At 44.4% G+C, this 137,000-nt stretch overlaps 3 protein-coding genes, 1 non-coding gene and 1 pseudogene across 21 annotated transcripts in view; 1 reads left to right on the forward strand and 4 right to left on the reverse strand.

The window, feature by feature from the left end:
• The window catches only part of CNOT1 (CCR4-NOT transcription complex subunit 1), a 106,332-nt gene extending 93,117 nt beyond the window's left edge, over positions 1-13,215 (reverse strand). For 6 of the 14 annotated variants that reach the window (XM_048223588.2, XM_048223585.2, XM_048223586.2 and 3 more), the window contains exons 1-2: positions 13,059-13,191; positions 11,194-11,253 (exon numbers count right to left, since the gene is read on the reverse strand). The gene's annotated coding sequence lies outside the window, so the exon portion shown is untranslated. Of the gene's footprint in view, positions 1-11,193; positions 11,254-13,058 lie in introns of all 14 variants that reach the window. The other 8 variants (XM_048223587.2, XM_048223583.2, XM_026494889.4 and 5 more) reach the window with 2 other exon arrangements.
• Positions 13,216-20,253: 7,038 nt separating this feature from the next.
• Positions 20,254-54,615, reverse strand: SLC38A7 (solute carrier family 38 member 7). Of its 4 annotated transcripts, XR_008960135.1 has the most exons (18): positions 54,545-54,615; positions 53,805-53,941; positions 52,271-52,690; positions 51,329-51,527; positions 50,957-51,101; positions 49,868-49,966; positions 49,178-49,235; positions 48,847-48,961; positions 47,356-47,503; positions 46,740-46,939; positions 45,880-45,934; positions 32,847-32,936; positions 29,394-29,476; positions 28,773-28,989; positions 25,899-25,949; positions 25,081-25,257; positions 24,161-24,308; positions 20,254-21,061 (listed from the first exon to the last, which is right to left on the reverse strand). XR_008960135.1 is itself a non-coding variant. In XM_044382424.3 (12 exons), the coding sequence occupies exons 3-12, from the start codon at positions 52,538-52,540 to the stop codon at positions 32,912-32,914; spliced, it is 1,314 nt and encodes a 437-aa protein (XP_044238359.1). In that variant the 5' UTR covers positions 52,541-52,690; positions 53,805-53,941; positions 54,545-54,615; the 3' UTR covers positions 31,910-32,911. The 4 variants fall into 4 exon arrangements, 3 of the variants coding, with proteins under 3 accessions (XP_044238359.1, XP_044238358.1, XP_026350683.1); XM_044382424.3 differs by lacking the exons at positions 20,254-21,061; positions 24,161-24,308; positions 25,081-25,257; ... (1 more) ...; positions 28,773-28,989; positions 29,394-29,476 and having other exon boundaries at positions 31,910-32,936; XM_044382423.3 differs by lacking the exons at positions 20,254-21,061; positions 24,161-24,308; positions 25,081-25,257; ... (2 more) ...; positions 29,394-29,476; positions 32,847-32,936 and adding an exon at positions 42,620-44,576 and having other exon boundaries at positions 51,329-51,473.
• A 5,077-nt stretch (positions 54,616-59,692) lies between these two features.
• On the reverse strand, positions 59,693-84,871 carry GOT2 (glutamic-oxaloacetic transaminase 2). Of its 2 annotated transcripts, XM_026494899.3 has the most exons (10): positions 84,625-84,871; positions 73,255-73,411; positions 71,186-71,314; positions 69,065-69,124; positions 68,383-68,544; positions 68,049-68,153; positions 66,594-66,744; positions 66,258-66,423; positions 62,181-62,331; positions 60,381-61,618 (listed from the first exon to the last, which is right to left on the reverse strand). In XM_026494899.3, exons 1-10 carry the CDS (start codon positions 84,711-84,713, stop codon positions 61,496-61,498), a joined length of 1,293 nt encoding a protein of 430 aa, XP_026350684.1. In that variant the 5' UTR covers positions 84,714-84,871; the 3' UTR covers positions 60,381-61,495. The 2 variants fall into 2 exon arrangements, with proteins under 2 accessions (XP_057170111.1, XP_026350684.1); XM_057314128.1 differs by lacking the exons at positions 60,381-61,618; positions 62,181-62,331 and adding an exon at positions 59,693-59,881 and having other exon boundaries at positions 84,625-84,821.
• LOC113252315 (ORM1-like protein 2) lies at positions 73,426-74,930 on the reverse strand (annotated as a pseudogene).
• Positions 79,151-79,287, forward strand: LOC113252588 (small nucleolar RNA SNORA38). Its single transcript, XR_003314939.1, has one exon. It is a non-coding gene; the product is annotated as a small nucleolar RNA SNORA38 (small nucleolar RNA).
• Positions 84,872-137,000: the final 52,129 nt, after the last annotated feature.

The following is a 137,000-nucleotide window of genomic DNA, read 5'->3' on the forward strand; positions in this document are numbered from 1 at the left end:
CTTCTCCCTTTTATTTTGCTCTGTATCCTTCTGCTGTAATAAATCATAGCCCCAAGTACAACCCCCACACACTAACGCTGCCAGTGGGCAAAATGAAATGTCTTCTGGAGGTTAACTGAGACCAAATTTGTGGCTTTCTTCTCTCCTATGTATAGAACCCATTTCAGACTTCTGGATTCTATCATAAAGACATCCTGGGGCCGCCTGGGAGGCTCAGTCAGTTGAGTGTCTGCCTTTGGCTCATGTCATGATCCTGGGGTCCTGGGATGAGTCCCACATCAGCTGCCTCCTCAGCAGGGAATCTACTTCTCCCTCTACCCCTCCCCCCGGCTCGTGATCTCTCCCCCAAATAAATAAATTCTTAAAAAAAAAAAAAAAAAAGACAATCCTGGAAGCTACATGGATTGGTTTAAACATATTTTAGGGAATAAGAGAGTAGGAGAGACTAGCTACATGCTCGCCAAATCTGTTTCCTCTTCTGGCTAAACAGCTAGATTATGTTTCTCAGCCTCTCTTGCATAGGTGTGGCCAAGAAACTAAGTTCTAGCTAAAGAAATGTAAGCCAAAAGTTATACCAGCCACTTCTTGGTCCGTAAAACCTCCTACTCATGACCCTCTGGTTTTTTCACCATCTGCCTGCTAAATGAAGAGGACTCCCTCTAGAGAAAACCAGTGCTGTAAGATGGAAGGAGGCTGTGTTCCTGAATTACTGCAAGGAAAGCAACCTAATGAACACTCTCAATGAAAGTTACCAAATATAAATGTCTACTCTGTCAAGCCACTGATATCTCAGGATTATTTGTTACAACACTAACTTGCTTTGCCTACTAATAAAAGACCGGATCAGGCAAAAATTTTTAGAAGCTGGACGCCTGGATGGCTCATTCAGTTAGGCATCCAGCTCTTGATTTCAGCTCAGGTCATGATCTCAGAGGCCTGAGATCAACCCCCATGATGGGCTTCCCCGCTGAGCACAGAACTTGCTTAAGATTCTCTCTCTCCCTCTCCCTTTGCCCCTACCCCTGCTCTTGCTATCTCTCAAATAAAAAAAAATGTTTAAAAAATATGTATTAGAGGGAAAGAGAAGAGAACACATTCAGGAGGGAACTGCAACGACTCTGAACTTGTGTGAATAAACAAGAGAAGTAAACCAAAAGAAGAGTCAAATACATTTCCACTAAGCACCTGGGCTCCACTTACTTCTGACATAAAACAACTGAGAACAGAAAATTTACATGGCAAGAAAGAAAATGAGGAATTCTATTTGGGACATATCTGGAGTGACACATACAGATGAAATCCACTGGGCAGTTGAGAATTACAGCCTGCAGCACAGCAAGGGTGATTCGCGAATAATAGATCTGGGAGTCATCAACATTTAAAAGAGACAGCAGAGAACTAGAGAATGAAAATAAGGGTTTTAGAATCCTAAAGAAGCTTAGCATTTTAAAGATGGATAGAAAAAGAGGAACTTGGGGCACCTGAGAGGCTCAGTCAGTTAAGCGCCTGCCTTTGGCTCTGGTCATGATCCCAGGATCCTGGGATCAAGTCCCACATCAGGCTCCTTGGAGCCGGCCTCTTCCTCTGCCCCGCCCCATCACTCATGAATAAACAAAATCAGAAAGAAAGAGAAAGAGAGAAAGGGAAAAGGGAAAGGAAAAGGAAAAGGAAAAGAAAAAAAAAAAAGAAAGATGCGGCGCCTGGGTGGCTAGTCATTAAGCATCTGCCTTCGGCTCAGGAACGTGATCCCACGAGCCCTGCATCAGGCTCCTCCACTGGCAGCCTGCTTCTTCCTCTTCCACTCTCCCTGCTTGTGTTCCCTCTCTCTCTCTCTGTCAAATAAATAAATAAAATCTTTTTGAAAAAGAAAAGAAAAAAGAAACTCAAGAAGGGAAATGAAGAGTAGCCAGAGAGGCAGAAGAAACTCAGAATGCATATTATCAGAAGCCAAGCTCTAATTAGTGGTAATTAAGTAAAACCTATGAATGGACAGCATCTCTAAAGAGAGCTCCAAGGACCTATCTTTGGCAAATATCCATTGTGACAGGCAGCCTCTAAAATAACCCCAACAATCCCTGCCTAATATGTCTATCCTTATGTAATCCCCTCCCCTTATGAGTGAGATGGACTCTTCAAAAGAAGAAAATAGTCATTTACAAGATTAAGTTACAAAAAGACCGACTTCTGCCTTGTTCACCTCTCTTTGAGCCTGTGCTCCAAGAAAAGCAAGATGCCATGCTGTGTGTACCCTATGGAGAAGTCACACATGGCAAGCAACAGATGTCTCCCAACCAACAGCCAGCAAGGATTTGAAGCCTGCCGAACGGTGAGCGAGCTTGTAAGAACTCTCCACCCTTCAGCCTTGAGATGACTACAGCCTGTGGATACCTGCATTGCAACTTTGTGAAAAACACAGAGTCAAAAGCAATTAGCCAAACTGTGTCTGTGAAATAAAGAACAAGAAAGTTTTAAATGGCTGAATTTGGGGGAACTTTGCTATGCCACAGCTGATAATTAATACATCCATATTCTATGAAAACCATGGGGGAGAGATTTTAAAAGGTATAGATAGTTGTCAGGGGTGCCTGGGTGGCTCAGTCAGTTAAGCATCTGACTCTTGATTTTGGCCTCAGGTCATGATCTCTGGGGTTGTGGGATCAACCCCTGTGATGAGCTCCTCATCGAGTGGGGAGTCTTCTTGAGATTCTTTCTCCCCCTCTCCTGCCGCCCCTCCCCATGCACCCCACACACTTGCTCTCTCTCAAAAATAAGTATTTTTAAAAAATAAAGGTATAGCTGGAAGTGTACAAAAAGTATATAGGAATTATAAATTATCAGAATTAGCAACTAAGTAATCATTGATAACCTTCAAGAGAGGAAAGTTAGTGGTTACCAGGAGGCAGGCCAAGACTCCTCCATAAGTGAACAATGCATCAGATAATAAGACCAGGGTCTAGCTCCAGTCCCAGCCTCTCCAAAATCTCCCAAACCACTTCAGATCATCTACAGGCTAATCTGCCTCTCTTCCCCTTCAGTATGTATGATGCACTATAAAATTTAATCACACTGCTAACTATTGTTTTATGTGTATTATCCTTTATATCAGCTCCCAGAAACATGCCTTGGGTTTATTCCACAGCTCTTCCTCACCATCACTGCCAACCAGCTTTGAGGGCACTGAAAACATTCCAGAACCTGATAAATCCAACACTGTATCAATTTCTAATTCCCTAAAATACAATTTGACTAGACATAACAGCAAACAAAATGTAGCCAAAGTTTGGGAAAGTTCTTCTACCTTCATCACCCATGAAATGGAGATAATTTTCCATAATCTCATTTCAGGTGAGTCTTTTTTTTTTTTTTTTTTTTTTTAAAGTAGGCTCCATGCCCATGGCCAGCATAGAGCCCAATGCAGAGCTTGAACTCAGGACCTGGAGAGATCAACACCCGAGCTGAGATCAAGAGTTGGACGCTTAACCAACTGAGCCACCCAGGCACCCATAGACTGGTTAGTCTTTAACTACAGAAGAATCTCTACTTACATGTCACTAAGAAAGTTAATTGACAGTACTTTTGTTAGAACATGATACATCCAATTTCAAAGACCATAAATGATGACAATGTTTAAGATCAGTGAAAACACTATTTCTTTTCTTTATGTAGTCTTCTCACTTGTGACATGGTAAAATTAAATTTTAAGTAATTTGTGATTTACACCAATAGTAATTCGCTCTAAAGTAAACAAAATAATCCCGAAAACAAATCTTCCTCTAGAGATTATTTACTGTAATAAACTAGAGGGCAATGTAATCTCCAAAAGCATTCTGAAATGTGTAGGAGTGGAAGAGTCACTGGCACTCAATGAGAATTAAAGATTATATAAACACCAAAGGACAGCACCACTAAAAAAACAACTATCCCGCCCAAACACCAATAGTGCCCTTGCTGAGAAAATGGCTTTTGCATCTATTCTCTGCAGGATGAGCCCTAGATGTGTGAAAACCTCAAGTCTGGCTTTCCACAAAGTTAACACAAAGCCAAGCACAACTTAAATTCATCAGATAGTAAGAAATAGTATATGACTATGTGAAGTGGCTACCACAACTTATCACAGAAACAGTTTATGCATTTTTATTATACGTATTAACCCAAATATTTATTGAGTACTTACCATGTGTCAGGTATTTGAATACATCAGTAAACAGACATATATATATTCCTGCATGCCCACTAGAGGTGAGAAATAATAATCATAAGAAATAATGAAAAGGGGCACTTGGCTGGCTCAGTCAGTAGAGCATGTGACTTTTGATCTCAGGATTATGAGTTCGAGCCCCACACTGGGAGGAAAAATTACTTTAAAAAATGAAATACAGGGGTGCCCGGGTGGCTCAGTCGTTAAGCGTCTGCCTTCGGCTCAGGTCATGATCCCAGGGTCCCAGGATCCAGCCCTACATCAAGCAGGGAGCCCGCTTCTCCCTCTCCCACTCCCCCTGCTTGTGTTCCCTCTCTCGCTGCCTCTCTCTCTCAAATAAATAAATAAAATCTTTAAAAATTTTTCAAAAAATTTTAAAAATGAAGTATTAAAAAAATATATATGAAACATGTTAGGAGATGCTAAGTATTATACAAAAAGAAAACAGCAAGGTAAAGTGAACCAAAAAGGGAGACTGGAGGGTTGCAATTAGTGTGGTGGTCAGAATGAGCTTTATTGAGAAGTCTTTTTTTTTTTTTTTTTAATTTATTTGACAGAGAGAGAGCCGGAAAGCACAAGCAGGGGGAGCAGCAGAGGGAGAGGAAGAAGGAGGCTTCCTGATGAGCAGGGAGCCCAATGTGGGACTCAATCCCAGGACCCAGGCACCATGACCCAAACCGAAGGCAGCCGCTTAACTAAATGAGCCACCCAGGAGCCCCGAGAAGTAAGTCTTGAGCAGACTTAATGGAGTTGAAGGGTTTAGCCATGCACACATCTGAGAGAAGAAATGTTCCAGGCAAAAGGACTGGTCAGCTGGTGCAAAGGCTTCCTAAGAGAGTGCATGGCATGTGTGTAAGGCAAAGCAAGGACACCAAGGGTACTTGAAGGAAACCTACTGGGGGGAGAGGGGTAAAGAGTTAAGTTGGAGAGAAGGAGGAATACATGAGGAGGTACAGGGCAGAGTTAAATCCTGTAAGTAATGAAAGGACTCTGACTTTTACGAAAGACAAATGGAGAATCAACAGGTGGTTTTGAACAAGATGACATGACAGGACTTTCAAAACATTACGAATCACATTAGATGGTCAACTGAGAAACTACAAAGGACCAAGGGTAGAAGCAAGGTAGATAATAATACCACATTATGAGAGAATTAGTCACTGAAACCCAAACACAGAAGACCTCTACAAAGCTTTATACAAATATCCCAAAACTAAGTTAGTATACTAAGGTATCGTACCAATGTTTTGCAGTTGCCAGAAAACTTGAGGGCTTAATGATTGGGCATGACTAAATATGAAAGTATTTTTACATTTTGTATTTGGACAAACTCAAAGTCTGCGATCTTTGGCACATTTGTCTGTTTGAAAAGAGAAGAGGAATAATTTTTTTAAGATTTTATTTTTATTATTATTTATTTAGAGAGAGAGGCAGACAGGTGGGGGGGGAGAGAGGGAGAGAATCTTAAACACGGCCCATCCAATGCAGAGCCTGGATGCGGGGCTCGATCTCACAACCCTCAGAGTCATGACCTGAGCTGAAATCAAGAGTCAGTCACTTAACTGACTGAGCCACCCAGGCTCCCGAGATTTTATTTTTAAGCAATCTCTACACCCAATGTGGGGCTCAAACCTACAACCCCAAGATAAGAGTTGCAAGCTTGGGGCACCTGGGTGGCTCAGTCGGTTAAGCATCTACCTTTGGCTCAGGTCATGATCCCAGGGTGCTGGGATGGAACCCCACATCGGGCTCTCTGCTCAGAGGGAGCCTGCTTCTCCCTCTCCCTGGCGCTCCCTCTGCTTGTACACTCTGTCAAACAAACAAAATCTTTAAAAAAAAAAAAAAAAAAGTCACAAGCTCTACCAACTAAGCCAGCCAGGTGCCTCCCTCTTTTCTAACGTTTCTTTTTTTTTTTTAAATATATATATATATAATCTCTACACCCAATGTGGGGCTTGAATTCATGACCCCAAGATCAAGAGCCACAGACTCCACCAACTGAGCCAGCCAGTCATCCTAAGGAAGAGGAATAGTCTCAAGATATTCATGCCGTAAAAGTGGGTATACACATGGTAGACTTAACTCTCTATTACCCAAACTAAACAGTGCAAACAAGTGGGAATAATCCAATCATGAACATCCCAAATTTATGTATTACTGAGCTTAGAAAAGCCTAGTATAAAACTTTTTTCTTTTTTTAGAACCCACCTGACAAGGGTTAAGGAAATATTTAAAGGCATAATGGTCAACAAGTAGCAAATAGGTTTGAAATGAGATGATATTAACAAATGGAGCAAGAGCTGAACTGCTTCCTAACCATGTCACTTTAAACAAGCAATTTTACTGGATTCGAAAGAATCTTAATACTAACTGTTAAAGAACATTTAACAGCCTTTCGCAGATACTTCCAGAATTTTACAAGACTTAATCCAATCCATACATCAGCACAGTATCACATAGTTAGTGTTAGCAAATAAATCCCTATTTTTAAATTTTTTTTAGGTAAGCTTGATGCCCAACACGCGGCTTGAACTCCTGACCCTGAGACCAAGAGACCCATGCTCTACAGATTGAGCCTACCAAGAACCCAATAAACCCCTATTTTTTAAAAACTGAGAAAGTGAACCAGGAAAGTACATCTACTCCAAAATCAGAAAAGAATTAAGTTCTCTTGATCTGGAATCAACCGAATATTCAGAAGCAACTTCCCAGTAGTAACTACAAAATTACAAAGCTACATAGTATACCATATACTTGACCACTAAAAATTAATCCTTCTTGGAGCTACTTTAAAAATATAACTACACCAGGAGCGCCTGGGTGACTGAGTTGGTTGGGCATCCAAGTGTTGGTTTCCGCTCAGGTTGTGGTCTCATGGGTGGTGGGATTGGGCTGGAGCTGGGCTCTCTGCTCCGGAAGTCTGCTTGGGATTGTTGCTCTCCCTCTCCCTCTGTCCCCCGCCTTACACACTTATACAAACTCCCTCTAATAAATCTTAAAAAGAAACACATATTATATACATATAAAATACATATACATATATAATGTGTGTGTATATATATATACATACATATATATTATATAACTACACCAAAAGGAAACTTATTCATCTGTCAGAATTCAATTTATAGTGCTCAAGAACATTTTAAAACCTAGGTCCCTCCCCATCCTTTGGAGGTCTTAAAAGAAGTGCAAGTTAATTTACACTGAGGCTAAATAATGATCACTCACAATAACCATAATAGGAAAGACCACCTTTTTGTCAGTTTAGAGTTTTATATTTTCACACTGAAGAGAAGAAACACTCAAATCTTGTGTTTTGTCCTACAAAAAAATTGCTGAGGAAAAAAATCTGTATTTGCTTTGGTCACAACTAAGAAAATCTTATCCAAATAAACACTGAAGGTATCTCACAATATACGCAGGTCAAGTTGTCATACTATACATATGAAACTTATACAGTGCTGTGTGTCAATTATGTCAATAAAACAGGGGAAAACACGCATTAGGAGCAAAGAAAAAAAATCTCCCTAGGTAATTACCTTAGAAACAGTTTAATTCTGCTGAATTATTAATAGAGATATTTGTGATGTACTAAAATCCAATCCACCAAATGAAAGTGAAATCCTGAACTACCAAACCAGCCTCCAAAGACTTTAATTATACAATGACATTCTTTCAAAAAATAAATGGTTAACCATATAGATTATGCTTTTTCTTTTTTTTTTTTTTAAATCAGAGCTTGAATTCACGACCCTGAGATCAAGACCTGAGCTGAGATCAACAGTCCGCCACTTGGAACACCTGGGTGCCACAGTTGGTTGAATGTCCAACTCTTTTTTTTTTTTTTAAAGATTTTATTTATTTATTTGACAGAGACAGCCAGCAAGAGAGGGAACACAAGCAGGGGGAGTGAGAGAGGAAGAAGCAGGCTCCTAGCAGAAGAGCCTGATGTGGGGCTCGATTCCAGAACGCTGGGATCACGCCCTGAGCCAAAAGCAGACGCTTAACGACTGCACCACCTAGGCGCCCCGAACGTTCCAACTCTTGATTTTGGCTCAGGTCATGATCTCAGGGTCATGAGATCAGGCCCCTCATCGAGTTCTGCACTCAGCGAGAAGTCTACTTCCCCTCCCCTTGCTCGTGTGCGTTCTCTCTAATAAATACATGAATTTTTAAAAAAGAATCTGATGCTTAACTGACCTAGCCACCCAGGCACACCTATGCTCTTTTTTGATGAATTCATATATCTTTTTTTTCCTTGTATTGAACTCAAGCGGAATGTGGAAAGACAGAATGAACATTAGGATGTAAGAGCCTGACCTTTAACTAAGAAAAAGTCTAACCTTACTTTCCTCAGCTTCAATTTCCTAAAGGATGACACCATAATTCTGTATGACTAGCTTTCAAAGGTTAACCATCTATAAAATATCAACAGAATTACAAGTACATAGTTCCAAGAAACACACTCTATAAATCTACCCAAGTATAACAAATGAAGCATTACTCAATTACAGTTCAGGGCAATATGTTTTGGGGGGGAAGAGAAGATTACCCACTATAAAATGAGGCAGAAAACTTGCAAGGCAAAACAGTATGTGCTGTAGGTAAGTGAAACTGGCCAAGACGTATATAAGAAATCAATTTTGCTTAAGAAAATCAGGGCAGAGATTTATATAGACACATTTGAGTTTGAATGATAGATTTTTTGGTAGACACAAACAATGACATTCCAGGTAAAAGAGGCAAAGATGTATTCAGGAACCACTGTGTAATGGTCTTGTGACTACAGTATAAGATAGGAATATGATGCCACAGGTAGGGAGGGATCAACACTTACACAGCTCCAGGTCAAGGGATTTGAAGGACTTTTGAGCAGAGGATAGCCATTTTCAAGCCAGTGATTTAGGAGGCAATTTGGCAATAAAGAATCAACTACATTCCTGGAATTATTTACACTTGGAATGCATTTACATATTTCGGACGTAATAAAAAATATATATCATGGGGAAAAGATACTGACGATTAGAGAGCTACTGCAAAGGGGTGCCTGGGTGGCTCAGTCGGTTGAGTACCAACTTGATTTCAGTTCAGGTCATGACCTCGGGGTCCTGGGACTGAGCCCTGCGTTGGGCTCCATGCTCAGCGCAGAATTCTGCTTAGGTTTCTCTCTCTCCCTCTGCTCCCCTACCCCGCTCACTCATGCACTCTCTCTCTCTCTCTAAAATAAATAAATAAACCCTTTAAAAAGCAAGAAAGCAAGGGGCGCCTGCGTGGCTCAGTCGTTAAGCGTCTGCCTTCAGCTCAGGGCGTGATCCCAGAGTCCTGGGATTGAGCCCCACATCAGGCTCCCTGCTCCACTGGGAGGCCTGCTTCTTCCTCTCCCACTCCCCCTGCTTGTGTTCCCTCTCTCGCTGGCTGTCTCTCTGTCAAATAAATAAATAAAATCTTAAAAAAAAAAAAAAAAAGCAAGAACGCTAGCTAGCTACGGCAAAAAAGGCAAGGGGTGGAGCACCTGGCTGGCTCAGTAAGTAGAGCATGGGACTCTCGATCTTGACATCATGAGTTCAAGCCCCCACGTTGGGGATAGAGACAGGGAAGGGAAGAAGGAAAGGGTCTGAAACAAAGGCTTAACTATTCTTATGATTAGTCTACATAAAAATTTAAAAGTAACATTGCATTTCAAAACTATGAGTTATAAATCCAAGGTGACAAACTTTCAAGCTAATCATCTGAAATGGAAAATGCTGAGCTCTTAATGAGGATTAAGAACAGTAAGATGATGTCTTTCGAAATATGCCTTCATTCGCTTTTATATTTTATATAATTAGTTCAACACACACACACAAACACTTCTCCTGCAGACAGTTTAACATCTCAGTCAACATTTTAGGTATTTCTTCCTAACAACTGTTAACAAAATTAAACAAAACATTTTATCCTGGAGGTTTAGGCTCAGCTTTCCAACATTAAAGACAGAACTGCGTTTCTTTAATCTACACTCTACACTTCCAAAGGCTGTGTTTCCTTCAAATCTCAACACAGGATTTCATATTAAGTCCACATCTCTAATTACTGGCTTCTTAAAGGTGGTGGGTTTTTTTAAGATTTTATTTATTTATTTGGGGGGGGGGGAGCGAGCACAAGCAGGGAGAGAGGCAGGCACAGGGAGAAGCAGGCTCCCCACTGAGCAAGAAGCACAATGTGGGGATTCGATGACCTGAAGGCAGACGCTTAACCAACTGAGCCACCCAGGCGCCCCTTAAAGGTGCTTTTCAACGAACAATTTGTTTTATTTGCTTTGCTACATTCTTACAAATCTAAGAGTGAAAAGTACATTAAAATAAACTTGCGTAAAGGTTTTGAGCCGATTTTAGCTTTGAAACAAGCTTCTTAAAAATTGTGAGCAAACAGAAAAGGAACTGTTGGATTTTTCTGTATGTAAGTTCTTAAAATAAGACTCAGTGGGATGCCATTTTGAAACGTCCCAGCAGGAAGTTCAGTTTGGTCAGAGGGCCATTTAAAAAGTGGTCAGTTAATATTTTTAAGTGACTTGAAAGTAGTTTTGTACTTTAATAAAGGATACCAAGTTCATAAAATACATTTCAAAATGGCATGGTATTATTTTTGGTCATTCCAGAAGCATAAACATCTTACCAAAAATTAGCGTCTTAAAGAACATGTGAGCATTTGATCAGAATTATTACGGACAAATTCCCTTCCATGGCACTGAATGCCAAAGATTTGTTACCTTGCAGAATGAAATAAAAATTCAACTTCATCAACTCAGACTGGTTAAAAAGAAAGCTCTTCATAACTACATATCAGAATCTAACCAAAAACATGCTTACAAAAAGAAACATGCAATAATAACATGAGATTAGTCTTTAAGCAATGTCTTGAAGAGATAGCGAGCATTTCCTCTCCTGCCTTCACACAGTAGTTTGTTTTTAAATGACATAACCCAAAGTTAGAAAAATGTCACAGTACTTAACCTGCCAAGATTCCATGTTGAAGAGACCAGGATTTAAACAAGCCCAGTAGAAATTGAGAGACTAGAGGGGGGAAAAAAAAAAAACTAAGCCAGAAACTAATCCATCTGAGTTAGAAACCAAGTGCATTTCAGTTCAGTTCCATCACGATGCCACAAAACCCTGTCTTATAATTTCTAAGGTTACAATCTTGGGAAAGAAAGGGAAATGCTTTCTGTTATTAATGGTCAAGCTTTGTGCCTTGATTCTAGAGTTAAGTTTCCAATGAAGGACTTGGGACCCACACTTGTTGAAAAGGGTCCAACCCTCTCAACTCTCAACAGGTTTTATCCACATGCTACCATTTCAGTGGAAGTACAACTAGATACCTAAAACTTTATGTATCACCAGCTCATTTTCCCCTTAGACAAGGTAACAATTTGCAGGGTCCTAAAACAAGACTATTTAAACTGTTACCATATATCTTATTAATAGCTAAAATACTATGCTCCCCACCTTTAGAAGGGTAAGAATGTCAACCTGAGCCACAGATTACTAACATAGTATACAGAAATACCTCAACAAAAAGAGGTTTGTTCTTAATCTGTTTGACCTGCTTTCTAATTTTATACTTGTCCCCCCAATTTTTTTGTCTATGTATCCCTATTCCTATCAGATTGTCAAGACGGCAATGGTCAGAATTCCCCCCCCCAAAATACTCAATTATATTTACTCAAATTATTGGCTGTTAAATCTCCCAAAGCAAAAGAATTATAGAGAAATAAGGAGAGAAATTAAGTATCGTTACTCAGCGTACAAAAAGAAACAGACTTATTAGAGTCCTAAGAAATGTGACATTCGATTGGGTGGCTTCAGGGGGAAAGTTTACTTCGCAAAGTTTATTTTAAACACAGCATTTCCAAACTCACAGATATCAGGCATTTTCTTTCGTTTTTTCTTTCTTTCTTTTTTTTTTTAACTACAAATCGTACTCCTAGCGGGGGTAATTATCTGTATGAGGCTAGTCTGGTGAATTCTGCAGAGGAACTGGTTTCGAATAAGAGCATCTGGTTTGGCCTTAAGCAACCTCCCTACACGACCTGTAGAAAGGAAATCGCTCCCCAGCATCGAGGCCTACAAACGTCCGGCTCACTAGGGGGATACTTCCCATGGGAGAGCAGAACCGCCACTACAGCTCAGACACCGGCCCAAGTGGGTGAGGGCCAACTTCGGAGAAAGTCTGAGCGCCCCGGCGCGCAAGTGGAACAAAACCTGTGGCAAGAAGTAATGAGGAAGTGCTGGCTCCCGCCCGCCCCTCCCACCCGCGGACACCCGAAACACCGGGGGTTTGACAACGTGCTGGGGCAGAGGAAGGGGGGCTGCGAGCTCCAGATTGACCAGAACCAGGAGCCTGCAACTACTCCAAACACGGACCCTCGCCTCTGAACTAGGCCTCGGGGGCCGAAGCCCACTGCACCCATCCGGAAGCCCGGAGAGAAAAGGGCAGTTGAGGAACTCGTGGGGTCTGAGGAGGGTGCAGCCAGCGCGAAGCGAGGCCCAGCCGCCCGAACTGCCGCCACCGCCGCCCTCAGAGCCTCCAGGCCCGGGCCGGGGACCACCGCGGGTCTCACCCCGCGCTCTGCCCTCCGCTCCATGAAGCCTTTGCCCCGGCCTCTTCTCTTCAGAGCCCAAAGACTCTGCGAGCCGTCGAAAGAGTCCGCCCTCTCCCGTCTCGCCACTTCCCTGTCCCGACTGCCCCTCACTCCGCGGAGCTCCGGGAAACGCTCCCAATGGCCCCTGGACCACCCCCGTTCCTTCGTCCACCGGCACTCGCGTTCCGTAGCTGACACCGCCGGCCGGCCCCAGCCACCGACCCCGGCCCACCTCACCTCAGACGGCTCCGGCAGCGCTGGACACAGGAAACTCCTGAGTCCCCGACTCCGGCTCTCCTCGACCCCCTCTTCGGTTAACTCCGCTTGTTTCTCTACAAAATGGCGCCGGAGGTCGCGCGCTCACGTCGCGGCCTTTCCCCTCCCCGTTCCCATTTCATCATTCGCTGCCCGCCCGAGGAGGGATGGCCCCAGCACCAGCCAATGATCGTACCCAGCCCGTGGCTCCCGCCCAATCACCGCCAGGTGCCCGCGGATTTAAACCAATCACACACTATCACTCGCAGAAGTCAAGGAAGAAACCAGGCTCCTGCTAGCAACTACCAATCCGGACTCCTACTTCGCGGGCTTTGGCCAATTGCCGCTCACCCGTCCCTGGGGACGGAGTAGGAGCCCTCGCGCCTGCGCTCGAGAGGAAGACCAATGGGGAGACGCAGATAACTTCGATTTGGGGCTTCACAGACTTCCCACCTGCCCTCGAGGTCTTCGACCAATAGGGGCCTGGCATTGCCTCTGAGAAACAATAAATAAGGGAGGAGGCCCATAAACCCTCGCCGCCCTGCGCGGGAACTACTTAGAGAGAGAGTAAGGCACTTTCCCCGGCTCTTCTTCCTCTTTGGAATTGTCAAGTCCGGTACACAGCGGGGCTGCGTTCCCCTCCCCTCGCGCCCCTTTGCCTGAGAACGCCAGTTACCAAAAAGCAAGCCGGACTATAACTAGAGTAGGGGCGCTTTGCGTTCTGGGTTGTGTAGTCGTCCCTCAACCCCGCGCCCCATTCCTGGCGCTAAAGTATCGCGTCTTCCTCCGTCGTTAACTGCGTCCTAAGAGAGCAGTGCATGCTGGGGAATGTAGTCTCCTACTTGGTCCTAGTTTGCCTCACTTTATCAGAACTTTCTCCTTATCTAGTTCTGCCTGTTGAAGGAGGGACCCCTTACAGAAAGATAGGAAGCTAAGGTTCTCTTTTTGCCTTATGCCCACTAAGCGGTATCAGAACGGATATCTATCAGAGAGGTATCAGAAAGGCTCTCAGAAGAAAAAGCATAGAAACATACCTTTGCTACTATTTATCTATAGCAGAATGTAAGATTTTATGGTCACCTGTTCCCAAAAGTGGGAGGACCGGGAAGGAAGTGTGGACTGGTTGGTTTTTTTCTACCTTTTGGAAAAAACCTACCCTTCTCATCACCCCATCCTAGGCTTGACTCAGTAGCTTGTCTCCCAGCCATCTGTCTCACTACCTTTTGTGTCTAGAAATACTTTTTTTAAAAATTGTGGTCAAACACTTAACATAAAATTTATCTTAACCATATTTAAATGTACTGTACAGTAAGGTTAACTATATGCATATTGTACAACTAATCTCTAAAACTTTTTCATTTTGCAAAACAGAAACTCTATACCCATTGAACAACTCCCAGTTTCCTCCCTCCACTGCCTGACAACTGCCATTCTACTTTCTATTTTCTAAGAGTTTGACTACTTTAGATACCTTATATAGGTGGAATCATGCTGTATTTGTCTTTTTGTAACAGGCTTATTTCACTTAGCATAATGTCCTAAAAATACTTTTTGACGTCTGCCTTTCCTTGGTTGGAGGCCAACTCTTTCAGCAAACATTTACTCAGTGTCTTCTGTTTTCAAGCAACTACGAGACCCAGGGAGCCCACATACAACAACGGCAAGGATTGCTTTGGTCTTGTTTATAGCTGTATTCTCAGCACCTAAGACAGTGCCTAGCATGTGGTAGACACACAAACGAATGTTGAAAAATCAGGAAACAGATAAATAGACTTACATTATAATGTTAGTGGTGAAAGGCCCCTTAAACAGACCAAAGATAAGGAATACACCTTTGTATACCATGTTGCCATATAAAATTGCTAAAACCTCTGTGGGTAGCAGCATTTGGGCCATGTTTATCAAAACTGAAAGTGCATAGACCCGATGATCCAGTAATTCCATGTCTAGGATTTATTCCACAGGTGGAAATTGCAGATTTGTACTGATATGAATGTATAAAAATTCACTGACACATTGTTTATGGGGCCTGCCAAAATTGGAAACAATAGGGAACAGGTTAAATAATGTATGCTACATTCATACAACAGAATACATGAAGTTTTTTAAAAGAATGAGGCAAATCTATATGTACTGATATGGAATGATTCCAAGATTTATTGTTAAGTGAAAAAAGGTGTAGAATAGAAAAAAATAGCATAATCAGTACGTTACCATTTGTGTAGGAAAAAATAACTTTGTCCCTATTTACATATAACTGAATGCATAAAAAAATTTTAGGAAGGAGCACCTGGCTATCTCAGTCAGTAGAGCCTGGGACTATTGATCTTGGGGTCATGAGTTCGAGTCTCACATTGGATGTAGAGATTACTTACAAATAAAATTAAAAAAAAAAAAAAAAGGCTTGGCAAGATACATCTCCCTACCAAACTGACACCAAAGGTTATCTGGTTATCCCTGGGGAGGGAAGTGGAATGGGGAAGGGCAAAGGGAACTTTTGCTTTTCATTCTATATATTACCCCACTGTTTGAACTCTTTACAGAAAGGGTGTACTCATGTTTTATTTGTATAATTTAAATTTTTTCTTTTTTAAAAAAGATCTTTATTTATTTATATGACAGAGAGAGAGGGAGAGAGCACAAGCAGGGAGAGTGGGAGAGGGAAGCAGACTCCCCGCTGAGCAGGGAGCCCGATGCGGGGCTTCATCCCAGGATCTCGGGATCATGACCAGAGCCAAAGACGGTCACCCAACCAACTGAGACACGCAGGCGCCCCTAAAATTTTTCTTTTTTAAATTTTTAAAAAAGAGACAAAATGAGACCCATAAAGGTCAACTACCTAAGGTTAACTCGGTAATTCTACAACTAGTTCAGGCCTCAAACATAGATCTCCTAAAATAAGTTGAAATAAAACTGAGTTGCCTTTCCCCACTTTGGTCTATCTTTGCCAGAAAAATGGTTTGTTACTTTATACTGAGGCTGTTCCGGGACACTCTTAAGCCCACTACCAGTCCCTCCCCCTAAAACTTACATCAATACCACTCCTAGAATTTGACCTGTCATGGGGACTTAGCCAGGTACCTGAAGGATTCACAAAACAGCCTGGAGATCAAAGTCCTTCAACTGTGTGTTGTCAAGAATTCTGGGGGCTTCTGTCCCTAGTAGAAAGTAAAGAGACTTATAGAATGTTCGCAAACTGTAAGAGGTAATGGAGATCACCTGGTGTACCTTTTTCATTTTATTGAAAGACATAGTAGGAAATCATGCCCAAACTATTTTACTAGAGACCTTCACAAAGGATTCACTGAATCACCTTATATAACTCAGCAATTATGTGTCCTGGGGTTCAAACGTATTTAAAAACAGGATACTTCAGCCAGCTGTTAATTACTCACCTGGCCTCTTCCCTCAGCCTTCTTCCACTTCTTCACCCTCCAATTAATTGCGCATCCGAGCTCTGGAAGAACTTTACAAACTCTTTTAATTGTTTCCCAAAATAGCCTGGAGGAGGAAACCTACCTGTTAGGAAACAAAACCCTTATTGGTTGGTTGGTGGAGGCAAATTTACCCAGAAGACAAAGGACTTTGAGACTTTAAGATCTGTGTGAACTGTATTGATTTTGAGGTGCTTGGAAGAAGGGTAAGTAGAAATACAAGCCCTATTACTTCATGCTCCTGTTTTCAGTCCCATTTATCAGGTGATTCAGTAAATACAATTCACAGTTTTGACTACCTTACAATTCTCTGTCCTACCCAAAGCAACTCTCTGACAGCCTAACCCTAAATTCTGATCTTCCAGGCCATCACCACTGCCTAGCAATAAAGCTCCTGACTCTCCAGGCACACATGCTTTGGTATTACTTGGGTGGCTCTATCCTGAAGGGAGGATGTCCGGGGAGGCACGCTGCAAAAAGCTCACAGAGAAATTCTGAAACCCAAGTTGTAAACCAGGCCGCACCCCTAACTTTCTGCATAATTGTGGGAAGGTCACTTCCCCTCCCTGGACCTTTTTTCCCGTTCTTCTCTACTCTGAGGATATTAGACAAGCATTACATGGCTCCCAAATTGTGGGCTGTTGGCTCCTAGGAAGCCAAGGACTTGCAGTGGGGTGCTGGATTCTTATGCGCGCGTAGATTTCTTTAATCAACCCCTATATTCTAACAGTACAGTTTTACACGCTTTATCTCATCCACACATCAGGACCCAGTGAGGGAGGAACTGAGTTATTTACCCCATTTTACAGATCATAAAATGGAGGCTTAGAGAGGTTGAGTCACTCACTCGAGGTCAAATACCAAGTCAATGGCAGAACAAATGTTGGAACCCAAACTGTCAGAGTTCAGGGCTCACATTCTCAGGCACCACACTCTCAGCTGTAGTTTGGAAAAACCCCTGCCCAGGTAACCTCCTAGCTGTAACGTTCAATGGCCCATTAGCAACCAGGTATTTTCCAAACCAAAAATGCGATGTGTCATCTGCCAGAGTGTTATGAACTAGTGATACGGGTTCTGAAAATACTGCTGCATGTTTGGCATTTTCCAGTTGAGTTTACGTTTAAATTATTAGATCCTCTCCTTAACAGGAGATATGTCCTAGGAACCGTATAGGAGCTTCGGACTTAATTTATTTATGCCTCTGCCTCTTTTCATGAAAAAACAAGGAAGAAGCTAGGCAGTAAAAGGAAAGGCCACATGTCATCTCCTCTGGTTCATAGATACCTTAGAATTATCTAAGTGGATGCTTGCAAACAAACTGGGGCAAGACTAAGAAACCTGCCTGGGTTCTAGGCAGATGAGTGCAACTTAGGACACCTGACAGAATTCTGAGCTGGACAGAGTCTGACTCTGCTCTAATTTTCTGTGTCATCCTTGATTACGGCCCTGCTGTTTTAAGTGATTGCCTGGAAGCTGTACCATGAGCCCAAACTCTTCATCCTTCACCCATTTGGGCCCCTGCCTTTGCAGATAGTTCATTTATTATAACAGACTTCCCAGAGAACAATCTCAGCCTCAACTTAGACTTAACATTTTTTTCTTTTTTTGCTCCCTTCTCTGGACTTGACATTTTTAACCTAACATTCATCTCTACTATCACCTTAGGGACCTTAGAGACCTAAACTTACACCATATTTTGAACTGAGCGGGGGGAGGGGGGGGATAAGTTGAGGATTGTCCTCCAAACTCCTCTTCGACACTCCATATTTCCCTCTTTAAGGTATAAGTCCATCAAACATTTAATCTCTTCCAAATGCAGCATAGAGTCTTAGGAATCTGAGGAAGAAAGCCCCTGCCTTTTACAGCTATTTATGGTCACTCTTTGGAGGAGCAAAAGACAAAGCAGGTAATAAGCAGTGAACAATTGAAGCCTGTGTGTTACCTACAGAACGAATGGGTCCAACATCTCAATGCTGGGGCCATGGGTGGCTCTGTCTTTTAAGCATCTGACTCCTGAGTTTGGCTCAGGTCATGATCTCAGGGCCATGAGATGGAGCCCTGCGTTGGGTTTGCGGTCAGTGTGGAATCCGCTTGTCCCTCTCTCTCTGCTCCTTCCCCCCTCCCCTCGCACTTCTCCCTCTCTCCCTCTCTTTCTAAAATAAATAAATAAAATCTTTTTTTAAAAATCTCAACACTGGAAAATGGTCAAGCAGAAATAATTTTGCTAAAATTCTTCTAGGATATGTACATTAAACTAATCACCTGTCCCTGCACCCAAAAAAGGTGGGCTGAACAGCCAAACACACTGACCTGAAAAGACTTTTCATGCCCAGGAATCCTTGAACTCAAATATACTACTTGGACCCTATGATCAGCTTTCAGTATTTCAAAATGCATATCCTTCCCCACTCTTCTACTAAGTTCATTATTTTGGGTAGGTAAAAACTCCCAAATTCAGAACCCACAGGGAAAATAATAATCAAAGATCTTTAGAATAAAACATGGGCATCTCTGTTTCAAGGCCCATTCTAGCTCTAAACTCTGAGCTTAGGTAGCCTCCTTGGCTGACCTGAAGATGTTTGTCTTTGTCACCCTGTGGTGCTAGGTTTGTTTTAGAGTAGGGAAAGATGAAAGCGTGCACACGACAATCTCCAGGTTCAAATAAAGAGGAAAGCATTTTGAGAAGGGCCTTAGTCCATTCAAGCTGTTATCAGGAAATACCAAAACCAAGTGGCTGCTAAATAACAAAAATGTATTTCTCACAATTTCAGAGTCCAAGTCCAAGGTCAAGGTACCAGCAGGTTTGGTGTCTGGTAGAAGATGACCATCTTCTTCTCCTTTTTTTTTTTTTTAAGATTTTATTTTTAAGTAATCTCTACACCCAACGTGGACCTCAGACCCACAACCCTGAGACCAAGACTCACATGCTCCACCGACTGAGCCAGCCAGGCCCCCCAGATGGTCATCTTCTTGTTGTAAACTTACATGGTGGCAGGGGCAAGGGAACTCTCTGGGATCTTCTTCATAAGGGCATGAATCTCATTCACAAGTGCTCCACCTTCATGACCTAATCATTTTCCAAAGGCCCCCACCTCCTAATATCATCACATTGGGGGCTGGGATTAACATACACAAATTTTGGGGAGACACAGACATTCAAGTCTGTAGCAATAAGTTTCTTGTGTTTCAGGATGTTTAGCCATTGGCCTCAGGATGGTAATTAGCTCATAGTGGGTGTTCTATAAATATGGAATAAATAAATGAATGAATGAATGACTCTTGAAGAGAATCAACTCCAGGGAATCGTTTCTTTTCTTAAAGATTTTACTTATGTATTTGAGAGAGAAAGAGAGAGAACAGAGGGAGAGGAAGAAGCAGACTCCCTGCTGAGCAGAGAGCCCAATGCAGGGCTTGATTCGAGCATCCTGAGATCATGACCTGAGCCGAAATCAAATGCTCAATCAACTAAGCCAACCAGGCACCCCCATTTCTTTTTTTTTTTTTTAAGATTTTCTTTATTTGGGGCACCGGGGTGGCTCAGGTCATGATCCCAGCGTCCTGGGATCGGTCCCACATAGGGCTTCCTCCTCAGTGGGGAGCCTGCTTCTCCTTCTCTCTCTGTTGCTCCTCCTGCTTGTGCTCTCTCGCTCACTCTATCAAATAAGTAAATAAAATCTTTTTTTAAAAAAAGATTTTATTTACTTATTTGAGAGACAGAAAGAGAGAGAGAGTGTGCGCGAGTTGGGGGAGGGGCTGAGGGAGATGGGAAGCAGACTCCCCGCTGGGCATGGAGCCCAACCTGGGCTGGCTTGATGTGGGGGTTCCATCCCAGGACCCCAAGAGATCGTTACCGGAGCCGAAGTCAGATGCTTCACCAACTGAGCCACCCAGGCGCCCCAAATCATTTCTTATTTAATAGTCTGTTGATCACATACAATATCTAGTCCTGCCATCTTGATGCAGACAATAGACAAAAACAGAAACATCTATTCAAAAAGGGGGGATGGTTAGAGGTGGGGAAGTAGCTTTCAAAGTTATCTTAATGTGAGAAAGCCTCTCCAAGTGCAACCTGTGTTAAGGTGTACCCTTTCCAAAGCGATGTCAAGAATTGGATCCCTCCCATCAGCTCCGGGAGACAGGATAGGAGCCAGGGAAGGTTTCCTGTCACTCTGCAGGTGGGAAAAGAGAGACTCAGAAGAGGCTGGTGATTCTATTAGGGTCACAGAGCAAATTAGGGGCAGGACCTTCCCTGGAACCCAGCAGCTTCTGGAGACATCCAGGAGCAGGCTACGGTCTATCCTCCTCGCACAGACCGTTTTTGTCTTCCCCTTTCCTTCTTCCCAGATTTCACGTTATTGGTGATAGCAGGGGGGAGCTTTGGAGAAGGAGAGTGAGAGTGCCCGGAAGGGGATGCCCCCCAAAAGAAGCAGACCGGGGGTACAGGGAGGAAACTTACCCACAGCTGAGGAAGAAGGAGGTGCTCTTCAGGAAGCTGTTGAATGTCTCCAGGGCCTGCACAGGTTGATGGTGGAACACTAGGACACCTGCGCCCTGTGCAGAAGCAAGGCCAAAGAGCTAGGACCAGTTACCTGGCTAGCGTATGTTTCTGTAGGGCAGCGTTTCTCACAGCGGCGTTCCCTCAGCAGCACCAGCAGCACCCTCTGGGGACTTTTAGAAATGCACATCCCTCTCCGCGCCAGCTCACCCCTACAGCATCGAAAACCCTGGACCCAGTGGCCCACTACCCTCCTAGTGATTCTGAAACGTTTTCACCTTCGAAAACCATTGCTCTAGAGTTAACATTTTATAGAAACTTTCTTTTTTAGCAGAAAAAGTAGTAACATTTTTTTTCTTATTCTACAGAGGCCCGGGTAGAGAGATAGGGGAGAACACCAGAGAAGTTTGGGGGCTTCTCAGGGAAGGTGGTGTTTGAATGGGGACTTTATGACCCTAAGTTTTCCTTAACTGTATTCTCCAAGCAATGGGGCCTCTAACTGCATCTACTTTCCTCAGTTCCCCAAACCGCCACTGTCTTTAGGTCCAGAACCAGTCCTGGGGTCTCAAGCCAGGACTCTGGAAGAGCTTCCCTCCCTACCTCCAGGAGGACCTCGCCCAGATTGAGACCCGAGTCATCTCCCCTGTGCAGTTCTGGTGAAGCACTGGTTAGGAGTTGGGTGGCCCTAGTTTGGTCATAAGGAATGAGATCTTCCCCTACTATTTAAAGAAGCCAGCAGCCTGGGGCGCCTGGGTGGCTCAGTCATGAGGCATATGCCTTCAGCTCAGGTCATGGTGCCAGCGTCCTGGGGTCAAGCCTTGCACTGGGGGGGGGGTCCTTGCTCAGCGGGAAGCTTGCTTCTCCCTCTCCCACTCCCCCCTGCTTGTGTTCCCTCTTTCGTGGTCTCTTTCTCTGTCAAATAAATAAATAAAATCTTAAAAAGAACAAGAAGAAGAAGCAGCAGCAGCAGCAGCCAGCAGTCTGTTTGTTCTAGAACCAGAGATGGTAGGGGCTACCATCGGGGAGACCCGACTCCTATTTCGGTTTTCTCTCACAGCTACTGGCTCTGAGGGGATCTGGAGCTGGAGCCTCGGGGACTTTTGAGCCACCCCACCCCCCCCAGCACCGGGGCAGAACTCTCATTTCTTCCACAAAAAAATCACTGATTAGACATCCACTATGTCCTAGAACGTAGCTCAGAATAGTACAGACCCTTCAGGTGCTGCTTGCTTTGCTCACAGACCAGCAGAGAAGCCAACTGTCAAACAAAGAATTACAAGCGTGACAAAGGTTAAGAAACGGGGAAGCACGGGGAGCTTTGGGGAGTCTCCAACCCAGTCCAGGGACTCAAGGACTGTTTAAGGATGTGGTCGGAGTAGTTCTTGGGATAGAGTGACAGAGAGAGGGTGCATCCCAGCGAAGGGCTGGGCGTGACAGAGATGATCCTGGCATCTCTGAACATCTTTGAGGAATTGAAAGGCCGGGACAGACCGAGCTATAGAGGTAGCCGGCTGGAGGCCTGCTAGGGCAGCCTGGGTCAGCCCTTTAGCCTAAGGGCGCGCGGAGGGGCGCCTGGCGGGCTCAGCATCCAAGGCTTGATCTCGAGCCCCACGTTGGACTCTCTGAGTGTGGGGGTCCATCCCAGGACCCTGAGATCATGACCAGAGCTGAAACCAAGAGTCAGACACCTAACCAACTGCACCACTGAGGTGCCCCTAAAATCTTTTTTTTTTTTAAGATTTTATTTATTTATTTGAGAGTGAGCACAAGCAGGGGGGGTAGCAACAGAGGGAGCCCAACACAGGGCTCCATCCCAGGACCCTGGGATTATGACCCAAGCCGAAGTCAGATGCTTAACCGACTGCACCACCCAGGCACCCCAAAATCTTTTTTTTTTTTTAAAGGAGGTTAGAGCCTCAGAATAGCAGAGGATGAGGACTAGTAGAAGCTAAGTGAGGTCACAGAAGCCAAGAGCACTGAGGAATTCAGTGTTTTTGTGCAGCCCCGCAAGGAAGGGATTGACAAGGCCTTGGGCTGTGTGACAAGGCCAGTGGTGACCTTGGAGACAGTCATTTCTGTAGAATGAGGGGGCAGAAACCAGATTGGAGTGGGAGCTGTAACTGGAAGGGAAAGGAAATTTTGGTTTTTTTTTTTTTTTTTTTAAATGGAGAGATTGGCGCACATTTAAATGCCAATGAACTTGTTTTGGAAAGAAGTTATCTCTCCCCTAGTTTTAGATAGCTGGAGGGACAAGGTCTCCTTTGTTTTCTGAAAGTTAGGAAGAAATACTTGGCCTTTGATCTCTCCAGCTCTCCTCTTCCCAACAGTTCTTCTCCAAGGTGGAAGTATCCAGGAGAGCCCCCATTTGGAGGGGCACTGAAGCCACTCCTGCCCAGGCTGCTGACTTCTGGAAGAACGAAGGGCTGCAGCCCTCCACCCCCACCCAGCTTCCTCTGGGGCCCCATGTCTCCACCTGCTGCTTCAGGTCCTCCACACACCTCTCCCCACCCGGGAAGTTGCAGGCCAGGTCAGTGTCTCCTTTATAGACAAAAGGGCACAAAAGTCATGCTGCAGCAGCTCCCAGCAGAAAGGGGCCATGTCACATGCTGCCTCTGGTCCTGAGAGCTAACCTGGGAGCTGTAGGGAGAAGCAGCTGGGAACTGGGATTCCCAGGGTACCTCTTCAATCCACAAGAAGTTGCTCCTAGACATGGGCCTACCCACTCCCCCAGGATTACAGCCCTCTCCCACACCCTCTTCCTGACCCTAGGGCCCCCACGTCTATGCCCTCTGCTTCCAATTGCAACAGGTGCCTCTCCCTCAACCATTTCTTCTTCCAACAAATATCTGAGCACTTACTATGTTCCAGACAGTGTACAGGTGCTGGATTGTAACCATGAATGAACATCCTGTCCTCCATTTATATATTCATTCATTCATTCATTCATTCATTCATTCATGATTTTTAGAGAGGGAGAGAGAGTTGGGGAGGAGCAGAGGGAGAGGGAGAGAATCTTAAGCTGGCTCCACGCCCAGCATGGAGCCCTATATGGGGCTCAATCTCACAACCTTGAGATCATGACCTGAGCTAAAAATCCAGAGTCGGAGGCTTAACCAACTGAGCCACCCAGGTGCGCCCTGCCCTGCAATTAATACCTGAGATCTCTGCTCTGCCTTTCCCCAAGAAGACCCCTCAATCCTGTGAGGTCCCAGCCTCGCTGTCATGCCTTTACCAGTGGCTGCCAGATCTCAGGTTCACCTGCACAGTTCCGCAGGCAGGGAAGAGGTTCTCAGGAAGAGTTACCTGGGAAGGCAGGATGGAGAGGAGGGGTGGCCAGATCATTCCTGCCTGTCTTCCACTCTGCCTTACCATCACCATATGATAGTCCCAAGAAATAAGGACTCAGGGACACACACCAGCTCCAGACGGGGGAGGAGTGGGGCCTGGGGAAGTGCTGCCTGTCCCCTATTCCCATCACCCTGAGCACCACAGCCTCCTGATTCCTTTCAGTCTACCGCGGCCCTGGCATGGAAGCGCCCAAGTCAGCCTCCTTAGAGTCATAGGCCAGCTCTGCCCGCAGTGGGGCAGTGCGGTGGGACAGAGGCAGGTGGCACGGGTGGTGAAAGAATTCCCCCAAGGCAGAACAAAGGAGACAGAAGTTTATCTAGTGCACTGCAAGGGAGCAGTGGGCAGCCAAGGAGAGACTGTCTGCCAGGAGGGAAAGAGACTGGTGGGGTCTATAGCTAAGGGGAGGAGTGAGGATGTATAGGAACGTAGAGATTTTTCCTTTTTTGGTCCCTGTGCCTGGCTGTAAGTAGCCCATTGGTCAGCTAGGGCCTAAGGATATGTTGAGGTAGGTAGCCTGATGTTTGCATTCAGCTCGGTTGTCACCGTGGGCCCTGGACCTCATTCAGCTTTCCATTGCTTGAGCCTGTTGCCTAAAAGTGGCCTCTTCATTCCCCTCTGACAGATGGACAATGACAAATCTTTGGCCTTTGGGCAGAGGTCTCATTTTCAGCAGCTGCTTCATGCTGGACGGGGTGGGGGGGGGAAGAGGGGAGCATGCTGTCCTTACCTAAATTTGTTGGCCCATCAGGGATTCTGTGCAGTTAGGGACCAGAGCATGGTATTACATTAACGTGCTAATAGGTGATTTGAGTGAAACTCCTTGCTGCCCAGGTCCCGGGTCCTCCAATGGTACGGGCTGGAATCTTTGCTGAATCATCATCATTCATATGTGGAATGTTGGATTCTAGAAGAGACACATTTAACAAAGAGATTAAAGAGGGGGGACCAGTAACTAGATGCACAAGTATTGAGGCCAGGGGTCCTAAGGTAAGAAGCCAGGATAGCCACGACCAGGCTTCTTGCCAGGAAACCCATCTTTTGTGTTGCAAGGTCCCAAAGGGAGGAAGCCTGTTGAAATTAAATTATGGACATTTTCTTGTATTTGTGTTATAAAAAATGGTTCCATGGAGGGGCCATACCTCTTGATCTGGGAGTTTGCACCGGGGCCAGGAAACTTTACATAAAAAGATGAGACATTTTTCCTTAGGCCTTTGAGGGGATCCAATTTGTTCCAGTTTTTAAGAATACAGCCCAAGGGGGAGTCCAAAGGAATAGAAGAGTTTGTCCCATTGTGGGAAAGATCAGCTGCCCATTCTCAAAGGAGTGTCCCACTCAAGGGAATGGCTCGGCAACCAGCGGTCACAATTTCAGCTCCACTGACCTGAGAAAGGACCTTTTGCAGGGTGACTGACTCTAGCGGGGCAACCCAGCAAGGAGAAGGTCGCGGCAAATGGTAATTGGAATCCCTGTTGGGGTGTCCCCTGCAACAGGGAAAGCTGGACACTGGGTACAAACTGGGTCGGAAGAAGGAGGGGGAGGACTCACCACTCACACTTGGGAACATATTTTGCCCACAGATCAGGATAGAGGCTGGCCCTGCGGGAACAAAGGAAGAAAAGTGGGGCCCTTAAGAAGCAAGGCGGCTGAGAGGCAGCCCGCATCAGGAAAGGGTCCCAACTGAGTCCAGAATGTGTGTAGTTTCGGCCTGGACAAGCTGCTGCTGCCAGTGGAGCTGCATATTGGGAACAGAGGCCTTGGGAGGGACGGAGTGGGAGAGGGGAAGAAGGGGGTCCTTCACCCTTATAGGCAGGGACAGTCCAACCTGTTTAGTATTAGACCTTCAGACCACATTTGGGAGCCTCCCTGGCCAGAGATCTTCGGTTGTCTGAGGAATCCTAGGGTTAGACCACCCAAGGGCCAAAAAGAACGAAGAGGGACGGAAGGATTCCTCTGAAGGGCAGGAGGGGGAATCCCGCACCCTTTTGGGCAAGGGTGGTCTGGCAGGTTCCTCCTTGGACTTCACCGAGGATTAGCCTCAGCCAGAGATTGTCAGTTCCCCACGGAGTACTAGAGTCAGTCCACTGAGGGAAAGCCCCAGAAATTCCTGGAGATTCTGAGGAGAGTCCTGGCATCGGCAGAGGGGCCCCATAAGGGCCACCAAATGTGGGGCGACCCAATCGGGTGGAGGCAGGTGGCAAAGGCAGTGAAAGAATTCCCCCAAGGCAGAACAAAGGAGACAGAAATTCACCTAGTGCACGGCAAGGGAGGCAAGGGAGCAGCGGGCAGGACAGGAGAGACTGTCTGCCGGGAGGCGGGGGTGGGGGCTGTAGTTAAGCGGGGGAATGAGGAGGTGTGGGAACGTGTGGAAATTCCCTTTTTTGGTCCCTGTGCCTGGTTGTAAGTAGCCCATTGGTCAGCTACGGCCTGTGGGTATTTTGAGGAGGGTTGCCTTGTTGAACCTGTTTGTATTCAGCTCGCCACCGTGGGCCCTTTGCCTCGCTCAGCTTTCTATTGCTTGAGCCTATTGCCTAAAAGTGGCCTCTATACCCTAGGTAACCTTGCACTAGGATGCCACCTCCCTAAGCTTCGGTTCCTTCATGTGTAAAATGAGGATAATGATAGTACCTACCGTGGAGGTTCTTTGAAGTGTGAAATGAACTGCAGTATGAAAAATACTCAGTGCTGGGCATAGGGGGAGTTCATGTACTCAACAAGTCGTCATTAAGTGCCTCCTGTGTGCTAGGTACTGGGAACGTAGCAGTAAAAAAGCAAGTTCCTGCATTCATTGATCTTGAACTAAAATGGGGGTGGACATGGATAAACAATAATAAATAAATAAACAAAGTAAGCGAGGCCATCAAAGTGCTGTGAGAAGTGATGAAGCCCAACAAGTTGCTGGAGTGACAAGGAGGTGAGCAGCTATTTTTGTTTGGGGAGATCTCTCTGGGGAGGCTCTGAGCAGAGACCTGAATGATCTGAGGGAGGAAGGCAGGCAGGCCTCTAGTGGCACACAGTTCCAGGCAGGGGACCAGAAAGTGCAAAGACCCCAAGGCTGACATGTGGTGAGTCTGCAGGTGAGGCTGAAGCAGATCCGTGGTGGTGGTGATAGTGGTGGTTGTAGTGGGGGTTGTAGTGGAGGTTATAGTGGTGGGGATGGTGGTGGTGATGGTGGTGGTGCTGGTGGTTGTGATGGTGTTGGTGTTGGTGGTTGTGGTGGTGGTGGTGGTGATGGTGGTGGTAGTGGTAGCTATAGTGGTGGTGGTTGTAGTAGTGGTGGTGGTTGTGGTGGTGATTGTTGTGGTGGTTGTGGTGGTAGCTGTAGTGGTGGTGGTGGTTGTGGTGATGGCGGTTGTGGTGGTGATGTTGTGGTGGTGGTTGTAGTGGGGGTTATAGTGGCAGTGATAGTGGTGGTGATGATGGTGGTGGATATGGTGGTGGTGGTTGTAGTGGTGGTTGTAATGGTGGTGGTGGCGGTTGTAGTGGTAGCTGTAGTGGTGGTGGCAGTTGTGGTGATGGTTGTGATGGTAGGGGTGGTTGTGGTGGTGGTGGTTGTGGCGGTGGTGGTGGTTGTGGTGGTGGTGGTGGTTGTGGCGGTGGTGGTTGTTGTTGTGATGGTGGTGATGTTAGTGGTGGTTGTGGTGGTGGTGATGGTTGTGGTGGTGGTGGTGGTGGTGGTGGTGGTTGTAGCAGTGGTAGTGGTGGTGATGGTGGTAGTGATGGTGGTGACTGTAGTGGTGGTGGTGGCAGAGGAGGAGGAAAGTGGTAGAGAGGAAGGTCACAGAGGAGCCAGAACTGTGGGGACCTGTCAGCCAGGGTGAGGACCCTGACTTTTCTCCTAGTAAGAAGAGAAGCCATAGAGGATCTTGAGCTGAGGCTGATATGAGTTTTAAAGGACTATTGCAAGGACAGGAGACTATGGGAAAACAAGGGTGGCAGCAGAAATTTGTTATGGAAAACCCAAGTTCAGCTGCCTGTCGTTTGAAAAGCCAATACTCAAGAGACAAGGTTTTCACTTTGTTCAGTTCTGTTTTGTTTTGTTTTGTTTTGTTTAAGAGACAAGCTTTGATTGGAAGGGAATATGAGCTTTATTCACCTGGGGAGAAGACAGACTCTTGTCCAAAAACCAGTTCTGAGGTTTCTGCCTGGCCCAAAGAGTTTTAAAGAAATCTTAGGGCAGTTAATCTGTGAAAGGGGAGCACAGTAGTCTGTGACACTTCTTGATTGCGCGCACACGTGCACACTCAATAGTGCCAGCTACATACGTTATCGCGGTGCTCAGAGGTGGTGTGCTGGTGCCCGCAATGGGGGGGTGGTTGTGTCAGAGGGTTTAGTTCTGAGTCTTTCTAGGAAGCAATGCGCGAGCTGTAGATGTACAAAGAAAGGTTTAGTTCATCAATCACACGAGCTAAAGGTGCTTACTAAGAAAGACCATGAAGGGAGAGCCTGGGTGACACAGTCAGCTGGGTGTCCAACTCTTGGTTTTGGCTCAGGTCATGAGCTCCTAGGTCGTGGGATTGAGCCCAGAGTCCGGCTGGAGCTCTGCACGGAGTCAGCTTCCTCTCTTCCTCTGCCTCTGCCCTTCCTGCTCCTGCTCTGGCGCGCGCTCTCTCTCTCTCTCTCAAATAAACAAATAAATCTTAAAAAAAAAAAAAGACTAGTGAATTGCCTGGAGAGGCCAAGACAGAGGCTTCAGAATCACCAAATTAAGGGCGCCTGGGCGGCTCAGTTGGTTAAGTGTCTGCCTTTGGCTCAGGTCATGATCCCAGGGTCCAAAGGGCTCTCTGCTCAGTAGGGAGTCTGCTTCTCCCTCTCGCGCTCTCCCCCGTCTCCCCAGCCCTGCTCGTGCTCTCTCTTTCTCTCCCAAATAAAGTCTTAAAAAAGAGAATCACCAACTTAGAAGGATATTATAGTAGTCCAGACAACAGATGATGGTGGACTGGACTAGTTGTAAAGGTGAAGAGAAGCGATTGGGATAATAATTATCTCCAGACCAGAGGGCACGGCCCTCACTGTCTGACACCCACCTGACCAAGCACTTACCGGGGTGGCCATGTGGCACTGGTATCTTCAGCTGAGGTTGATCGTGTTGGCAGCAGTCACGTCCCTAGGAGCCATGTGCCCTCCTGCAGGGTGAGTAGAGGTGGAGGGTGGTGAGGCAATGCCACGAAGCATGCCAGAAGCCTCTAGGTACCTGCAGAGAGGAGTCAGTCCAAGGTCTTTCCAGGATTAAGGGTAAAAACACAATACGCTGCACTTCTGGCCACAGGGTCCAATTACTTTGACACCTAAGATGCTGAAAACTACAGTAGAGCACATGAGACCCGAGCTTGCGCCCTCTGGCCTCTCGGAGCTGACCCCGGGAACGCCTCCATCCATACTGTGGGGAGCTGAAGGCACTGCTACAACCCTCCCCCGGGAAGAGAGTTACCAAGCGCCAGCCAGCTCTGACAAGCCGGTGAGCTCCATTCTGATCTAGGGGCCAGAGTTCACAGTTCGCGGTTTACAATTTGGCTCATTCAGACAGGGGCAAAGGCTTTCAGGTCCTCTCATCCCACCTATTCCGGGTTCCTTTTAAAAAAATATATATATTTTTAACGTTAATTTCAGTGTAGTCTTTTTTTTTTTTTTAAGATTTTATTTACTTATTTGTCAGAGAGAGAGCACAAAGCAGGGGAAGGCCACAGGTAGAGGGAGAGGGAGAAATGGAGTCCCCACTGAGCAGGGAGCCTGATGTGGGGCTCTATCCCAAGATGCTGGGATCATGATCTGAGCCCAAGGCAGATGCTTGACCAAATGAGACACCCAGGCATCCATGTATTGTTTGAATTCTTAATAAGACAATATATTGCATTTCTTATTTATTTATTTATTTATTTATAGCACATCAAAAAAAAATTTTTTTTTTTTTTTTTAGATTTTATTTATTTATTTGACAGAGATAGAGACAGCCAGCGAGAGAGGGAACACAAGCAGGGGGAGTGGGAGAGGAAGAAGCAGGCTCATGGTGGAAGAGCCTGATGTGGGGCTCGATCCCGTAACGCCGGGATCACGCCCTGAGCCGAAGGCAGACGCTTCAACCACTGTGCCACCCAGGCGCCCCCAAAAAAATTTTCTTACAATTTTTGAAAACCAGAAAATCTATTGTACGCATCTGCCCTAATTATGCTCTAACCAAACCACCCAAAGTTTTCTGTGTATTCCTTCTGCATAAGTTACTTTTCAATTTTCGATGTTAGGTTTTATCTTAATGACTTCAGGCTTCTCAAACACACAGGCAACACTCAAAGCCTATTAGCACTTCCTTAGGTTAAACCAGAAGATGGAAGTATAATGAAGTCATTCAAATGCAAACTACGGGATTCGTCACAAATTACTGGTATCCAGTAGAAAAGATACCAAAAAAAAGACCTTATAATATCATAGAGTATCAAAATATTATACAGTTTGCCCTAACATAGAGCAGCTTTCCAAACTGCTGCAAAGTGATTCTAAAACCACTAGCAACAAGAAACAGTACAAGACTGGGGCGCCTGGGTGGCTCAGGGCGTGATCCCAGAGTCCTGGGATTGAGCCCGCATAGGGCTCCCTGCTCCACTGGGAGCCTGCTTCTTCCTCTCCCACTCCCCCTGCTTGTGTTCCCTCTTTCCCGGCTGTCTCTCTCTCTGTCAAATAAAAAAAAAAAGAAAAAGAAAAAAAAAACAGTACAAGAATAAAGTTTATGTTTACATTGGCTCCACATCATAATTATTCTCCGTGCTGGTATCTTCGGAAAGATCTTTGTGATACAGGCAATAATGACAGAGACATCTAAATCTTCCCACTCTTGATTCACCCTCCTCAGTTTCCTTCTGCTGTAGATCGTTTTGAAGCTTTCTGGGACCCCAGGTTGAGGTAGCGCTGGTGCTGAATCAATCGAATCATCCTTGCCACCCTTTCTTTCTGAGCAGTTAGCAAAGTCCTTACTCCAGCCCTCCTCCCGCTGCGACCGAGAATGCGGTCAAGGAGCCCCTGTGGCTTCTTCTCTCTGTCCTGCTGTTGGGATGGATATTCTGGTAGAGGGGAAGGCAGTTTGATACTAGGGTCGAGAGTCAGTTTACCAAGGTTCTTTGTTCATCCTTCGGATAGTTTGAGAGGCACCTGAGCCTTCTTGGGAATTCTCTTCGCTGGGCATCTGGGATGATCCCAGGGCCCAGGTTGGGTAAAGCTGCTTTGGCGAATCCACTGAAAGCCTAGTGACAGACTGAAACTCCTCCTAGACCATCGGGTTCCAGTGGAAGGTGATGCTCAAGGCTCAACTTGCTGGGAAGTAGCCTGGAAAGAACTCTGTAGCCCAGAAAGAGCGAGAAAAACCCAAACTCCAACGAAGTGTGGTGTGGCAAGAGAAAGGACAAACCTCTGCATTTGCAATTTAAAAAGCAAAAAGAAAGAGGTGCCTGGCTGGCTCAGTTGGTGGAACATGAGACTCTCAGTGTCATTAAGTTCGAGCCCCACATTGGGCATAGAGATTACTTAAAAACAAACAAACAAACAAAACACACAAAAAAAGGAAAAAGAAATAAAACTTAAGAAAATTATATTTTGTGAAATGACTACCGCACGTTAGTTAACACCCATCACCGCACATAGTCACACATTTTTTTCTTACGATGAGAACTTTTAAGGTTTACTCCTTAAAAGCAACTTTCAAATACACAATACAGTATTGTTAACTGTAGTCACCGTGTTGTTTATCACACACTCAGAAGCTACCCGTCTTATAATGGAAAGTTTTTACCTTTGCCCACCTTCATCCATTTTCCCCACTCCCCCAAAATAAGATTATTCATTTATTTTAAAGATTTTATGTATTTATTTTGTCAGAGAGAGAGAAAGAGAGAGAGAGAGAGAACAAGCAGGGGGAGTGGCAGGCAGAGGGAGATGCAGGCTCCCCCCTGAGCAGGGAGCCCCATGTGGAGCTCAATCCCAGGACCCCAGGATCATGAACTGAGCCGAAGTCAGATGCTTAACCGACTGAGCCACCCAGGCATCCCCCAAAATAAGATTTTTTAAAACAACAATGTGGCCTCACCAGGGTTGCTGTAAATAAACTGGGAGCGTGTGTGTGTGTGTGTGTGTGTGTGTGTGTGTGTGTGTGTGTAGGGACGGTACTGTGCACTGGGGTTCTGAGCGCCTCTTTCTCCCTGGCTCTCTGCCAGCTGAGGAGGAGAGGGGTCACTCGCCTGACTGAAGCACTTGTCCTCTGGTGGTGTAGGAGATGTCACTGGTGTCCTCCAGGCAGCAGTTGGTGTTGGGGGGAGGTATGGGCAGAGGCTGTGAGCAGAGAGCTGGAGAGTCTGGCTGTGAGGACAGGAGCCCCCAGTGCTCCCCTCAATTATCCCCGATCAGTCTAAACTGGCCTGCCTGGTGGCACTGCTTACCTCTGGCCTAAGGATGGCAGAGAGCCACCTGCCTCAGGGGTACATGTGCCAAGGCCTGGAAGAAGACAGGACTTACTGTGGCCAGTGCGGTAGTGGTAGTAACCAAACTCTCGCAGAGAATCGTGTTCAGCTGGTAGTTGCTCATTCTGTTTCCCACTGCAAAGCCCTGAAAGCAGAAGAGCAAATAAATGCTGAGAAGCGTCCTCCTGGCGGTGACGTGGTCATGGCTAGCCTCAGTGGAGCGCCCCCTGTGTGCCGGGCCTGCTCTAAGCCCTTTACTCCCGCTGTCTCCGTTATCCACCACGACCCTGGGAAGCAGGGACTACTGTGTGCACTCCCCTTGTACAGATGGGGAAACTGAGACACTGAGAGACTAAAGAGCTTGCTCAAGGCCGCACAGCCAGTCAGTGGCAGAGTCAGGATTCAAACCCAGGTCGGTGCCATGTCCAGGCCTACACGATTAGCCACCTGACTATACTGCCTCCCGAAGGATTAACACTGAACGACCTTCAGAATCTCAGAGCTGCTGACACCTTTCAGATTAGCCTTATTTACAGATGGGGAAACCTGTGCGAAACTGAATGTAGGAAACTTCATTTAAAATGGAGTCAAGAGGGGGCATCTGGGTGGCTCAGTTGGTTAAGAGCCTGGCTCTTGTCTCAGCTCAGGTCATGATCTCAGGGTCGTGAGATCAATCCCTGTGTCAGGCTCCATGCTGGGCGTGGAGCCTGCTTAAGATTCTCTCTCTCCCTCTGCCCCTCCCCCACCTCTCTCTCTCTAAAAACAAAACAAAAACCTAAAAAAGAAATTAGATAAGATGCAATCAGAAGGCCAGAAAGGGGAGCTCTCATACCCTCCTCAATTGTAGACCCCCCACAGGAAGACGAGCACCCCGCATTCTCAACAGGAGGCAGTCTACACTTGAGAACCCAGGCAGGAAAAAGAAAGATTTTCTTCTTCTCTAGCAACAGTCCAGCCAATGAGAGACTGTCACAACACAGCCAATGAGAAGCCAAGACACTTCATAACTCCCAGTTTACTCCAATGGACTTTCAGTTTACAACAGCCTTTCCCAGCTCTCCACCTTCCTCTGGAAAAGGCCATTTGTCTCCCTCATTCTCCCCACTTGCCTCTGGTTTTGCCATTAGCTTGCTTGTTCTGAATTAAAATTCTCTGCTCTTCCCAAATGAATCCATCTTGCTGGCAAAATAACCGACAGTTTTATCATTAAGGTTAACAAAGGGTCGGGGGGGTAAGGATGAAGGTCCGAGATTAAGCTTTATCCTCTGAGTATATCCCAATCTTTCCATCTTTCCATTGATCTCCATGTCAGTGCTCTCGTTTTAGTCCATATGTCACTGTCACCTCTGTCTGGACCACTGCAACAAGCCAACCTTTGAGGTAAACCCTGTTTTTGTTTAAACTAAGCTCTATGCCGAATGTGGGGCTTGAACTCCTGACCCTGAGATCAAGCATCACATTCTCTATTGACTGAGCCAGCCAGGCGCCCCTTGAAGCAAACCCTTTTATTTAAAAAATTTTGGAGGGGGAACACCTGGCTGGCTCAGTCAGTTAAGCATTTGCCTTCGGCTTAGGTCATGATCCCAGGGTCCTGGGATCAAGCCCCATGACTGGCTCCTTGCTCAGCAGGAAGCCTGCTTCTCCATCTCCCTCTGCTACTCCCCCAGCTTGTGCACACTCTCTCTCTGTGTCAAAAAACACAAAACACAAAAAACAAAAGACATTCCTATTACCCAGGAAACTCCAAGCGATTCAGGAGCTCTGTGTCAAGAATCAGGGTAAAAGAACAAATATTAGAACAAAAGATGTTTCTAGGGCCCTTATCACTTAGGTAATTACAAAGATTTTAGGAGCTTTCTCCCAGGAATTGGGGGCAGAGACCAATATACATATTTTCTATTATTTATCAAGTCGTACTATTATCAAAGAATGGAGGGGGGGCAGGCAGTCTCTGTTACAACAAATATTGTATTATATGGATAAGGAAATCAAGGCTCAAACCAAATCAAGGCTCAGTAACTGCCTTTGTCCTCATAATAAGCAGCAGAGCTAGAATTCAAACATGGCTTACAGTAGACATTCCATTTTTACCTCCCTTGCTTAAAAATAATTTTAAGTTAAAAAAAAATCAAACTAATCATGCATCTAGTTTTTAAAATCCAGTGGAACTAAGACTTATATCAAACGCTAGTTGTCCTTTGTCCCAATTCTGCCCACCTCTACCAAGTCCCGTTCTCCCACATTCATCTCTCTCTCTTTTTTTAAAGATTTTATTTATTTATTTGACAGAGAGAGAGACAGTCAGCGAGAGAGGGAACACAAGCAGGGGGAGGGGGAGTGGGAGAGGAAGAAGCAGGCTCCCAGCGGAGGAACCTGATGTGGGGCTCGATCCCAGAACGCTGGGATCACACCCTGAGCCGAAGACAGATGCTTAAGGACTGCGCCACCCAAGCACCCCCCACATTCATCTCTTTTAAGCTGTTTCTATGGCAGTTATCTCACTATTTTATTTTTAAAAATATTTTGATTGATTGATTGATTGATTGTAATCTCTGTGCCTAGCATGGGGCTTAAACTCATGGCCCTGAGATTAAGGGTCACATGCTCTACCGACTGAGTCAGCCAGAGGCCCCTAATCTAAGTATTTTATTGCATGTTATTATTTTTTTTAAGATTTTAAGTAATTTCTACACCCAATGTGGGGCTTGAAGTTATAGCTCCGAGATCAAGTGTTGAATGTGCCACCAACTGAGCGAACCAGATGACACCCTTATCTTAGTGTTTTAAAAAAGTGTACTTATACTTCTATTTCTTGATTTAAAAGTTAAAAGCAGGGGCGCCTGGGTGGCTCAGTCGTTAAGTGTCTGCCTTTGGCTCAGGGCGTGATCCCAGAGTCCTGGGATCCAGCCTCTCTTTGGGCTCCCTGCTCTGCTGGGAGCCTGCTTCTTCCTCTCCCACTCCCCCTGCTTGTGTTCCTTCTCTCACTGGCTGTATCTCTCTCTGTCAAATAAATAAATAAAATCTTTAAAAAAAATTAAATGCAGTAACTATTGACTAATGATTTAGCTTTCTTACACCTGCACCTTGAAGTCCCTTCCTCCCTTCTTATTTAATTTTTTAAAAATGATTCATTTATTTATTTGAGAGGGAGTGGGAGTGTGGAGAGGGTCAGAGGGAGAGGGACAGAATCCCAAGTGGACTTCAAGCTCAGTGCAGAGCCTGATGTGGGGCCTAATCCCACCACCCTGAGATCATGACCTAAGCCAAAACCAAGAGGCAGCTGTTCAACCAAATGAGCCACCCAGGTGCCCCAATTTAATTATCTTTTAAAGTTTTATTTATTTATTTTAAGTAATCTCTATACACACTGTTGGGCTTGAACATCATGAACTTATGGCCCTGAGATCAAGAGTAGCATGCTTTACCAACTGAGCCGGTCAAGCGCCTCTCTTCTTTTGATTTTTTAATTAGCTATCATACTTTAAATTTTTAGGTGCTATCTTTTATTTTGCTCATTCGTTTCTTTTTTTAAGATTTTATTTATTTATTTATTTAGAGAGCAAGTGCATGGGTGGGGGGAGGGGCAGAAGGCAAGGGGAAGAGAGACTCCCAAGCAGACTCCTTGCTAAGTACAGAGCCTAACGTGGGGGTTGAACTCACAACTGTGAGACCATGGCCCAGCCAAAACCAGGAGTTTCACACTCAACCGACTGGGCCACCCAGGTACCTCTAAAGAACTTCTTTCAATACTTCTTTCAAGGCAAATCTACTGGCAACAAATTCCTTCAATTTTTGTTTGTCTAAGAAAGTCTATTTCTCCTTTTCTTTTCTTAAGTGGGCTCCACACCCAGTGTGGAGCCCATTGTGGAGTTCGAACTCACAACCCTGAGATCAGGACTTGAACCGAGACCAAGAGTAGGACACTTGACTGACTGAGCCACCCAGGCATCCCTCTCCTTCATCTCTGAAGGATAATTTCACAGGGTACAGAATTCTAGGTTGGTGGGGTTTTTTTCTTTCAATATTTAAAATATTTTACTCTGCTCTCTTCTTGCTTATATGGTGTCTGAGAAGAAGTCAGATGTAGTTTTTTTTTTTTTTAAGATTTCATTTATTTATTTGAGAGAGAGAGAGAGGGAGGCAGAGCACAAAGGGAGAGGGAGAAACAGACTCCCTGCCAAGTGGAGAGCCTGATGTGGGGCTTGATCCCAGGATTCCGAGACCATGACCCAAGCCAAAGGCAGATGCTTAACTGACTGAGCCACCCAGGCACCCCTCAAATGTAGTTCTTATCTTCGCTTCTCTGTAGATGTTCTCCCCACCTCCCCCCACACCTGCCCCCAGCTCTTTCAGGATGTTTAAATTTATCTTTGACTTTTTGTATTTTGAAAATGATATGACTAGGTGTCATTTTTTCTTAAAGTAATCTTCACACCCAATGTGAGGCTCAAACTCACAACCCTGACATCAAGAATCCTATGTTCTACCAACTGAGCCAGCCAGGTGCCCCTAGGTGTCATATTTTTTGGCATTCATGCTAATTGGTGTTCTCTGACCTTCCTGGATCTGTGGTTTGGTGTGTGACATTAATTTAGGGGGAATTCTCAGTCATTATTTTTTCAAGAAAAATTTTTTCTGTTCCTTTCTGTCTTCTTCTGGTACTTCCATGATGTGTACGATAGTCCCTTACAGTTCTTGGATATTCTTTTCTGTTTTTGTTTTGTTTTTAGTCTTTTTTTCTATTTACTGTTCAGTTTTGGAGGTTTCCATTGAGAAATCCTAAAGCTCAGAGTCTTTCCTCAGCTGTTTCCAATCTACTCATAGCCCATCAAAGTCATTCTTCATCTCTCTTACAGTGTTTTTGATCTCTTGCATTTCTTATCGTTTCTTAGAATTTCCATCTCTCTGTGTGCATTGTCCATGTATTCTTGCATGCTGTTTACTTTATCCACCAGAGCTCTTTTAGCCTATTGATCATCGTTTTAAATTCCTTGTCTAGGGGCGCCTGGCTGGCTCAGTCAGTTAAGCACGTCTTCGGCTCAGGTCATGATCCCAGAGTCCTGGGATGGAGCCCTACATCAGGCTCCTGGCTAGGTGGGGAGTCTGCTTCTCTCTCTGCCCCTCCCCCCACTGGTGCTCGCTCTCGCTCTCTCTCTCAAATAAATAAATAAAATCTTAAAAAAAATAAATGCCTTGTCTGTTAATTCTGTCATCCTTGCCATATCTGACTGTATTTTTGGCCTCTAGTATGTCTCATAATTTTTTCTTGATAACTGGACATAACGGACTAGGTAAAAAGAACTGCTGTAAACAGGCTTTTTCATAAAAGAGTGGCAAGGTGTTGGAGGAAGGGAAGCATTCTGTAGTCCTATGACTAAACCGCAGTCTTCAGTGATTCTGTGTGCCCCTGGACCGTGAACCTCGCACATGCTTCTCATTTCTCCCTCCAGTCTTCTCTAGATGGGACAGGGCAGGTAGAGTGGGCCAGACCCCTGTATTTCCTTTGCTGCACATGGAAAGCTAGAGCTGGCTGGAGTTGGGTGTTCCCCTTCCTTAGTCAGTGAGGCTCTGATAAAAATCCCAGCAGCTTAGGCCCTGGTGGTTAAATTTTAAGTTTCCCCTGAGGGCAGATCTTAAAGAACAGAATGCTCTGGGATGTTTCAAAATGGTTTCTTCTTCTCCTGCCTCCTGGAAACTTGAGGTGATTTTTCTGATGTTTACTATGAGAACCTATAGAGCTCCAGGAGGCAAAATGCACCAAGGTGGGCCCCCTCCCACGACTGGGTCCCCCTGTTTTTCTCGCTCAGATGTGTGCCCATTGAGCCTCCGGTAATTCGTCAGTTACAGCTCTGGGGTCCCTACCCTGCAACCGGTTCCTGGAGAGCTTTCTGCCTGTGGGCTTCTGCCTTTTACTTGCCTGTCACTCCCCAGTTTTTTTTGGGGGGGGGGCAGGTGTGTGCCCTGTAATCTGATCTTACGGATCTAAGAAGAGTTGTCGGCTTTGCATTTTGTTCAGCTTTTTACTTGTTAGGATGGAGTGGCCTCTTCCAAGCTTCTTACATGCTGGACTGGAAACACATCAATTTCATTTTTAATGGGAGAATGAAAGAATCTTGTGCCTGTTCCCTCCCAGGAAACACAAAGTGTTCCTTCTCAGGACAGTGTGTCTGCCTTCTTCCTGGCTACAGTGTCTCTGGCCTTCTTCATACCTACTGAAATTTTTTTCATTGTATCACAGCAATGAATTACCAAGTCTGGATTTGGAAGAGCCAGTCTACATCTAGCACAGGTACCTACCCAATTGGTTTCTGTGATTATTTGATTGGCCTGATTCCCCCAACAGACTGGAGGGCAGAATCTAGAGATGGTCCTGCCCCCAATATCTGGGCATCACTCAGGGTTCTAGGCAGCAGGCAAATCACCGGGAGCCTAAGGGACTCAGACAACAGGAGGCTCAGCTTTCGTAAGAAGAAACACACAAAGCTGACCTCTATTGACCAAAAGAAGAAACAGCAGTAACTCTCCTTCCAGTACAGGGAAACGATCAACAACATAATCCCGGCCAGTTTCCAGGCACTTCACCTATGTGATCACGCCACTTGTCCTGGGATTTACAATATTGACGTCTATAAGGTGGGCACCACCACTCCCACTTCAGAGCTGAGAAAAGCGGGGTTGAGACGTGAACTGACTCCCTCGGTTTCTGCAGGTAAAAGCACTGCTAAAACCCTCCCCAGGTCCATTGGAGGCCAACGCTTGCTCTGTCCACCAGTCCCCTGCTACTCAAAGTGCGGTCCAAGGACCAGAGCACAGGCAACATGGGCAGTATTAGCAATACAGACTTCACGGGATGCCTGGGTGGTTCAGTTGGGGAGGTGTCCGACTCCTGGTTTTGGCTCACGTCATGATCTCAGGGTCGTGAGACGGAGCCCACGTAAGGCTCTGTGTTCAGCAGGGAGTCTGCTTGGGATTCTCTCTCCCCCCTTTCCTGTTGCCCCCCCCAATAAATAAATAAATAAACCTTAAAAAAAATCCATTAATACAGACTTCAGGCCCCATCTACTGAATCAGAATTTGTATCCTAAGGAGATAAACATTCTGTCTGCACCATAAAGCTTGAGGAGCACCCTGACTCCCAGGAAGCAGTAGGGAATCCCAGTTTGTCTTCTTGAGGAGACGCTGAGTTCTCCTATTTATTCTGTGAATGTGGATTTCCGGCTACAAAGCACTTCCGTTCATTTTTCACTACTGTCTTTACCTTGTCTCCCTTTTCCCCTGGGAGGTGAATAAGGTCAGTGATTATCCTTCTGACTTTAGAGAAGCCGGGAGGGAGGAAGCAATCTGCCTGGAGCTACTGGTCAGCAGGCATCCCAGCTCTTGACATGGATTGGTTGGGAGGACGATCCAAGGGTTCCAAGATCTGGTGTTGGCACCAGCAAGGGGGGGAATGTAGGTTCCCGAGCTTGCCTTCAGGGGTCAGAAAGCATGAGGCTGGCTCTGAGAGAGCCTTCTGCCCACTTGTTCATCCATGAAGGAGGAGTGCGGTCTGACTCCAACTTTACAACTTGTGTGTCCCTGAGCAAACTACGGGACAATCTCTCTTAGCCTTCTCTTCAGAGCTAGGATGAGGATCAGAAGAGGATGATGCGGGGCACCTGGGTGGCTCAGTCGGTTAAGCTTCTGCCTTCAGCTCAGGTCATGATCCCAAAGTCCTGGAATCGAGCCTGGGTCGGGCTCCCCACTCAGCAGGGAGTCTGCTTCTCCCTCTGCCTCTCCTCTCTGTCACTATCTCTGCCTCTCTCTCTCAAATAAATAAAATCTTAAAAAAAAAAAGAAAGAAAAAGAGCATGATGCAGGTGGAGCGCCAGCACAAGGCCGGAACTGACAAAAGGTCTTCGCTATTCACTCACTCGCTCTACAGCTACAGGGCAGGGCTTACTTCGTGCCAGGCTCTGGGCTAAGACGCCAGATGGATAAAAGTGTTAAAAAGAAAACCACAGGCCCAAGGTGGAGTCATTTGCCCCCGGGATAGCAACATGAGACTTCAATGCAGTTTCAGCCTCCCCCAGAAATGTCTTAACTGATTAGCCAGGAATTTTCTGGTCAGCACCACGGAGGCAATCGGTCACCTGGGCCCTCTCCATCCCCCAAAGGAAGACGAAGTAATCCACTTAAGATCCCCTGCCCTTCCCTTTAAGGGAAGGTGACTTTGCCTGAAGCAATCCTTTCTTTTCTTTTGCTAATAAAACCACATTGTCCCACTCCCCTTCCCCTAAAAACCTTCCATTTTGCACCACTGCATGGAGCATCTCTGTACTTGCTACATAGGATACTGCGGGATTCACGATCTGCCTAGTAAAGCCTATCTGATCTTCAAATTTACCCAGTTGAATTTTTTTTTTTTTTTTTTTTGAGAGAGAGAGAGGGAATGGGGAGGGGCAGATGGAGAGGGAGAGCATCCTAAGCAGGCTCCGTGCTGAACACAGAGCTAGGACATGGGGCTCCATCTCACAGCCCTGAGATCACGACCTGAGCTGAAATCACGTGGGACACTTAACTGACTGAGCCACCCAGGCGCCCCTGAATTTTGTTTTTGAACAGGAGATATGCCCTTGCCCCCATGGAGATTACAGTGTAACAGGGGATATATGACCAAGTGCTTACAAGCATGATGAACAAAACAGGGAATGTCTTAAGTGTAATGAATGAATGGTATTCACGGCTGTTTGCCTTAGCACGGGTGTAACCCTTCCTTCTTTCTGTTCACTCAGAGAAAGTGAGAACAAGCTTCAAGCTCTGGTCTCCAGAGTCCCGTGGGAAGCGTGGCCCAAAGCTGTCTCACCCCTCCAAGCCCTTCAAAAGTTCTAGGCCACTTCAGAAGTATTCTCTCCCTGGAGAGCCCCCACTCCCACCAGGAGGGAAAGGGAGCGTGGTGGAAGATGAGCTGGTTAGACTTTACCCTATGGGCAAGTCTCATCCCTGCTGCTCTCCCACACCTGGGTGATACTCCACAGACAATAGCCACTTTTCAGTTCTTCAAATACCAAGTACCAAACACCAAATTCTTCCCCACAGGGCTTCTGCGCATGCATTCCCATGGCCTGGAAAGGTTTCCCCACCTCTCTTCATTTTGTTTATTCCTACTCATCATTCAGGGGCCAGCTTAAATGTCACTTCCTCCAGGAAGACTTTCCTGACTCTCCAGACATGCTTGAGGCCCTCCCAAAGAGAACATTCTATATATTCTCTTCTTGGCACATACCACAACTTGCAAGTGTGTGCTTGTGTGACCACTTGCTCAGCATCAGTCTTACCCAGTAGCCCGAGAGTGGAGCTACTGTCTGTTTTGCTGAGTATCTTCCTGCCAGCCCTGAGTGGTGCTTAGCTCCACAACCAGGACAGCCAAGGCCTGCTCAACACATGTCTCTGAAGGGATGAGGGTGGTAGTTCAGGAGTTTGAAGCTCATCCCAGAACGTGAGGTCAGCGTGAAGTCAGCAAGACATGCAGCAGACAGGCCGGTCTGAAGCCATAGGGTGTGGGGAAGACACGAGGTGGACTTGAGCCAAGGCAGAGGCAGCGAGACAGGAGACCGGGGCAAATCCCCAGGTTGGCAGGGAAGGGCTGATGGGATGAGGAACCAAGGGGAGGCATCAAGAACCACTTGCACGTTCTCATCTTGGTAAAGGGAGCATGGTAGTACTCCTGCCTGAGAAAGGGGTCAAAGTCGATAAGGCCAAAAGTCCTTGCCACGACCCTCCCCTCCCAGCCTATCTCCGTCCTGTCAGCGGCCTGGACTCTGCCCCAGCACCAGACGGAGGCCACACAGCTCAGCGGCACAGCCTGTTTTTATTAAACCATCCTCCCTGGTACGAATGTGCGCAAGTAGAAAGGAAACGGTAAAATACCCTGGCGGGGGGGGCAGGGCAGGGGCTCCTGAGGTTAGGCCAGGTGGCCAGATTCCAGCTCCTTTTCCTTCTGTGTGATGACTCCCCTCACATCCCCCATCCCTCGGCTGAAATCCAACATCAGGAGCCTATGTAGCCCTGCTGACTGGACCGTCCTAACCTTGGCAGGGATGGGCGCTGGAAGGGCCTGGGGCCGTGCAGGGGCTGAGAGAAAACAGCAGTGTGGGTCTGGCTCAGGGGCTCAGGGTGGGGGGATGGGAGGAAAGGTGGTCATCCCGTCTGGGAACTGAGCAGAAGCCTATCTGGCTGCCAGCCAGCCTCTGCTTCTGTGATCTCATCGCCCTGAGTGGTGGGCTGCTGTGTGGGGGTCCCCCGCTCACCCTTGCTACAGAGGTTTAGGACAGGAGGGGCCGAGGAAATGCTGGGAGTTCCAGGTGGAGGAAGCCCGATTCAATGCCTGGGACTGGTCAAAGTGAAGAGCCAAAGAGGGAAAAATGGGAATGCAGACCAGGAGAGTGTCCCTCCTCACCCCACCTGGGGCACAATCCATTTGTGACCTCAGTGTGACTGACAGGCCGCTGAGGCCAGGCCTGGTGGATCCCTGGAGTGGCGGAAACTGACAAGAGGTTTGGCACACCCCCTACTACCCCTAGGCTTACATGAGCAGGAGAGACTGAGCTAGAAAAATGGGGTAGGGGGTGAAGAAACCACGCAGGGAGGGAGCAGACAAGATCTGGACTGGAAGGGATACTTCCAGACTGGCGTGACTACACTCGAATGTTGCCTAGTCAGTGACAACGCAGCCACTCTTCTTCTCTGTGGGCTATCCCGCTAGGGCTGACAGGGAAGAAGTGACTGGAGGGCAGGCAGAAGAGAAGCAGTCATTGAAAGAGAAGGTATCAGAGAGGCTCACCTTGACCCTGACTAGCCCAGCCTGAATGGGTTTGGAAGGTTCCCAGCCTTCTCTATCACCCGCCCTGTGCCTCTGAAACGAGGGGCCCACCTGAAATCAGAGAGAGAAAAGCAGACATCCTGCCAAGGGAAAAGCTAACTGAGGAGGACTCACAGCACCGTGGCAGCACGGCGCGGCCCCGGCCTCTGGTTCGGAGCCGGGCTGGCACCATTTGTAAACATTAGACTTGATGATGTCTGGCGATGGAGGAAGATAGGGATGCCTGGACCCTCAGGTTTGGGGAAAGAGGCCCCAGGATGGGGTGGACAAGACATGACTCAATCTACCTCTGTGCATCTGTATGACTTTTGTGCTACCTTTGGAAGTTGCCAGATCCCAGAGAAGCCACTGCGGGCCAAGCGGCTGATAATCTGGAGCAGGGGCTGAGTCCCGGGGTAGTGAGCGCAGCTCCTGCTCGGGACAGGCTGCTCTGTGGAGGATGGCGGTGGCCCTTTGCCCGCACTCCTTCTCCAAAGGAGAATCAGGCTGGGTTCTTTTTTTTGGAGGTGTTCCGACCCCCTTCACCCATGTTCTTCAGGCATGGAGAAGGGAGAGTTGGAGGACAGGGATGGTTCTTCCGTGACACAAGACCTCCTCCCCCCATCCTCACCCTGCTGGGACTGGAGAGCAGGAGGGGAGCCGGGTTTGAGCTGTCCAGAGGTGTGAGGACTGATTTCACTCCAGAACTGTCCCTGCAAAAGGATGTCCTGACGTCATCCCATCAGTAAAGGGGAATGATGCTGGACTCAGGGTGGCCCCACAGCTCGAAGGGATGGGTTCCTGGGTCCAGTGGCAAAGGCCATGTGTTGCCTGGGAGGCAGTGGTTATGCCAAGAGATCCACAAAGATGGCGTTGGCTGTGGTCTGGCCGAAGATGAAGGCTCCCAGGGTGACCAAGAGGACACCATAACTGACCAGCGCCCACCAGCTGTAGGGCAGAGGGAGAGAGGGGCCTCATCAGTCAACCCACCCTTGACTTTGCAGACTTTATATAAATGTATGTATCAGTTAATTATTGTAATTACTTATACCACTTCGCCCGTGGGTAGAGCACGTCCTACTTCTAAATGACTTTTCATACAAAGGTATATGGGGCCAGGTGTATGATCCCTAGACCATGGGCCAGGAGATCAAGACCTAATGGGATTCACTGACTGGTCACAACAAGCCAAGGGCAGAACCAGGATTAGAATGCATGTGTCCTGATGGAAACATGTTCAAGAAAAAGCAGTTCACATGGAGTGTGATCCACTCCATTCACACACACAAAAAAGCAGACATCTGCAAATCTACGTATCAAAAATAGCAACAGGGCATTAAGAGAGTACAACAGGGTATTGAGATTAAGGGTGATTTTAATTTTCTTCTTTAGACTTATATTTTTAAAGTTTTCTATAATGAATATTACTCACACAATTTTTTTAAAAAAAGCTTGCAACCTGTTTTCAACAAACTCTGTACTATTCAAAGAAACGTGGATATTAAAACAATGTCATGTTTTTCATCTATCAAACTAACAGAAATTTAAAAGGCTGTTCCATACAGTACTGGCAGGGCTGTGGAGAGGGGGACACTCTCACTTTCTGTTACTAGGACTCTGACTGGTACTGTTTCTAGAGGGAAATTTGAACCCATGTGCAAAAGTAAAAACGAGCATGTCCCATGATCCAGCAATTTCCTTCTAAGAATTGATCCTATCAAGATCCTCAAAACAGGTGTGCCAAGATGTCCATGTATAAGAGTATTCATGCATTCATAAGAGAGAACACTCTGCAGCCCTCAAAAAAGGGAAGAAGTGGACGGATCTTCTTGTGCTGACATAGAGATCTCCAAGACACATGGTTAAGTGAAAGCAAGCAAGCTGTAGAAACGTCTGGCATGAAGCCATTTTTGGGAAGCCCAAACTAGACACAGAGCCTCACAGGCTTGTGCATACACATAGTGCATACACATACATGCTTCATGCACACAGAGCTCTCTCAGGAGGAGGGACTGGTGGGGAGTGGGCTGCAGGGGCAAGAGGGCCTTCCGCGTTTTTCTGTGAAGTCCTTCAGTAGCATTGGAGCTGTTACAACCAGCACGTACCACCCATTTAAAAAGGGAGTTAGACAACTCCTATGTTTTTCAAGTACACAAGTCTCTTGATCCCTGTTTTTAGCCCCTCATGCCCCCACCAGACCATCCCTCATCCAGCACTTCCGTGACATGACCGGCGGGGTGTCCTGCCTTACCTGGCCGGCTTGACTTCTTCCATCTCAGAGAGTTTGGCTTGAATGAGGCACAGCCCTGGAAGAGAAGAGGTGGCCCCCAGAGCTCAGGTGGTCTCCTTCACTCAGGCCCACCCTCCCCCTTTACCAAGAGGTCGTGGCGGTGAGTGGAGAAAGGCCTGTGTGTACTCTTCCAGATACTGCGTCTCCGCCCCTACGCCACACACAGCGGGAGGCCAGCACCTGACAGGCACCCCCCTGGTGACAGGCACCCCCCTGAGCTGCACGTGAGCCTCAGAGCTCACGAGGTGGCAGCGGAAGGTGATTCAGCAGCAGCCCCCACCTCACCCAGGACCCTTCCCAGTGTCCTTCTGAGCCAGTGTGAGCCGCCACTGCTCCAAGCAACATGGCAAGGGCTTTCAAGCTGGTCTCCCGGGAGGAATAAGCTGGGTACAGGCAGAACTCGTGGGCACATGGGCCCAGTTCCCCGGGGATCTGGCAGCAGACTCGTGTCTGAAGTCTCCCGACCTCTGCATCGGGGTGCTGCCACCAGACTCCATCACCCTCTGCGCTATCATGGGCAGAACAGGCCCGAGCCCTCACCGTCAGGCAGCAACAGATGTGTGAACGAAGTTAAGAGTGCAGGCTGTGCACCCAGGCAGACCTGGGTCAGAAAAGCTGCTACTCAATAGCTGAGTCTGTTAACTTCCTCCCATCTCCTCATCATCAAAGTGGAGATACCATCTGTACCTTCTTTTCAGGAGGGGCAGGGGTTAGCACAGAGCCTGAGGGGGATGGTTGATAAACACCCGCAGGACAGCAAGGGAGGAGCTGAGCCCGAAGACCCTGGGAGCCAGTGCTGCGGGGGTGCTGGGGGTCCCCACCTGGGAAGACAAAGATGAAGCAGGCGGCCAGGCCTCCAATGACCGAGATGACCTTGCCGATGTCAGGGATGAAGAGCGCCAGCAGCAGGGTGAGCAGGAACCAGACGAGGGTCTGCAGCACGCGCCGCCGCCGCTCCCGCCCCACGTCCTCCTCCACCGGCATCCCCTGGTAGCGCAGCCACAGGCCTTCGACCACCGCCCTGCCCACAAAGACAGTAGCTCAGAGGCCCCCGCTCCAGTTCCCGGAGCCAGACCTCTGAGTAGGTAGACGGGGGGGGGGGGGGGGGGGTAAGGCCCTAAGCTCTGAGTCTGTCTCCCATTCTGGGAAATGGGCCTAGCAGTACTCCTCCTGTGGTTGCCATGGGGACTGGACACTGGACGGGATGGTGGATGTGACACGCTTAGCTTGGCCTGGCCCAGGCTGTGCTCACCCCCTGGGAACTGATACTGTTATTCTCCTTGGGTACCTACAGGGCTAGGTGTTCAGGAAAGAATCTGGACTACAGCTTCTTAGAGGACTCACAGAAGGTCAAAAGACCATGTTCAAAGGGCTTTCAAAAAGGGAGGAGCCTGGGGGGGGGAGGTAGCACTCCCATGGGATAGGGAGGGGGCTCACCGCCCACAGAAGTGCAGGATGGGGTAGGAGGTGAGCACGCTCAGGATGATGAAGGCGCGGGCAACGGCCACAGCCATGTCCTCGGAAGGGTAGGACAGGAGCACGTCAGGGTCCACGGCAGCTCCAAAGGTCAGGAAGCCACAGATGCCTGAGGACAGGGACAAGAGGGCTGGGCAGGGGCGATCTTGGGAGGGTAAGGGGATGGACCGTTTATTCCTGGGGGCAACATCAGACAGGGAGGGCGCTGGAGCAGCTCTGGAGGCTGAGAGGGTGTCGGGCTGGGACCCAAGGCCTTCCCCCTGACTTCTCCCATCCTATCCCCACTGCCACCTTTGTCATCTTGAGCTCACCCAGCACATTTCTGTGTCAGAGCGTCTGCACGAACTTTCTGTCTGCCCAGCCCTTCACATCCCCATCCCCTCACCATTCAGGCCGCAGCTCAGATGTCCGCTCCTCAGAGAACGCGTCCACCCTGCCCACCCACAATAACCACTACCCCCCGGGCGCTCGCTCACGTCACCCTGCTCTGTTCTCCTCAGAGCACTCCTCTCTGTTTTTTGAACACTTGTTTACTGTGTGTCTCCCCAGCCAGAACACCAGCCCCAGGAGGACAGGGACTCTGCCTATTTGCCTCTCTTGTTCCTGGCTTTGTCTTCAGGGGGAGAATAGTGCTGGCCCCGTAACACCTGTGGAAGGAATCACAGGACCTGGTCTTCCTGGTCTTCCGGTCCTGCTCCATCATCCATTCCCCACGGGGCGCCCATAGCCATTTTTTGCCCAGACATGCCCCTGCTTGAAATGCTTCCTCTCTGGCTCCCAACCATCCGCAGGCCCAATAGGTCCTATCTGTTCCCTGTTTGGCCTCATTGCCTACCACCCATCTCCAACTCATTCCACTCTAGACCTTTCTGCCCCTGCCTCAGGGGCCTGGCATTTTCTGCCTCTCTGTCTGGAAAGCTCTTCTCCCAGCCCTTCAGATTCTGGCTCCTTCTCATCGCTGGGGTCCCCCCAGATGCCACCCCCTCAGAGAGGAGCCTCCTGTGAACCACCCCCTTTCTGTGAACCATGGCGGCTGTCCTCACCTCTCCCAGTCCCATTCACACCTTCCCTGTTTGACTGTCATGGTGGCATTCGTCACTGTCTGGAATGCCTTACTGATTCCTGATTTACTCTGTGACTCTCTCTGGCTAGACTGTCAATTCCACGAGAGCAGGACCATGGCTGTCGGTCTTCACGGCATCCCCCATGCTGGGAACAGTTCCTGGCACTTACTAGGCACTGACTGAGACCTGCTGAACGAATGGATAAATACAGCTCTCTCATTTGGACGGGAGGAAGCCCAAGGCAGCCCAGGTTCAAGCCAATGCCTACAGAAGCGTTTGATATGCTGGGAGTGCAGGGCTGTCCCCAGGAGAGCTGGGCTAGAGGACTTGGAGACGAAGAGGGAAATTGGGAGCACTCCAAGCCCAGCCCTCGGCGGGGTGCACTCACCTGTGCCCATGTAGACAGCGAGGGCGATGACCATGGCGGCTGTCACCACCCCACCCCACGTCTTCACCTTGGGCCGCCGCATGCTGTTGAAGACGGGCACGCTGCTCACGTGGCACTGTTAGGGTGAAGGTCACAGTTACGGGGGGAAATGACCCCTTCCCCCGTTTCCAGAGGATGGTACTTTGGGGACAAAAGACATGGGGACAAGGGACAAGTCCTAGGGCCCTGGCTCTGTCTTTCCTCCCAGGATGTCCCCATCCTCCCTGTACGTGGGTTCCAGCCCGGGGTGGGGAGCGAGCTGAGAGGACGACAGGAACCTTGCAACCGGCACCTGAAATCCGAAGCAGATGGTGGGCATAGCATTGAACACGGCCACCCAGGAAGCTGGCCTGTGGACAAACACACAAGAATCTGCTGCCCGTGTACCCCACAGAGCCACCGACCACCCCCAAGCCCTTCCTCTTCACTCAGCCCACCATGACCCTCTCCCACCACTATTCTACACATTCAAGCCCCTAACTCTGGAGACAGGGAGAGGGCACGTCTCCATTTCACAGGTCAGTAAACCAAGGCTCTGGAAGACCCTCCTGGGACCAAAATCCTGACTTTCTGGCTCCTGCACTGGGGCTTTTGCTTTCTTTTCTTTCTCTTTCAAAAACAGGAAACTTTTTTTTTTTTAATGACAAAACAGATTCGTCCTCATATAGGAAGATACAGAAATTACAGATGAGCGCAAGTGGCAAAAATGTGCAAACCCACCCTGGTAGTCTCCATAACCAGAGGCCTCGTCTCATGATGGCTCATCTGTTGGGTACTGGTGGCAAAGTTCCCCGGTCTCTGGTTCTCGCTCTTCCCTCCAATAAGAAGAGATAAGGACTTCCTGCCTCCTTCCTACAATGACTGATAGGTCAAGCTCTGGTGAGCTAATGAGCCTTGAGAAGGGCACCTGTGTGGCCTTTAATGTCTGACCCAGCACCTGCTGGGGCCTAAGTGGTGGCTTCCCCCAGGGGTTCTTACCAACCTGGTCAGGATGTCCCCTGGGGTCATCTCTTTATCTGGCCAGATATATTTGATGATAATGATGGCAGTGACGTACCAGGTGCCCACGACGCTCAAGAAGCTGCCAGAAAGAAAAGATTGGACTTACTCTTCCCCAGCCCCAGCTGCCCTCCTGATTCCACCCCAGGGAGTATCCACCTTCAGCTCTAGTGACCACAGTGTCTACTGAATGAACTGGGAGACTATTCCACACAAAGATTTAAAAAAAAATGCATAAGAAATAAGTTTTAGAGGGGCGCCTGGCTGGCTCAGTCAGAAGAGCATGCGACTCTGGATCCTGGAGTCATGAATTTGAGCCTCACACTGGGTGTAGAAATTAAATAAACTTAAAAAACAAGTAAGTTTTAGAGAAACTGGTCACAGCTTGGAGGGAGTCAGACCCCAAGAGGGGGCCAAACTGACATTTCTGATCATTAGGAGAGGCACTGGTTCAGCTCCATGGCTCAGAGGTCTGGGCTTCAAAGCACATCTGTTATTTCCCTCAGTGCAGCCCCCGCTCGGTGACAGCTGCGAGCAGAGCCCTTGAGAACCAGGGGATGCCGAAGGTAAAAGGGCTGAAGATTCAAATACTGGGATGTCAACATGAAAAGGGACATGGAGACGGCTGAGTGAGACCCTGTCAATTACGGGTCGCAGGAAAGAGCTCAGAATCATACAGCTTTTCAGACCCTGAGTCAGGAAGCCAGTCCGCTCCCTTCATACCAAGCTGCAAGGAACACGGGGCCAGGCTTGACAATTCCAAAATGATCCAAAATCCACTCTCCCCAGGAAAACCACAGCCCCGGCCAGGAAGCTGCCTTCACATTCCTGATTATCACCTGTCCCTTCTTTGACAAGGACATTTGGAGCTGAGTCTCTCACTGATGCAAAGGGCCACTGTCTTCCTTGTTGCTGACACCAAAGGAATCCTTAGGCTGGAAGCCTTGCAAGCCCTGTCCACCCTGCTTTGCCCACTCTTGCTGCCCCAGAAGGAGAGGGCTTCTCCAGCAGCGCCTGGGTCTCTAGCTGCCTGTGATTCCATCTGGCCTGGGCTGGGGTGGGGCCTCCGAACCTGGCGTATTTCTGGAAGCCGATCTCTCTGGGGATGGATAGGGGCAGGATGAAGAGGAAGGCAGTGAGGCTGATGGTGAATTTTCGGTCTGTGTACCAGGGGCTGCCGCTGGCCCCCTCAGGCTCCTTGGCCATCACAGCTATAACTGCACAGGAAGGAAGGAGGGAATGTTACGCGAGGCTCCTGCAGGCTGCGGCCCTCCTTCTCTGGTGAGCCTCAGGGCCTCCATCAGCGTAACTGAGGAGGGAGGATTCGCAGAAGAATGCCGGACCCAGGCTAGGCCCTGGGCAGGTGTTCATGCCCGTTCCCTCCCCCCGGGGATCCCCAGGGCTGAGGGGGAGGGACAAAGTAGGTCTTGAAGGGGAGCCTCACTCTTGTCTTGTTGGTCCCCGATGATGATGAGGAAGGCGATGCAGGTGCCGAAGGTGTAGACGGCAATGGTCACCTCACAAAGCACTCCCGTCAGCTTGCCGCACACGGCCCACACCACCTCCTGGTAGGTCCTCTCGTTGCTGGCCTGGGAGCAATAGGCCAGGATGACAAGGCCGCTGATGATGAAGACCAGCATGCCCTGCAGGCAGGACAGAGCCAGACAGTGTGGGGAAGGCCTGGCACCAAAGGGCGGCCTGGTCTTGCCCAGCATTTACTAGGCCAATGCCCGAAGCCAGTCTGGTAAATGAGTCTCATCTTGTTGGCAGCTTCACCAGATTGCTGGAGGCTGTGGGGAAGTTGAGCAGCCCCGCTCCTAGGCAGGCGCTGACGACGATGAAGATGGCCCCGATGGTGGAAGTGGTGCCTGAATGAGGCACCTCGAGTTGAGGTTTTTCTCTCAAAACAGAAGACGTTTTGTGGAAAATTTCAAACATACACAAGAGTAGACAGAATGGTATCATGAACCCCATTCACCCATCACTTGACTTCAAAAAATAATTCGTGGCCCATCTTGTTTCCGATATTCTCCCTCCCAGTCTGGATTATTTGGAAGGAAATACAGGCCATCAAATTATTTCACCAGTAAATAATTCAGCATGTAGTTCTAAAAGATAAGGGCCCACTTTTCAGACATAAACTACAAAATCATTAATTATGCAGTTGATGTACAAACTTCCCTGATTGCTGGGAAGCCTTCTGAAGCCTCCTCTGGGCTCCGAGGGAAGAATGCTGGAATAGATTAGTAATGTCTGCCAAGTGTGAGGGTGGGGACAGTGGTCGCATGTGTCACGTACTATCCTGAACGCAAAACGTTTCTTCTGAGGTAAAGAGCCCAGACCCAGCACCTGAACCGCATCTCCGCCCTAGTGGCCACACACTCACCATCTGCAGCGCCACGCCGGCTGCCACGCCCCCCGCAGTGCTGAAGGCCGCGGGGAAGTTGAGCAGCCCCGCTCCTAGGCAGGCGTTGACGACGATGAAGATGGCCCCGATGGTGGAAGTGGTGCCTGTGCCCAGACCCTCAGGAGAGGCCTCCCCTTCGCTCTTGGGGGCTGTGTCCACACAGGGACTCTGCAGCAGACGGGCCCGCTCCCCGGAGTCCGTGCTCGAGCCCCACTCGCCGAGGTCACTGTTGATGCTGACCTGGGCCATGGCCCCGGGAGCCCTCTTCCCGCGGGGTCTGCAGATTCAGCTCACAATCACATCCCCTGGGCAGCTGATGAACACCTTCAGCTGGAGGGGAGCACCGGCCTGTTTGGGACTACTATCCCAGGAGGCCTGTGAGCTCCGGCTCCTCTCAACCTAGATGGGAGAGACATGTACTACTGTTATCCTGAGATGGGCACAGAAGGCTGCAACAACATTCTGAAGGTCAGAGGGCTGAGATTCAAACCCAGGTGAGCCTCTGTACAGAATACTGCCTTGGGTACCACAGCATAGGGTGGCAGAGACAGAAATACATCCGACGCAGATCTTGCTTGCCTCAGGCTTACAGACCCTCAGGATCAATAAGACAGACATAAAACAGAGGAGTACTAACACATCGGCACTACAGAGAGGCTCCACGTTGGGCAGGAGTATCACGGACATATCTTATCTCAGTCCTTACCACAGTGGTCATAAAGTTCAGAGAGATCATATCACCGACCCAGGATTATACATTAGCAAGAGGGAGAACAGGATTTGGATCTAAATCTACCTGGCTTCCTAGCCTATTTCTACACCACAGGGTTGCAAGGGCAGCCCTCACTTAGAACGGGGGATATTTCAATGTATTACAGTCCCACATACCTCCCTCTGGCCCTGAGTCTAAATTCTTCATAGCTTTCAAACCCTTCAAAATTCAAGGCTAATTCTCAGTCTTCTCCCGAGAGACTGACCTAACCATTGCCCATCAGAGAGGCATCTCTCTGATGCCCTCAGTACACTGGGGGGGGGGGGCGTTAGAATGGCTAACGAGACCCCCAAGGTAGTCAGATGCTTCTCATTTCTCCTTCTGGTGATGGCTGAACAAAGGTAGGAATTGTACACTCCTGAGAGGTTAAAGGAAGAATGTGGGTGCTCTCAGGCAACCGTCACCAAGCATGCAACCAAGGGACCCAGTTCCAGAGGAAATCTCTTTGCTGGCTCCAAGTCCAGAAAGATCAGTCAGATGCCACAGGGCTTCCTCTTATGCAACTGTTAGCCAACTGGTAACTCAGCAAAGAATCAAAGCTGTGAGGAGTGGAGGCAGAGTTTGGGGCTCCCAGCTTGCTGGCATAGCTCCAGAGAGAGCCGTGCGAAGTCAGCACTCGCAGAGCTGTGAGACCTCCTCTTCCACCCTGCTTGCGTCTCGGACACAGCGGTCTCGGACGCAGTCCAAGATCTCTCAGCTCCTCTCCCTCACAGGTCCTCAGCTCCACAACCCCCAGCTTACCTGCTATCTCCACCTGACCGCTGCGGGTGGAGGATGTTTTCTTACAGCTCTTTCTCCCCAAGGAGCTGGGATCTGATTTTCCTCACTTTCCTCTCCGTCCCCAATTTCTTCTTTCTCAAAACTTCACCTAAAATCGGCTGTCAGCAGAGAGAAGAGTTTGAGCTGGTTCTGTGCTGGTCAGCGGAGTGGGGGGAAGTGAGCAGCTCTGACGCTAACTCACAGAACGGAGCACCAGATCAGTCAGGGGAACAGGCCCAGGGAAGAGAAAAGCCTAGAGCAATGTCACAGTAGGTAGTTGGCAGAACCAGAACTAGAAGCCTGATGTCCACCGGCTCAGGCCAGAGCTGTAACCACTGCCGTGGGCCCCCTCCCATTCCAATCGGAGGGGGTTCCCAGTCCAGCCTGGAGCTGGATCCCAGAAAGGCGCAGGGTGGGCTGCACTGGGAAGTGGGCCTGGGCGCACCCGGAGCAGAGAAGAGGATTCCCAGGCCCCAAGCAAGGCTAGAGGGCTGCTGTGAGGTAAGCTAGGGAGGCGCACGGGACTCGATCCGGGCCTAGCACCAGGTGGAGACAGTCGGGGCTACGGCGCGGCAAAGCCGGCCTAACTGAGGCTGGGCGGGGGGCCGAGGATGCCGGGCTTCGGAGCTCTGCAGGGAGCGGGCAGGACTCTGCCGCAGCGGGGGGCCCCGGACCGGCCTTAACGCTTCCACCCTCCACAGCCCCCACCTCCTGCCACCTACCTACGGTGCTTCACACCAGAGCCGGCTGCAGGGACACGTGAGCCGCGGTCATATGACCGCCTGGGCTCCAGCGGGCCGCGGGAGACGCTGGGAGTTGTAGTTTTCCGCAGGCTTTAGTCTTGGATGGCAGCAGCTCCCTGAATCCTCAACCCCACAACATTGACCCTCTCGGCGCTCAGCTCACCATGCTTATCCTGTTAGTTTTAATCCTGGTCTCTCGGCCAAGCCAAACACTCCTCCTTCCTCCTAGGAAGAGCAAGGTGTCTTTGGTGTCTTTGCCAGTCCCATGAAGCAGGCAAGCCTATTTGGCCTCCTTATCCTCCTTTGTCTCCCTCCTTGCCTTCAGGTCCACGACTAGTGACCCCGTGGTTTCTTTCACCCAGGACAGCGAGGGACACGTTTACCTCCTTGAACTATGCAGTCTTTCCTACCAGAGGACTGGTCTGAGTATTGTTGATGGCCATAACCCAGGGCCTAGATTTTTTTTTTTTTTTAAGATTTTATTTATTTACTTGACACAGAGAGAGAGAGTGTGAGAGAGGGAACACAAGCAGGGGGAGTGGAAGAGGGAGAAACAGGCTTTCCGCTGAGCAGGGAGCCTGTCTCAGGGATTGATCCGAGGACATGGGGATCATGACCCCAATGGAAGGGAGATGCTGAACGACTGAGCCACCCAGGGGCCCAGGGCCTAGATTCTAAAAGTTTCTGGGGCATCTAGTTACTCATGTAAATAAACAGCTGAATGAAGGAATGGATGTCCAGAGCCCTGGCTTCTGTTCCTGGCTCTGTGACACTTGCAAGCTGTCCCATAATCTTTGGCATTCCAATGTCCTCGGTCTGTATTAGAAGATGCTCTCCACTACACCTATCTGTCCACACATCAAAGGTCCTCACTGATGAGGGAACACAGGGAATGCCATAGAAACCTGTCATCTTTTTTAACTGAGATTTTTATTGAGATCACTGTAGATTCATGTGCAGTTATAAGAAATAATACGAGGAGCTCCTGTGTACCCTTTACCGTTTCCCTCAATGGTGACTATTTGCAAAACTGCAATACAATATAACAACCAGAATGTTGACATTGATCATATTCAGATTTCCTCAGTTATATGTATAGTCACGTTTAGGTGTGTATTTAGTTCTATACAATTTAATCACATGGGTAGGGTTTATATACATCCACAGCACATTCAAGGTAGTGAACATTTCCATCACAAGGTTCCCTCCTGTTGCTCTTTTTAACCATACTCACCTCCCTCCAGCAAGGCCACCCCTTCCATAACACCAGCAACCACTAATCTGTTCTCTATTTCTAAAAGTTTGTCGTTTCAAAAATGTTACATAAGGGGTGCCTGGGTGGCTCAGTTGGTCAAGTGTCTGCCTTTGGCTCGGGTCCTGATCCCAGGGTCCTGGGATCAAGCCCTGCATCAGGTTCCCTGCTCAGCAGGGAGTCTGCTTCTCCTTCTCCTTCTGCCCCTCTCCCCTGCTTGTACTCTCTCTCTCAAATAAATAAAAATCTTAAAAAAAGTTATATAGGGGCGCCTGGGTGGCTCAGTCGTTAAGCATCTGCCTTTGGCTCAGGGCGTGATCCCAGGGTCCTGGGATCGAGCCCCGCATCGGGCTCCTCTGCTGGGAGGCTGCTTCTTCCTCTCCCACTCACCCTGCTTGTGTTCCCTCTCTTGCTGGCTGTCTTTCTCTCTTGTCAGATAAATAAATAAAATCTTTAAAAAAATTTTTTTTAAAAAGTTATATAAATGGAACGGAACAGTCTGTACTCAGGATTGGCTTTCTGTGTCTCAGCCTAGAGACACATCCAAGTTGTTGTGTATTAACACGTATGTTTTATTACTGAGTAGCATTCCACTCCACAGTATGTGTATACCAGTTTGTGTAACTAATCACTCATTGAAGGATAGCTGAGCTATTTGCAAATTTTTGAAACATAAGTAATTTCTTTGGGCTTTATGCATTTTACCATAAAATTCACCCTTTTTAATTTTTAAAAAAAGATTTATTGGGGCACCTGAGTGGCTCAGTCAGTTAAGCATCTGCTTTCGACTCAGGTCATGATCCCAAGGTCCTGTGTCCGGGCTCCCTACTCCATGGGGAAAATACTTCTCCCTCTGCCCCTCCTCCCACTTGTTCTTTCTCTCTCTAATAATAAATAAATAAAATCTTTAAAAAAATAAAAAAGATTTATTTATTTTAGAGGGAGAGAAACAGAAATAGTGAGCTGGGGGGAAGGACTAAGGGGGGCGCCCCATGTGGGGCTCCATCCTAAGACCCTGAGATCATAACCTGAGCCAAAATCAAGAGTCGGATGCTTAACCAACTCAGCCACCCAGGTGCCCCCAAATTCACTCTTTTAAAGTGTCCAGTACAGTGGTTTTTAGTATATTCAGAGTTTTGCAGTCTACCTAATTTCAGAACACTGCTATCACTCTTCCCAAAACTCTGTAACCATGAGTAGTCACTCTCCACTCCTGCTTTCTCTAAGCCCCTGAGAACTACTAATCTACTCGGTGCTTCTATGGAGTTGCTTGTTCTTGACATTGCATAAAAATAGAATCATATGTGAGTTCGTGTCACAAGAACATCCAGCTCAGATTGATATGTGACATTCTCATCACATATTTTGTCTTCTACTGTTTTCAAGGTTCATCCATGTTGGAGCGTATAATAGTACTTCATTCTTTTTTATTGCTGGTTAATATTCCATTGTTGGGCTAGTCCCCATTTTGTTTATTCATTCACCGCTTGACTGGACATTTGTGTTGTTTCCCGATTTTGGCTATTGTGAATAGCAGTGCTATAAACACTCACATACTATTGTGTGGACTTATGTTTTATCTTCAGTATTTACATAGGAGTAGAATTGCTGGGTCAGTAACTGTTCAAACTTTTGAGGAATTGCCAGACTGCTTTCCAAAACAGCTGCACCATTTTACATTCTTATGAGCAGTGTATGAGTTCCCAACTTCTCCACATCCTTGATAACCCTGGTTATCTTCTCTTTTTGCTTATACCTGTCCTAGTGGGTATGAAAGGATTCTCATTGTGGTTTTGATTTGCATTTCCCTGCTGTTAGCAACTTTTCAAGTGCTTATTGGCCATTCGTATGTCTTTTCTGGAGAAATGCCTATTCAGACCCTTTTCCCAGTTATTAATCAGGTTGTCTTCGTATTATTGATTTGTACCGGTTCTTTATATATTCTGTATACAAATCCCTTATCAGATATGTGATTTGCAGTACTAATCTCAACATTTTTTTACAGAATTGTTGTTTTGGAAAAGTTGGTCTTTCAGTTACTGGATACAAAAGTAAACTAGAGGGACACCGGGGTCTCTCAGTTGGTTAAGCCTCTGCCTTCAGCTCAGGTCATGATCCCAGGGTCCTGGGATTGAGTCCTGCATTGGGCTCCTTGCTCAGCGGGGAGCTTGCTTCTCCCTCTGCTTGCTGCTCCCCCTGCTTGTGCTCTCTGACAAATAAAATAAAATAAAATAAAATAAAATAAAATAAAATAAAATAAAATATAAAATAAAAAAAGTAAACTAGTAATTTCTTAAAAAAACCCTAAAAAATGAAAAACAAAGTTAAAAAAAAAACCCCCAAATTCCCAAGCCTAGAAGTAAGGAGTTTAGAAAAATTTTTTTAAGGAGGGATGGCTGGGTGGCTCAGTCGGTTAAGTGTCTGCCTTCAGCTCAGGTCATGATCCCAGGGTCCTGGGATCATGTACCATGTCTGGCTCTTTGCTCAGTGGGGTGCCTGCTTCTCCCTCTGCCTACAGCTCCCCCTGCTTGGGCGTGCTCTCTCTGACAAAGAAATCTTAAAAAAGATTTTTTTTTTCCCCAAGGAGGTTGAATGAGCTGGGCTTTGGTTGTTTAGATGAAAGCCTGAAGCAGTCTAGTCTAATAGTGCCCAATGGCTGCCCATGTGTCAGCTATATATGAATCACCTAGGAAGTTTTCTTTTTCTTTTCTTTTTTTTTAAAGATTTTATTTATTTATTTGACAGAGAGAGAGAGGAAGAGAGAAAGAACAAGCAAGGGGAGTGGCAGACGGGAGAAGCAGGCTCCCCGCTGAGCAAGGAGCCTGATGTGGGGCACGATCCCAGGACCCCAGGATCATGACCTGAGCAGAAGGCAGCCGCTTTACCGAGTCACCCAGGCGCCCCAAGGAAGTTTTCTTTTTCTTATTTAAAAAAATAAATTCCCAAGCCTTATTTTAGAAATACTGAGTCAGAATGCCCAAAGGTAAGAATAGGCAACCAATATTTAAAAAATCAACCCACATTTGGGAACTATTATACCTTAAATTATAACAGAACAAAGGCATGACTCTTCTGAGTAGGCAAACCACATCCTCCATCATGTGCCAGAATGTTAACACCTTAGAGCCTGACTAAGAAATTAGGAAGGGGTGAAGCAGACAGTCTGAACAGTGGAGAGAAGCATCAGGTTCACACCCACCAGGTCTGTTTTCAGTGAGGAATGGGACTTAGTCCAGGGTGTGCTGGTAATACATGTGTTTAAAAATAACAAGTCAGCAGGGTGGTTTAAGTTCCTTTTTTGGTTGAGTTCTTGGCAGGCAACTTTCAACCTTTTGGCTCCAGACAAGGAGACCTAGCAGTCAGTCCCTGTATGGATCAGGTAATATTATTTATTGCTTCTCCTTTTAAGATATTTCCAAAGACACCCAGTGATCTGGTCCATTCACTTCCTTTTACCACCTTGGTATTTCCAATAGCAACAGGAACACAGAAGAGCCAAGGGTCGGGAATGACCACTCTCTGCCCCCCACCCTGTGCAGTGTCCCTCAGGGAACGAAGAGAAACAAGAGCTCACTTTCCTCTCCCCCCGAACTGTCAAAGCACTGTGGATGGGCTCAGTGGCTGAGTCTGGTTCCACTCTCTGTCTGGTCAGTAGCCGGCCCATCCCAAATGGTTCCTAGCACCAAGCAGAAAGGACAGAATAACCTCGGGGAGGACTGATGCGAAGCAGGTGCCGCTGCTAGATGTCTGCTGACAGAGCACATGACTTCATGCTAAAGGTTGCACACTGGCGAACTACTGTTTGCATCTTGCTTGCAAATCATTTTAAAACAACGTAATTAGTTGCCAACTTTTAAACATCAACAGACCTCCCATAAAAATCAGGATTTCCACTTTATTCAAAAACAAACAAACTTAAGACCTGGGGTGCCTGGGTGGCTCGGTCGGTTAAGCGTCTGCCTTCAGCTCAGGTCATGATCCCAGGGTCCTGGGCTCGAGTCCTGCATTGGGCTTCCTGCTCAGTGGGGTGTCGCTTCTCCCTCTCCCTCTGCCTGCAGCTTCCCCTGTCAAATAAATAAAATCTTAAAAAAACAAAAAAACCACAACTTAAGACCTGCAACCCTAAACTTTGATTCTCTCAGTGCTGTCACTTCCCTCCCACTTCTCAACACTGAGGATGAAGGCTGCTCACCAGTTATGATCTCCTATCTATTTCACATCCTGTTTTACTTTATGTTCACTGTTTGCTTCTATTACCTACTTGGCTCCTATAGACACCTAAAGTCGCCATTGCCCCTCCATTTCTTCATCCCTGCTCTATCTAGCGTTTCCTTCAAGGTATTCCACTTGTCCTCCAAAGTCCAAAGGATTATACCCACATTTTCAACATTGCTGGACTGGACAAGCTGAATGGCAAGACAAAGACAGAGACGTGGCTTCTGTTTACATTCGGAACACCTCACACACCCACTGGCTTACAGGCGGCTGAATAGGCCTGCAGACTTCGGGGCCACTCCTACCCTTTCTTCCCATTAAAGAAAAACATAACATAGGAGACAGTGGTGGGGTCTACAGTAACTTTATTTTAACAGAGAAACCAGGCTGTGAGAAGTCTACATGATTGGAGCAGATGGTGGTTATCTTTCCAAAAGGGTGAAGCCTGAGCCCAGCTGGCAGCACACAGAGATTAAAACCAAAGCGCAGAGATCCGCTTTCGTGGTTGTGCCCCGCATCGCCGGCTCACGATGTGAGATGAGAGACCGCACAACCGTACTGAATGAAGAGGTCCAATCGGGCAGAGGCGACATCCCGACAGCAGACAATCAATCACTGAAGACGATGCTGAACTCAAGAGCCGTTACTTACTCTCGGCTATTCTCTGATGAGAAAGGTGAGGGTATGGGAGGAGCAGGAAGTTATCTTTTTCGCTCTTCAAACAAAGAAAGCCTACAGGATGGGGCAGGTGGTCAATGAAGCAGTAGCACAGGATGAAAATCTAGGCTAGTTATAGATCTCTGTGCTCAAGGAAAAGAACAGCGATGATAAGGGAAAAGAGAGGAACATTAAAATGCCCGCAAGTATTGAAAAGCAGCTTTTTTTCCCCCTTAAATAAGACAGGAGACAGCATCGTTCTATCTTCCTCACTGCAGTGGCAGCAGGCTTGCTGGTTTTCACGAAACATGGTTCCTGTAACGAGGTCTGTTGATAAGCTTGCTCGATCGCGGGAGGACAAACACGAGCTGCCTGCGAAGGTTAGAACGAGCTCTTCCCATGACACCTCCTGTAGCTGCTGTTCTCATGCTGGATCTGCAGAGGCACCCCAACACCGTAAGGTGCTGCCGTTAAAGCTTCTGAAATATTGCAATGGCATGACTGACGGGGTTTTTGGGCTACGTCTTTCTTGTACATGTAAACTCTTTTGGAACAGCTGAGGTTAAAGGATGAGCAGGAGTTTGGTTTTGAGCCACAAAGTTTCAGACACCCGCCACAGATGCCTCTGCCCTATTTCACTACAGGTTCTCTTCTGCGAAACACATTCAGTGGTTGAGTGTTAATTACTGTCGTTGAAAGAAGGGACCTGCTTGCCACCATCCACCCTCCTTCTCTCTCCGTGTGAATCTCACAACAGCAGGGGCCGTAGGCAGGAAGGCTGTCTCTGGTTCCTCTCACCAGGGAAATTACTTGGTGACCTGGTGAATGGCATGGGCAAGGTAGCCCACGTTGCCGGAGGTGACCCCTGCCACAGAGATGCGGCCGTCCTTTGTCATGTAGATAGAGAACTCCTTGGTCAGCCTCTCCACCTGCAGACAGGAGAGCATAGGAGCCAGTTCTAGGCAGGGGGATTTGCCCAGCCCAGGTGTTAAGACACGAAAATAACAGAAACTCTATTTTCTCGCTTAAACCCTATTCTCAGAATTTGGTGGGCTAGCATAGAGAGAAGGATAAAAAACCATCTTAAAGTCAGATGAGGAATACTGAGGTGTGAACAGGTGAAAACAAATCTTAGATCCAGCATTTGTAGAAAAAACAGATCCAGAATCCAGCTATGGAACAGCTCAGCTACGTCTCCAAACAATATTCAGGCTCCTGCTTGTTCTGCTTATCTCTTCAGAGAAGCAGCAGTGGTCATATAAAAATGACCAAATCACGCTCTGCTTTTCAGCAGTTTGCAACCTCATGGGGGGTGCAGACAGGGAAACGACTAGTAACAAAACAAAATGAATGCTATACTCTTCCTTTACCTAAAAGGACTCCAAAATGACTGTTTTAAGGGTAATCTGAATAGGTAGGGGATCTTTGAGGAATTCTAGTACTTGAGGACTGATCAAGTGGTCAGCTGGGGAGAAATCAGCGCCCACTCACCTGTTCGGGCTTTAGTCCTGTGAAACAGAACATGCCAATCTGGTCAGTGATGTGCTGCCAGCTGTGGGAGGAGCCCTCCTTCTTGAGGTTGGAGACCAGCTGAGTCCGCATGCTAATGATGCGGTCAGCCATGCCTTTTACTTCCTGCAACCTGTGAAAAAAACAAAACAAAACAAAAACCCAAAACCCTGGGATGCAGCTCAATTCTGGACAAGCACCGACAGATAAGCCACAGCTCACAGCAGTTTTACCTTCCTTGAGTATTACCCTGGTGTGTCTTAATTCTTCGTCCCAACCCATGTCAGACGCTCTCACTGGTTCAGGAAATGAAAAGGTATTTTACAGCACTGTTTTCTATCAGAACACTATTCTGATCAGGTACCTAATGACTAACATAATGGAGTTATTGAGAAAGATGAGGGGCGCCTGGGTGGCTCAGTTGGTTAAGTATCCGACTTCATTTCAGCTCAGGTCATGATCTTGGGGTTGTGGGATTGAGCCCTATGTCGGGTTCTGTGCTCAGCATGGAGGCTGCCTGGCATTCTCTCTCTCCCTCTGCCCCCCTCAACTGCCATGTTTTCTCTCTCGAATAAATGAAAAAATCCTAAAAGAAAAAAAAGATGAATGAATGACTCAAATCTAGGAAGGCTAAGGCTCTCCATCCTTTATGCAGGGGGCAAAAGTTGTGTTTTTTTTTTTTTTTAAGATTTTATTTTATTTATGTATTTGAGGTAGTAAGAGAGAGAGAATGAGCATGAGTGGGGGGCAGATCAGTGGAAGAGGGAGAAGCAGACCTCCTGCTGAGCAGGTAGTCCAGGATCATGACCTGAGCCAAAGGCAGACGCTTAACCGACTGAGCCACCCAGGCGCCCCAAAAATTGTGTTTTAAATAATAGACTATGACCTTATTTTTAACACGGATGGAATACACACTCCTGCTTTTGCAGTTAAGACAGTGAGTGCACTGGGAACCTATGATGTGCCAAGCCATGGGCTAGGCGTGAGGCAAAGGGAGGGTTCAGACATGGTCCTTGCCTTTAAATCTTAAAACTGACACTGGGAACAAACCTGTGAACCACCAACTGGAACACGTCAGGACAAGGTAGGAAGCAACAGAACAGTGCTGTGTTGAAAGCCCCAGGAAGAGAGGGTCAGTTCTATCTGGTGGCTGAAGGCAGTCCTCTGATACACATGGCTCACTCGATTCTGGACACAATCCAGAATTGCCTTCCTTAGAATCTCCCCTTCTCATTCTACTCCTATGGCTCTAGGGGAAATTCCTGCCCAACTAGACGACGACAGTAAAAACATTTATAGTTTACCTCTCTGTTCTAATGTGTTCATGTTCTTAAACCATCTATGATGATGTCATACACAGTTATAACGGGTCACAACTGCCAATTAGAAGTCAAACAAGATTAGTCTTAGTCATTTTTATTTGACTCAGGTAAACATTTAAAATTGGGCACTTGCGCATAAAAACATGGATTTATCCTCTCTGGAAAAAGCGGGCAACGCTTCACTAGCAGTGTAATTACTGGCTGGAGCTGGAGCTCCTGACCCCTCTGGGGATGACATTTCATTTTAAATTTCCTATGGTCCCATCTGTCCAGCTCCATTTACTTTCAGGCTGAGGTCCTAAAAGCATGGAGGCTACGCCCACAGCTAGATCCAGGGCAATGCCAGCAAAGCCCTTCCTCGCTCTTTGGTGCCCATGGAATGAAGTTCTGACTTCTCAAGGTATGGGTGAAGGTGATTCACCATCTGCTCCCAACTTCCCAGCTTTGCTGCCTTCTCCATCCTCCTCCCACTCAGCGTCAAGGCCACAGAAACTACGTGGGACTTTCGAAGCACGTCCTACAGGACGCACATCGTGCTTCTGTGCCTTTCCTCATGCACGGCTCTGTCCGGTTTTCCTTTACCCTTCATTCCCTTGAGGGAAAAAGCCTTCTCTCTTTAAGGCATAGCTCACATGCTGCTGTCTTCATTATGGCCTCCTTTATTCCCCACTAGAATCAATAGCCCTTCGTTTGGCCTGCCTTTATTCTTTGTCTCTTGTATGGACGCTGTACCCGTACCTTCCTCACCAGATTATAAACTCCCCACAGGTAGAAATGCCCCACTCATCCAGCACAGCACCTCTGTTATCTTTGTACGCGACAGACTGCAAAGCTGTACTGAAGCGCACACAGTAGAAAAACCGACATCCTGACAACCATTAGGAAATATAAAAAACCACTTAAAAATAGTAAGTTAAAAAAAAAAGCTTAGTATAATCCTAAGAGACAAAAACAAAACCAAACCTACAACATACATATACAGGAGTAAGGTATATAGTTAGCATGATGGAAAATGGTGAACAGAGACAAAAGGTGGGTTATAATGACTAGATTTATAGTTAATGTTTTCCCTCTCCCAAACTTTCTGAAATGTACTTACACGTTAATTTTATAATGGGAAAAAAGTATAAATTAAAAAGTAGTCAGTTTTTTGGTAAGCCTTGCATCGATATATTTAACTAAAAAGAACCGCCCTGAACCAGACCTACTTCAACGTTCCACAGGAATAATTTAATGTAAAAAGAACAGCTGTCATGTGATAAGATAAAGTTCCTTGCAGACAGCGGACAACAGATTTCACTTTTCTCCCCAACAAGCTCAATTAAACAGCTACAAAGATACACTCTTGTCTGACAAATCACACTGTTCATGGCCATCTTGGCTTTTTATTAACTTTGAATTATATAGAGCAGGGGTTGGCAAACTTTTCATTTTTAAATTTTTTATTTAAAAAAAATTTTTTTTTTAAAGCTCCAGTACAGTGGCAAACTTTTTATAAAGGGGCAAATTCCTGTGTTAGGTTTTGCGGGCCATTTGCTCTCTGTCACAACTACTAAACTCTGCTGAATGGCACAAAAGCAGCCACACATGATTCATCAAAAATGGGTGTGGCTGTGTCCCAATAACACTTTACAAGAATAGGGGGCACACTAGACTTGACCCATAGAACACTTTGCCAACCTCTGATCTAGAGCAAAGTTTTCTGAATTGTATGGCATGACCTGTTAGTAGCTCACATATTCAAGGTAGTTGGATGCAACTGGCATTTAGAAAATATCAGAACACATGAAACCTAAGTACTGAGTTTTTGACAACTGTTTCAGTTACGTATATGTTTATAGGTAATGTGTGTTCAGAGTCATTATATAAAATATCTGTCTTATGTGGACTATGGTCAGAGAGACTGAGTAACACTAAGTTAGAGCACAGGTGCCAAGAGATTCAGATGGTAAGGCTAATAAAAACCAAACATAAGCAGAAATACTGATTCAGTGGTAGCTATTATTAGGATAAGAACCAAAAATATGATATTCTTAAAAAAGTTTTCCTATGTAAGGTACTTCAATTTGAACTTAAGTTGGGGGGGCAGGTTTTTTTTTTTTAAATTAACATATAACATATTATTTGTTTCAGGTGTCTGTGATTCATCAGTCTTACACAATACACAGCGTTCACCACAACACGTAACCTCCCCAATGTTCATCACCCAGCCACCCCATCCTCCCACTCCTCTCCACTCCAGCAACCCTTAGTTTGTTTCCTGAGATTAAGAGTCTCTCATGGTTTGTCTCCCTCTCTGGTTTCGTTTTGTTGCATTTTTTTTTCAACTATTCCCCTATGATCCCCTGCCTTATTTCCCAAATTCCATATATCAGTGACATCATGTGATAATTGTCTTTCTCTGATTGACTTATTTCATTTAGCATAATACCCTCTAGTTCCATCCACATCATTGCAAATGGCAAGATTTCATTTTTTTTCATGGCTTCGAGGAAAGGGCAGGTTTTACTTAACATGGAGATAATGGAATAAAAAACCCCTGGTGTTTCTGAATTACCTTTGTCTCTTATGCATTTGAAAGGGCTAACAAAATGCACACTCCTCTCTCCCCTCCTCCCCTTCCACATACAGAAGCGGTGTGATATTCTATGTTACCACTTGCCGATTATAAACGAGCTCTCAAAGATGGGTGGCAGGAAAGGCAGCTAGCTGGCTAGGAGCGGCAATGAGCTTTTACCATTGTTTTCGCAGGTCGGGGCTGGTCAGGATGGTCGAGGCAATCCGGGCCCCATTGATTGGAGGGTTGGAATACATGGGACGGATCAAGATCTTCAACTGTGACTCCACCCTCTTGGCTTCATCAGCATCTTTGCAGACCACAGTGAAGGCTCCCACACGCTCCCCTGAAAAGACACACATGGGTCTTGTCTTCTAGTTTTCCAACCTAACACGCAACAGGAAATCACACAGCAGACACCCCACCTCCCACACTGGCATCTCTGGGGCATCCTCTTTCAGCACTTCTTCAATTGTATTAGGACACACACATCACGCCCTGGGTCCTTTAGCTCACCGTATAAGCCCATGTTCTTGGCATAGGATTGGCAGAGACAGACATTAATGCCCTGTTCGATGAAGTGGCGCACAGCCCAGGCATCCTTGTTACCATCACCACTGGCAAAGCCTTGGTAGGCCATGTCAAAGAATGCAAAGAGATTGTTTTTCTGGGAAGGAAAAGAGAAGAGCAAAGCTTTAGGCAGTCCCTCTCAAGATGCCCCACACGCTTGCCTGTGCTTATTGGGACCATGTCTGCCTCACACAGAGTTAACGGTTTTCTCCCCCAGTGGCAATTTGGAGATATTTAATTTTCCTTAAGACGTCATCATATTATTTTTTTTTTTACTTTGGTGGATATGGTCCCTCAAGAAGACATTAGGAAGAGATACTCTTAATTTCAATCTTCCCAGAAAGCTGCTTGATCAAACAGGAAGCTCCTTCCAGGCCCACAGGAGTCTGGGTAATTACTCTGGACCAACACCAATCTTTTCTGGGGCTAATGTTAACTCTGGCAGCCTCGTCTTATACCCATGACTCATGGGATGGCCTCATGAGAACCATCTCATCTTCAAAGTGCTCTGTGAATGCTCTCTTTTTCCCTCTGTTTGATGCCAAAGAAAGGGAAACCAAAAGACGTGAAAATGCGGACACAAGGCAACAGGAATATTTTCCTCCCTTGGAAATTTTTTTTTTTTTTTAAAGTAAACACTGCCTCCAGTGTGGGGCTTGAACTCGTAAACCTGAGATCACGAGTTGCATGCTCTACCGACTGAGCCAGCCAGGCGCCCCTCCTCCCTTGAAATTGTGACTAGTGCCTTCTCTGACAGCTGACCCTGTGATTGATAATGGCCATGCTGAGGAAATAGGCCAGGAGAGGAGACATGACAAAGCATATAAAGAACGAACAAGTCATCTTGGCCAGGGCAAATGCAGGTGCCAATAACAGACATTCTGGGGCCAGTGGATGCCCACCGGACAAGCTAGCCAATGACAAGATTCCTCAGAATTCCCTACATACAGGCTGAGGAGCAGAAACTATTTTCAAGCTGCTCATGTACCATCAATTAAGAACTGCTAATTATGCAGGGCGTCTGGGTGGCTCAGTTGGTTAAGTGGCTGATTCTTGACTGAGGCTCCGGTTGTGATTCAGGGTTGTGGGATTGAGCCCCATATTAGGTTCTGTGCTTAGCAGAGTCTGCTTGCGATTCTCGCCCTTCGTCTGCCCCTCTCCCCACGTGCATGCATGCACGGGCAGGCGCTCCCTCTCTAATAAATAAAAATCTTAAAAAACCCCAAAAAAACCCAAAAACAAACCCAAACTGCTAATTATGCAAATAAGAAGCTCTTTCCTGACAACTTAACCATGTGGGCTTAAGGGTAATTAATTCTCATTGTTAAGACTTTGCCCAGTTAAGCATCTACGGCCAGTTACTGAACACAGAACTGTGGCCAGTCAGCTCACTCTCCTTACCTTCACCACTGTTGCTATCTCCTTCCACTGCTCAGGGCGGGGGTCCACTCCCGTGGGGTTGTGGGCACAGGCATGCAGGAGAAGAACACTTTGCTGTGGCATTTTCTAAAGAGACAACCAACAGATGACTTTGCAGCTCCGAAGGAGATAACTTACCTGAAATGCCACAGGGTCACTGTTTTGGATCGGTAACAAGGATAATCTGAGATCTGGGAATGAGTTCATCCCTAGTATTCTACGTCAGATGTGGAGAACCAGCTGTGAGACATCACATCTCCACATGGAGGTTTGTTTCTTGTTCCTTCAGCCCTCTTGCCCTGAGAGTCACACCTACCGAAATGTCCTCTACGGCGCCAGTGAAATCGAAGCCGCACGTCTTGGGGTCATAGTACCGGTAACCATGCAGCTGCATGCCAGCGTCCCTGAAGATCGGAGTGTGATTTCCCCAGGACGGTTTGGGCAGAAAGACATCTCGGCTGAACTTAAAAAATCTTTGCTAAACAATGGGATGAAAGGGAATGGAAAAGTGAAGAAGGAAGAGGAAAAATAAAAAAGAGTCAATATATTTTACTGAGGAAGACATTTTTCTCTCTTGAAACTCAGCATCTTGATGAGTGAGAGACAGTAATGGCTCCGCAGCAAGACTGTGAACTGGAATCTAAGCTCTGACAAGTAAATCCACTGTGGAGCCAAGGACCTGTCTAGGCCTCACTTGCTTCATTTGTAAAATGGCAGCAAGTGAACCTCCTTCATAAAGATTAAATGAGTTAAAACAAAAGCTGGTAGTAACAGGTATGTGCTCAATAAATTAGATTTATTATTATGATTATTCTATCTTCCTTGTAATTTCTTCTAAGTATTTTCATTTTTCTTACCCCTGACTCCGTTTACCAGAGAACAGGAACTCTTCCGACTTTGTGGAAAGAAGTCAGCAAACACACATGCAATAGGAAACCCTGCCATCCTCAACTTACAGACTGTCTTACAGCTCTTTCCTGAAGGAGTTTCCAACTCACCAGAAAACTGGCTCCGATCCTCAAGGCCCCAGTTCCAGAAATGGTCTGCACGGTGGCATACTGAAGAAGAGACAGCATGGTCAGTAGGTGCGACACTCTCTAGAGGCCCATAATTAGCAGAACTGAGGCCAAGCCCACAGAGGCACTGCTCTGTACAGTCAGTCCCCTTCCTTCTTCAGAAGCTGAAGACAATGTTCCAAATGGTATTCGGAAACGAGAGAACAGTGCTATTGTCTCATTTCCTCATTTGCTAAGAGACAGACTGACTCTCCTTGTGAGTTCTCGAAAGAGCCATCTCTTCAGTTTACAAAACCTTTGCTGACAGAGACGCTAACCCCTCATGGCCTGTTATCAGTATCATGGCGTATTACATGAGGAATGTTCAGGATACAACCTCTCCCCTCACATGAGAAAGGGCTGATTTATACAGAGAAGAAAGACACTAAGAACAGTCACTACATTAAAATATTATTCCAGAATTATACAAAATTGAATGAGTCTCCGAACATCAAAGTTTCTTGAAAAGCAAGTCAACTTATTATTAGAATAATAAGTATGACTACATTTCAAAGGCTCAGAAGTTCCATTCAGTTTTCATAATCTGAAAACAGTACCTTTTGAGTAATAGGAAGGTAAATCTGTTTCTTTGAATCAGTCAACTTTAAGGAATAAGAAACCACAGATAATTTTTTTTTTTTTTTAAGGCACCATAGACATTTAAGGTTCTCTGAAACATAAACCTATTTTCTGGCCAGCAGTAGAAGAAATGGGGGACCCTAATAAACTCTTTACAACACAAAGTTTGTCCCTGCAAACTTTGCCATGACAGAAATAAAAACTTAACTGTGGGGGCAACTGGCTGGCTCAGTTGGGAGAGCACAGGACTCTTGATTTTGGGGTTATGAGTTCAAGGCCCATGTTGGATGAAGAGATTATTTAAAAAATAAAATTAAAAAAAAACCCAACAACAAATAAACCTAACTGTGGATCTGAGAATACTAAAAATTCACAAAGGCACAGCACTTTATGAGGCAAGCTGATGTTACGCTAGATAGATAGAGGTTAAGTAAAAATTACAGAAAAATATGGAAGCTTTCATGAGGGGTTAACAGGTGGCTGACTGCACGGATATCAATCAAACCATGGATTAGGATCATTACTGTCTCTCCCCGGGGAGGAAGTTGTATGCTTTTCTCTTGAGTTAACGAACTAACATGTGGACTTAGACCAGCCTTGTGAATAAACTATTTATTCTGGTCTTGGGGGTGGAAGAGGAGAAATGTTGGCTTAGTTCTGCTACTTTGTATGTTTTTCTCCAGACTTACCCAGAACAATAAATATTTAAATATACACATGTATCCATTAATGAACATATTTGTTTCAAAGGAAAGTAAACTACAGGGCCCGAAGCCACATGTCCTGGGCTGTTCCGCGGCCTGGAGGCATGCCGCCTGCCCAGCGCCACCCCTCTCCTACTCTAAGCGCTGGGCCTGCGCATACTCTGTGGGTGCACGGCCATCTGTTTCTGCAAAGTCTGTGTTCAGTGTCCTTTAGAGACATCTTTCTTCTACAATAGGACGGCCCCCAGGGAGACGGGAGGAGGAGACCCAGCTGCACGACGCTCTCTGGACCTGAGAGAGGAGGGAGGCAGCAAGAAGAGAGCACAATGTCCACACTGGCCATGAAGGGGCAGCAGAGGAGTGCCAGACTGGTCCTGGCCCCAAGAGTCCTGCCTGTGTGCTTCCTCCATCTCAGCTGGAAGCTGAGAACATGAGGGCAGTGGCTAATTATAGGCCTAAAACTGGGCCTTGTTTGGCATTTCTAAAGCATATTCAGTATAAACGGAACATAAGCGTACACAGAGCAGTGTCAACTCTTCAAATTACCATTCCGTTTTCAGGATTACTGCTACATTTTTGGAATGTGTGTTACATGAAATCTTTTATTTAGTAAGTGCCAACCTACTTTCTAAAGAAGAGATATTAGCAATGGTGCGGTCACCTCAAAACAATGATCACGCACAAAGTGATGTATCTTGATTTATTTAAATTATTTCAAATTTGTTCAAACTGTTAAATATAAAGAAAGACTCTGTATGATGCCAGAGTCTGCTCTGCTTACCCGGCCACTTTTCAACACTTCGTTGTTCTCACCCAGGGCTAGCTCTGCAGATGCCTTACAAAATTCAGCAAGCCCCGCGATGGGCAGATATTCTTTGTCCAAATTTTTTGCAGCAATCTGGGCCTCTGCCTAGACAAGAGAAAAGATATCTGTTTAGTTTCTTCTCCTTACCTGGAATTAGTATGATTAATATTTAATGTTTTATAAATTCAGTTTATATATTAAATATAAAGGAAGTAAATAAAGCCTTGTTTTTACTTGAAAATACCGTCCAAGAAAAACAGTAAGTACTACACCTGAAACTAATATGACACTGTACGTAAACTACTTGGAACTTAAATAAAAACTTGAAATTATACAACAAAAAACAAAACACCAAAAAGCCAGCCCTACAGAAAAAATGTAGAATACTTAGTATTTTATACTGTAGAACAGAAGTATGTTATTTTTAAAATTATACTTTATTATTTTTTTAGTTAGGTTTTATATGGATGGGTACACAATGTTCTCTTCGTTAGTATTTAACATACGACATTCTTGGAATGCGTAAGAACAAGGTTTACGAGCAACACTTAAAAGAGATATATGATGATAAAATCAAACTAAATATATAAAAAAGAAGTATTTCAAGGTAAAATGCCAGTCTAAGAACTTCAAAGGTTAATAGTAACAGCCACACCTCTTTGTGCTTTGGAGACAGAGGTGAGACTGTCCCTTACTAGCTGTATGCCCCTGAGCAAATTAGTAACCTTCCTGAGCCTCAGTTTCTTCATCTGTTGAATGGGGGAACAACTGTTGCTGCAACTCTTACGACTGGCTGAAGACGTGATGAAGGAATGTACAGAAGCATGTGGTGGTATTCCAGCTTGCAAAATAGGTAATACTTGCTGAATACTCTAACCTGAGACCAAAGCAATTCCTGCATGACCTGAGACCCAGCAGCTAGCAGTTTTCAATAGGTCTTCTCATCACAATGGCTTCTTGAGCCCTTCTTTTCTACTCGGAGAGTTCTAGAGATGACCCTGAACCCACACTCCCACATGCTTATTAGACATTTCTTCTTTCAAGGGTTCATTCAGCCCATATTCTTACTTCTGTGGCTCAGGAGGGCCTGAGCCAGCCTGCTGCAGGGCGGTGAGGCTCAGATGATTACCAAGGGCTGTACCCTCACCCAGAAGTATTCCTTTGTAACTTTCACTCACTGTGCCCAGTTCTGCTGTAAGGAGGAATGACGCATCCCCACCTCACTTTCGGAAATGACAAAAAAGCATTCATGTATCAACAGACGAGGTATAGATGGAAAGGAAACATACTTTCTTTTAAAAAACTGTTCTAAGTGGATTAATTATTTAAAGTTATAGTGATAACCAATATAAAGACTAGTGATAAAAATACAACAAAAATAAAGCGAATTACTCTATAGTGCAGTACAAAGAAAGGACAGAGCATGCCTGTGCAGGAGAGCTTATTAAGGCAATCAACATGAGAGAAATGGAAAATAATGGCAGTAACCCTCATCTACAAAGGTCTATTCTTTTTTTTTAAATTTTTTAATTTCTTTTTGATGTAAAGTTCGATGATTCATTAGTTGCGTATAACACCCAGTGCACCATGCAATACGTGCCGTCCTTACTACCCATCACCAGCCTATCCCATTCCCCCACCCCCATCCCCTCTGAAGCCCTCAGTTTGTTTCTCAGAGTCCATAGTCTCTCATGCTTCACTCCCCCTTCTGATTACGCCCCTTTCTTTAAAAGGGCTATTCTTATTACAAAGAGGCAATGTTTAAATTCTTGGTCCTTCTGTGCACTCTCAGGATTAAACATGACCCTATGCCTGCTTTATAGATAATCATGTAAGTTCAATTTTGAAAAGACCAGGTAGTTCTAACCTGTCACTTTTACAGCCAAGGAGACCAGAGCCCAGACAACCTGAATGACTCCAGCAGTCAGTGCCAGAGCTAGAAGCCAGGTCTCAGGACTCCCAGACCAGCACTCTTTCTGCTACTCTCCAGGAGCACTCTTCAGTTTATCCATCCCAAGAAGGCAGGAGACAGATGGCGAACTCACCTTTCGGACACTAGGGAGCACATAAGGCTTTCCATTATCATCCCGGTAGGCACCAACTCCTAGATTCATCTTTTTGCTGTTGGTGTCTCTCTTAAAGGCTTCTGTGACTCCCAGGATGGGATCTGGGGGCCCCATTTCCACATGGGTCCACCAAGAGCTGAAATGGGAAATAAACGAAATCAGTCACAGTAGCTAGATTTCCATGGCCAGACACATCTCAAATCTGCCAAAGCACTTCAGAGAGGAGGGCAGAAGACCAAAGATTTCAGTGTAAATGCACTGAGGAGCAGAAGGGGGATACCTCAATCATCCTGGGGAGGACAGGGTGCATATTTAAGCTTTCACAGTACCAACCTGACCTGAATTCCCAGGCAAAGACTATTTCACGTAATTTGGCTGTGAGAAACTGAGAGTGATAAAAGATGACAAAGAGAAGCAAGCAAGGGCCATTGTAAGAGTATTAAGTGAACCCCCCCCCCCAAAAAAAAAGGCACTTGGGTTTTATCCTGCTCTCAAACAGGTGGTGGGGTGAAAGACCTGGAAAAACTTGATCAGCTGCCCAAATATGGCTTCCTGCTGTGGGGGTAGAGTGATTTGGCCTATTTTTTCCTGCTTTTCCTGATTCAAGGAAACCAGCTCCTAGCAGGGCTGGGCCCAGGGAGCTGCATTTTCCAGTCTGTTCTCTTCCTTGGGAACAGAAAGGTTGGGAAATGTTGTAGAGTTCTCAGGCTTTCAAGATACAGAAGGCAAATTGGAGAAGGAAAGGATGTTACGGCCCTTTGGTCCAGTGTTATCCCCAGCCCCATCCCTCAGTATTTGTTGATGCCAAAGACACGAACCCCATGGAATTGGGGTAACTTAGGCAGCAGTACACTGAGCAGTGAGGCTGTGTTGATGAGGAAGTGAGCATCATCATACTCGGTGTAGAAGCTGGCCAGGAGGAAGAGTACAATGGGAGAAATGCTGAGGAATTTGCGGAAGAGGTAAATTGGAGCCTATAGTCCATCTGTTTCCAGTGTGTCAGTAGCAGAGCCTTTCCTTGGTCAGGGGTCTCAAAGGGTGTCCCTTTCACTGTATAGAAGATGACATACATAGCCAAGTTATGGATGACGTTGGTCAGGGTCCAGATACCAGGCATGCTGTAGAAGGGGATGCTGAGTAGAACATGTGACAGTCCTACCAAGACGATGTAGGCCAGCCAGATGCCCTGACTACTCATCACTTGAGTGTTGGGGGTAACTTTGCTGTGTGCCACCCTCACATTCATCCTGCTGGCTTCAGAAGCCCCTCCAGCTGGAGGTGGGGAACTCGCTTCCATAACTGTGGTCTCCATGAAGCAGCCCGAGGCAAAACTGTTTCTCTGGCTTGTTCCCCACCCGCTACTGATTTGGGGCTTTGTTTCTGGTTCACCTATGGCCAGTAAGCTAGTCCTCATTGGCAGCAATGATGTGAATCTGGTTTTATGATATGACCATTCAGTGATCTTTGAAAATGCAGAGCAGAGATCTACTCTCTGTCGGGTGAGAGATGATAATCTGGTTTGTTGTTTGTTTGACTTTGTTTATTTGAAGCTTAAATCAAGAATTTTGCAGCTCTGGGGTACCTGGCTGGCTCAGTTGGTGGAGCTTGTGACTCTCGATCTTGGAGTTGTGGGTTCAAGACTCACGCTGGGTACAGAGATTACTTAATAAAATCTTAAAAAAAAAAAAAAAAGAATTTTGCAGCTTTTTTTTTTTTTTTAAATCAGAACTGTGAGGTTTCTGTGTTTATTCTTGGCCTGTGGCTGAAGCTGTAAACCTGAAGAGCTTTAAGATCTCTGTGTGTCAGTAATTCAAAAAGGCTTTTTTGTTTTACCTCTGAATGTCTGAATGTAAAATGTTTTCCATCTCTGTAGGGTACTGATACATTGAGATTATAAAAATCTTGGGGCACCTGGGTGGCTCAGTCCATTAAGCGCCCGACTTTTGATCTCAGCTCAGGTCTTGATCTCAGGGTTGTGAGTTCAAGCCCTATGTTGGGCTCCATTTAAAATAAAGTCTCAAAGGCGGCTCTGTTCTGATTGTGTTACAGAGACTGAATTTCTAGTACTTCGAATGTGCTAGACAAAAATTTTTTCTTAAAGAAACGAACTCAGATGTTTAAAAAAATTCGAGTTCACATCAGTGATAAAACCTCTGAGACTAGTTTAACTGATTTAATAAATATAGTTATGTCTTTTATTTATTTATGTTAAGTATGATCCAAGCATACATTTTATGCTGTGGCTTTGTTTTTCCTAAACTTATATTGGTTTACTAATACTATGAGCTAACATTATTCCTATCTAACGTTTAAAACTATGAAAAATGTAAATTTGTGTTCAACTAATCATTATTGTGACATATTTTCACCTCACACTTGTCAGAATGGCTAAAATCAAAGACACAAGAAACAAGCATTGGCTAGGATGTGGAGAAAGAGGAACCCTCATGCACCACTGGTTTCGGAATGCAAGGTATAGCAGCCACTGTGTAAGAGTATGGGCACATGGCTGGCTCAGTCAGTAGAGCTTGCAACTCTTGATTTCAGGGTTGTGAGTCTGAGCCCCACATTGCGTGTCAGGATTACTTAAAAAAGAAAAAGAGGGGTGCCTGGGTGGCTTAGTTGTTAAGCATCTGCCTTCGGCTCAGGGCATGATCCCAGGGTCCTGGGATTGAGCCCCACATCGGGCTCCCTGCTCTGCTGGGAGCCTGCTTCTTCCTCTCCCACTCCCCCAGCTTGTGTTCCCTCTCTCGCTGGCTGTCTCTGTCAAAAAAAAAAAAAAAAAAATCTTAAAAAGAAAAAGAAAAAGCGGGGCGCCTGGGTGGCACAGCGGTTAAGCGTCTGCCTTTGGCTCAGGGCGTGATCCCGGCGTTATGGGATCGAGCCCCACATCAGGCTCCTCCGCTATGAGCCTGCTTCTTCCTCTCCCACTCCCCCTGCTTGTGTTCCTTCTCTCGCTGGCTGTCTCTGTCTCTGTCGAATAAATAAATAAAATCTTTAAAAAAAAATAAAAAAAAATAAAAAGAAAAAGAAAGTTAAAAAAGATTAAAAATAGAATCACCATATGATCCAGTAATTCCACTACTGGGTATGTACTCAAAACAAAACAAAACAAAATTCGAAAAGATATATGCCACCACATGCGAACTGCAGCTTTATAATAGCTAAGATATGGAAGGAAACAGCCCAAGTGTCCATCCATAGATGAATGGACAGAGAAAAAATATGGTACAATGGAATATTAGTCAGCCACAAAAAATGAAATCTTGCCATTTGCAAGATGGATGGATCTAGAGGGTATAATACTAAGTGAAATAAGTCAATCAGAGAAAGACAAGTACCATTAAGGTTTCACTCACATGTGGCAAAACAAATGAAACAAATGAGCAAAGAAGAAAAGAGACAAACCAGACCTTTATTTTTTATTTTTTTAAAGATTTTATTTATTTATTTGACAGAGAGAGAGACAGCCAGGGAGAGAGGGAACACAAGCAGGGGGAATGGGAGAGGAAGAAGCAGGCTTCCCAGCAGAGCAGGGAGGCCGATGCCAGGCTCGATCCTAAGACCCTGGGATCACGCCCTGAGCCGAAGGCAGACGCTTAACGACTGAGCCACCCAGGCGCTCCCCAAACCAGACCTTTAAATATAGAGAACTGGTGGTTTCTATATTTAGAAATATAGGGGGTGGTGGTGGTGGAGGAGATGAGTGAAACAGGTGAAGGGGAATAAGAGCACACACATCTTGAGGAGCACTGAGTAATGTACAGAATTGATGAATCACTATACTGTACACCTAAAATATAATACTGTTATTTACACTTGAATTAAGAAAATAAATTAAAATGAATAGTAATTACATATTTTTTCTCTTTTGTAAAAGATGTATTTATTTTTAAGATTTTATTTATTTGAGAGAGAGAAAGAGGGGGAGAGAGTGCCCAAGAGTGGGGAGAGGAGCAGAGGGAGAGAGAGAGAAACAGACTCCTCGATGGGCAGAGAGCCCGATGTAGGGCTCCATCCCAAGACCCTGAGATCATGACCTGAGCTGAAGGCAGACACTTAACCCACTGAGCCACCCAGGCGCCTCTTTCTCAAAAGATTTTATTTGAGGAGAGAGAGAGAGGGAAAGGGCATGCACAAGTGGGGGGAGGGAGAGGGAGAAGCAGACTCTCAGGACCCCTGAGACCATGACCTGAGCCAAAGGCAGATGCCACCCAGGTGCCCCTGTTTTTTCTCTTTCAGTAGATTCATTCATTCATTCATTCACTCATAGACTCCACCCCCAGCATGGAGTCCAACCTGGGCCTTAACTTGGGACCCTGAGATCTCAAGCTGAAACCAAGAGTTGGAGGCTTAACTTTAGACTGAGCCAATCAGGCACCCCAGTGGGTTACATTTTTTAGAAGTTTTATTTTTTAAAAGATTTTATTTATTTATTTCAGAGTGAGAAAAAGAGAGAGGGAGAAGCAGACTCCCTGCTGAGATGAAAGCCCAATGTGGGGCTTGATAACAGGACCCTGGGATCATGACCTGAGTTGAAGTCAGATGCTTAACCAACTGAGCCACCCAGGCGTCCCATACAATAGTTTTAGATTTACAGAAAATTGAGCAGCTAGTACAGAGTTGCCAACAGCTGCCCCTCCAAGAGTTTCCCCTTATTACTAACATTTTATATTAGTAGAGAATACTTGTTACAGTTAATGAACCAATACCGACACATTATTAAATCCACAATTTATTCAGATTTCTTTAGTTTTCATCCAATGTCCTATTTCCATTCTAAAGGTCCACCCAGGATATCATATTGTGTTTGTCATGTCTCCTTGGGCTGCTCTTTGTGGCGGCAGTTTCAGACATCCTTGTTTTTGATCACTTTGACGGTTTTGGGGAGTACTGGTCAGGCGTACTGCAGGATATCTCTCTACTGGACTTTGATATTTTTCTCATTAGACTGGATGGGTGGTAAGGAGAACAGTAATTTTATTTTGTCCGCTTGAAGATAATTTCAAAGATGTTAAAGTAACTTAAAATCTTGGGCTAATATAATGATGAGTTAATTAATGGGTTACTTAGTTACTGGATACCTAGATAATTTCTAAGACAGGATACAGACACATTGATTATAAAGCATAATTTTTATATACTTTTATTTCCTATTTATTTTTATATGTGCTAGAGAGGCTAAAGCTTTGGGTCATTTTATTTTTTGGGGGGGAGGAGGGTTAAACAACAGAAATTTATTTTCTCATAGTTCTGGAAACTAGAAGTCCAGAGCTTTGGGTCATTTTAGCGAACATGTTCTTTGTTGGCATTTTAAGAAAAAAAAAAAAATATATATATATATATATAAAGAAAGTATAAAAGGGATATATGTGTGGCTGTAGAAGCTGAACTATGTGCGTCCACTAGTCTGCTAAGATGCTTAAGTAGGATTGACATCAATGCCCTCCCCTCAGTTTTGTCTATGAAATGGAAGTTACTTGGTTAAAGTTATTGAGTGGTTGAGAATATAGCAGGATCAACTGTGACAGAGAAACGCAACTTTGTATATGTTTTTGTTTTTCAAGGAAAAGTTGTGTTGTCCTAAAGCAGTGGTTCTCAAACATTTCGGTCTTTGGATCCCTTTTTATTCTTAAAAACTTGTTGAAGGCCTGAAATAGCTTTTATTTATGTGGAGTTTAGCTACCAATATTTACTGTATCAGAAAATAAAACTGAGAAATCTGCTATACCGTGTTAAAGTATCAGCTTGTTCCAAATATGAAAGAGCATATAAGGACACAACTTGGAAAGTGAATTTTGTCTTGATTCATTAGAACTGAGTCTGAAAAGAAGCTATGAAATATGTTAACATTTTTAAAAGTTTGCTCAGTCTTCCCTCCTAAAAAGGTGTGTCTGTAGTTCCCTGTCTTTGGACACGTAAGAATTGGCGGCAAAGAAATGTGAATTTGGAGAATTTTCTGTCTGGGGCCAGCTTGCGCCCTGCAAACTCAAGATGAACCAACAAACAGAGAAGAATTACAAAAAAAAAAGTTTGCTCAGTCTTCCTTGGTTTAATGACTAATGACTTTACTTGTAACACAAAAGGTATTTTTTACCTTCTGTGTAACTGGCCTAGATAGTGGAGATTCTTTGTTTTACCAGAATACTTCTCTATGCTTTATGTTGACTCTCCTATGCCCTTATTTAAGGAAAAAACAAAACACAAAGCATACTTCACATATGAAATGGCTTTACAGTCATGTTGTATGTTTAATTTTAATGTTCTGTCATTTTAATTAAATAGGTAAACAATGATTAATTTCCAGGCACTCACAATCTTATCTTAATCAAATGATCAAATATCTAACAATTTTTTTGATTTGACCTTCCCAAATTGAATCCTAAATATAGAAAACATAAAACTTTCAGGCTATCTTTCACCTACAACTACCTTGAGATTTCTAAGAGGGCACCCAAGAAGCATCATTCATGTTTCCAATAAACACTCTCTTGGCAGCAGGATGTATTAATGTATGAAAACTGAGGTTTTTGCTCATGGTAAATTAACTTCTGAGAAAAAGATTATTCTATCCCTTTTCTTCGGGGGAATAAGCAAAAAGCTTTTTACAGCTTCATATTATAGAAAACAAAGTATGATCTCCTAAAGCAGTCACTGAGAATGTGCTATGTGCTAAGAGCTGGGAATGTAAAGAAGAGTAAAACAACCCCTCACATGCCCAGTGGGGTGACCCGTCGGGAGTTATAACAATGCAGGCTGGGGTGTGGGGATGATGTACTGTGATAAAGACATGCTCAGAGCACAGAATATTATTTTTCAGAGCCTTGAGGACAGGACCTAATAACCTGGGGAAGGGGGAGAAAGAATAGGCTTAGGGAGGCTTCCAGGAGGAGGTGACATATGAGGTGAGTGCAAGGATGACAGGAAGAAAAAGACATTCCCAGCAGAGGAATAAGAATAAAGGCTAAAGGTGAAAAAGAGTGGGGGGGGGGAGGGGCGTGTTGCAGTGACAGGCCGAAGCTAGGGAAGCAAGGTTCCAAATTACCCAGGTGAAATAGCTCAAATTCTCGTAATCATTTATCCAATCTCAACCAGTCAGAAGTTTCAGCACAGCACAGTGAGAGTCCTCTGTGCTACCATGCTGAAAAGCTTAGCGAGAATCTTTCTCGAAAATGGTTCTCTTGTCCAACTCATCAGTGGCCAGTCAGCACTCGCACACCTCCCTCCGTGAGGCACACCGGATGGCTCAGCAGAACATTACAGAGTTAAACTTATGTTTTTCTGACACGTTGAAAACTGCCTATTAGTAGCTGTAATTGTCACATACAATTTTATTATCAAAGGGTAGATTATTCCATTTTTGGATTTCCCAGGCTTTTATTTCTTTTATTGGCTTGCCTTAGATAATGTCAGTACTGGGCAAAGTGCATGGATTCAAATAACAGCTCAGCTGCCTACCAGCTTGAGTGCTCACAGGCAAGCCAATTAAGCTCTAAGTCTCAGCTTTCCTTATCTGTAAAATGAGGGCATAGCAGAGCCTAGGCTATAAGACTGTCATAAGGATGAAAGGAGTTATTACATATAAAACGCTCAGAGACTGGAACATAGTGCTTGCTGTTAGCTGGTATCATTGTACTAAATCATTACTTCTACGCTTTCATTTGTAACTACCATGCCACTAGTATGGTGTCTGGTGAGGCAAGTATGTAGATAATTCAAGAAGCATATGGTCCTAACTTTGTGACCAAATACAGGTCCTTCTTGCTTTTCATTATTTCTACTTAGTTTTTCTACAGTCTTGGGTGACATTATTACCATCCCCTCCCCTCACTAGCTCTATTGCCAGGACTCAAAATCCCTCTCTTCTTTTTCATTGTTGTAGGCTGCTTACTTGTTCCAGTGTCTAAGCAACAGTAAGAAACAGATACCTTGAAGCAACTTCTGACTTGGGCCTGAAGAAAGCTTCCTTTATTTCCTATCCACAATTCAGACCCTGAAGACATGTAGCCACCTGCCTCTATACATCACTGTCATTAACTGATGAGTGAAAGGGATACTTTGGATGTCAAGGACACACTATAGAAAGCTTCCAGTAAGCAATTTTCATTTTTAAAAAGATATCTGTCTCTACGGCCTTTAATCAACAATGACAGGACTGCTGCCCCAACCACAAGGACAGAAGGCACCGTTCTCATTAAATGGTGTGAAAAGCACTTATTCATCAAGTTCTTTGAAAAGTTTACTGAGCACAGAGATTCTCTCAGAAACCGCAGTCTTGAGTCTTCTGGCAGGGATTTGTCAAGAGTGGTATCTTTTAAGAATTCTAAATGCAATTTCACAATATTGAATCTCAAACAATCTAAATATAGGAGCAGGGATACTCAATTAGATTAGTTCTACATTAGTAATCATGTTCAGAACCTCTGTGCTCTTCACTACTCCTCCATTCCTTAAAAGGGTAAAGACTCTATGACCACAATGTAAGAACCATGATGTTTTCAAGGGATAGTAATAAATGCAAACAAGAGCACTCTAGGGTCAAAACTGATGCTGATAACCTATGGCCTACAAACTGGTTCCTACCAAAGTACTTTGGATGTAAGGTGCAAAGCCTCAGCCATTGAGCAATGTTGACTAGCAAACCAAAAGATGTTAGGTACAAACTATTCAGATAAGTATTTCTAATTCAAGTACCTTGCAATTTTTCTGGGAACCTCTCTGGTGCTTTGTAGTTTTAAAAACATGCTTTCCCTCATATTCTTATTTTAAAATAAGAAGATAAGTTAATTTGCTCATGATCACAGAGCTAAAAATGATACAATTTTGATCTTCTAATAATGGTTATTATACCACTATTGCACACTGCCTTTTTTTTTTTTTTAAAGATTTTTATTTATTTATTTGAGAGACAGAGCGAAGGAGTGAGTGAGTGAGGGAGTGTGCACAAGCAAACAGGAGCGGAGGGAGGGGCAGAGGATCCTTAAGCAGACCCTAAACTGAGCACAGAGCCTGTCTTGGGGCTTAATCTCACGACCCTGAGATCATGACCCGAGCTGAAACCAAGAGTCAACCAACTGAACCACCCAGGGGTACCCCCCCCCCGCTTTTAAGATTTTTATTTATTTGAGAGCACATGCACACTGCCTTTCTAAAAGGTCTCATGATTCTCCTTCAGTTATTTCACTAAAATTAAATAATCAGAATAATTAAGAACAGATCCTTATAAATCAAAATACATTAGCATATTTTCCTTTCTTCATTGACCTGGGACGAAGCATGATTTCATGTCACTATGTTTTCACAGCACGGTCAACAAGAAAAGGTTAAATGCTGAGTGCTTTCTGTTTAAAAAATGCAGCTAAATGAAACATTTGAACTTATTGTGCCACTTAAATGACCCAACACCAATTAAGTATTTCATAGGATAAATCCTCAGTTTTTCAGAATACTGACTGCCAAGGCTGAATGGTATTAAGATGAGCTGTTCAAAAAAAAAAAAAAGAAAGAAAGAAAAGCAAAGAAACTTCAATTAGTTCAGTTTATTTTAAATGTTTTCCCTTTGGATTTTGGTAAAGATCACTTCTACAGTGGCAGCAGCGAAGGTTCTCACTTCCTTGTTGTCTCAACAGTTACCAGTCACAGCCAGATATGGCATCTGGCTCTATCACCCAGTTATGTATCACTGTTTAAACCTGAACAACACCTTTCTTGCTGCAGATGCTCAAATATTTTAAGACTTCACATCAGTGAACAAAGTCGGTAAGGTTTCTGCTCTCACGGAACTTACATTCTTATTGTGAAAAGACGGAAAAGAAAAATGAGTCAGTCACTCAAACTCGAAGAATGACTAAAAGGTCACACCCATAGGGATTTTCACCCAGCACTTTAAGCTCTTTAGGCCACCTAGCCGAATCTACAAAACAGTAGTAAGACCACTACAATGTTGAAAGACTTTCTCTTGCCCATCACGTTAGGCACTCCTTTCTCTTCTCCGAATTTGCTGCATAAATGATAACCCCTCCCTAATTCTGGTCCACTAGACAGGCCGGCTTAAAGAGCACACCTTGACAGGGGGCCAAGGAGGAGCTAAATCAGGGAGAGAGAAAGTGTGAAAGCCCAAGCAAAACTGTACTGCCAACAGTGTGAGGCTGTGTAAAGGACAAACTGTTCTGCTGGCTTGAAGAGGACATGCAAACAATCAAGGCACGCGAAACAGGCCGAGGCTTTGCTCCTTGTAGTCAATATCCGGATGGAGGTGGGCTGGAGACTAGGTTCCTCATTAGGCCATACTAAAGGATACCGTCCCAAATCGCCTTCTTGAGTGAATTAATCTCCTGGCTCAGGTCTCCACTAGGCAGGAATGGCTAATTCGTTTTAAACTCCACACCTTTTTGTTGCAACACTTAGCACACAGTGTGAAATTACATATTTGTAATTTTTTTGAGTGACACCTGTCTCTCCCTCAGATTTAGCATTTGGTCTGGCACCTGGCTCTGAGAAACTGAGGTGACGAACTATTTACTAAATGAGCGCAGAGAGGTGGAGAGGAAGAACGGCGACTTCCCTACAGTCAAATAAAACGTAGGTGAACTACACCTTGACCCTTTTCCATGCAAAGGCCACACGGCTCAGGGGTCACCCGCGACTCAGGCAGCAACACGGGGGGGGGGGGGGAGGGACGATGCCATACACCAAGGTCAGGGGATGCAGAAACGAAAGCTGGGCCTGAAAGCCAGAGCCCCGGAGCCTTCCTGCCGTGTACCTACTACCCCCCCAGCCCACGACCGGCAGCACGCCGCGGCCCTGCCAACCCCGCTCAGGCCAGAGAGAGGCCAGGACAGGTGAGCCCAGCCGCGCCCCAGGGCAGCCCATCAAGGGCACCCGCGCCCCTCCGCGCTGCAGCCAATCGGCGCGAGGCAGTCTCGGCGGCGCAGCCAATCGGCGCCAGGCCGGCCGGCACCACAGCCCCGCGTGCTCTCCCCTCGCCAACCCCCCCACCCCTACCCCCCCACCCCCACGGCGCCGAATCCGCGTCTCGTGACCCCCCCACCCCTGAATGGGAGTCCGGGTGCCGTAGAGGGCCACACTTCCTAACCCCGGGGGAACGCGTTGGCGCGCTCTCCTACGGTCCTGGGGGCAAGGGAGGGGAGGGAGGTAGGACCCCGACGGTCACTTTGAGGCGCCGACGCTCAATTATCAGCCCCCAGTGAGCCCGAGGGAGTGTCAGAGAAAGTGTGTGTGTGGTGCTGGCGCTTGTGCTTGGGGGGCGGGGGTCGATGTCCTGGGGCGTCCGCAGCCGGGCTGGGCAGGCCTGTCGTCCCCAGTTCTGTCTCCTTCTCCCCTGCTTACCTGGCTCTGGCGGAAGCCGCAGAAGCGAGGCCCGGGTGGAAAGCGGCAGCGACCCCGGACAGGACGCGGCCTGAGTGCAGCAGGGCCATGGTGGGCGACAAGAAGGCAGTGGGTAGCTGCAGGACGGAGCGTAGGGCCAGCGGGCGCAGACACGAAGGCGCGGGCTCCTGCAGAAGGTAAGGACAACGACTTCCCCGGGGCGGCTAGAGCGGCCGTCCCCTGGCCCGAGCGTCGTCACAGCGCACCCTGGCGGCCGGAGCGCAGCAGCGAGGCCTCCTCCACAGAGCGGTATGGGTTCGCGGGGGAGCCTGCACCGCCGGGCACGTGGTCCCGGAGAATGGTGGCGGTGCCTTTTATCGCGGTTTGCAGCGCCTGAAAAGCTTTCGTTTAATCACGACGGACCGGACAGCAGGGCTGCTATCGTGCCAGTTTGAAAGCTGGGAAAATGTAGGCTGATGTAGGCGAAGTAATTTGCCTCCTGCTTTACAGCCAGTAACCAAGCATCGGCCAGTCCTCAATCTTTAGCTGGATATTTCCCTAAGTGCAAATCACTCACCTTCCTCCTGAGTTTCTTTATCCCTGTTTGTAGAGGATAACGGGCCCGTCTCTTGGGGGTATTTGTGAGGATTAAGGGAGATTAGCCGATTATGTCTAAAAACGGCCTGGTTTAGTAGCACAAGATAACCCGTGGTTATTAATGACAAACTTGTGTTTGTCGAATCCTTGTAGTTGTGTGTAGAAAGGAATGAATCACTTTTAAAGGAAAAAGCGAACAAATTCGAGATATCAGAAATTGAATGATTCAAACAAGTCCGCTCTAAAGAATGGCTGTTTCTCTGATGCTTCTCTAAACCCCAAATAGTACTGTGTCCCTTACCGATTTAATTTGTCTCCAGTGGCATCTCACTGCCTGAAAGAATAAATCCAAACACCTATCCAAGGTCATATTCAAGGCCCTTCCCAGTCCAGCCCCAGTTGACTGTCTTAGACTCACCTTCTCTCTCCCTGACCTCAACCTATGCGCCCATAGACCACGACTTTTGATTCCACCACTGGATTAGCTTCTTACAGCTGCTCTCACAAAATACCACAAACTGGATGGTTTACAACAACAGAAAGTTATTCTTTTACAGTTGTGGAGGCTAGCAGCCCAAATTCAAGGTGTCAGCGGGTTTCATTTCTTCGAGAGTCTTTGAGCTGGGAATTTGTTCCCTGCCTCTCTTCCAGCTTCTGGCAGTTGCCAGCAATCCTTGCTAGCAAGCAGTTACTTGGCTTGTAGATACATCACTCAATCTCTGCCTTTGTCTTCACATGGTATTCTCTCCCTGTGGGTATGGCTGGGTCTCTACTTGTAGGACATGAATCATATTGGATCAGGGCCTACCTTAATGGTTTCATCTTAAGTTGATTACATCTGCAAAGACCCAAATTGCAAATTAGTCACATTCACAGATACCTGGGATTGGAACTTAAACCTATATTTTGGGGGGATGCATTTCAACCCATTACAATCACTATCTTTAAGACCCAGCAATTATACTTGCCAGTATAGACCTTAGAGACCTCACAATGTAAAGGATGTTAGTGAAGCATTGTTTAAAAAAGAAAAACACAGGAAACAACTGAGTTGCTCATCAATAGTTAAATAGATGTGCTGTTGTAGTCACAAAATGGAGCACTATAGAACTGATGAGAAGGAGCTCATTTTTAAAAAATATTTTATTTATTTATTTGACAGAGAGAGAGAGAGAGCACACACAAGCAGGGGGAGCAGCAGAGGGAGAGGGAGAAGCAGGCTCCCCGCTGAGCAGGGAGCCTGATGTGGGGCTCCCATCCCAGGACCCTGGGATCATGACCTGAGCAGAAGGCAGACGCTTAACCGACTGAGCCACCCAGGAGCCCCTAAATGAACTCAATTTATAGGTATCAACATAGACAAACCTCAAAAAACATAAAAAAGCAAGTTGCAGAACTATTGAGATAAAATTTTAACATATGCAAAATCATTTCATATATTCATTCGTAAACGTATGTATAAGTTTGAAAAAAATACACCAACGATATGTTCAGTACAGGATCTGGAGGGTATAAGAGGGTGTTTGCCCTTGTGGAGGGAATGACACAACTTTGTCATATTTGCTTCATACATAATTACAGATAATATTAACAATAGTCATCATTTTGGGCGTATTTGTTATATTGGTCTCTGTAAAATATATTTTGAACTTTCTCATACGACAGCTAATTTGAGTTACTGTTAGGAAAGAGAGATGGGAAGGGACAACCCTTATGAGGTCCGGAGAGCAGGTAGAGAGAAGGCTGATGCAGTAATCCAGGCAAGAAATTCTGATTGCCTGAGTTCAGGTGGAAGTAGCAGTGCTGGAAAAAAGATCACAGATCTGGGATATATCAAGGACATAGATAAAAAGGGTTTGGTGAGTAGATGCAGGAAGAGGTGGAAAAGGGGTTTGAAATAATTGCCAGTATATCAGTTAAAATTGGGGTTGTCTACAAGTAATAGAGACCCCAAATAATTGGCTTGAATGAGATAAAATTTACTTCTCTGACATAAAAATCCAGAGATAGGTAGTCCAGGGCTGGCATGGCATTTCTGCCCACAAAGTCCTCAGGGACCCAGGTCCTTCCAGCTTGTGACTCGGTTCTCCCTAGGTGTGGCCCTCACCCAGTATTCCTAGGTGGTAGCAACAACTTCAGCGACATGTCTCCACTCCAGGCAGGAGTCTCAAGGAAGGCGCAAAGATAACAGTGCAAAGGGTTCATACTTCATATCTTTTATTTATTAATTTTATTTTATTTTAAAAATATTTTGTTTATTTGAGAGAGAGCGAAAGTGAGAGAGAGAGAGAGAGAGGGAGAAAGAGCATGAGCAGGAGGAAGGGGGGAAGGGAGAAGAGGGAAAGGGACAGGGAGAAGCAGGCTCTCTGCTAAGCAAGGAGCCACACGTGGGGCTCAATCCCAGGACCCTGAGATCATGACCTGAGCTAAAGGCAGAGCTTAACCGAGGGAGCCACCCAGGTGCCCCACGCTATCTCTCTTTTAAAGGAGCTAAGAGGAGGAGACAGAACATGGTAAAGATCAGATGGAGGAGAGGGAGCCAGGCGAGGGCCCAGGACGGAGGACTCAGCTCTAGCTGTGGAAATCTGGGAGCTATCTTGTGTCACCAGGGATTGACAAAGAAAAAGTGTCACTGGCAAATCAGTAACTCCTCTCAACCAAAAGCCCCACGTTCTCCACTCCACTCCTGTTGAAGTTGTAGCTTATAGAACTCTAGAAACTGAAAAGTTTTCCGAGCTCATTTAGGACAGTGCTTCTCACTCTGTAGTGCTCATCAGCACCACCCAGGGATCTTGTTCAAACGCAGGTTCTGATGCAGCAGGTCGTGGGAGGGGCCTGCAGTCCCTCTATTCTGATAAGCTCCCAGGTGAGGCCAATGGGCGGATCTAAACCATACCTTGCCAGCCCTCTATAGATGTCCCAGGAAGCTGTGTCCCCAACTCCAGGCTTCCCACTGTATATATGGAAAATCTGAGGCCAGAAGAGGGAAGAATTGCCTAAGGTCACGTAGTCAGCTGGGGCTTGAGACTAGAATCAAAAGCACAGGTGAAGGGTGGATTCCTTTTTTTTTTTTTTTTTTAAAGATTTTATTTATTTATTTGACAGAGATAGAGACAGCCAGCAGGAGAGGGAACACAAGCAGGGGGAGTGGGAGAGGAAGAAGCAGGCTCATAGCGGAAGAGCCTGATGTGGGGCTCGATCCCATAATGCCGGGATCACGCCCTGAGCCGAAGGCAGACGCCTAACCGCTGTGCCACCCAGGCGCCCCAAGGGTGGATTCCTTTTACCAGCTTCAGCATCAATTACAGATACTTGGGAGGATCCTCGATCTGTTCTCAGCCCTCTGGTAGCCTGTCCAGGAATACTCTCAGGCCTTTTCCGGGCCCAGGCTGGAGGATAGATGCTGTGGGTCAGCCTTCAGGCTGCAGGCAGAAAAGAGCTGGTCTCCCCTAGTCTAGAGGACTGAAGACCCTGAAAGAAAGGTAGAGTTCTGAATAGACACATGGCTCTTTTGGGGAGCCCTGTGATGATCAACACCTGGGGGGTTGAAGGAAGCAGGATTGAGTAGAAGGAGAAGCTGTGCCAACAGCAGTAACAAGGCTCTGAAACTGTTAACGGCCCCAAAGAGTTGCCTGAATTGGGGCAATGGGAGCTGGCTTTTATACCTCTGCGTCGACTCCCCCTCCCAGACTCCCTGTCACCCACCCTGCTGAGTGACCTTGCCTGGGCAAGTGAATGCTGCAGTGGGAAGAGGGGCTGGGGGACCTGAGAGGCACCCTACAACATCTGGTACATAACTGTGTATATAAAACCTGTAAGGAGAGAATACTCGAAGTGCCCGTGTGTGTCTGTGTATGTGTATGTGTGTGTGTGTGTAGCTGTATATGCACATGCCTGTCTTTGATGTTTATGGAGGGCACGCATGTGCACTTGGGGTGATTGTGTTTGAGTGTGACCTTGTGTTTGGCGTTTGTGTGCATATGTGGAAGTGAGTGGTGTGTGTCTGCGGATGTCTACGTGTGTGCCTGTTTGCATGCGGGGATTCAGTATGTGGGAGTGGTGGGGAGTAGTTGTGTGCCGGCTTTCAAACCCATCAGGCAAGAAGTTCTGTGGCCCCCTGTTCCTGAGGAGGACGGAGGAGGCCAGCTGGGCCCGGGTAGGAGATGCTGGGCTGCCTCAGTGGCCTTGGGTGGAGAAGGGATAGTGCTGTTTGAGAGGGCCACTCTCATCTGAAGTGGTAGCCCTGTCTTTGGACTGACCACAGTCTTTTGTATCCTCATGACCCTTGCCCTCTCTGCCCAGCCTGTCCCAGGAGAAATGCAAAGCCTCAGGAGAATAGCTTGGGAATGTCTGGGGGAAGGCCCCGTGCTGCCGCGGTCAGCCTCCTCCAAGCAGAAGGGAGGGGGAGTTTCTGGTGATTGTGGCCCTCCTCAGGGTGGAAGAGCATTTCCTGAGCCCCCCAGAGTATCCTGGTCTCTGACTCGTGGGCCCCCTGGAAACCTCTCCCACTGCCTCACAGTGTGTCTGCAAACCTCTCCCACTGCCTCACAGTGTGTCTGCAAACCTCTCCCACTGCCTCACAGTGTGTCTGCAAACACTTTTCTGCATATGTGAAATTACTCTGGAAAAGTACATCCACCCTTCTCCACCTGATAACTTTAAGGATTTTAATAAATGACTTAAAATACTTTATTGATGGTGTCCATCTGTGGCTCCCCCATTGTACAGCTCTCTTGTACAGGTATGTCTTGATTTCCCTCGGTTCTGCTTCACATTCGGACTTTTCACTAGAAGGAAAACCAGCCAGGTCCCCTGTTTGCTGGGATCATGACAGCAGGAGCTGTGGGTTCAAGACTTGCCCTGGGCTGGTGCTGGCCGCTTGCAGCAAGGGGGAGCAGAGCAGCTCATGTGGCAAGGAGCACTGTGGGGCTGGCAGGGGTCAGACAGAGCCTTGTAAGTGCTCAGGGGGTGCAGGTTTTAGGAGCCCAGAGTGAAGAGTGGTTGCTGCTGGCTGGGGAACCGGGAGAGGTGGCACATGAGCGGGACCTCGAATGAAGAGATGTTTCAACGTCATCATCTGTCCTTTCCAGCTCTCAGTGTCTGGGAAACCAGGGTGGGACACAGATGTCTCCCCCATTCACATGCATGTGAGCTCAGTTCCCAGATGGTGAAGTGACCTACCCAGGACCATACAGAGCACCTCTGATAGGGCCTAGCCTTTCAGATAATTGCCCTATTGTTCTTTCCAATCAGTTTCACCTCTCCAGCTGCCTATGCTGCATCCACCCTGCCCTGCCCATGGGAGTGGGGACCAGGTGTCAGAGCCAGGGCTGAGATAGGAGGGCCTAACATTCCACCCACAGATCCCAAGTATGTCCTGCTCCTACCTGACCCAAGACCCGACATGCTCATAGATGAGTCATTTCTGACTTCTCTGCCTATTTCGTTAAGCCAGAAATCCAAGAGTCATCCTTGATCCGGCTCTCCCTCACCTCCCATATTCCCCAGAGGTGACCTCCAGAACATGTTGACCTCCAGAGCATGCCTGGCATACTTATTACTACTACAAAAACATTTATTCCCTCACATATTCTTCACAACGATGCTGTGAAGTTGGCACTTGAAGTCCATAGCCAAGGAGGGGCAGAGCTGGGATTCAGCCCCAGCTTTCTCCTTATTACAGGAAACGAAAGCCACCTGCCTCTTGCCATCCACATGACCAGCGCCATCGGCCCTGTCTTGAGTCACACCAAAAGCCACTCACTGGACTGTGGGACTCTAGTCTTGCTCCTTCTATATATTCTCCGCACAGTAGCCAGTGGGATCCTTCTAAAACATATGGCCAATCCTATCTCTCCCTTGCTTAAAACTCTTCAGAGGCTCCTCGAGATAGAGCCCAGTCGCTTCCACATCACCCTTGAGAGGCCTTGCAGGATCTGCCGACCATGGAGAGAAGCAGGTGCTGGCCTCTTCCCATGTCGAAGACGATGTCACATGTCTTCACTCTCAACAGTCAGCCAGGATGTGCCGAGACTCGTATTAGCCATCCGAGGGGACACTGCAAAAAAGGCCAATTATAAAAGAATACAGTGCATCTGTCTATGAGCATCTTACAGGTGGAAACTGATTTCGGGTTGTCTAAGTGCAGTAGCAAATGTAAACATAGGTGCTGCTACTGCTGGAGGAATGCAGAACAGAGACAATCAGCCTGGGATGTGAAGAAAAATCACTTGGAGGAGGAAACACTTGACCTGATTCTAGAAGAATGAATAAAAGTTTATTAAGGAAAAAAAAAATGGAAGGACATTACCAGGATGATGGCGCAGCCCTTGTCAAGCCTGGAAGATACCAGGGACTAGGTGGATGGACAAAGTCAAGATGCTCTCAGATATCACAGCATGAGCTGGAGAGGGGCAAGAGATGTCCCATGAGCAGGCTGATGAGGTTTTCATGGCGGGATTATCAGCCCATTTTATAGGGAAAGAAAGTGGCTGAGGCCCAGAGAGGCCACAAGTCTGGTTCGAGGTCATACATCAGTGAAGTCAGAGCCAACCAGTTCTTCCTCGTTCCTCTCTCTGCAAGTGTTGTGGCTCTGAGAGGGCGACTGAGGGGATTCAGACAAGCCCCAGGCCTCACTCAGCTGACAGTAGGGAGGGCAGGGAAAGGGTGCAGTCAGTGACCTCAAGGCTAAGGCTAGAGGCTACCCTGGGGAGAGATTCTCTGCGCTCAGTGGTTAAGAGGATTTGAGGTCCTCAGCACAGTTCAGAGAAGTGGAAGCCAATGTACACATTCATAGCATTTAGTTCCCCCAACTAAGCTATGCTTTAATTATGCTAAGGCCCTGACAGAGCCCCCCCCCCCCAAAAGAACAGACTTGAACTTCAAACTTGAAACTGTTCTTTTGCCTTAATCTAAGCCATGTGTCTGGCCCCTACTTCCAGGCCCAGGTGTAGCTCTCATTGCTTTTGGAGGTTGAAATCAACTCCTTCACACGACTGAAATGAGTGTTTTTGTCACTTAAAAAAAATATTAAAGAAAGGAAAATGTCAGGATCATAGCAATCCAGGCCATTGATTCAGTGGACGCAGGCTGTCTCCCAAACTGGAGAGAGCATTACCCATGGAGTAAGAGTGACATCAGTGTGGGCAACGACCACGAGAGGTGTGATGCAGCCTTTTGAAAAGGCCCAGATGGGCTTGAGCTGTTCCCATCTCCAGCTTTGCATGTTGGAGGCTCCGAGGCTAATGCATATGCAGGGGACCAGAAGGCTGCTGCAGAAGGCTGCACTGACCGTGGAATTACTGGATCAAAAGAAACGCCATTTCGGGGCCCCTGGCGGGATCAGTCAGTTAAGTGTCTGCCTTCAGCTCAGGTCGTGATCCCAGAGTCCTGGGACTGAGCCCTGCTTTGGGCTCTCTGCTCAGTGGGGAGCCTGCTTCTCTCCTTCTCCCTCTGCCTGCCGCTCTGCCTACTTGTGCTTGCTCTCTTTCCAACAAATAAATAAATAAAATCTTGGAAAAAGAAGAAATGCCATATCTTCAGAATGAAGCAACAATCTCAAACTGCATGAGAACACAGAGACCCCCAGCTCAACTCCCTCACTTCCAAGATGGAAAAAATGCATGGTTTGGTAAGGAAGAAGACTCGTTTCAAATCAGGAGTGAGTTTATGGTGTAGGCAGAATTAGAATCCGAAGCTTCTGGATTCCAGACCATCATTCTTATTGGATTTAACTATTTAGAAGGCAGGAAAAGGCTTCATGGTCACATGTTTTTCCCCCCCATCTGATAACTAAAGAAATGGCTTCCCAAGAACCGTGGAAAACCAAAGGGTGTTTGGTGACAGTAAGAATGTTGTACAGTTCATTTATAAACTTCCGGTATGACTGTCTTTGTGCGCTCACTGATGGGTGTGTGTTTGACTGCTGTGGCTGTATGTCAATATGGACCTGTTCTTTGCCTACGCCGTGTGATTTAGGAGTGACAGGTGTGGTTCCTGTCCACAAGAAGATCATTGCCACTCACACCTGAGCTTGAAACTACAGAAAGAAACATCAGACATGGATAAATGATGATAGAGAGGAAAAAGGTTGTTGACCTTCGAAAGACTCTTAGATCACCTGGTCCAGCATTTTCTACAATACAATCCATGGGCTGATAGTTTGCAGTCATGAGGAGGAAAGGGTCCTGTGGTCAAAGGACATTTTGGAAACTTTGGCTTAATTCAAATCAAACAGGTTTCTTTTCTGCAGGGCTCTCTGACTTTTTACTCTATGCATGATAAATTTTCAGGGGAGACTTAAAGATGCAAAGTCTCCCAGACATCTGTGTCCACAGAACACTTTCTTCCCACAGAATAATGTCATGAGTCTAATGCTTCTAGGAAAGCATCTTCTAAATGTTGACTTTTCCAGTATTCTGCTTTTATGATGAGAACACAAAGGTCTGAGAGAGAGAGAGATGACCTGTCCATCTTCCCTTTTGGAGAGAGAGATTACTCATGACCCTGGAATGTAAGAAAATCTCCCACGGAGAGAGAAGGCTTATCTTTACTACTCTGGGACATCTCTGGGGAGGTAAAATCCAAATCTCTCAGGAGGGAACATACCTCTAGCTTCTAAGGCCCTTTGCTATTCAAACACATCTTTAGCTCAAAAGGCCCAGACCATGCAGAAAGTGAGAATTCCAGGGAGACTTGTCTCTCAACAATGATATGGATATCGAAGCCTAATGTATAAACTTTTGGCGTGTACAAGTGAAAGTACTAAGAAAATAAGTAAATTAACGAGTGAGTGACCTAGGCAACGCACTTTCTACTGGAGATGTGAATGACCACCTAATGATAGGGGACAAGGGAGGTGTAAAAGTGTATGAGTGCCTTGTGATCATGGCAGAAACCCTCCTATCCGAACTGAGTTCAGGATGTTCCCTGACATTCACAACCAGTTGCAAGAGCTCTGTAACTCAGTCATATGGCCAGCACAGTTTTTGCATGACTATTTTGCACAAAATAGACCACACTGGCCTTGCAATATAGCTTCCCTGGAAACCTGGTTAAAGCCTGGGAGGTCCCATGCTAGCCATGATGAAGTCCATGCTGGCCTTAATGTCAGCTTCCATTGTCTCTCTTTTTAAAATTGAGATATAATTCACATGCCATTCACATACCGTAGATGAGCCACTTGAAAGTGTACAATTCAGTTGGTTTTAGCATATCCACAAGATGGTACAACTGTCACCAGTATCTAATTCTAGAACATTTTCATCACCCCAGATAGAAACTCCCAACCATTACCAGTCATCTCCATTCCCTTCCCCCTCATCCCCTCATACGATGCTTGTCTTTTGTGTCTGGTTTCTTTTACTGATGTTTCTGAAATTCATTCATGGTGCAGCATACATCTGCACATTTCTTTTTGGGTCCAAATAATATTCCATTATGTGGATAGACCACATTTTGTTTGTCCATCTGTCAGTTGATGGACGTTGGATTGTTTCCACTTTTTGGCTATTATGAATAAATGCTGTTATGAATATTCAGCGTAAGTTTTTGTATGATCATGTCTCATTTCTCCTGGTTGTACACCCGGAGTGGAATTGCTGGGTCATATGATTACTCTATGTTTAATTTTTTGAGGAACTGCCAGGCTGTGTTCCACAGTGGCCCTGCCATTTATATGCCCACCAGCAATGTATGAAGGTTTGAATTTTTCCACATCCTCCCCACTTCTTTTTTCAGAAAATGAAGGCCATCTTAGCGGGTATAAAGAGGCGTCTTATTGTGGTTTAGATGTGCATTTTCTGGGTAATGCTGTTGAGTATGTTTTTGTGTGCTTATTAGCCATTTGTGTATCTTCTTTGGAAGTGTATTTTACCCACTTAAAAAGTTGATTATTTCTCTTTTTATTGTTGAAGTATAAGAATGCATGGGGCGCCTAGGTGGCTCAGTCAGTTGAGCGTTTGCCTTCAGCTGAGGTCATGATCTCCAGGTCCTGGGACCGAGCCCCATGTCTGGCTCCCTGCTCAGTGGGGTGTCTGCTTCTCTCTCTCCCTGTCCTTCTGCATTTCCGCCAGCTCATGCTCTCTCTCTCTCTCTCAAATAAATAAATAAAATAAAATAAATGGATCAAAGGCCTAAATGTAAGAGCTCAAATCATAAAACTCTTAAAACAGGGATAAATTGCTGTGACCTTGGATTAGAAAATGGTTTCTTAAATACAGCACCAAAAGTACAAGAAACAAAAGAAAAAGATAGATAAATTGGACTTTATCAAAATTTAAAACTTCTGTGCTTCAAAGGACACCATCAAGATAGTGAAAGTATGACTCACAGAATATTTGCGAATCATATATCTGATAAGGTCAAGTATCCACAGCATATAAAGTATTCTTTTTTCTTTTAAGATTTTGTTTATTCATTTGAGAGAGCGAGAGAGAGCTCGTGCACGAGCAGGGGGGAGAGGCAGAGGGAGCAACTGAGATTATGACATGAGCCAAAGTCAGATGCTTAACCGACTGAGCCACTGAGGTGCCGCATTTTAAAAAAGATTATTTATTTATTTATTTATTTATTTATTTATTTATTTAAGAGAGAGAGAGACATACACACAAGTAGACTCCGCATTGAGCATGGAGCCCGACATGGGGCTTGGTCCCACGACTCTGTGATCGTGACCTGAGCCAAAATCAAGAAACTGAGCCATCCAGGTGCCCTACCTTCGATCCGTTTTGAGATAATTTTTGTGTAAGGTGTGTAGTAGGGGTCCAAATGCACTCCTTTGCATGTGGCTCTCCAGATGTCCCAGCATTATTTGTTGAAAAGACTATCCTTTTCCCATGAAATGGTCTTGGCATGGTTGTGGGAAAACAGTTGTTCATAGATGTCTGGACTTCTCTCAGGGCTCTTAATGTTCTTCCTTTGATCTCTATGTCTGCTTTTGTGCCAGTACCACACAGTCTTTATTTCTGTAGCTTTGTAGTAAGCTTTGAAAATAAGACATGTGAGTCCTCCAAACCTTCTTTTTCATGATGTTTTGGATATTTTAGGTCCTTTAAATTTCCTTATGAATTTTAGGACCAGCTTATTAATTGCTGCAAGGAAGCCAGCTGAGATTTTGGTAGGGATTGCATTGAACCTGTTCTGTTAATTCAGGTTGGGGGGTGAGATTTGCCATCTGAAAAGATTAAAGGGGCGCCTAGGTGGCTCAGTTGGTTAAGCGTCTACCTTCAGCTCAGATCCTGATCCCAGGGTCCTGGGATCGAGTCCTGCATCAGGCTTCCTGCTCAGCCTGCTTCTCCCTCTTCTGATTCCCCTGCTTGTGCGAGCTCTCTCTCTCTCTGTCAAATAAATAAATAAAATCTAAAAAAAACCCCCAATATTAAGTTTTCTGATTCACAAAGATGGGATTTCTTCCCACTAATTAGATCTTCTTTAATTTTAGCAATGTTTTGTAGTTTTCGGTATACAAGCCTTGTTCTTATTTGATTAGATTTATTCCTAAGTATTTTATTCTTTTTGATCTATTACAGGTAAAATAATTCTCTTAATTTCATCTTTAGGTTGTTCATTGCTAGTGTATAGAAATACAGCTACTTTTTTATATTGATCTTGTATCCTGCAACTTGCTGAGTTTGCTTATTAGCTCTTACAGTGTTTTTTTTTTAATGATTTTTTATTATATTATGTTAGTCACCATACAGTACATCCCCGGTTTCCGATGTAAGCTCTTACAGTGTTTTAGTGGATTCTTTGGTGTTTTCTAAGTATAAGATCCTGCCATGTCTTTCTGATTTGGATGTCTTTATTTCTTCTCCTTGCCTAATTTCTCTGGTACTATTTTGTACAGTGTTGAATAGAAGGGACAAGAGTGGACATTCTTGTCTTGTTCTTGATCTTAGGGGGAAAGTTTTCAGTCTTTCACCAATAAGTAGATTTTTCAAATATGCTGTTAATGAGGTTGAGGAAGTTTCCTTCAATTCCTGGTTTGTTGAGTGGTTTTTTTTTTTTTTTATTATCATGGAAGGGTATTGGATTTTGTCAAATGCTTTTTCTGAATCTATTAAGTTGGTTATGCAGTTTTGTTTTTATTCTGTGGATATGGTATATTATATTGATTGGTTTTTGTATTGAACTGATTTTATATTCCTGGGATAAATCTCACTTGGCCATAGTGTATAATTATTTTTATGTGCTGCTGGGTTCACTTTGCTAGTATTTAGTTGAGGATTTTTACGTCTATATTCCTAAAAGAGATTGATCTTTAGTTTTCTTTTTTTGTCATGTCTTTATCTAGTTTTGGAATCAGGGCAACAATATGGCTCTTACTCAATGAGTTAGGTAGTGTTCCCTTCTCTCTCTCTCTCTCTCTTTTAAATAAATATCTATTGTTTCCTCAATGTTGTTGAAGTAATTTTGGCCACCAAAGTCTTCTTGGATTCTGAAAATATCATATCCTTGCTCTTGACCTTGTGATCTTGTCTAATAATGGAAATTCATCAGTATTTAAAGTCAGAAGACCTAGAATTGGGGGCGCCTGGTGGCTTAGTCCTTAAGCGTCTGCCTTTGGCTCAGGGCGTGATCCCGGAGTCCTGGGATCCAGCCCCACATCAGGCTCCTCCACTGGGAGCCTGCTTCTTCCTCTCCCACTCCCCCTGCTTGTGTTCCCCCTCTCGCTGGCTGTCTCTCTCTCTGTCAAATAAATAAATACAATCTTTAAAAAAAAAAAAAAAGAAGGCCTAGAATTGTAACCTGCTTTTACCTTACCCATTATGTGACCCTGAACAAATTGTTTGAGAATTAAGACAATCATTGCCTTTATTATCACTATCCTTTTTATCTCCATAATTTATTGACTCTTTATTATGAACTTTATATGCCTTTATCGTCTTTAAATTTCACAACAAACCTATGGGCAGCTGCTACTATTGTCCCCATTTTGTAGGTAAGGAAATGTGGTATGAGAAGCCATACTTCTTATATTTGTGAGCTTTGGCACATGGCAGGCCTGCAATTTTAACTGAAGGAGTCTGATTCCAGAGGGCACAGTTTAGTAAACAATTGCTAAACTCTGTTGAAGTGCCGGGCGTTCTGTGTGTGTGTGCATGTGCACATGTTTGTGAATAAATTCTCCTGTTTCACACAAGCCTGTGAGAGATGTGTTATCACTGTCACTGAGTTGAGGAGGCCGAACCTCAGAAAAGTTTCGAAAGTTGCAAAAAGTCAGAAGGCTAATAAGTTGTATTAATGTCATTTGAACTAAGAGCTCCATGTCTGCAAAAGCTAAGCCCTGTCTACTATATGATCCTGATGTTTCTGAACCCGTTTCTTCATGTGCAAATAAATGTAATTAAAACTGTTTCCTAGCCATGACTAAGAGGAGTATCACGTGAGACTGTAGTATGTGAAAGCCCTCAAAAGCGTTATGTGTCATCATGATTGCCTCTGCTCATTTTCGTGCAAGTCATTCAAGACAAGTCTCCCCTGGGAGGTGCCATCTTGCTAACTTTTGGGTTAAGCATTGGTTGGACATTAGATTCACTTGTTTAACTTCATTCATTCATTCATTCATTCTTGTAGGCTCCATGCCCAGCATGGAACCCATGTGGGGCTTGAACTCATGACCCTAAGATCAAAGACCTGAGCTGAGATCAAGAGTTGGAGGCTTAACCCACTGAGCCCACTCAGGCACCCCTAACTTTTCTAATTTCCTCAGGGCCTTATACAACATAGGAAGTATTTGTCTTTGTTAGAAGGATGACTTAGAGATAAATCCACTCTGCAGCATAAGTAGCCCCAGACTTGTGTGTCCCTGTGGGATTCCTTCCTACCTCAGCAAAACATAGTCAACCTGAGACCAGGGGACAAGTCTTCACAGTCTTGCTAGTCTAATGCAAAACGCATCTAATCAACAGGTCTTTATTTTCCCCACTTCCAAGAGACTCCACTTCTCCCCACAAAACAGAACAAAGGGATGGTTTTTGGCAGCATTGAGGTTAATTGGATAGTGTAAGTTCCAGCTGATAGTTATCAAAAGTTGCCTGCATTTCTGTAGATGCTTCCTTTGAGTTAAACGAACAAAGGGCACAATTAGGAGGCAGAAGGCATTTATTATACTTGTTTTTGCCTTGAGACTATGTCTCCTCTTGATTTTGAAAAGACTTTCTGAGCACAAAGTTTAGATCAGAGAACGGTTCACAGCTTCCAAATGACAGGATTTGCATGAAAACTTTCAACTTTGATTTTTTGGAACAGCGTCATTGAGGTATCATTCACATACTGTATAATTAACCCTTTCAAGTGTACAGTTCAGGGTGCCTAGCTGGCTCAGTTGGAAGAGCGCATGACTCTTGATTTTGGGGTTGGCAGTTTGAGCCCTACATTGGGAGTAGAGATTACAAAAAAAAAACCCCAAAACTTAAAAAAACACAAAATGTACAATTTAGTGGTTTTTAATATATTCACAGAGTTGTATAACCGTCATTACAATCAATTTTTGAACATTTTCATCACCCCTCAAAGAAATTTTGTATCCTTTATCAGTTACCCTCCATTTCTCCCCTCCCTCACCCTGACTAGGCAGCCACTACCCTACTTTCCGTCTGTACAGATTTGCCTATTCTGGGCCTTCCGTATAAATGGAGTCATACAATAAAAATACGTGGTCTTTGGTGACTACATTTTCATCGTGAGTCACATTAGTTCCTGCTCACAGAGCAACCATAAATAGGAGGAAAGGTCTACCCTGTTCTTAGTGGCTTTAGTGTTCATCTGTTCTTAGTGGCTTAAATCATTTGGTTCACGTGACCCTGAGCAATCTCAGTCACCTCTATCCTGACTTTGCCAAAGTTGATTAGTTCTAGGATTGCTATCTCAGTTCCTTCTCAAGTCTGAGTGAGGACAAACAGAAAAAAAAGTACTGTATAAATCCAGCTGGAGGGAGATCCCATGTGTTGGCTTAGATGTTAGCCATTTCCCTTCATATCTGCTTTCGTACTGGTCCTCTGGCTTCAGTGTCTGTTATCATGTCAGATGGGGTCATGGTACTTGCTGAGAATATTCTCTCTCCTCTAACCTGAGTGAATCGATGTGCTCAAAACAAGGACTCAGAATCCACACAGATGATGTAAGGGGCACAGAAAGTACAGATAATTAAAGTCTTGACCGGATCCACAGGAATAAATAGTTTGGATGTTATTTCATGCATTGTCTGTGAAATGGTATTTCAGATAGAGAAGGGCAAGTGTCTTTGCCTAACTCCCCTGATCAAGAATGTTCTCTTGGCGAACTGATACATTTGTCATAGAGGCCTTCATGATTTTGTCCTTGACTGGATACAGTCAGTATATATCAGCCATGTCCGAAGCAGCCAAATGCATGTTGGGACAGTTCTTTTCCTGCTGCGTCTTTCCCCACGCAAGTCACTGGTGCTCCCTAACACCTCCATGCCACAGTAAGGCTGTGCACTCCTGTTTTCCTCAGCAAGCTCTTCCTCATCCTTTAGAATGAGCTCAAGCTCCGGCTCCTCTCTGGAGTCTCCCCTAATTTCTCCCACTGTGTTCTCTCAGCATACTTGTGGTAGACTGAAACAGAGAGCCACAGTGTTTTGCAGCCCCTCCCATGGAAAAGAAGAGTGTTTCTCCTTTGCCCTCTTGGAATGCAGCCCGGACACCACAGTGTGGAGAAGCTCCTCCTTGCCTTCCAGGGGGTGGGAGGCTAGAGCAGGAAAGCCTGGTGCCCTGACCTATGCCGTGTGGTCAGTGTCTTGTAGCTGAGCTATCCAGTGACTACAGCCACGTGGATGGCCCAGCCGAGAGTCATGAGCAGATAAGTGATTGTGATTTTAAGCCACAAAAGATTAGAATGGCTTGTTACATAGCAGTAGATAACTGATAACAACAGACAATTTTTCTTGGTGTTTATAAAGGTCACATATGGGAAGAAGGTCATAGAAAACTATGTTTGGGAAGGAACATTGTTCTCAGTGGAAAATCCTCTCTTTCTTCCATCTTCTTGGTAACCATTCTCTGAGGATCCTTTTCTTTTTTCTTCCTTTTTTTTTTTTTGAAGATTTTATTTATTTATGTGACAGAGAGACAGCCAGCGAGAGAGGGAACACAGCAGGGGAGTGGGAGAGGAAGAAGCAGGCTCCCAGCAGAGGAGCCCGACGTGGGACTCGATCTCGGAACACCGAGATCACGCCCTGAGCCGAAGGCAGACGCTTAACGACTGCGCTACCCAGGTGCCCCTGAGGATCCTTTTCTGACTACTCAGAGTCAGGGTCAGGTGCCCCTTGGATGGGGCTCCCTTGCACTGTTTTTATTATAGTATATTTCATGCTTTATAGTTACATTTCCCTGTTTTTTTTTTTTTTCTGCTCTGTATTCACTGCAAAGGCCCCATGAGGGCAGAGCCAGAGCCTACCTCCAGCACTACTGTGCACCTAGAATTTGGCATAGCATTTGACATATAGGGAAGAATTTTCTGCTAATGGATCTCATTGATTCATCAAATATTTACTGGTGCCCTGATCAGGCCAGCTGTTCCATTTGTGGGACAGCACTTGGTGTGACAGTGCTCTTCCTTTTAATGAGACAGGCTCTGTGTACCTTCAGTTCATAGGCGTGCATCTCATCACCGGAGCCAGAAAAGAAATGCTGTGCGTATTTGACGACAGGTGCTATGTTCCCCTTATTAAATCTTCTCTTCCTCAGCTCCTGGCAGGAGAAACAGCTGAGGACCGTGGAGGTGTCTGGCCTGGAGGCTCCGGCCATCCTGATGTTTCTTCTCTGGTTAATAAAACTCATCTTATGGCATAATAAGAACTTGGCATCAATATCCATTCTTCAGTTAAACAAAACCCATCCTAAATGTAACAAGACCGTAGCCCCATCAGGAGAGGTCTGACTAAGACAGAGTGTGATGACCATTTCTGTTGTTTAGAACTTTACTCTTTTATTAATGCAACCTAAGCCCATATTGATTTGTTGACTAAAATGGTCCTGTGGCCAGCAGTAGTACATAAAAAAGACTTCTGGGCCAGATTTATGTAACATCTCACCTAAAACTAGGAATGCAGTTTATTTTATTTTATATGTTAACATTTTTTTAGAACAAATGTGGCAGTTTTCATATAACTTAAGAAAGCTTAGGGATGCCAGGGTGGCTTAGCCGGTTAAGCTGTCTGCCTTTGGCTCAGGTCATGATCCCAGGGTCCTGGGATGGAGTCCCACATTCGGCTCCCTGCTCATCAGGGAGCCTGCTTCTCCCTCTGCCCGCCACTCCCCCTGCTTGTGCACGCGCTCTCTCTCTGACAAATAAATAAATAAATAAATAAATAAATAAATAAAATCTTTAAAAAAAAGAAGTCGTCACTGGAGATAGAGCGTATTAAATAACAGTTTCGGCGTCAGGATTCGTTAGCCCCCAAGGTCAACCAGGAGGTTGTACTTTGCACATGCAGGGACTGCAGGAAACCCACAAACAAATGATTCACTCATGTTTATTGAGCACTTCCCCATGCCAAGCACTGTGAGGTAACTTTATTCCCTTTTGTTACTTCAGGAAACTGACCCTCAGTGCAGGTTAGCCGCTTCTCTATTGCCCTACACAACCTAGTGGTAGAAAAGAAATTCAAACCGAATTTGTCTGATTCCAAACCCCATTCTTTCTACTGTCACAGCTTTTCCTACAGTAGGGGAGGGGGGAGAACGAGAATATCCAGTTCTCTGAGAAGAATTAGTGTCATTCGCAATTTTTTCCCTTTTACAAATAAGATCCAGTCGAATTAAACAAGGAAATTTGCCAAATACTAAGTAGATTTTTCTTGGCAAAGACAAACCATAGTTAAATGGAATGGAACGTGAAATTCCAGTCAGCGTGAATTCTCACAGGTACTGCATAGAATGCAATTTTCTGTAATGACAGTAGCACCTGCAAGGCCTCATTACCATGTAAACTTTTTTTTCTTATTTTTTTATTTAATTTTTAAAAACTGAGCTTTATGCCCAGTGTGGGGCTTGAACTCACAACCCTGAGATCAAGATTCACATGCTCTACCATCTGAGCCACCCAGGTGCCCCATAAACTTCCTTTTTAAAAAAATATTTTTGTAAGAATTTTTTTTATTTATTTATTTATTTATTTATTTATTTATTTATTTATTTATTTATTTATCAGAGAGACAAATGCAGGAGCCTGATGGGGAACTTGATCCCAGGACCCTGGGATCATGACCTGAGCCAAAGGCAGATGCTTAACTCACTGAGCCACCCAGGTGTCCCTCTCCAGTGACTTCTATATTTAAAATAGGAAGTAAGGAACAGATGTAAGCTCCCTCTGAACCTTGAGATTTGGTGGTTAAAAGGCCTTTTCTCAGCTTGGACATTTTTTGCAGTGGGTGTGTGTTTAACATAGCAACACCTGTGTGTAGGTAACAGTGCAGGAGTGCAGGGGTCAGTGTGCACCTGTGGAGGTGTGGAGAGGACTGCCCTCTATCAGGAGATGCTTTCTGAATCAGCCTCCTGACCTTTTAACAGGAGGCAAGGGATCAGGACCCTCTAGTGTTGTTTTTTTTTTTTAATTTTTTTTTTATTATATTATGTTAGTCACCATACAGTACATTCCTGGTTTCTGATGTAAAGTTCGATGATTCATTAGTTGCGTATAACACCCAGTGTACCATGCAATACGTGTGCTCCTTACTACCCATCACCAGCCTATCCCATTCCCCCACCTCCCTCCCCTCTGAAACCCTCAGTTTGTTTCTCAGAGTCCATAGTCTCTCATGCTTCATTCCCCCTTCTGATTATCCCCCTTTCTTTATCCCTTTCTTCCCCTACCGATCTTCCTAGTTCTCATGTTCCATAGATGAGAGAAATCATATGATAGTTGTCTTTCTCTGCTTGACTTATTTCACTTAGCATTATCTCCTCCAGTGCCGTCCATGTTGCAGCAAATGTTGAGAACTCGTTCTTTCTGATAGCTGAGTAATATTCCATTGTATATATGGACCACAACTTCTTAATCCAGTCATCTGTTGAAGGGCATCTCGGTGCTTTCCCTCTAGTGTTTTTTTTTTTTTTTTTAATGATTTTTTATTATGTTAGTCACCATACAGTACATCCCCGGTTTCCGTTGTAAGGCTCGATGATTCATTAGTTGCGTATAACACCCAGTGCCGGTGATGGGTAGTAAGGAGGGCACGTATTGCATGGTGCACTGGGTGTTATACCCTCTAGTGTTTTGTAAGCGTATTCCAGAGTACTGTGGAGATGGGCTTGGCTGGTTGTAGCGTCTGTGGGCGGATGCTGCCATCTTGTGGTGGAAGTGTCAGACTGCTCCCCCCAGAACCAACCTCCGTCATCGCTGCAGGAACAGAGGACGACTCCTGTCCTCTCCGTCTAGCCTCAGACTATCTCCTTTCCCTTTTTCCTTTGCTTCCCAGTCCAGAGGAAGCTTTTCTAGTCTAGGAAGAAGCTTCTCTTCTGTTCTTCTTCTAACCAAGTAGCCTGTATTAGGGTTCTTAAGAGAAACAGAATTAGTAGGATCTATCTATAGAGATTTATTATGGGGGATTGGCTCACACTATTAGGGAGGCAGAAAAGTCCCATAATTTGACGTCTGCAAGCTGAAGGCCCAGGAAGGCAGGTGGTCAGTCCTAGCCCAAAGTCGTGAAGACCAGGGGAGCCGATGGTGTAAGTCCCAGTCCTAGTCTGAGGGGAGCTAGTGTGAGAACTGGGGGACTGATTGTGTAAACTCTGACCGAAGACTGGAGGCCCAGGAACCAGGATTGCCAGGGTCTGAGGGCAGGAGAAGATGAATGCTTCAGTCTAAGCAGAAAGCAAATTTGCCCTTCCTCTACCTTTTTATTCTTTTCAGGACCTCAGTGGATTGGATGATGCCCATCCACGTTGGGGATTACAATCTGCTTTACTCAATCTACCGATTCAAATGCCAGTCTCCTCCAAACCCCCTCACAGACACACCCAGAAATGTTTTACCAGCTCTCTGGCCATCCCGAAGTCCAGTGAAATCAACACATAAAATTAACCATTACGTATTCCTAATGTGCTCATACTTCTGATCTCTTCTTCCTGTGGCTTAGAATTTAGATAAAAATATCGAGAGGATTTGCACTATCTCTCTGGTTTCTGCTTTGGGTTGTTTTTCTCCAGAGGCAATGGTGATATGACCAATTACTTGCTTGTGTCCTAGGAAGTTAAATTGGGAAAGCATACCATAGGGATAAAATACCTCAAAATATTATTCTGTTGTGTTTCACTGTCTGGTAAATCTTTGTGGCAACGATGGTGGCCTGAATGTACGTCTACCTTAACTTCTGATCAAAATTCCAAAATAACCACTATTACTTTTCCAGAGCAGGGCAGCTGATGGGTCAGAAAAGCAGGTGAGCACTGGAAGGTAGGTGTGTGTGTGTGTGTGTGTGTGTGTGTGTGTGTGTGTGTCCAGTGGGGAGGGCAGTTGGGTTCTGTCACAATTAGATGGTTCAGGCACATAATTTGGTTCCTTTTGGGTTTATAAGAGAACTAGAGAACCCTGGAATTGAGGATAGTGGGGTCTTTTTGCCGTGGCTGCCCACACAGAGAGCCTGTGGAAGGAAATTTTCAAGACCTACCCTCTCTCCATCTGCCTTCCCAAACGACTGTGTAAAGTGACAAGGCCTATTTACCCCCGGTGTTCAGGTCCCACCAGCTTGCTGGAATCACCCTTCACTCGCCTAGGAAGAAGTTTAGTTGTTTTAGAAATGCTGGGTGTGACACAAGAGCTTTAAAGACAACTTTAGAATCCCCCTCCCCCTTCTAGGTCTTCTGGGAATTTTAGAGGATCGAATCTTCTCCATCCTATTTTACCGGGCTTCATTTGCTCTTTTCTCCTTCTTTCTGCTGACAACCCAAATGTGGCCCAAAGATTTTAAGACATTGGGTAGAAATGCAATGATTTTTGAATATGATTTTGTATCCTGCAACTTTACTGAATTTGTTTATTAGTTTTAGCAGTGTGTGTGTGTGTGTGTGTGTGTGTGTGTGTGTGTGTGCAGTCCTTAGGGTTTCCTATACAGCTGACCCTTGAACAACATAGGTTTTGACTGCGTGGGTCCCTTTATATGTGGATTTCTTTAATAAATACATAAATGTATTTTCTCTTCCTCATGATTTTCTTAATAACGTTTTCTTTTCTCTAGCTTACCTTATTGTAAAAATGCGGTATATAATACATATACCATACAAAATATACAGAGTATGTGTTAATCAGCTGTTTATGTTATCAGTAATGCTTCTGATTAACAGTAGGCTATTAATAATTAAGTTTTGGGAGAATCAAGAGTTATACTTGGATTTTTGGCTCTGTGAGGGCTTGGTGCCCCTAACTCCCATGTTGTTCAAGGGACAACTACGTATAATACCATGTCATCCGCCAATAGATGGTTCAGGCACATAATTTGGTTCCTTTTGGGTTTATAAGAGACTGGGAACTAGAGAACCCTGGAATTGAGGATACTGGGGTCATCCTCAGTGACAGTTTTTCTTCTTGCTTGCTGATTTGGATTCCTTCTATTTATTTATTTATTTTTCTTGCCCAATTGCTCTGGCTGGGACGTCCAGTACTATTTTTTTCCCCAAGTTCTATTTTGAATATAAGTGGTGGGAGTGGGCACCCTTGTCTTGTTCCTGATCATAGAGGAAAAGCTTTCATCTTTTCAATATTAAGTGTGTTGTTAGCTGCAGACTTGTCATACATAGCCTTTATTATGTTGAAGTATGTTCTCTTTGTACTCATTTTGTTGACTTTTTATCATGAAGGTATGTTGAATTTTGTCTAATGCTTTTTCTGCATCTATTGAGGTGATCATGATTTTTATCCTTCTTGTGTTAACGTGGTGTATCATACTTCCTTATTTGCATCTATTGAACCATTCTTCTGTCCGGGGACAAATCCCATTTGGACATGGTGTATGATCCTTCTAATGTGCTATTGAGGATTTCTGCATCTATGTTCATTAGTGATATTGGCTTGTAATTTTCTTTTCTTGTAGTATCCTTGTCTAGTTTTGGTAACAGGGTAGTGCTGGCCTTGTAATATGAGTTTGAAAGTGTTTCCTCTGTCAATTTTTTGGAAGAGTTTGAGAAGGCTTGACATTAATTCTTCTTTTTTTTTTTTTAAAGATTTTATTTATTTATTTATTTGACAGAGAGAGAGATAGCCAGGGAGAGAGGGAACACAGGCAGGGGGAGTGGGAGAGGAAGAAGCAGGCTCCCAGCAGAGGAGCCCCATGTGGGGCTCGATCCCAGAACTCTGGGATCATGCCCTGAGCCGAAGGCAGACGCTTAACGACTGAGCCACCCAGGCGCCCCTGACATTAATTCTTCTTTAAATGTTTGGTAGAATTGACTAGTGAAGCCGTCAGGTCCTGGGCTTTTCTTTATTGAGAGATTTTTTGATTACTGATTCAATCTCATTTGTTATCAGTGCATTCAGGTTTTCTATTTCTTCATGATTCAGTTTTGGTAGGTTATATGTTTCTAGGAATTTAATTTCTTCTAGGTTGTCCAATTTGTTGGTGTATACATGTTCATAATAGTCTCTTCTGATTTTTTGCATTTCTGTAATATTAGTTGTAATGTCTCCTCTTTCATTTATAATTTTATTTGAGTCTTCCTTCTCTTTCTTAGTTTAGCTAATGGTTTTTCAGTTTTGTTTCATTCCAGAAGACCAGATCTTAGTTTCATGAATATTTTCTATTATTTTTCTAGCCTCTATTTGACTTATTTCTGCTCTGATCTTTATTATTTCCTTTCCTCCTAACTTTAGGTTTAGTTTGCTCTTCTTTTTCTAGTTCCTTGAGGTGTAAATTTAGGTTGTTTATTTGAAATCTTTCTTTTTTCTTAATGTAGGCATTTATTGTTATAAACTTCCTTCTTAGAGCTGCTTTGCTGCATCCCATAAGTTTTGGTGGTGTGTTTCCATTTTCATTTGTTTCAAGATTTCTTTTTTATTTCCCTTTCGATTTCTTCTTTGACCCATTGGTTGTTCAGGAGTGTGTTAATTTCCATATATTTATGGATTTTCCTCTTTTCCTTCTGTTACTGATTTCCGGTTTCATACCATTGTGATTAGAAAAGATACTCGATATGGTTTCAGTCTCCTTAAATGTGTTAAGACTTGTTTTGTGACCTAATGTATGATCTATACCAGAGAATGTTCCATGTGTACTTGAAAAGAATGTGTATGTATTCTGTTGGTGTTGAATGGAAAGTTCTGTATATTTTTGTTAGGTCCATTTTATACTCCCCCCCCCACCCCAGGTCCATTTTATCTCTAGTGTTGTTTTAGTTTGCTATTTCCTTACTGCTTTTCTGTCTGGATGATCTATCCATTGTTGAAAATGGGATACTCATGTCCCCTAGTATCATTGTATTTTTGTCTACTTATCCCTTCATGTCTGTTAATATTTGCTTTATATATTTAGGTGCCTTAATGTTGGGTGCATATGTATTTAAAATTGCTATATCTTCTTGATGAATTGACCTCTTTGTCATTACATGGTGACCTTTGTCTCTTGTGACAGTTTTAACTTCAAGTCTGTTTTGTCTGATATAAGTATAGCCATCTCTGCTGTCTTTTGGTTAACATTTACATCTTTTCCCATCCCTTCACTTTCAGCCCATGTGTGTCCTTAAAACTAAAGTGAGTCTTTTATAGATAACATTTTGTGGGATCTTATTTTTTTTACTTTTATTTTTTGTTTATTTAGCCACTCTGTGTCTTTTGATTGGAGAATTTAAGCCATTTACATTTGAAGTAATTATTGATAGGTGAGGACTTACTATTGCCATTTTGTTAATTGTTTTCTGACTGTCTTGTAGTACTTTTGTTTCTTTTTTTCTTTGTGATTTAATTTTTTTTTCCTCCAGACACAGACAGATGAAGGCCAGGATGTGATCTGATGATTTTTTTGTAGTAATATATTTTGATTCCTTCCATTTTATCTTTTGTGTATATATTACAGGTTTTTTATTTGTGTTTACCATGAGGGTTACATTTTATATATATATATATATTATATATATTAATATATATAATAATAATTATATAGATAATAATATATATAATAATTATATATAATATATAATAATATATATAATAATTATATATAATATATAATAATATATATAATAATATATAATAATAATATATACATTTCAGTCTATTTTATTTTAACTTATTAAATTTTTTTAAATTTAAAAAATGATTTATTTATTTAAATTAATTAATCAATCATTTTTCAAAAGTAGGGTCCATGCCCGGGGTGGAGCCCAACGAAGGGCTTGAACTCATGACCCTGAGATCAAGACCTGAGCTGAGATCAAGAGTTGGATGCTTAACTGACCGAACCACCCAGGGGCCCCTAAAGATTTTATTTTTAGGTAATCTCTGTACCCAATGTGGTACTTGAACTTACAATCCTGAAATCAAGAGTTACATGCTCTACTGACTGATCCAGCCAGGCACCCTTATAACAGTCCATTTTAAGTTGATATCAACTTAACCAAAACTACACTTTAACTTCTCTCCTCCCACATTTTATGTCACTGATCTTAATTTACATATTTTATATATTGTGTATCTATTTACAGTTATTTTAGCTATTTTTAAATACTTTTTGTCTTTTAGCTTTTATATCAGAAATGAAAGTGACTTGTCCAATAAAAAACTGAATTGTTTGCTTTATTGTTGAGTTTCGACAGTCTTAAAAATATGTTCTAGATATAATCTTTTCTCAGTGATGTATTTTGCAAAAACGTCTTTCCCTTTTTTGCCTCTTTTTATTTTCTCACCAGTCTTTTGGAGTAAAAGGTTTAAATTTTGATGAGGTTTATTTTATTATTTGTTATTTTAATGGATTGTGTTTTTAGTGCCATATCTAAAAAATCTTTGCCTAAAGGTTATGGAATGTCACTCACATGGTTACATTACTATATATATATGCCCATGCTATGTATATTACTATATAAGATGTGTACATGTGGACTGCTTGGCTGGCTCAGTTGGCAGAGTGTTGATTGTGGGGTCATGAGTTTAAGCCCTACATTGGGTGTAGAGATTAATTAAAAAAATAAAAATATTAAAAAAATCTTTGCCTAATCCATGGTCACAAAGATTTTATGTTTCTTCTGAAAGATTTTCAGTTTTAGGTATTATGTTTAGGTTTATGATCTATTTTGAGTTAATTTTTGTTTATAGTATGTGGTATGGATCCAAGCTATTTTTCTTTTCTCTCTTTTTTTGTTTTGCATATAAATATCCAACATTATAGCACTATTTGTTGATAAGGTTATTACATTGTCTATGTACCTTTGTAAAATGTCAGCTGTTCCTATGTGCATAATTTTCCCCCCTGGACTCTATTGTATTTGTATATTATTACGGCAATGCCATGCTGTTCTGATTACTCTAATGTTAAAAAAATTCTTGAAATCAGGTAGCTTAGTCCTCCAACTTTTTTCTTCTTTTTAAAAGTTGTTTTGGTTATTCTAGGTTCTTTACATTTCTATATGAATTCTAGAAAATGCTTATCAATTTCTAAGAAAAAACCTGCCAGGATTTTGAATGAGATTGCTTTGTATACATAAATGAGTTTGGGAGAGAATTTACAACTCAACAACCTTCAGTTTTCTGACCAATGACCAAGGTATAGCTCTTTATTTATTTAATTTTTCTTCCATTTATCTCAGCAATATTTCATTATCTTCAGTGTATGGATCTTTTACCAGCTTTTTCTGGTTTATCCTTAAGTATTTAATATTTTTTAAAAAAGATTTTGTTTATTTATTTGACACAGAGAGACAGCCAGCGAGAGAGGGAACACAAGCAGGGGGAGTGGGAGAGAAAGAAGCAGGCTCATAGCAGAAGAGCCTGATGTGGGGCTCGATCCCATAACGCTGGGATCATGCCCTGAGCCTAAGGCAGACGCTTAATGACTGCACCACCCAGGTGCCCCAGTATTTAATATTTTAAGTGCTGTTTTAAGTCATATTTTAAAAATTTCAATTTCAGTATTTGCTAGTATATAGAAACATAACTGATTTTTTGCGTATTGATCTTGCATCCTACAACTTTGCTATACTCACTTATTTTAGTATTTTTTCAGTTGCTTTCTTCTCTTTTTGCATAGGTTATTATGTTATTTGTGCATAAAGACCATTTTCTTCTTCCTCTGCAATCTGGAAACTTTATTTCTTTTTCTTGCTTGACTTCACTGTCCAGAACTTCTAGTACAATGTGATAAGAATGGACATCCTTTGATCTGTGGGGGAAACATTCAAGTCTTTCATTGTTAAGGATAATATTAACTTTGGGGTTTTTTTGTGGGGAGTTTTTTTCAGGTTGAAGAAATTCTTTTGTATTCCTTGTTTGCTAGAAGGTTTTTTTTTTTTTTTTTTTAAATCAGAAATGGATGTTGGATTTTGGCAAATGCTTTTTCTGCATCTGTTAAGATTATCATTTTTTTCATAGTTGCTTAGTTAATGTAGTAAATTACATTGATTGAATTTTGAATTGTTAAACTAACCCTGCATTCCTTGAACAAATCCCACTTGGTCCTGATATGTTATCCTTTTAACATACCATTGGTTTGATTTGCTGAAATTTGTTTAGAATTTTTGCATCTATGTTCAAAAGGAATATTTGCCTATTACTTACCTGGTAATGTCGTTTTCTGATTTTGGTGTCAGGGTACTGCTGGCCCTTGGAATATTTTGGGAAGTCTTCTCTTCTCTTTAGTTTTTGAAGAAATTTGTATGGAATAGACATGATTTCTTCTTCCTCCTCCTCTTCTTCTTCTTCTTCTTTTAAAAGGGTTTCTTTTCTTTCTTTCTTTCTTTCTTTCTTTCTTAAGATTTTTATTTATTTATTTGTCAGAGAGAGACAGAGCACAAGCAGGGGGAGGGGCAGGCAGAGCAGGCAGAGTGAGAAGCAGACTCCCCGCTGAGCGAGGAGCCCAATGCGGGACTTGATCCCAGGACGCTGGGATCATGACCTGAGCCAAAGGCAGATGCTTAATTGACTGAGCCACCCAGGTATCCTGACATGATTTCTTCCTTAAATATTTGGTAGAAAGCACCAGTGAAGCCATCTGGCCCTGAAGTTTTCTTTGTGGGGTGTTTTAAATTACAATTTAAATTCCTTTCATAGATGGCACTTTTCAGGTTACCTAAGTTTTCTTTAAAGAGTTTTGTTAATTTGTGTCTCATTAGAAATTTATCTATTTTAGCTAAGTTTTTGAATATATTGTCATAAAGTTCATTATATTTGCTTTTTTTTTTTTTTTAAGTAGGCTCTATACCCATGGAGCCTAACATGGGGCTTGAACTCATGACCTTGAGATCAAGACGTGAGCTGAGATCAAGAATAGGATGCTTAACTGGCTGAGCTACCCAGGCACCTCAGTATTTGCTTTTTATCCTTTAATATCTATAGATGCTTAAATGATGTAACTCTTTGATTCATGGTATTGGTAATTTGTGTTTTTTCTCTTTTAATCATTCTGGCTAGAGTTTTACTAATTTTACTAATATTCCTGAAACCACTTTTAGTTTCGTTGTTTTTCTCCATTGCCTTTTTCTTTTCTGTTTTATTTATTCCACTTTAATGTTTATTATTTCCTTTTTTTCCTGCTTACTTTGGTTTTGCTTCTTATTCTAGTTTTTAAGGTGGAAGCTGAAGTTATTGATTTGAGACTTCTTTTCTAATATAGGCATTTAGGCTTTTTTTTTTTTTTTTTTTTTTTTTTTTTTTTGAGAAGGAGGGAGGGACAGATGGAGAGAGAGAGAATTTTAAGCAGACTCCATGTCCAGCTTAATTTCACAACCCTGAGATCATGGCCTGAGCTGATATTGAGAGTTGGACACTTAACTGACTGAACCATCCAGGCATTTAGTTTTATAAATGTCTTTATTAGTACTGTTTATTCATACTGTCTCAGTGGCATCCCATGAATTCTGATATGTTGTGTTTTCATTTTCATCCTGTTCAAATACTTTCCAATTTCCTTTTTGATTTTCTTTCTGACCCAAGGGTTATTTAGATGTGTATTATTTAGTTTCCAAAATTGGGATTTTCCAGAGAACTTTGTGTTATTGATTTCCAATCTAATTTTTTTTTTTTGTGGCTAGAGAACATACTTTATATGAATTGAGTCCTTTTGAAATAATTGAGGCTTGATTTGTGGCCCAGGATAAGGTTGGTATTTATTTATTTTTTAATTTAGTAATTGTTCTTTATACATTTGAGAAAAATGTGTATTCTGATGTTGTTTGATCAAGTGTCTTATAAGTTGGCTGATAATTGGTCGAGTCTAATATACCCTTGCCGATTTCTTATCCACTCATTCTATCAGTTGTTGAGGGAGATACTGAAATCTCTAACTATAACTGTGGGTTTATCTCTTTTCAGGGGCTACACTTTGACTGCAAGTATTTAGTTATCGCTTGCTTCTAGGTCTCACCTGCTTGGGATGCTTTTTCTGACCTCTTGGCTCACTCTCAGAAAGAGGTGCTTACAGAACACCTTTTACTTTTTCTATAGGAGCACTTACCACAGGATTTAATTGCCAGTTGTCACCCCCACTTGATCTTTACGTCTTGACAACAGTAACTGGGTTTTGTTACATTCTCATACGAAGCACTCAAGAAATATTTGATGATGTAAAAAAGATATTTGGGGCTCAGTAAATGAACATGTGGCATAATTGAGAACAGGAAAAGAATTTAGTGGGTTCAGGGAATGGCAGGGAGGAGTGACAGTGGGAATGTGAGTACCTTGGGAATTAATAAAAATTACTGAGGAAGACATGACTTTTTATGTAATGAAAAATGAAGAGTGAAAGCTGATGAGAACATCTGACACTGGGTTTCATTAGCATCGACTCAAATTAGGGTGGGCATACCCTTGATCTTTTCTCCCCCCTTCCGACCCCATTTCCAAAGGAGCCGTGTAAAATGTTGACCAAGAGATGGGATATGGGCATCATTTGATAGTTTATATGTATGCGTAAGGATTACAGAGATTACAAAGGCTTACACAGGATGTTGTGGCAGGGCCATATAAATGAGAATTTTCACTTTGTCCACAGTACCCAGAAGTAGGAAAATTCACGAGAGTGTAAGATATCATGATTAGTGAAGAGAGCCTGGGGTCTGAACCAGACACATAGTTTAGAGTCATAAGACATATGCAAAATTTTGTATCAGAAAAGAGGTGTAAAAACAAAGCAAGAGGGTGATGGTTCAGGACAAAGTTTGAGAAAGAGAAAAAGGTGCCAGAGATAACTTTAAAAAAAAAATAAGTTCTCTCTTCAACATGGGGGTTGAACTCAGGACCCTGAGACCAAGAGTCATATGCTCTACCGACTGTGCCCCCCCCCTTTTAAAGAGATAACTTCAGTTTAGGCCTTCTGATGTAGAGATGGGCCTCCAGGCTTAAAGGGACAGAGCCAGGCTCTGCTAGACTAGGTACAACCTTTAGAGGTACATTTGGTGTCATTCTAAAGTAGTCACAGAAGGAGGCCCTTTCAGTGCTTAAAGACCCAACTTGCCAAAGTGAAGACAGATGGTGAGCAGCAGTCACTGAATGAATGGGTATAAAAATGTAAACTTCACGGAACATTTTATCTCCCATCTGTTTCCCTCTGTAATTTCAACTTGGTGCAATAAATCAAAATTTCCCACTTCCTTTCTTCTACTTCCTCAGGTTGCCTCTGTCTTAGAAGTTGATAGGCAGCCAGGCTGTTTTGGAAGAGTCCTGTTTAACCAAGATGTTGAGCGTAGGGTTTCCAAAGATGGGACCCCCTCACTTCGGTGTCCCATTGTATTAATGTTTTCCTACCCTGGGCTTTGATTCTGCATGTACAGTATCCTCATAAAGAGATAGGAAAGCATTCAACAGCTTTCTGTTCAAACACTCTGCCTTAGCTGCTTACATACATACTCTACTGGTATATTGATAAACAAATTTATTCAGATTTCTGTCTAGGAACTGGCGATACAGATACAAATTTGATATGGTCCTTGCCCTTAAGGAGCTCATTGTCTAGTAGAAGAGAAAATGAATGGGTATTGTTTTAATTATCTACATAATAATTTCCCACAAATACATGGGTGGGCTGTGGATTTGCTGGGACTCAGTTGGAAAGTTCATCTGCTTGTCTTGTGTGGAGAGTGTTTCAGGCAGATGCATTTAGGTGCCTGTTGGGCTTGGCTGGGAGGTCCAATATTGCCTGACTCCTATGTCTTGTGGCCCAGTGGTCTTTCATGCGGCCTTTCTCTTTTTTCATGGTGTCTCGTCATTGAGTAGTCTAGTCCAAGTTTCTTTACAGCAAGGTGGCTGACTTCACCAGGGAGAAAGCAGAAGCTGCCAGGCTTCTTAAAGGAGAGGACCAGAAATGGCATCACTTCTGCTACATTTCATTGATAAGGGAGGTCACAGTGCCAGCCGTGACCCAGGAGGAGGGGTAGTAGATTTGGTGGGTGAAGTAACACTCCCTTCCAGAGAGGGAAGGACTTGGTGGCAACCCTTTCTGGAGAGTATCTTCCACACATACACATAAATAAGAACAATAGCTAAAATTTAGTGAGCCCTTTTATGTCAGACAGTAGGCTAGGTACCGAACGTGTATTACCTCACTAAATCCTCATACTAACCCAGCGAAGTAGGAATCTTTCTCTCCCACATTTTATAAGCAAGCAAGTGGAGCTGGTAGAGGTTAAATAAGGAACTCCAGGTCAAAGATCTAATAAATGGCCAAGTCAGGATTCAGAGACTGATTTGTTGTTGTGCGAGGAGAGGAAGTTGAGTGAAATGGTGAAGAGCTCTGTGTGCGGAGTCGTCACACTGTAATAAATGCTATGAGAGAGGGCAGTGGGGTTGAAAGAGGGGAAAGATCCCTTCTGTCTGAGAGTTCAGGGAAGTCTTCAGGAAAGGGGTCACTGGACCTGGATGCTTGAGGATGATTTAGACATGAACAGATTGGTGGATTGAGGATTTCTCCCCGGTGGGAATCTTCTGAGCATATATGTTCAAGGAGTGGAAGCAGGAGCGTACACTGGCAGCAACATTCGGTTTAGCTTGAGTGGACTCCAGAAATTCAGGGAAGGAGACAGCAAGAGTTGATGGAGGCAGGACATTTGGTGTCTGACTGTGAAAATACTTGAACACCTGCCTGAGATATCTGGGCTTTTATTTTGTGGAAACTGGGGAAACTTAGTGTTTTGGAATAAAAGTTTTATTTTGAAAAGGTTAAAAATCACAGAGGTAGGCTTGACATACCGAAACGCAAGATGAACAAAGCTTTGAGTGCTTTCTCAGGGAGCTAGCACAGAGGGGATGTAGGCCTGGAGCTTTTTACTGACCGTTGGCATGGAGCAGGGGTATGGGATAGGAGAGATATTGAAGGTCTTGGTGGTTGAGGAAGGAGTCAAAGATGGTATAGAATATCCAGCCAGAGTAACTTCAAGAACAGAAATGGGGCAGACTCGGGAAATATATAGTTGTTTAAACATTAGGCTACTGAATTGACTTCAAACAACGCTATAGACCTGATGACGGGCCAATGTGGACTTGCATGAATTGATCCAAAGGGGAGAGTTGTTGTTTATAATGAAAAACATGAGGGGCACCTGGGTGGCTCAGTCCATTAAGCATCTGCCTTTGGCTCAGGTCATGATTCTGGAGTTCTGGGGTCGGGCTCCCTGCTTGGAGGGGAGTCTGCTTCTCCCTCTGCTCCTCACCCCACTTGTGCTCTTTCTCTCACTCTTTCAAATAAATAAATAAAAATGTAAAAAAACCACCAAAAATAAATATAATGATTTTTTTTAAAAGACTTTATTTATTTATTTGACAGAGAGAGACAACCAGCGAGAGAGGGAACACAGGCAGGGGGCGTGGGAGAGGAAGAAGCAGGCTCCCAGCAGAGGAGCCTGATGGGGGACTCGATCCCAGGACTCTGGGATCATGCCCTGAGCCGAAGGCAGACGCTTAACGACTGAGCCACTCAGGCGCCCCCACAAATAAATATAATGATTAAACATGATATTTTTAATTAATTTTGCAAGATACTGTATACCAGTAACATGAACCAGTAACATGATTTTCTCTTCTCTTTGTTACTTTCAATCAAACCCAAACAGAGACTAGTCCCTTTTATAGCCTGCTCCATTCACTGTGTAGATCTCCTGTCCTGTATTTCCCCCTGACATTCTCTCGTTAACCTCATAAAAGGCTCTGCCCTGTATCAGAGCATTAAGTGCCTGATGGGGCAGTTGCCTTGTCCAACTTCTTTACATATAAGAAAAATGAAGTGGAGAACAGTTAAATGACCAGCACAGCAGAGAGTCAGGATTGTGTGCTGACCTGAGTCAGAGCAGGAGGGAGGACATTGATGACCTTTATGCACAGGGCACAGGTAGGTGGAAGGTCAAGTTATGGTTAGGTAGACCAGATACATAGGGAAGAGATGGGTGGACTGCTCTGTGTCCTGGCAGCATCAGGAATAAGTCTGCAGTAGAGCTGTGAGCTGATAAGTCAGTTCCCCTTTGCAGAGGCCAGCAAACACATGATATTTACTTTTGTAAGAGTCCTAACAGGTTCAGGATAGAAGCTTCTGTAACGTTGTGATGATTAAGGACCTTTATCCTGATTAGAATTACACACAGTGGCAAATGAGTGGGAACCATCCGGACTGAAGTAGCTGCTCAACGGAACGAAGGCAGTCATTTCTGAAGTGGGTTGTTAACTTATTACTTGCTCTCTTGTTTTTCATTTGCTTCAGATCTGGGTGTGTGGTTTCTGGGGCCTTGGGGACGACAGCTGGGATTGGAATATTTAATGTGGAGCGCCTCCTACTGCTCTGCCTCATTACCGAGGCCCACCCTCATCATTCATCAAAACACTGGCAGCCCCTCAAGGAGGAGTGGGGGATTGCCCCTCGTCTCGCCACAGGTGCTTTGTCAAGACCCTGGTTATTTGTCTAAGTTGTCTGCACACATCCCGTGCTGAAGGGCAAGGACCCATGTAGGAGCTGGTTTCCAAGAGCCCAAACGACTCAGTAAGGACTTCCCAGATCACTCTGCTACCACCTGTTTTCACGTGCTAAAACAATACTACTCCATACTCGTAATATTCACCATAGTAACAGTTTCCAACCTACCTTACAACGGGCTGGGCAAGTCATGCTTATTATTTTGAATCCTTGTGACAACCCCTTTTACAGATCAGAGCACGGATTTCTCCATTCCAAAGCTTTGAATCCTGGTTCAGACACCAGCACTGATGTTTGGTTTTCTGTGATGAGCATTGAAATTGCAGTTTTCTGTCTTATATGGTGGGGACAGGGGATGCTAGGATAGGCCTTGGAATATAATTTCCCGATTTCCATACCCTCTTTTGGTTATTTTGGTGAATGTGGGCAACCTGTCTATACAATTCCCAGTTGTATTTCTTCCCTACTGTCCTGGGGCAGCCAGGGGAGGATGCTCATGGGATTAACTCAGGCTTGGGCAGCAGGAAATTGGGTGAGACACAAAATAGACCAAAACACAGAACATATGGATTTATTTTAGATCATCTTTCCCTCCGAAGCATGGCCGGCCTCTGCCAGTGGGGGAGGGGGGCGGTGAACATTTTAAAGCTACACTTGAATCAATAATGACCAGGCATAGCTTGAGATAACAGGTAGTATTGATCAGGAGAGAAATCTATTGCATATGTAGGGGAATTCGACAGGCTGAGCAGAGCGCTTAGTGTCATGGAAAGAACACACACTCTGCAGTCTAATAGACACAGGTTTGAGTGTTGTCTCCACAACTGACCTTGTGACCTTGAGCAGTTCTCTTGAACATTCTGAGCCTCAGTTTCCTTGTCTGTAGAATGCACCTATCTCCTGGGCTTGTTCTGAAGAAGCTATAACCACTCATTGCCAAGGGTTCCTCTTTCTGAGGCACTATGATAACTGCTCTAAGTACACTCTATGTGTGTGTTTATGCTTTTGTTAACGTTTGGATACTCACAAGTACTTTGGGTATCTGCCCATCTATTTCTGCTGCTATACTTTCCTTCACCTTTTCCCCATTTTACTGGTTATTGACATTGATTTTGAACCTACTGGCCTATCCCTGCTCTACTCAAGACAAAGAGGACATGTCTGGTGGTCGTCGTGATATTCTTAGCAAGCAGGAGACTGCTGGATGCTCTCATGGAATAAAGGGAAAGAATCCAAGCAGAAGGCAGAACCCAGAGCATGGTTCATGCAGCTTCTCTTCTCTCTGGGAGAAAACTGTTTGGAGCTTTAAGCCCTCAAGGGTCCAATCTCACAGATCTTGGTGTACTGCATTTAACAAATTTTATTCCTTTGCTAATTCCCTTAACCATCTATTTGTGTCTTGTCTTTGGACTTTATCAAATGTAACCTCATGCTATAATTATTTTCTAAGGATCTTATCACTGTTTTCATATTATGATGTCATTACCAATTCTACAGCACCTAGTTGAGAGTTGGCCCATCGTGGGTGCTTAGTGTTTTTGTTTTTGTTATCGGTTTCTTTTGAAGGAAGAAATCAAAAGAAGAGGGGTGTTTCCATTTCAATTAATTCTGCGATATTTTACAAGGTTGTTATACAGATATGTTCAGTTAAACAAATACTCGAGTATCTGTGTAAAGCTAGAATTTGAGTGTACAGAGATTTATTGGAAATAAGCATAGTCCTTGCCCTTGAGATTCCCATAGTTTGGTGTGCAAAATAATCATACAGTCAGAACACTTCATAGTAAAGCCCTGGATATTATGCAAAAAAAGAAGGGGAGTAATATCTGGGGTTTTAGGGAAAGCTTTTGGACATGGCACCTATGTTGAACCTGAATGAATGGATAAAAACCATCTAAGGGGAAAAAAAGGATGGCACAATTCAAATAAAGAAAATAGCATCAGCAAAGCCAGAAGGTAGGTGGGAAATCTGGTGATTCACCAGAGCTTGTGGGAAGCAGTTTGGAGTGATCACACCATAGAGTATAGTATTTTGGAGGTGAGGAAAGGAGAGTGGATAGGGGCCAGATCAGAACCAGGAAGTAACTCTGTATCACACTAAGGTAAAGATGAAATCTGTAAATAATATGACATGGTTGGGGGCTCCTGGGTGGCTCATTTAGTTAAGCATCTGACTCTTGATTTCAGCTCACGTAGTGATCTCGGGGGTCTTGAGATTGAGCCCCGTGATGGGCTCCACGCTCAGTGTGGACTCTGCTTCAGATTCTCTCCCTCTCCCTCTGGCCCTTCCACTCATGCTCTCTCTCTTTCCCTCTCTGGTGTAAATGAATGAATCTTAAAAAAAAATTATAACATGGTTAGAGTTGTCCTGAGCAAGGTCGATCTGGCTGCTAATTGGGGATGAATTTATGATGTTGCGATATTAGAAGCAGGGGAGTAATTTGAAAGTTGTTGCAACAGTCTAAATGAGAGAAATTAAGGGCCTAAATTAGGATAGGGAGGAGGAGGATGATGGCGATGAAGACGGTTGTGCTACTATTGCTACTGATAGCAGCAACATTTTAATAATCCTTGCTGTATTACAGGTTCTGTTTAAAGGATTTACAGGTGTTAATCCATTTGTTATTGTTTTTTAAAGATTTTATTTATTAGAGAGAGAGAGCACAAGCAGGGGGGAGGGGAAGAGGGAGAGGAAGAGGCAGACTCCCTGCTGTCTAGGGAGCTGTCGCAAGGCTCGATCTCAGGACCCTGGGATCATGACCTGAGCCGAAAGCAGACGCTCAACCAACTGAGCCACCCAGGCGCCCCGTGTTAATCCATTGAATTCTCACACTGACCCCATACAGTTGGTATTGATTTTGCCCCCATTTTACAGGTGAGGAAACAGAGTCAGAGGGTAAGTTGTTCATCAAGATTCCATAATGAGAGGTGGCAGGGCCTGAGTGCCAGCCAGGAGGTGTGGTTCTGAGTCTGTGTCCTAACCACTGGGGCTTCTTTTGGTCTTGAAACAACAACAGCGTTTGTCGTTGTTATTTCCATCAAAGGGATCTCCTCCTTAGCTAAGTCTCATAATTAAAAACAGAACTTTCTCCTTTGACTGATAGTCATAGAACATTTACATGGTATCAATAAGCAAAAAGAGGAAAATAAAAACAACTCCCAACACTTTTTGGGTAATTACTAAAAACAGCTTGTAGTTTGTTTCTATCTCCCTCCCTCCTGTCCTCTCTCCTGCCTTCTGCTCCTTGTGTGTGTGTGTGTGTGTGTGTGTGTGCGCGTGTGTGTGTGTGTGTACGCACGCTTTTGGAGCATCATCCTAAGGAATTAGATATTTTTCAATATTATTTTTTAGTAACTGCATAATATTTATTTATTTAAGGACATTATTTTTAAGTGATCTCTACACCCAACATGGGGCTTGAACCCACAACTCTAAGATCAAGAATCACACACTTCACCGATGGAGCCAGCCCGGCACCCCTTGTAATACTCATTTTTATTTATTTTTTATTTAATTAAAAAAAGATTTTATTTATTTATTGAAAAGAGAGGGGCAGAGAGAGAGAGAGAGGGTGTGTGTGAGAGCATGAGCAGGAGGAGGGGCAGAGGGAGAGGGAGAGAATCTCAAGCAGACTCCACACTGAGTGCGGAGCCTGACATGGGGCTTGATCTCATGACCCTGAAAACACGACCTGAGCTGAAACCACGAGCCGGACGCTTAACCGTTGGAGCCACCCAGGTGCCCCTATAATACTAATTTTTAAAATGCAAGGCTTGGTAGCTGGACCAATGTGGGTGGGTCAGGAAGAAGGAAAGTGACAGATTTCGTATGACTCAGATTTATGGCTATGTGTGTGGTGATGCAGTGAGGAACAGAGAACTTTGGAATATTGCATAGGCTCCCAGAAGGGAGAATATGGTTTAGACATGCTGAGCTTGAGGGTCTTTGTATTATTTAAGTAAGGATACCTGCAACCGGCTTAATATGAAGGTGACCAGCAGAAATGTATTATTTTTCCCATTTTACACTTGGTGAACTTGAGACGCTGAAGGCAGAGTCACTTTACCAAAGTTCAAAGACCTTGTCTGTCTGGCCGAATCTCACGTTTTTCACACAGAGTGTGTGTGTGTGTGTGTGTGTGTGTGTGTATAAAACCATTATATATGTAAATAAGTTAATAAGAAAACTTACCCGTGAGTTAAAATAATTTTTTTTTGATCATACTCAGTGTTCAGCCCAATTCTCATTCTGGTCACTCTCACCTCTTACTTTATTCCTCACAGAAGGGTGAATCTTGCCCTAAGGAAGTTTAGAAGCTGTATTTGTTTAACATTGCATTGAAGACCCACCGCCCCTTGGCTAAGATCATTTTCGCTGCTTTGCTGCTCTTTGAACCGACAAGATGCTTTAAAGTGAGGGCAAAAAACCTGAGAAAACAGACAAAAAATAAAAACAACAAAATCCCAGTGAGACTGATAGTGTAATGAAATGGAAAGATGGGGATGTACCAAATAGGCCATGTCATTTTCTGAGCATTGCCTAGTTCTCTTTGGGAATTTTCTGATCCTTGGCTATTTGAGGGTCCCAGTTTTATTTTGCTTTACCTGCCCAGTAATCGTTGCTGTCGATTTAAGGTTCTATTTCTTTGAAGCCAGCTGTAACTCATTTATTCCATGGGGAGATCTGTAGGGGACGAGGCAGTGTCTTGCAGATGAAAGGAGGCAAGGGAGAGGAATGATCTAACACGGTGGCCTTCGCCTAGGTGCAACCACAGTGCGTTGAACCCCGGCCTGGGCCCTTAGGGGAAAAGACTTTGAAGTACATCCAGGTTATCCCTCTTCTCATGTCTAGTTCTTTCTCCAACGTAGCTGGCATGTTAGTCCCCAAATCACTGTGCGAGCACACACACATGCACACATACCCTCCATTGCGGATAGTTGGACCACAGGCATTTGCCCTCTTGGACTTCCTTTCATGGGACCTAGCTTTTCCTTCTAGAGCCACACAGAACATGTTCCGCACCCCTTCCCCATAAGGTCGCTTTAAGAAATTCAGGGATCACAAGAAAACTTCCCCTAACTAACCTTAAATTCCTGCAATTACTTCTCTTTTGAGTTTTCCACTTTGGCACATTTTCTTTCAAGGTGCAGCTTCCAGAAAATTGGTGCACTTCGAGTTTTAAGAAGTTTATTATGGAGTATTAATACGTAAGTGCAGAAGGGACATTTGGTAGAATGTATTGAAAGTCAGGTGGCCTTAGATCCTGAACTGGTCATAACAGAGACTGGGTGGAGACTGGAGGAGACTGGTTCCCTATTCTGAGCACCAGGATTTCCATCTGTAAAATGGGTGGTCTTGGATTAAGAGATCTCTATGATCTCTTATGGTTCTGAGTCGACCCAGGGACAACGGAAGATGAACATTGTTAAAAACTACACTTATTAAAAGATACAATACAAAGGATTCTAAAAATGAATAGGAAAGGATCTTAAATCTCACAGATACCCCTGCTGATGGAAAAGAGGTACAAACATAAAGAGTTAGAAAATTAAAAAAATGCTATAAGGTATACAGTAAAAAGTAAAAGCCCCCTTTCTGATCTCCACACCTGGTCCCTTTTCCCAAGGGATTTCGATATGGCCAGTTACTTCTGTTTCTCCTCCATTCTCCCCCCTGCTTACCCCCCCCCTTGCCAAAAGAGAATATCAACTTTTGAAACAAGAATATAGAATTTGTAAATGTCTGCTTCTTTTCTATGGCCTTGGGGAGGGTTTGCATGGATCCACGCCCACTATCCCACACAGTTTCTCTTGCAAGCATGCGCCATTAGTTGACCACAGAGAGGGATTCAGTCATGGAAATCTCTGGTAATTGTTATGGTTTCGCTTACAAACCTGAGAGCTAAGACAGTTTTGAAGGGCTCAAAGGTGAATGAAATTGATTATAGGAGGCTTCCCTGGGATGGCAGCTTTTAAGTAGACCCCCTATACCTACTGAAATGATTCGCGGGAATCCTCATGATTGTGATGGAATCTCTTGGGAATTGAAAAGAAACAGTAGCACAGGGCATTCTCTATTGAAACCAGTTTTTTTTTTTTTGTTGTTGTTGTTCCAGGTATGTGGGCCAGTGTTGAAGGAGCCTTGTCTTATGTTTTATGGTCTCAAGAGGAGAAGAGTCCTTGTGTGGATGCTTGAAATAAACCTCTTGAAATTCTGTAGATTTTCATTTTAGGTTTTACTCCTGTTAGTACTCATAAGATAAATAAGTGATTACCTCAAGATGTGGTCTGGCCTATAAGGTATTTTAGCCATGCCAGACTTTTAGGACTTATAGGAACTGAAGATTCCACTTCCCCTAAAATATCTCCCTCTAATATAGCAACTGAAATTCCTTCTACTTTATTTCTTTATTTATTTATTCATTTATTTATTTTTAAGATTTTATTTGTTTACTTGACAGAGACAGCGGAGAGAGAACACAAGCAAGGGGAGTGGGAGAGGGAGAAGCAGGCTTCCTGCCCAGCAGGGAGTCCGATGTGGGGCTGGATCCCAGGACCCGGGATCATCACCTGAGCCGAAGGCAGACGCTTAATGACTGAGCCACCCAGGCGCCCCTACTCTATTTTTATTTTGAAGATTTTATTTATTTATTTGCCAGAGAGAGAGGGAGAGAGCGCAAGCACAAGCAGGGGAGTGGCAGGAAGAGGGAGAAGCAGGCTCCCTGCTGAGCAAGGAGCCCAATGTGGGACTCGATCCCAGGACCCTGGGATCATGACCTGAGCAAAAGGCAAATGCTTAATCAACTGAGCCCCCCAGGTGTCCCTCTATTTTTATTTATTTTTTAGGATTTTTAATTTATTTTAGGGAGAGAGAGCTGGTGCATGAGCTCAGGGGGGAGGGGCAGAGGGAGATGGAGAGAGAGAATCTCAAGCAGACCCCCTTTTGAACATGGAGCCTGACATGGAGATTGAACTCATGACCTTGAGATCATGACCTGAGCCAAAATCGAGTTGGTTGCTTAATGGACTGAACCACCTAGGAGCCCCATATTTTTTATTTTTATTTTTTAAAAGATTTTACTTTTTAAAAATAATCTCTACACCCAGCATGGTGTTTGAACTTGCTACCCTGAGATCAAGAGTCGCATGTTCCACCACCTGAGCCAGCCAGGTGCCCCTGAAATTCCTTCTACTTTAGATAGTTCTTTAGATTTAGTAAGATATGTTTTAAGGCTTTATCAGTATAAAATATCATGTGCCCATTTTTATTGAGGCATAATTATATAAATTATTAATTAACATTATATGTTAAATTATATATTGTTGCATATAGTAATATATGGCACATGTTTAAAGTATGTAATTTAATAAAATTTGACATATGTATATACCTGTGAACCCAATACCACAATTGAGTGAGTGAACATATCAGTCATAACCCCAGTTTTTCTCATTTCTCTTTATAATTCTTCTTGTCCCTCTTCATCCTGTCCCCTGCCTCCCGCCCCTGCAATGAATGATCTGCTTTTTGCACTATATTGGTTTACATTATCTGGAATTCATACAGATAGAATTGCACAGTATGCAGTTGGTTTTAGAAAACTTTTTAGTTAAAAATTTTTTCATCCGCCTTCTTGTATCGATCTGATAACTTTGAGATTCATTCATGTCGTGTCTATCAATAGACCAGTCTTTTTATTGCTAAGTAGTATTTTCTTTTGTGGATATAACACACACTGTTTCCAGTGTGATTGTGCCATTTCACATTCACACCAGCAGTTTATGAGAGTTTCAGTTCCTCTGAGTCCTTGCCAATACTTGGTATGGTTAGTCTTTTAAGTTTAAGCCATTAAATTAAAGTGTATAGAGCTGTATCATTGTGGTTTTAATTTGTATTTTCTTAGTGACTAGTGATGTTGAACATCTTTTCATGTGCTTATTTGCCATTCATGTATCTTTTTTGCTGAGAGTTTGCTTAAATCTTTTGCCCATTTAAAAAATTGGGTTGTTTGTTCTCTTATTTTTGACACTTGAGAGTTTTTAAAAAATATATTCTGGAAACAAGTCCTTTATCAGATATATGCTTTTCAATTTTTTCCCAAGTTAGTGGGTTGTCTTTTTTTTTTTTTTTAAAGTTTTAATTTATTTAAGAGACAGAGAGGGAGCGCAAGAGCAGGGGGAGGGGCAAAGGGTGAGGGACAAGCAGACTCCCAGCTGAGTGCAGAGCCCAATGAGGGGCTCAATCCCAGAACCCCAAGATCATGACCCGAGCTGAAGACAAATGCTTAACCAACTGAACCACCCAGGTGCCCCATGGGTTGTCTTTTAATTCTCTCAATAGTGACTTTTGAAGAATGGAAGTTTTCAGTTTTCATGAAGTTCAGTTTATCAATTTGTTTTTTTATGGATTGTGCTTTTGGTATCATATCTAACAAATTGTTGTCTAAACTAAGGTCACACAAAGATTTTCTCCTATGTACTCTTCTAGAAGTTTAAATTTTATATTTGGATCCGAACGAGTTAATTTTTATATATGGTATGGTGTATATATCGAAATGACTTTTGTTCTGTTTGTATGTAGCTATGTAATAGTTTGATCTTCTTTTGGTGGGAGACTATTTTCTTCATTGAATCACCTTAATATTTTTTTAAAAGAATCAAATAATTTTTCCATTCATCTGTGGGTCTGCCTCTAGGCTCTCTATTCTGTTCTACAGATCTGTTTGTCTATTTCTATTTGGGAATATTTGCCTTGAATTGGCGTATTTGAAGCATTTTCACTTAATGTGATTACCAATCTGATTGGGTTTAAGCCTGCCATTTTGCCAATTATTTTTTGTCTCATCTGTTCTTTGTTTTCTTTTTCTTTTTCTGCCTTCCATTAGATTATTATTATTTTTTTTTAAAGATTTTATTTATTTATGTGACAGAGAGACAGCCAGCGAGAGAGGGAACACAGCAGAGGGAGTGGGAGAGGAAGAAGCAGGCTCACAGCGGAGGAGCCTGATGTGGGACTTGATCCCGGTACGCCAGGATCACGCCCTGAGCCAAAGGCAGACGCTTTAACGACTGCGCTACCCAGGCGCCCCCCATTAGATTATTATTATTATTATTTTAGATTTTATTTATTTATTTGACAGAGAGAGAGAGAGACAGCCAGTGAGAGAGGGAACACAAGCAGGGGGAGTGGGAGAGGAAGAAACAGGCTCCCAGCGGAGGAGCCCGATGTGGGGCTCGGTCCCAGAACGCGGGGATCACGCCCTGAGCCGAAGGCAGACGCTTAACGACTGAGCCACCCAGGCGCCCCTAGATTATTTTTTATGATTCTATTTTATCTCCTTTTGGGGTAATTATCTACCACCCTTTGTGTTGCCATTTTAGTGATTGCTTTATTGTTTATTGTATACATCTTAAATGAACACAATCTACTGTCAAATGATATTCTATCACTTCAGGTACAGTACAGGAATTTACAGTAGTACAATTCTATTCTCCCCTCCCAGAATTTATATTTTTATGATCATATACTTTACATTTATATAAGTATAATAAACCTGAAATACACTGTTAACAATTTTGTTTCAACAGTTCTCTTTTAGAGAGATTTAAATAAATAATAAGAAAATCATAATTACTTTTGCAGTTACCATTTCGGGTGTTCTTCATATTCCTTTTTGTAGATCCATATTTCCATGTAGTATCATTTTCCTTCTGTCTAAGGGACTTCTTTTAACATGTAGTATGGGTCTGCTAGTGATGACTTTTTGACTTTTGTATTTCTGAACAATTTAAAATTTCTCCTTTCATATAATAAACAGCTTTATTGAGATGTAGTTCACCATACACACACCAATTAAAGGATACAATTTAGTGGTTTTTGATTTATTCACAGAGTTGTACAGCCATTATCATAGTTAATTTTAGAACATTTTTATCACATCCAAAAGAAATCCTATTCCTTTTATTTATTATCCCCTTTTGCCCCCCTCCCCCCTCAGCTCAAGGTACCCATTAATTTACTGTCTGTAAAGTTTTGCCTATTTTGGACATTTTCTTTTTAAAAACGATTTTATTTATCTGAAAGAGAGAGAGAGCATGAGCAGGGGGGAGAGACAGAGGGAGAGGCAGAGAGAGAAGTGGACTCCCCGCTGAGCAGGGAGCCTGACATGGGGCTCGATCTCAGGACGCTGAGATGATGACTTGAGCTAAAGGCAGTTGCTTAACTGACTGAGCCACCCAGGCGCCCCGATTTTGGACATTTTCACACAATAAAATAAGATATGTGGACTTTTGTCACTGGCTTCTGTCACTTAGCATAATGCTTGCAAGTTTCATCCACGTTGCTTTCCTTTCATTTAGAAAGATATTTTTGCTGGGTATAGAATTCTATTATGTTGCTCTGCTGTTTTCTCCCCTGTGTTGTTTCCAATGAAAAAATCTGTCATTGTTATTTTTGTTTTTCTCTACATAACATGTCTTTTTTCAACAACTGAATTTAGGGTTTTCTCTTTACTACTGATGTGAACAATTTGATTATGGTGTACCTTGGTGTAGTTTTTTTTTTTAATGTTTCTTGTGTTTGGGATTCATTTGATCTTTGATACGTGGGTTTATACTTTTCATCAAATTTGGAAAATTTTCTGCAAATTTTTTTCCCCCCTTCTCTTCCTTTTAGGACTCTGTCTACTCATGGCTGTTTGAAGTTGTTCCACATCTCGTGGATGCTTTTTTAATTTTGTTGGATTTTTTTTTTCTCTCAGTGGTGTATTTTGAGTAATTTCTGTGCTGTATCTTCACCTTCACTATTTTTTTTCTCTGCAATGTCTAATCTTCCATTACTTTCATCCAATATGTTTTTTATCTCTAGAAGTTTGATTTGGGAATTTTTATATGTTTCATGCCTGTACTTCAAATTCTAAACGTATGGAATACAGGTATACTAACTGTTTTAATGTCTTGCTAACGTTTCGGAGTCAGTTTCAATGGATTTTTCTCCTCATTATGATTGTATCTGTTCACCTCTTTGCATGTCTGTTAATCTTCCGATTGGCTGTTAGATATTGTTATTTTTGCCTTACTGAGGGCTGGATATTTTTTGTATCCCTATAAACATTTTTGAGTTTTGTTCTGGGACACACTTAGTTACTTGTAAATAGTTTGATGCTTTTGGATATTGCTTTTAGGAAATATTAGGTTGGACTTGAGCAGAGCTCTCCAGGGCTAGTTATTTTCCATTACTGAGATAAGACTGTACTGTGTCCTCTACTCCATGACCTGTGAGTCATGTGGCTTTTTAGTCTGGTTGGTGGGAATAGCTACTATTCCCAGCCCTCTTTGAACACTGGATACTTTTATCTTTTTAGGTAGTTTTTCCCCTGATCCAGGCAGTTTCCTCACATGCATGTATTGATCAGAATTCATTAAACACTTGAAGAGTACCCTCTGTAGATGTTTGGAGTTCTTTCTCTGTATACTTCCTTCCTCATGGGTGCTGTGTGCTATGAACTCCAGGCACTTTGGTTTCACTGGACTCTTAGATTTTCAACTGAGGGAGTCTGCCATGTCCTGCCTGGTTTCTTCTCTGTGTGCAGAGGTCTGGACACTGTCTTAAGAGAGTGCACTGAGGCAAACCTTAATTGTTTCCCATCTGTCAGGGATCACTGCCTTTGTTGCCCAATGTCCAGTGTCTTGAAAACTTTTGTTTCACATATTTCACCTGTTTTTTGTTGTTTTAGATGTAAGAGTAAATCCAGTCTCTGTTACTCTATTTTGTATGCCCAATTTTAAATATTGAAAAAAATATAGACAATAATGATTAGAAAGACATAAAATTAGCCATCACCTTATATTTTAGCAATAACTACCATTAACTTTTTTTTAGTGTTTTCACCCATAAATCTTGTATGCTATGTAGTAAAAATGGTTTTTGGAGTCAGACAGACTTAAGAGTAAACCTGCCACTCACTTTTTCTGTTACCTTTTATAAGTTACTGAAACTCTCCAGCCTTAGTTTTTTTACCCATAACAAAGAGGTAATGGTACTTACCTCATAGGTTTGCCGTAAGGACAGTATAAAACTGTATTCGTAAAACACCTAGTACAGTGCCAGGTATATAATGAGCGCCTGAGAATGGATAGTTCATGCTTATGGTCAGGAGTTAGGGAGAAAGTAAGGCAACAAGAAGCGGATTTAGGCATAAAGATAGCAATTTGTGAGTCCCGAGGAAAATGCTACAAAGCAAGTTCTATGGTGCCTTTTTGCTATGGTAAAGTTTTGGGCATTAGGCTCTTGATGCTTGGATTTGATGACAATTCCAAACGTTTCATAGTTGGCTGGCACAGGAAGTGCAGCTGGGGTGGAGGAACACGGAAACTCGTATTGAAGATGTGGATGAATAGATATCAGTGTGCCATAATAATAACCATCATAAAAAAGGGAAATCAGAGCAATAAAGCTGGGGGGAGTGATGTAGGGGTTCACCCATGCAGGTCTCGGCAGATAAATAATAAACCCATTAAGAAGTCCAAGCTCCAGTGGACCAGTTCTTTGGTCCTGGAATTGCTTGTTCTCTGGGCAGGAGGGGAAAGTGGAATGGTTGATTTTTAGCATGAAAGGACTTAGCTGAAGGCAAATTTAGCCTCTTTTTAAACTCTAAGAGTTCTGTGAATAATACGATCTAGCCGTTTATTCTCCCTTGATGGATTTCTTTATATCATCAAATTACATCATTTGCTGTTGCTCCTAGTTAAAGCTTTTAATCCCCTATCTTGGTTGGGCCAGATGTGGTGTGGAAGGTGATTCAAGGTCAGTAATTTGGTCTCTGGCTCCTAAGTTTTCACTGTGTTGTCTTTCTTCAGGAGATAAAAGGGGCCCAAGAGCACTATAGTCTGTTGAGTGACTTTCATTTATAACTTTAAAAGGGGTTGTCTGAAGGCTTAAAAAATTTCCCAAGGTGGGAGTTTTAATATTCAGAGATGCAGCCTGCTTTTGGAAGCTGAATTCTTTGTTGCTGACAAAAATCAGAAAAGTGGTAGAGTTTGGGGGAAAGATTCTTGTTTTTAAAATTGCTTCTGAAATCACTGCATTATTGTTAGGAAAATGTTCACTTTGTGGATAATGGGAACATAATTCCCATCCCCATGCTGGCCCTGCCTCGGAGACTCAGGGCTTCATGCTGCTTGATAGAGCAGGTACGGGCTCTGTATTGTCTTCTGGAACTGGGGTCAGACTTTCCAAAATCCCTCTTTCAGTTCAACAGTCACCTGTGTTTTTAAAAAGTATCCTCTGTATCACCCCAACCTCCTATTTCCCAAAGGACAGAAATCAGACATGTGGTGATCTCAGACATGTGGGAAAGGCATGGCACCAGGACCCAGACTGTGGAAACAGGTCCCAATGAAGTGCCTTATCCTGAAAGTTTTCTTCCATGGACCCCATGGCATAACGCGGGATTACTTAAACTTGGCACTGTTGACATTCTGTGCTGGATAATTCTCTGTTGTGGGGGCAACCCTGCCCCTTGTAAGACGTTTAGCAGCATCCTGGGCCTCCATGCACTAGATGTCAGGTGCCTCTTCTCTGCCCCCAGTTGTGACAACCAAAAATTTCTTCCGATATTGCTATATGTCCCCCAGGTTGGGGAGAGGGGAGCAAAATCACCCTGAGTTGAGAGCTACTAACATACTGAAGGTCTGGGCTTTAGTATCAGGCAGACCTTGGTAAAATGTGACTGTTTATCAGCTCTGTGGCTTTAGGATAGTTAATTGATCTTTGAGGCCTCAGTAGCTCCATCTGTAAAATAGAGATGTGATTACCTACTTTATATGCTTGTTCTAAGGTTTAAAGAAACAATGCCCATAGTAGCACAATACCTGCTAAGGCTCTTCCTTTCTTGCCTCTCCTTTCTCCCCAGACCCCTAGTACCTTACTTCTCCATCAACTTCTGCTGGCCCTGATCTTAGATTTTCCTAGTATTCTGATTTTCTTATTGAGCTCTGACATTGTTTTGATTGGTCTGATTCCTGACCTGTGACCTGATAGCAATTCTTGTATTCTACATTGATCGGCTTTGGTGATGAGAAGGCCTGGGTAACTTTTGTGGGGTCATGCTTTAGTTACCAGAACTACTATTTCAATCTCTTTTAGCCCACTGAATTTTAGCCCAGGCACATACATGAGAAACATCAGGAAGAAATTTTGGTTACCTTAGGAAAGAAATTTGGAACATCATGATTAGAACCTGCCGGAGGGGATTATTGAGAGAAGGTAGGACTCACTTTTCTTGGAAATTGATTACAAATGGACACATGGCTCCTGCTTGAATTTGTTTAGATACAGTCCTTTTTCTAAAAATGAGAATTAAAAAATTATCTTCTAATATTACAAAGAAAAATATGTCTAGAATGAATTCTAAAAAGTGGTAATACATTTTCCCACAAACTCAGTCACATTAGAACCTGGTATAGAAATGGAATATTACTCAGCCATCAGAAAGAACGATTACCCAACATTTGCAGCAACATGGACAGGACTGGAGAAGATTATGCTGAGCGAAATAAGTCAAGCAGAGAAAGACAATTATCATATGGTTTTACTCATTTATGGAACATAAGAAATAGCAGGAAGATTGGTAGGAGAAGGAACGGAAGAATGAAGGGGGGGTAAACAGAAGGGGGAATGAACCATGAGAGACGGTGGACTCTGGGAAACAAACTGAGGGCTTCAGAGGGGAAGGGAGTGGGGGAATGGGATAGGCTGGTGATGGGTATTAAGGAGGGCACATATTGCATGGTGTACTGGGTGTTATACGCAAATAATGAATCATGGAACACTACATCAAAAACTAAGGATATACTGTATGATGACTAACATAACATAATAAAAAATTATTATTATAAAAAAAAAAGAACCTGGTATAAAGACTCACACAAAGAACAGTGAAATCAGAATTGGAAGATAAACTTGAGGTCATCTGCCTCCAGGTTTTCTGAAGCCTAGACATCTAACTTATCCCCAGTATGCTTGGTTTGTGGCCATGCAGTCTCTTCTTGAATGCCTTGAGAAAAGGGACTGTCACCCTGTTTTCAGAGTTCATTCTACATTGCATGCTTATGAGAAAATATGCAATTGCAACATGAGGGCAAAATCTTCTTGACGTCACTGCCCATTTATCCTTATTACAGTTTCTGAAACTACAGAAGACTAAGGAAGACTCAGAGGGACTATCATCTGTGATATACTTCATTTCAACAAGTTCAACGTTTTGGTTTTTCAACCCTTTTCTATACAGTGGGTATCATTTTTGGATATACACTACTTCCCCAGATGTGGACACCGTATTCCAGATGCCTGACTGGTATAGGACTCCTTCATTTATCTAGCTTACTATCCAATAGCTCAAAGGTGGCTCAATATGAGCCCATAGCTAACTAAAAGTTTTAGGTCTTAATTCAAGTTCATATGAGCTGATCTTTTGAAAGTGAAAGTGGAGGCACTTTTTTATTTTGGATGCAATAAATTATTTTGGATTTTATTTTTACTCATTTTAATTTTTACAGGTGAAGGGGCAGAGGAAGAGGGAGGGAGAGAATCTTAAGCAGGCTCCCCACCCAGCCCGGAGCCTGACTCAGGTTTTGATCTCACAACCCTGAGATCATGACCTGAGCTGAAATCAAGAGTCAGATGCTTAAACGACTGAGCCAACCAAGGGCCCCTTATTTTGGATTTTAAACCAAGATTTGGAATTGGGGTTTTGCTCCATAATTCACTAGGAGGTCCTATTTTTTTGAAGATCAGTGTCTTAATCTGATAGTAAGGATAATGGTAAATATTTGAAGGGTTCCTGGAGGATTAGAGAGAATTTTGTAGAGCATTTGTCAGCTAGTAAGTGCTCTATGTATTGTCAATATTTTATTTATAATTTCAAGAGTTTAAAAATTTCTGTGGTTAGTTCTCATCACTTGTTACTACATGACAATAACATTTTCTACTAAAAATATTATCATTTAGGGGCACCTGGGTGACTCAGTTGGTTAAGCATCCAACTCTTGATTTTGGCTCATGTCATGATCTCAGGTTGTAAGATTGAGCCCAGCATGGAGCCTGCTTGGGATTCTCTCTCTCCCTGTCCCTCTGCCCCTCTCCCCTCTAGAAAATGTTATCATTTATATACAGTAAAATCCACCCTTTATAGTGTACAATTCTGTGTGGACAGTTGTATGTAATTGTAACCACTACTACAATCAAGATATAAAACAGTTCCCCCCTCCTCAAACTCCCCTGTGCTCCTTTTTAGTTAACCCCTTTCTCTAACTATTGGCAACCATTCCAACAATTTTCTGCCCCTGTAATTTTAAGAAATATTTTATTTATTCATTTTTAGAGAGAGCGAGCACAAGCAGGGGGAGGGACAGAGGGGGACGGAGAGGAACAAGCAGACTCCCTGCCGAGTGTGGAGCCCAATGCGGGGCTGGATCCTGTGACCCTGAGATCATGACCTGACCTGAAAGCAGGAGTCAGACACTCAAACAGCTGAGCCACCCTGGCACCCCTCTATAATGTTTTTATAAGAATATTAACTAAATGGAATCTTATGGTATGTAACATGCTGGCTCTGGCTTCTTTCATTTAGCATAATGCATTTGAGATTCATCCATCTTATTGCATGTATCAGTTCTTTTTAAAAAAAGTGCTGAGCAGTGTATCACTGTGTGCAATACCAGAGTTTGTTGATCCATTCCCGAGTTGAGGGACATTTCGTTGTTTCCAGTTTTTGGCAAAGATGATGGAAACTGATGTAAATGTTTGTGTACAGGTTTTTGTGTGAACATAGATTTTCATTTCACTTGGGTAAATACCTGTAAGTGGGATTGCTATGTTGTCTGATAGCATATATACAGAACTTTATAAGAAACGGCCGGGGCGCCTGGGTGGCTCAGTCGTTAAGCGTCTGTCTTTGGCTCAGGGCGTGATCCCAGGGTCCTGGGATCAAGCCCTGCATTGGGCTCCCTGCTCAGCGGGAAGCCTGCTTCTCCCTCTCTCACTCCCCCTACTTGTGTTCCCTCTCTTGCTGTGTCTCTCTCCATCAAATATATAAAATCTTTATTAAAAAAAAAAGAATAAATTGCCAAACTGTTTTCCAAAGTGGCAATACCATTTTGCATTTTGCGTGTTTCCCAGCAATATATGAGAGTTCTAGTCGTTCTACATTCTTACCAAATCTTCGTATTGTTAGTTGTTTTTTCCTTTTAGCCATTCTAATGGGTGTATGGTAGTATCTCATTATGGTTTTGATTTGCATTTACCTAATGATCATGTTAAGAATCTTTTCACGTGATTTTTGTTTGGTCTTTGCATTTTCTTTGGTGAAGTATCCAAATCTTTTGCCCATTTCTTTTCTTCTGTTATTTGTTTTCTTATTTTGAAAACTCTTTATGAATTCTGAATGCAAGTTTTCTGTCATATGTAATCTGAAAATATTTTCTCCCAGCCCATGGGTCTTTTCACTCTCTTAACATTGTTGAAGAGCAGAGGTTCTTAGCTTTGATGAAATAAAATGTACTGACTTGTTCTTTTGTGGATAGTGCATTTGGCATCACATCTAAGAAATCTTTGCCGAACACTAGGTCACAAAGATTTTTCTCCTATGTGTTCTAGACATTTTCTAGTTTTGTGTTTTATATTAAGGCCTATGATCCAATTAAAATTTTTTTTTAAAAAAGATTTTATTTAGGGTGCCTGATGGCTCAGTCAGTTAAGTGTCTACCTTTGGCTTAGGTCATGATCCCAGGGTCCTGGAATCGAGCCCCACATAGGGCTCCCTGCTCAGCTAGGAACCTGCTTCTCTCTCTCCCTCTGCCTGCTGCTCCCCCTACTTGTGTTCTCTCCCTCTCTCTCTCTGTCAAATAAATAAATAAAATCTTAAAAAAAGGAAAAAGATTTTATGTATTTGAGAGAGAGAGAGAGACTGAGATTATGAGCAGAGTGGGGAGGACCCTGGGATCATGGCCTGAGCCAAAGGCAGACACTTAACCAACTGAGCCATTGGGGTGCCCCCCAATTCTTTTATTAAAGATTCATTTATTTGAGAGAGAGTGAATGGAGGGAGGGGCAGTGGGAGAGAATCTTCACAGATTCCCTAATGAGCGAGGAGCCCAGTACGGGGATCCATCTCATGACCCATGATATCATGACCTGAGCTGAAACCAAGAGTTGGATGATCATCCAACTGAGCCACCCAGGGGCTCCCCTATGATCCGATTGGAGTTAGTTTTTGTATAGGGAGCAATGTATGGATCTAGGTTCTTCTTTTTTTTTTTTTTAAAGATTTTATTTACTTATTTGACAGAGATAGAGACAGCCAGTGAGAGAGGAAACACAAGCAGGGGGAGTGGGAGAGGAAGAAGCAGGCTCATAGCGGAGGAGCCTGATGTGGGGCTCGATCCCATAATGTCAGGATCACGCCCTGAGCCGAAGGCAGACGCTTAACTGCTGTGCCACCCAGGCGCCCCTAGGTTCTTTTTTTGTTGTTTTGTATTGATACCTGTTTTTTATAGCACCAGTTGTCAGAAAGAGTATGATTTCTCCATTGACTTACCTTTGCACCTTTGTCTGAAATCAATTGACTACATATGCAAAATCTATTTCTGGACTTTTTTTTCTTTTCCATTGATCTATGTATGTATTCTTTTCTTCAGTATCACGTTGTCTTGACTATGATAGCTTTACAGTGAACTTGAAGCCAGGTAG

This window comes from Ursus arctos, unplaced genomic scaffold (genome assembly GCF_023065955.2).
Source record: "Ursus arctos isolate Adak ecotype North America unplaced genomic scaffold, UrsArc2.0 scaffold_19, whole genome shotgun sequence".
Classification (NCBI taxonomy): domain Eukaryota; kingdom Metazoa; phylum Chordata; class Mammalia; order Carnivora; family Ursidae; genus Ursus; species Ursus arctos.

Bases quoted from the DNA above. Each gene is read 5' to 3' on its own strand.
- SLC38A7 (XM_026494898.4), bottom strand. From the start codon at position 52,540: ATGGCCCAGGTCAGCATCAACAGTGACCTCGGCGAGTGGGGCTCGAGC. The intron at 49,967-50,956 runs GTTCGGAGGCCC...TCTTTCTGGCAG, and splicing joins GGCTTCCAGAAATACGCCAG to CTTCTTGAGCGTCGTGGGCA. The intron at 47,504-48,846 runs GTGAGTGCACCC...CCCTGTCCTCAG, and splicing joins CGCTGTCTACATGGGCACAG to GCATCTGTGGCTTCCTGACC.
- GOT2 (XM_026494899.3), bottom strand. From the start codon at position 84,713: ATGGCCCTGCTGCACTCAGGCCGCGTCCTGTCCGGGGTCGCTGCCGCT. The intron at 68,545-69,064 runs GTGAGTTGGAAA...CCCATTGTTTAG, and splicing joins GGATCGGAGCCAGTTTTCTG to CAAAGATTTTTTAAGTTCAG. The intron at 66,745-68,048 runs GTAAGGAGAGTG...TTTCCTTCCCAG, and splicing joins AGATAGCAACAGTGGTGAAG to AAAAACAATCTCTTTGCATT.